The sequence below is a fragment of the Epinephelus fuscoguttatus genome, linkage group LG1, assembly GCF_011397635.1.
Source record: "Epinephelus fuscoguttatus linkage group LG1, E.fuscoguttatus.final_Chr_v1".
In the NCBI taxonomy this organism is placed as follows: domain Eukaryota; kingdom Metazoa; phylum Chordata; class Actinopteri; order Perciformes; family Serranidae; genus Epinephelus; species Epinephelus fuscoguttatus.
Window position 1 is genome coordinate 27,213,551 of NC_064752.1, and position 108,356 is coordinate 27,321,906.

Consider the following 108,356-nt stretch of genomic DNA (forward strand, 5'->3'; position numbering starts at 1 on the left):
CAATTAAGCAATGACAGTTCTGACAAATCAAATCTGACAAGTGTATTATATAATTACAAATATTACCTTTGTTCCAGTTGTTGCTATGCAGAAAAATAACAATTTTCTCTATGCATAAGCAGATTTAACGAGATATATTTTTGCTGCCAAATAGTATTTGCATGCCTCAACACATATAAATGATTATCTACCACAGCATTCGGGCCCAGACTGTATCCCAGGGTGGCCTTTTTTCACATGTCGGAGACTAGAGCAGTTCCCACTCTTGTTCTTTAGAGAGGAATAGTAAAAGGATCTCACAATGGATCTTTGTGCCGTACAAACAGTGAAGTCACAATTTCCCAGGCTTCTCCCCCTGAGATACCTGATGAAAGAGGTAGGGGTGAGGAACAGAGGGACAGTGGGAGGGGATGAAGGCACTGTGAAAAGGTTACCACCGCTGACTTCTCTGTGGTAAACACAAACAAAAGCAGAATCCTCCCCGCTGTCACTCTGGCCCTCCAGCAGGCCTCTCTGTCACAGCTGATGTGTCACAAGTGAAGTGTCTGCTCTCTCAGGGCTCCACTGCTCAGACATGTAGGTGATACATAAGGCCTGACAAACAACTTAGACTCACCACCGGAACTGCAACGATACAAAAGACTGTGTGATGCAGCGAGGCGCATAACACAGGAAGACACTTGCCCTCTCTTGGCCTTTCTCTCATATCTAGACTCGCTGAACACATACAGTACGCAGACATAGATACACACACACACACACATACAGTGCTAGAGGCCATTTGAAATTCCTCGGGGGCTTTGCTCGTGTGAAGAAGGCCATGCATGCTGTGTTCAACGGCCAGAAAATATCTTTGTACATCAAAAGGCCAGCAAGAATTCAAACCTGATTTTTGAAGTCATCACTGGTGGGAAAACAAGAGGGCAGTGCACCTACATTTGTATGTATGGATATTCTTGGGGTGAGAGAATTACTGTAGACATCTCCCTCATCTCTGTAATTGTTCAGTTAGACCCTCCAGGGTGCCCAGCTAATTGTTCCACCTCATTTGCACGATGTAATATCTTCATATTTCTTTCTTTGTCTTTTAACTCGGTGTTACTGGCTGCATACTAACATGAGGCCGCAGCTCACAGTGATGTCCCTTACACTGATATGTCCTTTAAGAAACTCTTAAGTCAGTTAAGCTACGGGCGTAGGTTTTGTTTCAGCCAATGAGGGAACACCTATGAAACGAGAGGTGTGGGGTCCTCCCTTAGGTGATTCTGCATCAAACACTGAATTTCCTGATCCTGAACTTTAATGCATCAATTTTTGCAGTTTCTGCATCAATTTATGGTGTAAATGTCCTTAATTTCATATTCAAATTAAAATCCTCTGCTATTTTTATGATTTTTTTTGTGGGGGGGAGGGGGGGCAAATGCACATGTTCCACATATCCAAATATATCCATCCCCCCTTAAATCTACACCTATGTTATTAGTGACATCCTGAAAATTGTTCACATCCTCACCTTATAAAAATAAAAGTCTTCAAATTGATATAGTACAGTTCAAATCTAAAGCAAAAGCCATCCTGTATAAAGTGTTCATAATGTTGTCATTAATGTTTAATGTTTAATACAACATTAACTAATGCTTTATTATAGATTAATTGTGAGCCCCCATTAAGAGCATTTAATGGGTTGCCAGGTTGTAAAAATTCCCTTGGCAGGTGTGTCTTGTTGGTTATAAATGCAGTTAAATATGTTGGTAGTCTATTAATATGTGCTAATTGGTTTATCTCTCTCCAATAAACCATACTGTATGCTGTTATAAATGTTAGTAAGACAATTAAAAAGGGTCATGACCTTCTCGTGTGCTAATTAGCCATCTGCAGCTGCCATTAGTGATAATCTATAAACATTTTATGAAGTGTAAGTGGGATGATTTCTTGGTTAGATTTGTTTTTGGGTTTTTTTTTTTAAATAAAAAGTCTTTTTATCCGTGTTTTTCTTTCTTTCAGCTGAGGCATACTGTAGACCTTATATATCTGTCAAAAATGTCCTCCCATCTGTCAGCGTGAAATATGTATCGAAGCCTGTGTGGTGCAGATGGGAATGAAATGCAAAGGGTTTCTACAGTGTGGCACTTTGCAGGTTTGAGTCACCTCATTGTGAGTCAACTGCCTGTTCCCTCCTGAACTGAGAACAGCTAAGGTGACAGACAACAAACCGAGACCCATGGACTGTTAAAAACACGGTGAAGCACCCAGATGACAGTAGGAAATACGCTCAGTCCCCATCATGAAGATGCTTTGAAAAGCTTTCCTTCATGATATGAATTCAAATATTCTTTTTTCCCATGTAAGAAACACACATCTCCCGTCACATAGGCGCAGGTGCATGAGTGCAATTCATTTTAAACACAATAATTGAACCCATTTGAACCAAATTTGAGAAATTTTGTTCTCCTTTCCTACAATATTTTAGGAGTATAATGATAATGGATCATTATGTATGTGTCCTTGGTTCTGCTCAGACGTATTTATCATTCAGCATTTTTGGAACAGCGTGTACGATGAGAGGTTTTATCCCCTTTTATATGCGTACAAGGCTTCTGTCACTGGCATTCTTTCTTTTACATTCATCTTTAATTGTCAGCCTCAAGACAGAAAAAGAAGTGGGGTAAACAATGGGTGTGATGAGGACATGACGATACACCTGTTTGCAACAAAGGAGGGTGGTGCAAAGGACATGTTCCCTTTTTAAAGGTAATGATTTATGTATATTGGCAGCCACCACAAGTATCATTGCCTGAGCCATTTAACCACAGGGCCTCTCACTTCACACAAAGTCTCTGCTCTGTGTGTGAGAGCGAGCAGCGTGTCAGCCATAGATTATCCCTCACAACCTCTGCTGAGATGTGCCACATCTCCCGAACAGTAGGGGGAAAGTAATGTAAGGGTAAAAGTGTGTGGTTTCCATGGCAATGGTGTCTAAAGAGATGGAGCATTTTCATTGTTAGGTCTATTTTTACCTCTGGAAACAGGAATATGATTGTTATCAGGTAGGTCTGGAGGCAGTGATGTGATGATGATGATGATGATGATGATCTGTATTTGTGCCCAGTGTTTGAGAAAGGATGGTCATCGTTAAAGGAGCAGTGAGTAGGATTTAGTGGTATCCACAGGTGTGGATCGCAGTTTGCAAACAGCTGAAACTTCTCCTATGTGCCAACCATGAGAACTCCTGGTTAGAATTCCATCAGTGTTCATTGCTCAGGAAGTTACTGAGAGCTGAATTACCCGCAGAGGTCTCCTCCTCTCCAAAACAAACGGACCTGGTGATTTAAACTGGTAAAAACACTGAATAAAGCAGCTTCACGTTACAAATCAGTGTTTCTCCTATACTGTTTGGCTCACCGCAGACAGGCCAGTAGCGCAGCACCTGCTAATATGCACTCACCTTTTTTTCTCTGACAACTTAAGATCTAGACATTCAGGAGTTTTTACTTGGGGCCGAATTAGTCGCGGAGGCTTTTTTTCTCCAAAACAAGTGGGTGTGGTGATTTAAACCAGAAAAAACTCTGAATAAAGCAGTTTCATGTGAAAACAGTGTTTTTTTGACTTTGCTTGTACTGGAGGGGCTGTATTTACGGTGGTCAACACGAAAATGTGAATGGCCCTGTCTGGAAGAAGAAGAAGAAGAAGAAGAAGAAATACTTTATTAATCCCTGTAGAAGGGAAATTCCATTTTTTTCACACTGTTATGTCACCCAAAATGGATCAATACATGCATTAAATGGAGAGATGTCACAGTGAGGGGGCTGCCTATGTACAGGCACCCCAAGCACTTGGAGGTTTGTGCCTTGCTCAAGTGCACCTTGGCAGTGCCCAGGAGGCAAACTGGTATCTCTCCAGCTACCAGTCCATGCTCCATAGTTGGTCTGGACAGGGACTTGAACCAGCGACCCTCCAGTTCCTAACTGAAGTCCCTATAGACTGAGCTACTGCCGTCTATAGTCAGAGCTTAGTTTGTCTGTTCTGGGCTACTGTAGAAACATGGCGGTGCAACATGGCGGACTCTGTATGTAGATATAAACAGCTCATTCTAAGGAAACAAAAACAACAATTCTTATTTTCAGGACATTATACACTAGATAAAACTAAAAAAAAATTATATATATAAGTATATATAATTAGAAATATTCAGTGTCCCCCCAAACCCTACACACTGGACACACTGGACCTTGTGTGTGTGTGTGTGTGTGTGTGTGTGCGCGCGCGTGTGTGTGTGAGGGCGGGGGGAAGGACGGCTGGTTGACAATATGAGGAGGCTCACGTGACTATCTTTTAAATTCCTGTTCCCCTGCAGCGCAATTTGTCAGAGTACGGATGGTGTCTGCCTGCCTCACTGCTCGCGCGCACGTCTGCTCATTTTTCGGGGGGCACAGAAGCTCCAACCGAGGAATTGACTGCTTGAAAACCTCCAAGCGTCGCTCAGCTCTCTTCATCATGTTGTTCTCACAGTTTTGAGCTCGTTTGTGTCTTTTGTTTTTCCTGCTGAAGCCTCTCTGAGTTGACTGGTACCGGGAGAAAGAGGAGAGGGAGGAGGAGGAGGACTCGGTTCTTGTACCAGAGAGAGAAAAAAGGAACAGGAAAAGAGAAGAATGAAACATTGGACTGTTGCTCGTGTGTTTTTTCTGCACTGATACGGTGATTGAAGCTGCAGGGATATAACACATTCAGCTTTTGTTCCCGTCAATGCACGGCCACTAGAAGAGAAAGGAGGAACGCGCTGCAACGTTACAAGTCCGGGATCATCACCTCCAAGACCCAAGGCAGTCCTCGACTTACAGGGCATCACCCTAAAACCCAGAGGAACCATGTCTTCTACGAAATACAAGAAGGATAAGGAGATCATAGCGGACTATGAGACCCAAGTGAAAGGTGCGGTGTGAACCTGATGTGTGTGTCCGCTCTGTGTGCATTGTCTCTGCAGAGGCTGACCATCAGCCTGATCATCAGCCTCTGTGTTTGTGCTTTGCTTTTTATATGTGCAGTATAGTGCAATTCACATCTATAGCTGTTGTGTAGTGTCTAAACAGAGAGCACTGGGAGGCATCCTCTCTGATGACAGGCAAACCGTGACAGTCAATCCAATGACAAGAGCGTCAGAGTGCGAGGTGTGAACCCTTGTATTATTTTCCCTCTGTCTCATGTGACAGCCAGAGGGATTTCTGTGTGCTGAGCCCTGATTTGTCATAATGTGGTTAGGATCGTTGCTGTGTTGCTTTATAGCAGGGTAAAATGATCCCTGTGTTGAAATCAGTGTTGGATGGAGGGCTGGCTGTATTACTGCACCTCATTCTTGCACAATTTGGGGCCTGTGTTTGGCTCACCGTGGCTGCTGTGGTTGGAGATGCTGATCAGATGTTTGGGAACAGATGTAATGGATTAAATACATATTCAGTGTCTTTTGATGGCTTGTGATGTCAGCTTTAATCCACAGAGCTTGATCACACTCCGCTCACGTTCTGCCTTTGATTCATTGTCAGTGATTGGCTGCTTTCTCTTGACTGCTCTCACCTGGCAACATGGATCAAACACTCTGTGGTTTAATGTCACCATTGACTCCTTTTCCACACTTCATGGCCCCTTTATAATTACGCTTACTGAGTATCAGAATCCTAATGATCTCAAATCGAAGGTCGCTCATAGACTTGTGGTTAGAAATATGAATGGGGTCTAACAGAGTCTTATTAGTGAATGAACCTGTGCCTGCTGTAGAGCAGTGGTACTCAACTTACAGCTAGTGGGCCAAATCTGGCCCACAATAGGGTGCTGGGTGGTCTGCAGACCATTTTCTAAGTCACAATGAAAACAAACTGACTCACACTGGGAACATTTTTTTGTATTTTAAATGTGAAGAAGGTGCCAGAGTGCATAAAAACACCAAAAATGCAGCTTATTTATCAAACGCAAACAAAAAAGTGCCATGGGAGGATTTGCCGGACCCCTAACAGAGGTCTGAGCCGAGCCCCAGTGTCCTCAAATCCTAGAAACATCTCTGTGTACAGCTGCTGCAACTGGATTTGTGTCTTGGCAAAGATGGGTGAGGACAGCCAGCAACAAAAGGTTAAAAACAGGCAATACATTTATTAATATACCGATTAATATCATTCATTTTTGTTAATTAACTAGCTCCTGGCCTTCTATAGTTAAGTGTTGTGAAAAAACAAGACAGTCGATAACATACTCCAGGCCAATGCAGGCAGCAACCCAGGAAATAAGCCACCCAAATAAACAATCACAAGACACATCAAGTGACAGTTAATTCTTTAGTGTTGTGTAAAAATGAAGGGGGAATTCTGCACATACAAGCAGAGTAGACTGGTTATGAACAGATATTTCTCTAAGTGGAGCTGGGGCTCAGTTTCAAGGCCCTGGACCCATTACTAGCACTCACTCTCAGTGGTTTCACTAATGTTACGCCTCAGGGCTTCAGCTGATCATCCCCAGATTCATGTACCAGCAGGGTCGTTCCGATACCAATACCAGGATCGAAATACCTCAGATACTGCCTAAACTGCTGGATTGGGTGTCGCGTATGCGAGTCTTTGTGCTGATCCGGTACAATGTAATTCATTAATAAACTTAAAAGTAGTTTCATACTCAGATAAAACTGCAGTTTTCTCAGAAATCAATTCTTCGCCGCTCTAAAACAGCCTACACAGCAAGTTACGCTGCGCAGCCACTGGCAACTCCTATTTTAAAGCGGCAAATTGATTTCCCATAACTAGTGTAACGTTGGCCGTAAGCAAATGCAAGCAATTTGGTAATATTTTACACTAGAAGGTCCCACCAGTAAGAAATACGTAGTATGCAAGGCTTTAGTTTCGAGGGGTGGCACCAGTGCAAGGTTGGAAATAAGCACCAGCCACCAGCTAAATGCTGTTAAAATATGCAAGTGGCTGCTAGATTTGCTTTACTCATCAGCTGAAAAACAAAGGTAATCTATTGAGTGGCTGGTAGAATTTGGGAATCTACTAGCCACAGTGGCAGGTGGACAAAAATGAATTTCCATTTCCATTTCAACACCAGCAATCCTATAAAGCCATGCCATATAAAATGACAGCATTCATTCACATCCATATGAGATTAGTGGTACACAGCTGTTAAATTTTGTTTTGAACGCAATGGTATTGGGTGCTGTCAGCTGCTATGCGAGATCAAGTATCAGAATCAATAAGGACGGACAAAATGGTATTGGAACATCATTAGGTACCAGTCCAGAGTGGTTGACTCGTAGGATTGATCTACAGACACGTTCTTCTTTGTGTGGACATTCTTACTGCTGCTGGTCTGAGCCTTACCCACTATTGCCTTATTATTACGAACCATTGCCTCTGTAACCTCAGTTTTGTCTTGTGGCATGGGCTGGTCATTCAGAAAATTGCACATCTTTCTTCCACCATTCAATGCCTGTTTTATTCAGCAGCTTTCCACTCCAGGCAATTTTTTGGTAATTCAGGCATCAATTATTTATCTTAGGTCCAACTGTGTCATGGAAGAATCACTCTTGTTTTATAGAGCCAGACCCTGTGTGCTGCCTCTTTGCATTAGACAGAGCCCTTGAACTGTCTGAGGACGATGCTAATGTTAATTTATGGAGAATGCTGCTTGTTTCACATTCACAGCTGGTGTGTTGCATTGCCTAAAGACATGGAGGGCTCTGCTCTCGACATCCACCACCTCACAACAATGGCAATGTTATGAATCGAAGCAGGCAGTGAGCGAAGCCGTAATGAAATTCAGATTGGAAATTGCACCTGTCTTCCTCTGAGTTATTGCTTTATGGTTAATGTGTACATGGCAGAAGGGGCCAAATCATCAGTGTGTCATTGATTGGGTCATAAGATTGCGGGGTCGCTTGCTTTATTATGTATGAAGGCTAATTAAAAAAAAATCTCTTGGTTTCAGGCTTTAACAGCAAAGAAATGCTATCAAAACATTTGCTATAGCGAGATATTGAGTTTCTTTAACTGTAGTGGCAGCAGGTGTTAAAGCACATCACAATATAGAATTAATTTCCTCTGTTACAGTGTAACAAACCATTCGTGCTAAAATCTTAACCCACAGCCATTAATGAATCCTCGGTGACCCTCGAGGCTGGCTGCCAAAGCCGAGGTCTCTGAAGGACCTTGGGAGATGGTGTTCACTTTATTCAAGCTGTTCAGCTGGCAGATCGTGCATTAGCATGTCAATAGAGAGGCTTCGTACGCTGAACACAGAGAGGCAGACTGAGGAGCCTGAACTCTGTTTTGTAGCTTACCACCGTGCGGTTGCTGGACTGCAGCTCAGCCTCCTCCTGTTTGCCAGTTTAATAGGCAGCTTGTGAAGTGCTTCTCTGGGGCTCAACCATCAGCTGCTATTTGACATTTACACACCAGGTTCTGAGACTGAAATATGGCTTCAGTATAAACTCATACTTCCACATCAGTAGGACAAGGATGAACTGAACCTTCACTGGATGCTTTAACAGGGTTCCTGCAGCTCAAGGCAAGTTAGATTCCAGAATTTTTAAGACCTTTTTGGTGCCACTTGGAATGAAACTTAAGACTAATTTTAAAATTATTAAAATTGAAGACAAAAAAAGAGCCATTTATGTTAAGTTAGGGAAAACGACGAGCCTTGTATGCGTTATGTGGGTTAAACTGCCCGTTTTTGTTCTATTTGCACTTCCCCGTGTTGTCCAGTTTACAGTGACAGCCAGCTAGGAGACAGTGGATCCCCTGCTCTAAGCATCTTGGCCAGAAACATAAAAGCCCTTTTTACACAGAGATCGCACTGTAAGACTGCCACAAAGTCCCATCTTTATGCCACCTTTGCATTTTTACTCAGAACCAAACGACGCTTACATCATGCCGCTCTAGTGTGTGATTTTAGACTGCAGACCAACATCACAGAACCAAAAGAGGCATGACAGGTACAACATGTAACATGACAGTGTTGACCGCTAGTGTGACATATAACATATGCATGGGTATCGCTTTCTAAACAATGACAATGACACTATATGACACTAACAATCTATTACCGTCCCTGTTATATGACAGAGCTCCTGGACCTCATTGTTTTCCCACTTTGTGGACTTTTTCACTCTTTTTCTTCCTTCAGTTAGCTGCTAACCGCTATCAGCAGCTTTTTAAATCTCCCCTGGTGGGTTGCACTCATAACACATCGTCAAAATGTCACACCCATGCCACCAGTGATGCCGTTCTTCAGACACTGTTTCATCGCTGATACTACCTCCGTTGCCGGCTCAAAGGCGAGACAACTTTGTCCCCCTACTCCGCAACTGTACCTTTTAATGGCAGGCCGTCAATGGTCGGAAATTCTTGCCTTGAAAAGGCAGTGTAAAAGAGACTAATATGAGCGTTGTTGGTTCTGATTTCCTGATCTGCATGACGTTAATATTGGGCATTCTGTAAGTTATTAAGAAAAATAGCTGTACTACTTATTTTGAGACTTATTTTGCAACAATCTGTAAAATCCTACTTCCCATTTCTTTGGATTTTAAGACTTTTGAAAGACAGAATTATTTAGATTGACAAATTGATTCCAATGAAGGCCCTATTTTTACATGAATGAATTCAGTGCCTTTAAAACTTTTTAAGGATCTGCAGGAATCCTGCTTTAAAGTCCAGTGATCACAAGTTAACCAGCTGGCTTAACAGAGACGGAGAGGATGATAGCATTAAAGGGAGGTGGTGATACCGAACATACACAGGACAAAGCTTTGAAACTAAATGTGAACACTTAAAAGACACGAGTAAATGTCAAGACATGAGCGCACCCAGGCGAGGCTCCATTGTCTTCAGCACAGCTCAGTTTTATTAAATTGGTCTTGTGTTTACATCTTTTTGCTGTGCTGTACTTTCACTCGAGGGACAGGAGGTTGCCTGTTCTGTTGGCAGTGTTCCCTGAATCCCCCTCTGCAAAGGATTTCTGATTCATTGTACTTGGAGTGCAGCACAGTTTTACCCCGCTCTCATTCTCTGGCACACTGGACCCTTAGTAATGGTATTTTTCCTGCAGTATTTAGGAGATAAAAGTCAGTGTGATCAGCGCTTTAACTTGTTGGCTGGGTTTGATGGAAGTCTGTTCCTAGCTGTGCCCATTGTCTAACTCTGATATGACCACGACAGTCATTACCCACACTGACACTGACACACACCCACGTGCAAAGGCAGGCATACAGATAGACGGACATGCCAATAAATGAGATGTGTTTGAGAGGAGCCACAGTTTTGGTGTGATGAAAATTACACAAGACGTCATTTGTTTTTGCCTCCAGGCTACAAACAAGTGCTCTGATCAAAAATATTATGCTGGCAACTTCTCAGGGAAGTTTTTCAGTCGAAAGGAAGCAGGCTTTTTGCACCTCTGGGTGCAGGTTTTTTTTTTGCTGCTGGTCTCTGCTGGTTTCTTTCTGCCAGCCTAAATGCAAACAGGCTTAACTTCTAAAGCAGACCCAATAAAGACCTGGAAGTAATTTGATCAACATACATTTTTAACAGGTCACATTTTCAGTATAAAGTATTTCTTCCTCAAGTGTCTTACTTGTAGATTAAAAGCACGTTTTATACAGTTAAAATAAAAAGAAGTGTTACCACACACGCCTTTTTATGTAAAATGAATAACTGATATGATGTTATAACCTATTAGATTCTCAGAGCAACAGATGTAGTATGAAGAGCAAGAAGTCTGTGTTGGGCTACGGTTTGGATGGCTGTGTCAGTCAAACAGGACTTTCACCCAGGAGACCTCTCTTATCATCTCCTCTCCTGTGTGACACCAAAAGTTGAATTATTTTAACTACTTAACGTCATATAAATACATTGTCACGTCACAAATGCACAGCCACGGAGAGGAGAGAAGCATCAGGGTTGCCCCCATCTAAGAATTTTCCTAGTTGACCAATAGTTGTCATTTAGGTCCATTAGTCGATAAGTCGCCTGCATGTTTACGATATTGATTTAATTATTAGATTATATATTTTGGGCTGGGCAATGGTTTGAGTTCAAGGTGTGAGAAAGAATAGTATCAGTAACATTGTTAACACTGTGCTACATTACAGAGAAATACAAAACCGTACTAATGAACCTTCATTAATATAGGCCTATATTTTATCTACAAGTGCACGTCACACACTGAGCGAGCCGCCTGTTAATGACGCTGTTGGCAAAGCACATACATATCACCTTAGGTTCATCCTTCACCTGTTATTAACTAGCCTGTGTAATAACCAGCCCTGTAAAGTAATGTGACTCTAACTAAGTAGCCTGTTTTATTATATTTTAGGCCATAAACCAAAAAAGTCAAAAGGTGCATGAGAGGGACATGGATCAAGAGAGGGGGTCCACAGAAACTGCTTATGCATAAGGCCCAGAATTCGGTACCATGCCCATAAATTTGCTTCATTTAACCCAAACCGTGGCCTTTTTGTCCCTAACCCTGACCAAGTAGTTTCGATTGCTGAAACTAAGTGGAGGTTTATTTTGACTGTTTCTGTAACGAGCAGAAAGAAGGTGTGAAAATGAGCTGATAAGACATGTCAGTCATCAGCTTGCAGTATTTATGCTGCCTAGTGTTGTCACTTTCTTGAATATATAACCACTGCATGTCTTGTGTGATATAACGATCCCTCCAATAACCTGAAGAAGTGTCAGTTTGGTCAAGTGCTGATGAGAATTATGTGAGACACTGGGTGTGTCTCTGTTTGTTGTTGCTCCAGGCGACAGACAGCTCTGCTGAGGGAGATAAATGCTGAAAACAGTTTGTGGTTCTTTTATTTATTTCTATATTTATTTTCTGAAATACCTTCGACTGTGTCATCTCAGGTTTATTACTGGCACTGAATGTGTTGATCAGTCGATGCTGGGAATGTGTCTCAAGATCAGAGCTCGTTACCATCACGGTGTGATTTGGTTATTTAGCTATTAACATCCTGCTGGGCAGCGTGAAGCTGCCTGTGTAGAAACTGACATGTTGGGAGTTGGGAGAGAAATGGTCGCACTGACTCACCGGCAGCTTGTTTGGCAAACCTGCTGCTGACTGAGAGAACATTTGCACAGAAAAAAAAATCTACGAGCTATTTAGATGGAATAATCTTTAGTGGGACAGCTTGTTTATTCTGCGGTCCAATAAATTTTGGGTTTCATTCAGGGTTGGTTTGTTTGTGTGCTGTGGCAGTCAAACAAACAGGCAGCTCAAATTGCTCTGTTGCTGACTCAGTTGAGATTGCGTGAGTTAATTCGATTCCTATACAGTGAAGTCTTAAAGGTGAAGTTTGACATTCCATAAATGTGCTCATTCACTTTCCTGCCGATAATTACATGAGAACATTAATACAACTCTCATGTTTTTATGCTATGCTAAGTATGAAGCTACCTCCAGCAGCCAGTTAGCTTAGCTTAGCATAAAGTCTGGACACAGGGGGAAACAGCTGACCTGGCCCTGGTCTACCAGCATTTCTAACAGTCAGTATTCAACATGTTGTATCTTGTTTAATCCACACAAAACACAAAGAATGAAAATTTGCTGTTTTACAGGAGGGTTATGTGCCAGACTATTCCTTGCAATCTGTTTTCATCTTTAACCAGTATTTATGCTAAGCTAAGTTAGCCGGCAGCTGCTGGTAGCTTTATACTTGCACAGACATAAAAGTGGGATCAATTCTCTCATCAGAGTCTCTTCAAGAAAGCAAATCCACATGTTAGCCTATTCTTTTAACTATTTTTATACCTTATGACATTTTGTGTGATGAAACTTAAGAAGAAAGCAGAAGTTTTACAAAATGTGAATTTCTCATGCTATTTAAGAGGCAACAAGTCTGTGAATTTGTATGCTGTATCTCAGGCTACGTTAACACTGCAAGCCTTAGTGCTCAGATCCATTTATGATTGACTGGCTGTTAACATTATTTTTTAAATGCGGTCATTATCAGATTCCAGTATGAACTGGCTACGGTCCTTAACTAACCCGCATGCACAAAACAACAATAACAAAGATGTCACTTGCAGCAGGCTGTTATACAGAGGTAAACATGGAGGCCACTGAAGTCAGCGTTTATGGTTTCATTTATAAGCTGATGTGCACCGAATTTGTGAGCAGATGATAATGAGGACAGGGGATGAGGAGAAAGAGAGCCAAATTTTTAATTATGGCTTTTGTGGAGCAGTGGCTGCAACTTCTAGACAGAGGTGTGTGTGTGTGTGGCTGTGGAGTCAGAGCCAGGAGTTGTGGGATCGTGATGTGAATGGCTTCACTGAGGCAGATTTCATTGAAAATTTGAGGATGTCAAGAGCTACTTTTACGACATCTGTTAGTGCCTCTTCACAAGACTCTCGCAGTAAGATAGTCCGTTAAGGTGAATGACGTAAAAGTCACATGAATTCCAATATGACTGTTCTGATTGAGACTGCACTGCAAAAAATAAGGCCTGCATCTGATTCATGACCACATATGAAAGTCTACGTTTACATAACAAGCAAATGTGGCCCAAATCTGATTTTATTTCAGTCAGCTCAGATCTAGACCCCTTTCATACGTGGTCCTCAATCCAATTACTGGCCATGCGACCACTGTGAAAATGGTCATATTGGAATTGTTGTAGGTTTCTCCCATACATTCATGGTTCTTCCACATCATACTTCACTGTGCAGGCACAGATCGCTCATCATACAGTGTCAGAGCAGTCCGTTAAGGCTGCCAAAGCCATACCACTGCTGCAGCAGGCTGCTCCAGTCGCCAGCCAATAGAGCCGGACTGCCAGACGCTTTCTGATGGGGACAGCTTGCCTACATGACAGCGTTGTTGTGAGGCGCAGACAGAGATATTGGAATGTAGCCCTGGACATCCTAAGGTTAGGAGGAACTGTTTCTCCATGAAACCCTCCACATTGCGGCCTCACCACTCCTCACTCCTCTCCTGTCCACACCCACACCTCTTCCTACAGAACTACCAGTACCACCTGCTTATGGAGCTAGTGGACGAAAAGCCCATTTGTCCCACAGCCTGTTATCCCGAAAAAAACTATAGCCATTGCTCCTAAGGGGCATTTCTCGGAAAATACGCCACACATTCTCCTAAACAGAAGCGCATGGCTAATTATTATGCAGAATGATGTCATCTGACCTTCCTACTATAGCGGTCATTTGGGAGATGAAGCTTGCTCCGCTGTGTTGTTTGTTTATACCCAAATGCCTGATTCCGACATGTGACGTCTTTTGTTGTTGTTCCCATATGCATGTGTGTGACCTTATTGGTTGCATGTGAGGCGTTTCAGGGCAGAGATATGTTCACACTGATGTCAGATATGAGTCACTTCAAACATGAATGTGCACAGTTGAGGCAGAAAGATGAGCATTAAACCATGTAAGAAGAATGTAGCGTTAAACTCTCCACTATTTATTTGTGTCCTTCAAGAACTACAATTGGAAGCAAGCTTGACAAAGCTGACAAGAGATCACCTGTGGCTGTAACCATTTTAAAACAAAGACATTTATTCCACACTGAGTGAGAGTTCTCTCAACTTTGCTGACTCTGCTCTGGTCTCTGTAAAGTCAGTATGATGAACGCAGCTGCCACTTGATAAATCGAGAGTTTGTTCCATTCGTTTTGCAAGGATTCTAGAGATAATCAGCCTTTCATGAAAAGGGTGATCTGCCAGGCGTAGATTATTATTTGACACAGTCTCAGAAAAGGTTTATGTTTTGGTTTGTCTGTGGCATTGATGAAGTAGACAAAGGTTTATTTAAAGACAGACAAAAACAGTTTATGTGCTCGGCTATTTGGTGCCAGTCAGTGCATGATTTCATTTCTCGTTTCATTCAGTTGCGAACGCTGACAGAATTTTAATCGGCACTGTCTGGAGAAGTGTAGCTGTCAACACCATGATTGTATTACAGGTCTAGTAATGCACTGCTGTTTGCTGGGGATCTGAAACCTTGTTACAGGGCTGCTAGACTTAAATTTAATTTGAAACAAGAGCGATTGGTTTGACGTACCAAACATGCATAAAATGCTGTGGATGAATGAAGTGATGCAAACCATATCTGCGAAACCAAAATGGCAAAAATAAGAAGTAGGGGAAATTCAGTCTAAATTGAAATGAGTTTCGATGATACACATGGAATTTGCCGCTGGAGATTGACACTAATAGCAAGAAAAACTCCACAAGCTCAGGTCCCAGGTGATAAGGTTGTCAACTCTGTTTCATTTCAGGTAAATAGTGTCAGTGAGCTCTGTGTATATTCAGACAGAAAAACCTTTGACATGAGTTTAAATGGGTTCTGACTCCGATGTCAAAATTTTAAACTGCTATTTAGTGTATGAGGATTCAACAAAAGCTTTATCGAACCTTTTATATCTCAAAATGTTCACTGAGAGTTGACGACAGTAAAGCCTGACAATGAGAGGTGAGTCACTGGCAGTTCAGTTGCCCCCATTATTTCAGGGCACTTTTTTTTATACCACCATAAAAAATCCAGTTGGAGAAAAAAGAGCAAATATTACTGTTAGGAAATTGAGACATCAAAAATTACAGGAAATTATGACACTATATGGCTGTATTACCCAACAAGAAGTCATGGTAAGATGAAGCAATAGTTTATACAAGAAAAAAAAAAAAAAAAAAGAAATTAAAAAACAAACTTCCTGCTGAAGAGCGTAACCTTAGAAACTGAAGAAACAGGGCAGTTGTGCAAAAATAACTCTGCAATGAGAGTTGTGATAAAGTAATTAGTTAAGTTCTTATAGTGCAGGCTTGGGACCTGCTAAATTAACTTTTCTATGTAGCCGTGAAGCACAGGTCCCACTAAAGACTTTAGATAATTAACGAGTGTACCTATTTGCAGCTCACAAATCCCTCTCACCCACCGCTGATGGTAGAAATAGAAGCATATATGGCACAGGGTCATTGTTATCAGGAGCACAAAACTGTGGCATTTTGGTTAGTTATTTACTGTAGGGCTGCAACTAATTATCTTTTGTTTGGTCTGTAAAATGTTTTCCTTAAAGCCAAAGGTGGTGACTTTAGATTGATTGTTTTGTCTGACCAGCAGTCCAAAACCCCAAAACATTCAATTTATTTTACAAAAGGCGAAGAAAAGCTGCCAATCCTCACAATAAAGAAGCTTTGCATTGTATATAACTATATATAGGTTCGTTTCTAGTTTAGAGTTTACTGTAATTGCAGTATACGGTCTCTTTAGAATGTGCACCAAAATAACTGAGCTTCAACCTGAAACCTAGAGAATATAAGAGGCTCCTTTGGTCGTGACTCACCAGAGGGTATACTGCTCTCTCTTAGTCTTTATTCAACTGAGCTCTACTCTCAGTTTCACCTACTTTGAGCCAGTAAAGAGGCGTCCTTGTGTTGACCTCAAAGACCCAGACACTCTACTTTTTATTAAAGGGGTACTTTGCTGACTTTTAAATGGCGTTCTATCGTGACAATATTGTGTAAATGTCCCAGATCTCCCTGCTCATCTCTCAGCTCAAGTTTTCCCTGGCTTTATAGGCTGTAGCATGAACTAGAGATAGTATTTCCTCATGTCTGATTGCTCGCCACCACAGACACAAAGAGTATGGAAGCAGATTGAGAGAGACCCACTCCTCTCGCTTGCTCTCGTTAGCCCAGTTCAGACCAAAGATTTGCGCCGAAACATGTTGAAATGTGCAACTACTTGCAATGCACCATTCTGCAACGTTCTAAAAACCTGGTGAGATGGTGTATCATCTCTATACAACAACTTTCTGTACTTCCGTTCTGTTTTCCAGCTTTTCAGGCATATTTTGTGGCTGAATATAATTTGTAGCTTCTTAAAATATGAATGAGGATAGTGAGAGTGAGATGCTGGCTACCACTGCATTTGTAGTAGTGATGAAACGGTGAAAATCAGAACCAAAGTGAGCATCAGATGGACAGTGTTCATAATAAATACGCCACAATAATATAAGCAGCGCCACTTAGTGAGTCAAGCAGCAGCAGCGACCCACTGTCTGACACTGGTACATGTTAGGACGGGGATGGAGCATCTGCCGCAGCAAGCATACACACTGTCTGTGGTCATTTTGACTTGACCTGCGCACATCACTACAAGCCGATTGGCTGTTGAAACAGGTGACATGCCTTATCTTCTAAAGCCAGCCGTCGGATATCTGACCAGTGGAGTTGCAGGTGTCACCATTAGGCAGCTTGAATCAAGCTCAGACGGTCAGTTCACACTGCTGCAACTTTCCTCTGCAATGGAAAAAACGGTTTCATCTCGTTGTGATTCATTGGTCTGAACTGGGCTTCAAACGCAGAATAAATATAAACCAAGATTCTGTTACTGCACTGCCTGTTTCTCGCCTAAAATGCTTTCAGAAACATATTTAAGTGCACTGTTTGCCTGTAATAAGAGAATTTGTGAACAAGAAGTGGGCGCCATGCTGTTTCCTGTACTGTAAAAACAGAGGGTGAAAAAACAGAGCAGAAAGCAGTGCTGATAAAATACCAAAATTCTGTCACAGTGTTGCCTATTTCTCATCTAGGATGTTTTCAGAAACATATTTTAATGCACTGTTTAGCTGTAATTTGAGATTGTTCGTTACCAGCTGGCAGCCATATTGTTTCCTGTGGCTAAACATCCAAGCTTGCAATATGTCACCCTCCAGTGGGAGTGTTTATTGATCTGTTATGGCGCAGTGCATTCTGGTAGTTGTAGGTTTTTTTACCTCTTGAGCAAAAGCGAATGCCGCAGCCCTTTTTCTTTATTTCTCTGGAATTATAGCACTTATTTCTAAAGTATTTGCATCTTTCCACTGCATAGACAGCCTAGTTTTATGAAAAGACCATCTTTCTAGCAGTGAAATACTTCTGTAAAGCTAAATGTTGCTGAATAAATTTAGTCATTCAAAACTGCCAGCGCATTTCCAAACACCATATGTAGTGGGAGAACTTTATTTTAATTTGGTGCAATCAGTGTTCAGGAGGAAATAGCAAAATGAGTTTGACTGCTTTGATCAGTGTGTACCTCATCAGCCTCACAAATGTGTACCATGCCTCTGTGCATACATCCGTACGTGCATCCTCACTCAAACTGCCACCTGTCCACATCCATCAGACTCCACCTCTCCTCCAATAAGCTGCTCCCCCGGGGACTGGTGCACGCCTGTGTTGCCATGGAGACACCTCTCAGCCTGGTCCTGCAGAGCTGGATCCTGGATACAGCAGTGATGGACAGCTAGACTCTGAAAGGGCGTGTTTCCGGTGTAGCTTATATGCTCGGGCTTCCCTGAAGCACATGACGTGCTGATGTGATGATGATACAGATACCAGAGAGGGGAATCATTGTCAGCGACGATGAGGAATTCTGAGATGATTTTCCTTTCCTTGCCCCATGAAGCAAAGCAACAATTGATTGTAAATGTCTATTTTATTGTCATGAGTTGAGTGTTTTCCTTCAAAACAGTGCGGTCTAAGGTTTATTACAGTTTGGAAGGCTTAAATGAGCTGTTTATCATCAAGCCTATTATCCCAAATTGTTTTAGATGACAAGAAGCTGTTGCCCAAATTACATTCATTTTCAATCAGAGGCTGCGAGTTAGTAAAAGTATTGCATGAGAGGAGCTTATTTGATTGATTTTTAGTTTGACAGAACATCAAGTGGAAAATCCGATAAACCGGCAGATAATTAGGCGGGAGGATTAAGAGTGAGGGACGACCCCCTAGACTGACAGCTGACATCTTGCTGTAAGACGCTCCGTCAGCTCACTTCTGCTCAGCCATTGATTGGTCTCAGATCCTGTTGTCTTATCTCTGAGTACACGTGCTGCAGCAGCCCGGCCTAATGAGGGAACAGGCGAGATAGAGACAGACAGAGGAGAACCTGCAGTGACATCGGGAGCATGCCCTCATGAATCCAAAATTGCATTAATCATTAGGGGATTTAAAAAAAAAAAAAAGAACAGAGAAGTGGGGGATTAGTTCAATGACTGGAACTTGCATTATGAGACTCAGTGCGAGGGACAGAGAGAGTGAATTAAGGTCTGGATAAGGGTTGCGTTCGTCCGTGTGTCTGCTTTTCATGTGATTTTGACTCTGCAGTGTAGAGCCCAGATACTGCAGAGCTGAGTTGGGGATTAGGTTAGTGAAATTTGGCTCGGAGTGGCTTTTGTCTGATGTGTGTGTGCTCATGTGTGTGTCTACACACTGTATGTGATGTCTTACCGCATGATGATGTGAACGCCCAAGGACGTTATTTTCAAAGTGTTTAATACCTTCTGAGGCTGGTTATGATTTATAATTCATCCACATTACACAGAGACATATAGTTCTTTCCTCCACACTCACTGCACCAATATGTCAAACACCAAGTGGAATCTGTGCTCCCTTTTGATTCACTGAAACACTTCCGTCCATGCTAAACATGGCTAGAATTGTAGAGAAGCTACCGTCAAACCCCACTGACAGTGAGATCATATTTTAGCCTTATTACCCTGCAGTGACATGATCCATCTTTCCTGCTCCTCCCCTGGCAGCCTGCTGCCCTGCACAGCCTGGCTTCCCCTGCTGCCCTCAGGATGCACTGCAGAAAATCCCTCTCATTCACTGCACTCCAGTTTATCCTCAACTTCATTGCGTCAAGACGTCACGTGGCCCTCTGAAACAGCAAACTTGCAGTAAAATGCTGCACCGGTGCATCACCACTGGTGTCCTGAAGTGACTTCAGAAAGAGAGGCAGGTTTTGTTTTTACAAGATACTAAGTAACTTCTTGTTCTCAGCCCATAAACATGTCCGTAATACATCAGAGGCAATATAAGCGCTGAGGAAATGTCAAAAGTCCTTTTTAGTTTGGAGCAGTTTTACATCTGTTCCGCACCGAGCTGCATTTTGCCTGAGGGAGACCAAAATAAAACTACAGATATTGTGAGTTCTGTTGAACAGAGGAACTTCACCCAAAATGTTTTGAGCAACAAACACTCACCCCATGTGGATTATAAAATGTTTGTAGTTTTGAGAACAGAGGTTGTATGCAGCTTGAATGGATTTTAACAGTCCATAGAAAACTTTAAACCACACCTGCAGCATAATCCATTTCTCTGATGTCCATCTGTATTTCCAAAACACTCGTATTTTTAACACAATATGGCACACTGCCCCTGTACCAGTCCGAGTGTGTGAAGCACGCAACCAAGCACAAGTGTTCCTCTTCCGCTGGTCAGCAGTGGTTAGCAGATGTCACCTCACAGCAAGAGGATTCCTGGTCTGAACCCTTTTGTGCAGAGTTTGCATGTTCTCCCCGTGTCAGCATGAGTTTACTCTAGGTGCTCTGGCTTCCTCCCACAGTTCAAAAACATGCAGGCTAGGGTAATTGGTGACTCTAAATTGGCCGTAGGTGTGAATGTTAGTATGAATCGTGATCTGTCTTCATGTGTAAGCCCTGTGATAGTCTGGTGACCTGACCAGGGTGTACCCTGCCTCTTGCCCAATGTCAGCTGGAATAGGCTCCAGCCTCCCTGCGACCCCCAACAGGATAAGCGGTGGCACAAAATGAATGAATTAATAAAATATATAGAATTACTCAATAAACATAACAGTAAACTAAAGTCAGCCAGCTCAGAAGTATCCAACATGGTTTCTCTCATCTGACTTGGCCCAAAAAACACAATAGCAGAAAACATTTCGGGCATAATTCATCCCATAACCAGGTCTCTTAATACATTCATAGTGCAAGCCAATGCACACGTCTGCTAACAAGCTCCACAGAGGCATGCATGACAGTGGGACAGAGGCTGTTATTAATGCATTTTTTTCTTGCCCTGTGTCACAGGAGGCATCTGCTTAGTTCACAAAAGGATTTTGGGTGGAGTAAAACTAGACAGTTTCAGTTCATTTAACCTTTGCTAGAAACATCACATACTGTGCTGTAACACAGCTGCAGATACAGGGTTTTGTCTGTGAGGGTCAAAGGTCAGGGATCTCCAACATCCTACTATTGTTAAAGGGAGGGTTTCCTGTGCTGCGAGGAGACAAGTGTCCACACAGTGCTTTCAATTCCTGTCCTGAAATGGTGTAGGGGAAATTAAAGTATATTGTGGGGCAGGTGTCCAGTGGAAGGGGCAGGGCTCCTATAACGATGATGTATGGATTCGAGGTCAGGAATGTGAATAGTCTGTCTTGAATACTGTTTGCTCTCATAATATGTCAAACACAGTAGGCTGTATGTCCTAATTGCGCTGGTAATTTGCAGAGCAGCAGTAATGAAGCAGCCTGCAGAACATTAAAACACAACTGTTGACCTGAGACAGACGATCAGACATGCTGGAGATCTTACACTGATGATGCATGAATACATATGCATATGCACACATTTTCTATCCCACCATATTTTCAGCTTAATGAGTTGTTGTTTTGAACAGACTGCATTTTGATACATATGGACTAAATCCCAGTTGTCTGCAGACGACTTCAGTTCAAAACAAAAAAGCTTTTGATTACAGTAGATCTGAGAAGTGCAATAATATTTCTTCATCATTAGTTTAGTGGTACAGAAAGCTTTTGATTAGAATTGTTATTGCATTAATGAAGCTTTTGGGATTTGTTCTTGCTTTTGCTAAACATTATCGGAAGGCTTAGAGGAAGACTTAATAATTATAGTCGATATATCAAACAGCTCAGAGGTTGCATTTAGTAATGGGAAATAACCAAGTGACTGAAGCAAAGAAAAACAAGGTTTGCATAACACAGAAAGGCTATTTTTCATCACATTTAACAGAACTAGTAGCAAAAAGGCCTGAATTGAGCTCAGTTACACAAACAGAAATCTAATTTTATTACACTGTCATAAGATCCACCAATTATAGGCTGTTATACAGCTTGAAAGGATAAAATTATCCTTCAGACGAAGAATTCTGGCCTTTACATGCATAATCCCAACACAGTTTGACCATATTTCAGCTGCTCCAGTCTCATCCCCCCTTCCTCCATCAGCCTTTTTGTCTAAAGATAACCCCCACCTCCCTCCTCCAAAAAACAAGAGAGAAAGGAAATAAGCAGATGGCTTCATCTCTAAATAGAAAGACAGAGGCATCACACAGTAGGTCTGCCACTGATAGTAGCTGCATGCTTAGTAATCAAGCAACAACAATGAGGGTTTAACTTGCTCACCTTGAATTAGTGGAATTGTGTTTTTGGCATGGTTGCCCAAAAAATCCCACCTGCACTTGTAAATTGAAAACACTGTGTTTGAAATTAATAGTCAGCTGCTTCAAATGAGCCCCTGCTTTAATACACTGACTGCTTTGCTCTCGAGCAATGGGCCTGCCAATAGTTCAACTGGCTACTAAAAGTATTGTATCATTAATTAAACTCAGCAATGTTACTCATTTCCCTGAATATTGCATATGTTAATTTTATTAAGAGACCTATCTGTAATGCAATGCTTTGTCTCGAGCTCCTTTCACACATGCAGACTACTGATGAAATGTTCAGGAACATTTCCTGCATGGGGACTTGTGGGAATGGGAGCAGGGATCAGTATTCAGGGAAATCTGTACCGCCAATTTCCCACCTCAAGAGTTAAAGCATGTAAGGCAAAATGGAGGTAAGAATATGTTGTGAATAGGGTAGCAGCAATAAAGTGGTTTCAAGGTATACCATGACATAAAAGTTGATGGTTATCATGCCGTGTTCATTTGCTTATCTATGATACTGAAAAAAAAAATGCAACTGGACGTTGAATCTCCCCTTTATTTTAGTTATTTTTAAAGACTTTTTACACATTTTCATTAGTCTGGTGCAGCCAGACCTTTCTCAAGAAAAGAAAGGTCTGGCTGCGCCGACTCTCACTTTAAGATTGGAGAACAAAACGCCCCGGCTTTTTTTATTTCTTTCAACCAATCACAATCGTTCTTGCCGGTGCCACAGCAACGGTGCACTTGCAAAAATATTGCCGGGGGGAAACAGGTTTTGGTGTAACACGCCCACAAAAATATTGCCTACAGGACTCGAACCATGGCAGAAAAATGGCTACATCCCCGCAAGATCAAACACCGCAAAAGTTAGTAAAGGATGTTTTGAAAACTGCTACACAACCGAAGGTGGTAGGGCTGGACTTCAGCGGGTGGCTCGTTCCGCCCAATGAGAGGCTGATCTATGCAGCGAACTTCTGCCCACTCAGACTACATTTCCATTTACAAAATGGTTTCAGGTTTAAATTATAGTAATAAAACATTTGTTCAATCAGCAATAAGCCTTCCATTTTCATTCCTTTAGGGTCATTCTGACTAATAATAATGTAAATTCTATAATACCGTGAAACCAAGATATTTTCTGAGAAGATTATTGTACCGTAAAAATCTCATACTGTTGCTACCCTAGTTGTGAATGAAAGTGCAGTAACATTGCAGGGACAAGCATGTAAAGGATTATGTCTACTTTCATGCCGAGCAAGGGAACCCATCACAAGACACTACTGATGGCATATTTGAATTCATGACATGTTTAGAGTTTATAGAGTTTTTACCCATCGTCCTCTTCTGTCAAATTTTCTCGTGGTTGGCATCTATGACTGTTGTATTACCTCCATCTGGTGGACTGTCCCTTGCCCCATCTGTCCCAGCATTGCAATGGCATGTGTGAAAAGGTGCAAGCCGAAAATGTTCCTGAATGTAGTGCATGTGTGACCAAAAATCTCTAGTGGTGCCTTAAAGGTTATCCCACTAATATACCAGGAACTATGTGTGAAAGAGGCTTCTGCTTGATTATGTTCTGGCTGTAAAGCAATTTTCTGAAACCAAGAAAACCGGAGCAGTTAAGCTGAAAGTGGGGCATCCATGTTTAGCATGTTTACACACATTTCTGGGGGTTCAAAGCCTTGTTACATACATGTCAGGAAGGCAGGGAGGAGTTGGTGGGTGTTGCTCAAAATACAAAGGTTATGTATTCTACAGATGATATAGAGGATGAGAGGTGTCTAATATTAGACACAAGTCTTTTTAACAGCTTTAGAAGCACTTGATTTGTTGGTGGTTTGAACCAGTAATCATTCTTGAAAGCAGTAACGACTCACTGAGTGTTTTATCCGCGCTGTAAACGCTGGTCTTTTTATTTCTTCACTTGGTAGCAAATCAGAGCAGAGGCAATTACAGACATCAGAAGCATTTCTGTATTTAAGGAGTGTAATAATAGTGCACAGGACTTGGTGGTGTTGAAAAAGATAAACAATCATCTTCACTCTTGCTGCAGGCCTACTTTCACATTCTCATCACAGATTGAAGAGAACCACAGAGGGGTCCCTCACTTTGTATAAACCGCAACCAATGAAGCCACTCTCAGAGCTGGGAATACTTAGAGAATAATTCTCCAATTGCTCATGGTTTCTGAGAGGGAAGGGCACACTACTGGTGTGCGTGACCTATTTTTCCAAATTCATCCGTCAAATGCAGAGCTGCAGCTGGTGGTTCAGAGTTCCCTTTTCGTGGAAGACTGTTTTTTAAAGTCCTCCCTGTCACTCATGCACAGTGGTGTCACGTTTTCCCGGGGCCTTTCTCTCGGCTCGCATGCTTTGGCGCCGTTTTTCTCTTTTAAAGAAAATAAATATAGAACAGACGAACACTGCAAACAGGGAGCATATTTAGCTGCATGTTTGGGAAAGCAAGACATTCCTGTCAGGACCGAAGCAGTTAAGTGGTATCTCTCCCTAAGCTCTGGTTCAGGGCTCCCACTAAAAACTGAGCTTTAAGCCCTCAGAGCTAGGAGAGAGAGGGAGGCCCCTGGATGAAGGGGAGGGCTGGGACAATGGTTAACCACAGAGCGAAGCATGCCGCTCGAGGCTGAGGCCAGGCGGCACGACATCACAGGGAGAGAAAAAGGCTCGCCCCCACAACATCACTGTTTCAGTTCAAATGGCAAGCTTCCCCGGCGGAGAGAGAGCCTGCATATATCCATGAGGAGGGCTTGGCTGACCAAATTACACCCTCAACAGCATGGAAACACAGTCTGTGTCACTGCAGTGGTTTCACCATTCAGTCAGCAGTTCATCTGCCTGACTGAGTGTCACTGCCAGGGCTCGGATATGTATAAAATCCATCCTTAGTCCTTATTTTTTAGGGCTGTAACTTGCAATGACCCATGTTGTAACACAAGGATGTTACGACATGCAGGGACTTACATTTAGGAAGTTCATTCTTTCGTTGCTATGAGTGCAGCACGCAGACCTTTTGAAGACAGAAATAAACACACAAAAAAATCCTTTTCAGTGGAGGAAAGCTTGAATAAGCTGGCCATTTAAATTCTGTGCAGTACACGCTGTGATAGATTGTGTATTCCTGTTGCAGATTATTGCTTTAAATGTAACACTTTCTAAAGAAAACTAAGATACACACACTTTCATTTTTGTCATCACGTTTTTTTTAAGAATTCACAAGAAAAACACTGAAGGCTTACAAGACCCCGTGATGAAACCACCGCTGGTTTTGCTGTAATCTTAAATTCTTTTCATTTAATTCTGCTGCTAGATTTGACTCAGGATCTGCGCTGAGGCAGATCGTGTTTTTAATATGACATGATCAAAAGATATTTTGGTTTCTAATAAAGGATGCTTGTTAGTTCGGGAGGTTTCCTTCCTCTTGAGAAGTGACACCACTCATCCTGTTTCCTGTAGTGCCTTCCATCAGGTTGTGTTTCTGTTCTGCAAAATCGGCCTTTCTCTGTTCCTGAGCGGAGGCATCATTGCTGCTGATGACAGCACTACAAAGAGGAATCAGGTTTCTCTCGTGGGTTCCCACTGGTATGAAGGATCTGTAGTCTGCCTGGCAGCGTCAGGTTCCTCTTAAGCAGAAATGTTACTCCACTACTCGCTCCAAGTGGGAGAGTGCATTAGCTTCTGATTAAATCAGTTTGATCTCACAGTGCGTCTGCAGTGTAGACACCTATGAGAGGTCATACACACAAAGGTCCTCTTACAGCTTGGCATAGAGCCTCACTGGTCATGCTCACTCCCAGTTAGAGGCTTTATGTTGCTGCTGGTCCAAAGGAGTTTAATGAAATGGCTTAGAACAACAGCATTTGATTGAGTGATTGAGTCCATGAAACACACCTGTATTTTACATTGGTTCTCACTTTACATGTTTCATAAATAAACAACCCTCTTAAATTATAATTTCCTTCTCTTAGTCTAAAAAAATTGAATGCAGACAGGAAGGTTGCAAAAAAAGTGTTTCCAATGTTTTTAAATACACAATGTTTGGAAATTTTAAGGTGTAGGATGCTATACATTGATTGATCAGGTGAAAGGTAAAAAAAAACAAATTCTGTAGGGACTCATAATAACAATCTGAGCTTGTCAGTGGCAAAAACAAGCACACTGACAGTGCGATATTATCCTGAGCAGTGGTGGAGTGGTAGTTGATGAGTTGGGAGTACTACTAGGTAGATGATGTTGAGGAGGAAGTGGGTATACTCTGATAGATGGGTAGACAGTAAATGGCCTGAAAAGAGGATGGTATACTGGTATACCTGCATATACCTTCCACCACACCACTGGCCTGGAGTGATTACATTGCAGCTGGTTTCATGGCTGCCAGCTGCCCTTTCAATATTTGTCTCCATTAGTCATTTAGACACAAAAGCATGGAAAAATATGGTCAAGGTTGAAAAATATTGAAGTTTGCCTTTAATCTTTGCAAAGCATTTCTCTGAAGATTGGCATTTACTACAGAAGTCATTACACAGCATTTTATTATATGCAGAACTGCTCAGTGTTCACAAGTGTTTCTGAAGTATTTTCTTTATATTTCTGTTACTTATAGTGGCTGATTCATCACAAAAATCCTTCAGTGTGAATGCTATCTTACAACTTGAAATGGGCATGTGGAGGTTAGATAAAAATGGGGCAAATAATAATGTAATACATTCGATGATGATGCTTGACATTCTAATGACAGGTTGTTTTTGACCAGGGCATGTTGTGCATTGTTGTGACAGCAGTGAAAACACTTGACTCATCCCATTTCCATTTTTGGTCTTTTGATGGACAGAGATCCGTAACCAGCTGGTGGAGCAGTTCAAATGCTTGGAGCAACAGTCTGAGTCTCGTATCCAGCTGCTGCAGGACCTGCAGGAGTTCTTCCGCCGCAAAGCAGAGATCGAACTGGAGTACTCCCGCAGCTTAGAGAAACTGGCCGAGAGGTTCTCCTCCAAGATCCGCAGCTCCAGAGAACACCAACAGTTCAAGTGAGTTTCCCTCCCAGCCTTGAAGGCTTTCGCTGCTCAAACTGTTGCATCTACAGTGTTGGTGCACTTGAGAGGTTGTGTGCAAGGGCGTTGCTTTGGTTACATATCTTTATCCACGCTTCCCAAGGTAATGGTAAACTAATGAAAAATAGAAGTGTTGACCTCAGGTGCGCTCTCTTCTATGTGCATCTTCGCCAAAAAATCACTGTCCTTCACTGCTGTATCCAGTATTTAATTTTTGATTGACGTTCAATTATAGCATATTTTTAGGAGTAAGTGTGGTGTGTTTTTTCAGCCCTAGTGGTGCCTGCAGGCTTTCTCTCAAAATGAAGTCCACAAATGACTCACTGCTGCTCATTAAGGTTATTGCTGTTAGGACACTGATAACTGAAGGCAACTCGGCAGCATGTCAACATTTTAATCTGGATTTTAACAGCTGGACAGAAAGACGACATTAGAGAGATTAAAGTGAGGAAATCTATCTGAGACAATTAAAGTGATGTTGACAAAAATGGGAGAGACATGTGTCCTCCACCCAGCCTGGTTTGTGTGTTGTTTGACAGCAGCATTATTTCTATACTTACTGTCCTTTAATTAACTTTTCCTTTACTTACTTTGGGCAGTGGTTAGCATTGTCGCCTCACAGCAAGAAGGTTCGTGGCGGGATTTGAACCCTGGGGTGGGGTAGCCTTACCCTTCTGTGTGGAGCTTGGGTTGGTGTGGGTTTTCTCCAGGTTCCACAATCCACATGCAGGTTAGGTTAATTGGTGACTCTAAATTGGCTGTAGGTGTGAATGTGAGTGTGAATGGTTGTCTGTCTCTTTGTGTCAGCCCTGTGATAGTCTGGTGACCTGTCCAGGGTGTACTCTGCCCTCCGCCCAATGTCAGCTGGGATAGGCTCCAGCCCCCCATGACCCCTAACAGAATAAGCAGCTATGGAAAATAAATGAATTTCCTTAATGTCATGTAATGCTGGTTACTTTAACTGCACTGATTTTTGTTCAGTTTAAAAGTATTTTTGTGAAGCTGCTGTCCCCGTTTCCTTTCAAAGTGAATCCAGACCACAGGGATCTGTAACTGACTTCATCCCCCTTTAAACGCTTAACTATTTATAACCTTCCTGTAGACCCAGCCCTGCTGCTAATCACGGTGCTTTGCCTGATTACAGTGCACAAGTATACAAGAAAATACTCCAATATGATTATGTGCTGTAAGGAAATATCTGTTTATACAGTCAAGTTCTTTATGACGTCCTCAAAGGTCAGCTGGCTCTGGTGCGATGATGAAGACGCAGTTCATTAAAGACTTTAAAGACTGTTGAGGGCTGGACATAACAAATCGAATGCACTCATGGTGCTGTAATGTAGCACTTAACTTTATAGAAAGCTGTGAGTGAAGCTTTATGCTTCATTATGTTTTAAATTGCATCCATTATGTATAAATATTGCAGGCTCTCGACAAGCTCTGCATCAGACAAAAACTTGTGAAGGAGCTTATTAAATTAAAAACCATGTAATTTATTCAAGATCGTAACTTACTAGTGAAAAAATTTAGGCACCATGCAGTGCTATTGGTACGTGTTTGCTTTGTTGGCGAAACAGAGCCTTGTAGTTGGAGAGCTACCAGCAAAAGACACATCTCTGTATTACTGAAATGGTATTGACTAATTAGTGTATATACAGCTTAAATTATCTGCAGTGCAGTGTTGCAAGTGTGTGCAGTGCAAGTGTTTTGAAAGAAAGGTAAAGCCAGTGGTGAAGCACAAAGGCAAAAAGAACTGCTAGATCTTTGGAGTAAAAGTAACAGTGAATAAGGAAGTCCATTGAATGTCATCAGATAAAAATCAGCTCACCCGTAGCTTTGACCCATTTAGATTTGCAGCTCTGGAGACACTGAAATGTGTGCTGGTGGAAAAAAAACAAAAAAAGAGGGATCGTCTGCACAGAAACCACCACTTACACATTGGTACATGACTCACGCAGGGCATGAAATTAAACGCTGCCGCTCCCAAAATCAAGCACCTCAGGCGAGCAGACGAGCTTAGCTCAGTCTGGAAATGGGACACTTACCCAGCTGTGATCTGGCAGCACATATCAGACATAAATCTACAATCTACATCAACATATATGTCGTCTAAACCCAGCTCTGGTTCTTGCAAATGGAAACAGCAGGACTGCATTCCTAACATTTTTATAATGTGAATCTTGAAATGTGTTACAAGAACTCTCAAACACTCACTGTGCTCAAATGAAAACAAAACACAGATGTCCGTAAGTCTCCTACGATGCATGCAATGCAAATACTGCAGTCATGCAATACATTTAATGTGGCAGTAATGCAAACTGCTGCATGTGCTCATTTACTGTAGCACTGCAACATGATGCACAAAATGTCATGTGTATGCAGTAGGGCTGCCCCCGACTAAGAATTTTCTTAGTTGAACCATAGCCGTTATTTAGGGCTATTAGTCCACTGAATGTTTATAGTATTAATTTAATTATTTAATTATATTTTGGGCGGGACAACACAATGGTTTGAGAATAGCATAGTAAAAGTAACACTGTTAATGCTGTGCTACATAACAGAGAAATACAAAACTGTGCTAATGAACCTTCATTAGTATAGGCCTATATTTTATCTACAAGTGCACGTCACACACTGAGCGAGCTGCCTGTTAATGACACTGTTGGCAAAGCAGTAATGATTGTGCTAAGTGGCTAATGGGCATGTAGCTACTTCATGTTTCAGATGATACATCATGTTTGTAGTCAACCAATGAAGATGAGTTTACATATCACCTTGGGTTCGTCCTTCACCTTCTCAAAATGATCCCACACTTTGGATTTCCTGCCCGACATGTTATTAACTAGCCTGTGGAATAACTGCAGGTACCAGCCCTGGAAATTAGGGGCCGTACACATGCCGCGTCTTTAACTGCCTGGAAATGCGAGGTCGGGTGCTGGGTGCTACTCTTGTGCCCTTTTTGTGCCAGCTTTCAAGAGCGCAGCGGCAGGTTGAATCTGAGGTTGCTAAGCAACCTTAACAAGCATTGTGTAGCCTATTTACCTGAAAGTGTGTCAGCTATTGACGATGGGACAGATGTAAAGCTCTGAGTAGCCCTGCACGAACATCATCAACTTTCCCATATTTATCACAGACTGAATATATATGGAAGAAAGGAAAGATATCTTTCAGCTGTGACTGGTTTGTAAGGTGACTCCTATTTGACTTCCCGTGTCTGTCCTTTCAAATTAAATTCCCACATGGTCCAGTCATTCAGGTTTTGATTTATTTTGACAAGGCGCAGCTCCTATTAGAGTTTCACGTTTGCTTGTTTATTTTATTTTATATTTTGCTGTGATTAAGTGACCAATGAAATCTTGCCAACTAATGACCTGTCTGGTCAACTAACGTTAAGTTGACTGTTAGGGGGCAGGCCTAGTATGCAGACAGCGCATTTTTGCTCTTACTTTGACAGTTTGGGCAAGGTAAGAAGGGCTTCCCGTGGGTGGTTATCGATCTTGTGATCCACACAAACAGCTGTACTTACTCTGCCTGCCTTTTATACATTTTGCCATCCATCTTGAATGGTTTCCATATGAAGTGAAGTAGGTCAAGTAATTATGATTTACACATGCCAACTGAGTGGGTTACAGTTATTTTTACAAACCTGGTATAAAGTTTGGCTCTGGGGACACTGGTCAGTATTTTAGGAGCATCCTTCTTTCCTGCGCTGCTCATTCTTTACAGTTTGATCAGCAACTGGAGACAGGTCTAGACAACATTTTGGCTCATCTCTATAAACAGATAATCTGCATATGAATGAGTATAAATTAGAAAAAAAGCTAATAAAAAGCTAAAATTGTAGTCTGACGATAGCCGAAGTGTTCACAGATTGCATTTCAGTCAATGCATTTTTGCTCCTCGCACAGACTGTTTACCAGCAGGCAACCAGAGCCCGCTCAAATGTGACTGGTCAGTGCTACTCAGACTATAAACCAAAACCAGAGCGCTTCTGATACCAGAATCTTGAGACATGTGCCTCACACTGCTCATTAGGAAACAAGCACTGTCAGCTAACCAAAAGCACTTTTACTGGACTTATTGACACTGGTGACACAGAATAAGATGTAGAAATGTCTGCATGTACCCGTACTGTATGTAGGAGAGCAGTGTGTGTGTGTGTTAAGTGGATGAGGATTTGACTGGGTAATTGAGTCCAGATGTGTTAGAGGAGGCGTGCTTCATTGTGGCGTCTAAGACTTGGCTGACAGTAGACAGAACTTTGCTGCTGCTGCTGCTGCTGCAACATAGCGGCCTGAACTTTGGCCTGTACAGTTGATCTTATCCACACAGCAAAGGACAGGTGTTAGAAAAAACACCTTATCCTCAGACACATGTTCTAATGATACTGTATTACACTTCGCACTGACAAGATCAAGACTTAAAAGCCAGACGGCAGCAAGTGTCTCAGTGCAGTGTCTTGACCAAGACCACACACACACCCACCCGCCCACACACATACACACACACTGTGTAGTGATAGCTAAATGAGCAATGTCGTTGTATGGCACTTTCAATGCATTGTCTTTTTATGTCACCTGTTGTATTTTGTGCTTGCCTCCTTTTGAACTCCATTAATTCAATAAAATGTGTAAAAATGTGAAGCAGTTCGACAATATGAAAAGAGCCAAACAACAGAAGTCACAGACCACAGAGGAAGCGTGGGTGGGAGGCTACTATCATGCTTGACATGTACAGAGGATGTCATATCCAGCCATACTGTCTTTGTTAGGTGTCATTCGTACCACACACACACACTTCCTTGTGTATCTGTATCAAAATGATTTTACTTTACAGGGTACATTAAATTCAGTATTTCATCCAAAGTGAGTTTTTTAAGCTCATAACACGATTGCACCTTGTGCCGTGCTCTCCTGGTCTGAGCAGGCGGGCAACCACAAATCCTGCTAATCAGCTGTGACACGCCCTGTACTGTGCCCTTCCTCCCACTTTAGTGCAGTTAAGTTCATGGCGAGCCACCAAAACACCAAATGGGCCCTCAGCAAGAAAAACACTTGTGTTTGTCTAATAAAAATACTTTGTTGGCAAAAAGCCCAACCATGCAGTACGCACCATCAAACACACAGAGAAAACATTTTAGGCCCTCAAGTCTCTTTATTCTGTGAACACACTCAGTTGCTTTTGGGTTCGTCTTTGTTATCTTTGACTCTGTTTTTCATCTGATACAAAAGATTTGAACCATCCTTTCCCCGACACCCTGCAACATGCCTGTGACTGTTTGTCATGGCAGTAAAGGTTGCGCTCTGTAAACTCTGTGTTACACTGCAGTGGAGCAGCCTGGTTACACCTTTATGTTTTTGAGGGACATCAAAACAGAGCAGTATAATAAAATAGAGTCATCTTGACCGGGACGGACTTCCATATGTGCTGGATCACAGCCTACAGTCTGTTGGCTGAACCCTCCCAGTGCAGATTCATTAGCAAGCTGAATGCCACAGTGATTTACAGCTACTGCAGCTACAGCTTCACCGCAGCAACCCAACCAAGGATAATTTTGCTCTTCCACTTTACCTCATTTGCCACAGTGAAAAGACACACTGAAGGGTTACAGAGCTGCTCCGTACTGCAGTCGCAGTGCCAGATAGTGCACCACTTCCTTTCTCTTACTGGTTCGCAGTTCCCAAGAGACAGCAGCTAACGTCATTATAATTATGGAGTGGACGTTTCAGGGTATATATCATGGATGAGATTTATAATGTACCCCATCGAATTAGAGTGATTGGTATCATCCGTCTGTCATAGAGGCATATTCAGATGTAACAAAGCACCATTAAAAAGGCACCTCATGCAATATTGATATGGAGAATAACCTGTCTGGGAGAGATAAGACAGGGCTTGTAGTGATGTCCAAATTGGTGTGTGAGTGTGTGTGTATGTGTGTGTTAATCCCTTTGTGTGTGTATCCAAGCAATTGGTTTGGAAGGAACTGGGGGAGAAAATTGTTTGGTATCGTCACAGTGCCAGATCTTTGTACAGTGTATGTGAGTTATTTTAGTTTTGAAGCTGCTTTTGCTCATTTCCAAGTGATGTCTCTGTTCATTTCACGGTCAGCAGGGCACAGCTTTGAAAAACTATCAATGGGTAGTTTCTTTTAAGAGCAGTTAAGTGCGATGCGGCCTGTGTCCAGAACACATTTGTCTTTAAAGGGCTGCGATGAAAAAGTGTGATGCAGTGCTTTAGTTACAAAATAATTATGATGAATAGAGTCTGTTGCTGTAGGATAGTGCCAGACACTTTAATGGTACTTTGTGCATGGACACCAAAGTACAGCTATAGCTTTAGTCTCATTTAGGCTCATCCCATTCAGTATTTTTAACCTGTGCCCCATGTTTTCGAGTGCCACCTTGCCTCTCAGAGCTGAGTTACAAGAGATAGTGGTTGAAAACTGCCTCTTTGAAATGGGACAACCCTTCAAACCCTGATCCATCATTGGTATGCTGGCAGTTACATTAACAGACGTGACGAGTGTTGCTGGACATTGCTTATATGCCATCTTCTGCAGTGGTGATTTCTTTTGCTAGGCTACAGGGAGTCTTTTGCGGTTGTCTAGATGCCTACGATTCATTCACAACTTAAGTTTCACGCTTTTAATTGATCAAAAAAGTCATCAAATAAAAAGAGATCATTTTTGGGGGGGCGTTTTCTTGCCTTTATTGCCAGGACAGCTGAAGACTGACAGGAAAAGTGGGAGAGAGAGAGAGCGATGACACGCAGCAAAGGGCCATGGGTTAGAATCAAACCTGGACTCTGCCTATATGGGTTACTTACTCTACTAGGTGAGCTAGAGGTCGCACTGTCAAACAAAAAAGAACTATGCTTCATTACCAACTAGCAGTGCTCTGTAGGCCAACATTAGCAACCTGTGCTACTGCCCTGCCTGTCTGCTTTGGTATTATAGGAGCGGTAAGATGTGCAGCAACTTCGCTACTGGAGTTTGGTTAAATTTCAGGCATCATATGCCATCAAATGAAGAGGATGTTGAAGGGTGTGGCATGGAAATATGTCAAAATGCAGAACTGTAATGCACAAATCAGCAATAATAATATAACATTAGCTAGTTGGCTACCAAGAAATTGGCATAGGCTACTAGTGATTTCTTGTGTTATGTTTGTTATAAAGAAACGGACCATAATGCATTGAAATGACATTAAACACAGATTATATGATGGTTAGAATTTTTAAGTCTTTACTACCAGAGAAAATGCATTTGTGGATTCCTTTTGTTGCTCGTACAGCTATCTTGCCAATGATTTCTCATAACACTCGGTTTGAAGTGTGCCTCTGAAAAACCTCAGTTTGGAGGGTCATGGCGGCCTTACACTTTGTCATACCCTAACAACAATCAGGACACCCTACCCCTATACTTCAACACGCAAAACCGAGGGATAAGGGCTAAGTGTTAGGGGCGAGGGGTGCATTGGGATTGGGCCTTTGTGTAACTATGTAGTTGAACCATGGCCACTCTCAGGAGCTCTGAGGGGCAAAGGGTAAAAGGTTAAACTATATCTCTAGACTCAGTTTGTTTGAACGCAGCAGTCCATCCCCGGCTCTTGTCAGGTTGACAAGTCCAGCTGGTGAAAGTCAGCATGTACAGCATCAGTAGATTAGCTTGGTTGCAGTTTGTTTTTCAGATCTTGTCAAACCCACCTTTGACGCTGCACTGTGCTGCTTTCTGCTCTGGCCCCTGCGTCTGTGCAGCTGTGCATCATCAAATGTTGGCAGTGTGTCTACTCCCAAAAAAAGGGAAAAACTTGCTTAAATGATGTGCAGACACAGCGCCATAGCATATTGAAGCCCTGCTTGAAAACGAGGGCAAAACTAATTTGAATGGCAAGCTGGCTGCATGTGCCCACATGCCCCTTGTCTTTTGAAACTGTGTTTGGCTCCTTCTCCTTCTCCTTGGCTGTTTCATTGATAAGCAGCAGGCAGGCAGTGTGGAGGGGATTAAAGGCCTTCACAGAGCCGAGTCCTGGTTTGATAAATACACACTTCCTTCTGGAAATCCTGGCCCAGACACATCATAGGCCCTGGGTGATTAGATGGTGGCATCCAGTGCAGCCATGACTAAAGCACATGTGCTGTTCCATATAATGCTGACTTGTTCAGGGTATGCCCATTATACAGACAGCTTGCCATTAGTTTATCCTTGAATCAAAGGATTATTGCAGTGTTCTCCCACCATAGACTGTTTCTTTGTTTCTCAATTTACTACCACTGTCTGATCGTCTTTATACTCCTCCATGCATTCCCAGATTATGCTGCATGTATGTGTCTGCCTCACAGAGACAGTGATGCAGTGCAGGACTTGTAAAAAACCATGGAGACAGCCAGGCAGTGCTTTGCAGGATGAGACAGATGTAATAGGATGCCAGAAAGCTGCACTCGTCTCTCCTCCTCTTCCTTCTCACTTCTCTAGAGACTCTCAGAGCTCATTGTTTGCCTTCTGCATGTTAATGATATCCTGTGTATAAATACAGAGGGCACAGAGCCATCCAAAACCAACCCTTTTGAAGCCCTCTGGATTAATTGACCCGCAGGCTCTCGACTGATTCGTAGCCTTTTACGGGAAATGTAGTGGCTACAGGACAAAGATGAATGAGTTTTGCTGCATGCTGAAGTCGATCTTTTGTGATAGATAGGCTTCAGCATAAGAGCCGGTGTAGGAAAGGCAGTGTCTCTTTCCCATAAAACAAGTGGAGGAGCTACATTTATTACTGTGTTAAAATACTCCCAGAGATGCTGCTGGTACACAGGCCTAATTACCAACCTTCTGCTCCTAATTCCTGTGCAATGAGGACAGCGACTGGGAAAAATAGATCTTGTGTCCTTTGTCTGTTTCTCTCTTCAAGGCTTTAACACAGAGCATTAATAATGTGAACCTGGTCACCTTCAGAACGTCTTTTGTTCCTTAATTTAAAGTTTCCCTACTTATCAATCTTGCTCATTTTTTGTTGAACAGTCAAATTCACTACTTTGGTCCAGACTGAAATATCTTAACAACTACGTAATGGATTGCACTGAAAGCTTGTACAGATTTTCATGGTCCCCAGAGGATGAATCCTAATGATTTTAGTAATCCAGAGACCGTTTCTATGGATCAGGCAGCCATGAGACTGACATTTGTGATCCTGAATCAAATGTCTCTACAACATTAGGATGCGTTGTCATTAGGTTTGGTACATTAATCCCTCCTCAGGGTGAATTTTGATTGTTTTGGTGATCCTCTGACTTTTCAGCCCAATTTTACCATTTAATTTGTGTGCTACTTTGGCTTTACGACCAAATACAGATGTTTGCTGGTCTGTAAAACTAATGAAGTGCCTGTCATCCTTTGCTGTACTTTGTTTTTACTGCTGATCAACAAATTTTAGCATGCTAACATCTTAAACTGAGATGGTGAACATGATAGACAGTATACCTGCTAAACAGCATATTAGCATTGTTACTGTTAGTATTTGGCATGCTGATATTATTATATTATTTAGTTCAAAGCACCGCTACGCCAAACAAAGGCGCTAGCATGTCTGGAATTTCTCAATTGTGGGATCAATAAAGGTATGTCTTATCTTATCTTATCTTATCTTATGTCTATAGACTCGTCTGTCTGATGTATTATGAACACAGTTTTTGTACATGAACACCTGCAGACCAAATACCCTAAAGGTTCTGTGGCAGAGACAACATTCAAAACACTAATATAGCAGCAAACCACTTTTAGAGAAATTGATTCATGCCTTTATTTCAAGCTGGCTCGACTACTGTAACACAGTTTTTAGTGGCTTCCCAAAAAATACCACTGAAAGACTTTGGCTATTAACCAGAACCAAGAAGAGAGAGCACATCAGGCCAGTCTTAGCAGCTCTGCGCTGGCTTCCTGTTACATTCTGAATTGATTTTAAGGTCCTCCTTGCTTGTATACAAAGCCCTAAATAATAATTTGAGCTTTTCTGTACTTTGTTGTGGTAGGTGGTCCAGCTGTGCATGCATGTTAGTACATGTGGGTCCCTTTTTGTCTATCCCACTGGCGAGCTAAAGTCTGCTGCTCTCCACTGTGCTCATACAGCAGTTACAGGTGATTACTGCTGAAAATGTTACAGGCAGTGTGGCAAAAGTGTACCTATCCTCCAGTTTTCCCTTAAGTTAACACTGTTAGCTCTGTCAGCACTGTTGTCATTGTTACTACTGTTCACGCTGTTAGTACTGTTGCTGCAAGCAACTGTACAGCCACGTCCATGTAGAGAACTGTGTGCAGACAATCCCAGCTCAGACTCTGAATCATAGATATGGTCTGAATGTGGTATTAAGCTCATTTTAAAGCCCATCATTTCTAAAATTGTAGGTTAAATTCTAATATTATCAATGTGGCATGGAAAGCAAATAACCTGGTGTTCCAGTCAAGTGAAACACTTCATAATGTAAAAGGCAAGAGTGACTTAAGCAGCAGATTTAGCAGAGGTATTACGAAGGGACCACAGGTCCATAAGCACTTTTAACCATCAGAGGAGGGCCAAGGATTTACCTCAACAGTGTTTGGGTGGAAAGCTAAGGATATAAATGGGACTAAAAGAAGCCTGGTCGTGCTTAGGGATGTGACGAAGCATCTCTGACCACTTTTAGGGATTAGCAGAGAGTAGAGGTGCTTGTTCCCTAAACCTCTCAACCACAAACAGCAATTATACACCGAGGAGCTGCGTCCCTTACAGGCAGATAGGTCAGTCATGCAGAACTGGTGCAAAATGAGGGATGGTGAGACAGTAGAAATAGGCCATCCCAGAGGGGCCAAGGAGAATATGCTCTACATCAGATCCTCTATTGTTAGCAAAACCTAAAACCCAACTGATCCTCCGCACAGTCTGTCAGCGGGGTTCATCTCATTTTGACACAGCAAATTAACGTTCAATTTAATCATTTTATTATTGCCTCTTGATTGCAAGGCTGAAATGTGGCGTGAATTTATGGCTGGATTTTCTCGGGTCTTTCAAATTACTATTACGTTTCTGTAATAGCAAATTAATTGACATGCTTTTCAGACAAAGTGCATCTCAGGACACCATTCTCAGTCTAACATTGAAGAAGAACAGCTAGTAATAAATGGATAGATGAAGTGTTTGCCTGCACTCAGGAGGCCATTTGTTAATTTTAATGGGGGGGGTGGTTGGTTTCGTTTGGAAGGATGAACATGTAAGAGTCTGTCCATTCATGATTAAAAGCTTTGCTGTCTACTGTTCTCTTTTTAGAGCACTCCATGTGAAATTAGTTTTCTCGGCCTCTCCTTTTTCTGCAGTTAACTTGAACTGTTGTCTCACATTTCGTGTCTCCTGTGTGCATATCTCTCACTGACCTGGGTGCTTATCAGAATACACAGATTTGATTTGACTTGCAACACATGCAGTCGGTCTGAGAGTTTCATAAAGGCTAGAAATGCTGTACTGTTAAAATGGAAAGCTTTGTCAAAATTCAATTAACATCAATAATTTATCAGTTGTAAGTCTGATTGCAGACAGGATGCCATGTAGGTTTGGACACGGACCGTTGTCCACCTATTAGCGCCCTCGAGGTGGGTGGAGAGCGATGACACGTTAAGTGGTGTATTTTGGTCATTTTGCTAACAAGAGTGTACCTCTCGTCCTCCCTCAAATTGCCTACTGCCCGCACTGATACCATGAGAACAATGCGCTGGTGTTTGTGTCCTGTCAGCCTGATGTAAGTGCGTTTAGGGGCAGCATTAAGTAAAGGAATAATGGGGAATGCACTCTGGAGTAGCTAGATATCAACTTCATTAGATGTGATTAGCATTATGGAAGCTCTCTGTAGGAGGGCTCTTTGATGTTTGTGCTGCTCATCTCTTTTTCCTGCTCCACAGTGAAACCCTATCCCCCCACCCTGCTCTGCTTCTCTCCCTCCTCTGCTCTCATTTCCCCCTCTCTCCCTTTGTCTCCTCCTCGGGGTTGGTTGATTGATTAATGCTCCGATAGGATCCAGACAAGGGTATGGGTTTGAAGGGATTGTGTGTGTGTGTGTGTGTGTGGGTCTGGTGCAATGTGTCCGTGCCTTGCTCTTTCTATTTGAAATCACCCGAGGCGGAGACAGTTTAAACTGATTATGCAGCAATCAGGGCCCATGACTCTGTGGATCATTATGGTCACCAGCTTTATACATTTACAACAAGTTGATGCCTCAGACCGTAACATTGTTTGTAGTGTGGTGGAAGACGGAGAGGAAATGATAGAGTGAGAGAGGAAAACATTCACCAAGAAAGGAAAGGAAAAAGGAAACATTGTGGTATTTATGATCACGTCTGTAGCGATATTGTTTACATTAACAGTTACTTCAAATGCTTTCATCTGCAGCCAAACAATATTATTACTGCATGTAAAACAGCATAGTGCTGTTAGTCATGTTTTGGACTGTTATTTATTTACATTTACCCTTTTGCCAACTAAAATTTGCGTGTGTATGCACGTCCTTTAAACGTGGGAAAACACATTATAAAATAGGCAATAGAATGCTTTTCTGTTGCCAGCAGGCTAGAGCTGTGTACACGGCTTTGCGGTACACGAGTATGCCTTTCTGGGTTTTTTTTTCAGGTGTGTCCCATTCAAGGCTTGAAAACAGGTTATTTATCAGTAGAACATGCATGAAGGACAGTGAAAATCTTCTTTTTTGTACCTCTTCATTATTGACTCTCCTCCAAAGTTGTTGCAGAATACATTTTGAACAATGTTTGAGTGCTGCTTGGATGGAAACCAAGCGCGTCCACAAGGGTGATGTATTTCCATCACTGCCGAACAAAGCAGATGGGAGCTGGAGCCAATAAATACCCGTGACTACTGCAGAGTCATTTGTGAATGCTGATGGTAACATTTCCCATTAAGAGCAAAAGCCAGATGGAGTAGTCACAGGTATTTATTGGCTCTGGCTCCGTTCACCATTGATAGCAATACAACATCCAGGTGGACGCGCTAATTTTAACCCCTTACCAGTGAGATGCAATGCTGCACCACCACAAAATATAGTCCATCTCTATCATAGCAGCCCTTAAACAATGTTCCTATTTGAAAAAGAGACTGAATTAGAGATGTATTAAAAGAAGAAACCACCATAACATTTTCAGTGTTCCTCCATGCTGCTTTCATGCATGCAACTTTGCCTTAAGTTTTAGCACTGAGTCACACTTTTGAGGATCATTACATTCTCGTGACTAAAAAATGATGTCAAAATCAATTTTTGTTGATGTGTTCAAATAAGTCTTTTAAACTGTATGCCCCGTTGTATTTTTCTTTTTTTTTTTTTGTTTGTTTTTTGTGCTTTGTTCTACTTTAGGTAACCTTGTGTAACATCTTGGCCAAGGGACTACAGATGAAAAATAGCCTTTTGTCTACTTCTGGCATTTTTATACCAATTGTATTTTATTAAGTTGCACTGTCCCTTCTTAAATAAACTAAACTAAACTAAAACTAAGACACTAAAACTAAAAAGAAAGCCTTGCTCGTCTGCTGCAGAGCCATGCACACCGCTCTAGTCTGCTGGCAATGGAAAAGGAGTCTTTAGTTTATTTTAGTGGGTTTTCATGTGTTGAAAATTCCGTGTACACACACTAATTTTGGTGGAATAGGGGTATTTGATGGCAAACATGGTTAACATCAGCATCCTAGCTTTGCCATTGTGAGCATCTTAGCATGCTGATGGTAGCATTTAGCTCACAGCACTGTCTCACAGAGTTGTTAGTGTGGCTGCTGATTCCTTGTCCCATTTAAAATAGGATTATGGTACATAAAACTGATCATTTAAAGTAAATGACCATTAATAATACATTAACACGTGTCCATAGTATGACATTACTAACATTCCTGCATTTTTCCTGTGTTTTCAGAAAAGACCAGCACCTGCTGTCCTCAGTAAACTGTTGGTACCTGATGCTGAACCAGACAAGGCGAGAGAGCCGTGACCATGCCACCCTCAGCGACATCTACACCAACAATGTCATTGTCCGCTTGGCCCAGATCAGCGAGGACATCATCCGTCTGTTCAAGAAGGTCAGTGAGAATATCATCCTCCCCTCTTTGTTTACTCATTCTCTCTTATCACCAGTGCACAAAATGTCACTGAGATGAGTGTTTTTATCTGGTTCTTGTAAACTTTGGGCCTCATTGCCATTCCTTGGTGTTGCCATTAAGTTGAACTTGCAAAGTGCAAGTTGCAGCAGCTAAAATAAAAGCGGCTTCTCTACTTTTTGCCTTCAGTTTGGCCAAAGCAGAGAAACCACTGGTAGCCCAAAGAAGTGTGGTGCTTTGAGCTCTGTCTCAGCACACATGGATTTAGTAGAAGGTGTATGAGTAAAGCGCGGGGAAAAGTAAAGCTGAGAGCCCCTCGCCCAACACCCTGCAGCCCCAACAAGTGTGATCAACGTCTGGCTCACTGTCAGCACATAGCAGAGATGACTGAGGTCTTATCCAAACATCAGAGCCCTGTTTTCACCTTGCAGGCCTTCCTGTAGGTGAGCTGCACTCTGCTTACTAGGCTCCATTCAGATATAACGGTGTGCATGTGTCAGTGTGTGTTTCTACTTGTGTGGATGCCAGGCCAGTGTTTGTCAGAAACTGTGCCAGTGCTGAAAAAGGAGAAACACTCTGTCTTTTTTTAAGTCAGGTGCCCTCAGGTAGCTTTTTCTATATTTGAAAGTATGAATGGATGGCTCTGCTGCTGCTGCTGCTGCTGCTGCTGCTGCTTGCTGGCAGACATACTGGGAGGCAATAAATAATTCATCTAAAACATCATGGAGAAAATTAAAAATGTTAAACTGAAATAAATGGAAGAGCTTTGGATGATTGACTGTTGGACATGACAAGGTGATCAAGGACGAAGAGGACAGCTGTCGACAAAAACTTGATCAAGGGGCTGTTTAGCATATAAATGACAGAGATAATATTACTGATATATTGTGCTTATAATGATGGTAAGTTCCATATGTTATGATGCTGTACATATGGCGATGGCATATGATGCTCTTCTCTTCTGTTTCCATGACTCTCAATATAAAGAAATTGCATATTAATACATTAGATGCAACTGTGCTGCTTTTGCCTTCCATAGAAGGAAGATTTTAACAATGTATACCAACAGGCGTTTCTATAAGGGCTCTTACAATAGGACCCGCCACAGCTCTTACACTGTGTTGCATCACAGTCGTTCGCTCGCTGCTTGAACCCTCCCTGCTCTCCCTGAGCCTCTGCAGTACATGCTGCAGTCTGTCTCATTTCAGAGCCACTGATGCATACAGATGCCATTCACCAGCTGCCGGAGCCCTCTGAGGATATTCCCCATTTATCACACTCAGTCCGATGCTTGTTTGAGTAGGACTTAACGCCTGCACTCCAGATACAAACACAGTAAAAACAACAAATCCCTCCTGTATTACTGAGGTTATCATGTTTTGTCTCTTCTGGGTTCATTTCAGTTTAGTGAAGAACTGTTGGAGCAAGATTTGGTTTTATGAGTTTTTCCCCTCTTTGATGATTAGTTAAGTTTCTGACTCACAGTAGCAAGTTTTTTCAAGCACAGTTATTATAGCTGGGCAGGGTGCGGACAAACATGTTAACTTCAGGGTAGGTGTGGTTTTAAAAATGTGTGTGTGTGTGTGTGTGTGTGTGTGTGTGTGTGTGTGCGTTGCAACAATATTTGCCGTGTTGCTGTTCAGTTAGTCATTGTCTTTCAGCACAGCTCCTCCTTGTTGTATTGATCTGACTGAAATAGTGATTCATATCTGAATGGAACATCGTGCATCTTGCTGTGTCACGATGATGCACTCTTTTGGGTGGACCAGAATTAGTCAGCTGTTGACATACGTAAAAGGAGTGTCTGATTGCCATTTTTAAAAGCACATGACACACTGCATACTTTGGTATGCAGCATGTGAAGCCTCGGCTATTGATAGCTGCGCACCAACAGCCCGCCCATGTAACCTAATTAGCTGCTTACATCAATCTCTAATGACAAGTGTCACTGTTTCATTTATGAACATGGCCCTACTTTTATCGACCTTTTTTTTTTTTTTTTTGCTGTCCATCACCTGCAAAGACCCTAAAGAAATCAAATGTCTTGCTCAGCTTTATTCAGAAGTTTCAGAGGTATACTTTGTTTCTGTTGTGGCTATATTTTTTTACCTCCTGAGACCTGAGCTATTGTTTGGTATGCATTTCTAATTTCTCCTAGCTATTTTGGATTAGTAAGACCTAATAAGTACAACAAACTAAGCATTGTCTTAAAACAGTTAGTAGTTTTGCAGGAAAAAAAAGTCCTCATACGGGGACAATGGGTTTATTTTAACTAGTCAAAAGTGTATAATAAGGTATACAGTAGTTTATTTCAATGTCTGAACACAGTTGTGCTAAAACTGCAATTGCAAACCAATCAACATATGTTTAGTATTTTGAAATCTAAGGATTAGGGGTCACTGTTCAAGTCTAAAATTGTTCAGAATCATTTATTTCAATGCCCCAACATGGCTGTGCAAAGGCAAAATTGCAAATAATGCAACAAATCTAAAAGCCTTATGATTTTTTGGTTCCTTCCTACTCTCTATGAATTTTCTTTGCTCTGTGTGTCTCTCAAGCTCGGACTATCATTTTGTCTGTAGGAACAGTCTGTCACAACTAACTGGCCTGTGTGAAATGCTGCAGTAATACAACTGAGGACAAGATCCAAAGTCCTCAAATGAGCACTTCCTAATTAACAGCATCTTAGCTTGTTATTATTGCTTTAAATTTGCATGCCATGCCAAACTATACAAATGTTACAAGCATAGATCAACAAGTTAGAACTGTAAAATTTGATCAGTTTTGCACCTTGTTCACTTTTGTTTTGGGATCAGCTGTAGACTTATATATGGCTTAGTGTATTGTTCTTTTGCTGCCAGTAGATGTCACAAAAAAAGTGTCCACAAACAACAGGTTTAAGTTAAGCAAGATGAAGTACGGAGTGCAGCAAACCTAAAATGTAATGTCATCATATGAGGATGCAGGGTCGCAGGAGGATAAGGTTTGTGACCTTAATGTGGCTCTACTCCCTGACTTATGGTGCAGTCAGGGACATACAGAGTTCTGTGGGGGACAGGAAATAGCATGGGTAGGGTTGTAAACATAAGATGCAGGCGATTGCATGGCTAGCATGCTAACAACAGCAAGTTTGTTAATTATACAGTGTTATACAACATTTGACTGACAGTAAACTTTGCCATTGCATACATCAAAAACATGAAGCATTATTTTGCCATGCAGTTATGAACTACAATATAAATGGCATTTCCTGAATGAAAAGTCAGCCCCACCCCCTCTCTCAAAATTCATGAAGACGGGAGCCTTGGTTATTGGCTGTCATGCTGTAGCTGTGGAGACACCCTCAGGCAGACAATCAAACAAAAGCCGAACTTTTGTAGGTGTCGGCCCACTAACTCCACTGATGGTGGTGGAATTAACCTAGGCTGCTAGAGCTGGATGTAGAGCTTGGGCACAGGACGCAGCATCATTTCTCTTCATGTATATCCACATTATAATCTTAGGTGAAAAGTCTGATTTACTCTTTATGTTCATAGCTTATAATATGGTCATGTTCTGGCTATACTTTGAGTCAAAACCTACAGTAAATATACACTAAATCACATAGACTAAATCAAGTTAAAATGGAGAACCCACTGTTGTGATATAAATCAAACTTAGCTTTAAGATCCTACCACTACTGTACATGGCAACAATAAAGACAAATTAAGATGATATAAAAGGTTAACTATTCAGGAATGGTTGGTTACTATTTGTTACCACAACATTAAAACTTCCTCCTGACGCTGTTCATACATGGCAAGCTATAGTACTATTGTAGTAATATTACATTACTTGTCTTGGAAAAGCCGATACTTTAGTAAACTAACTGAGCTGACTTCTGGCTCCAACCTGTCCAACAGAAAACAGGCCAGCTTTGTGTCGGTCTTCATCCCCATCCTCTCCTTCAGTGCTTGCTTGCAAAAGCGAAAGTGAAAGCCAACCCCAGAGTCACTCTCATTTTGGAATGATCTTTGTCCACTTGGCATTTTGCCTCGTCATATCTTCTTTTGGCATTGTGTTCTATTTTTGTAGTTTACTCTCAGATGCATGCTGCTTACGGTTTGCAACACAATCACCCAAAAAATGTTGCCTTTATAAGTTTCTGCAAACCAAGAATATGATATATTTGACGTTATTATGTAGCGGATACATTGAAACTTTACATTTCAACAGTGCTGTGGTTAATCTGTGGTTAGGGTTAGGCTTAAAAAACAATTGTTTGTGGTTAGGAAAATAAGTTTTGGCTCAAACTACTCTTTTGGGTGCACAATCCCAGCAGGAAACATGGCGATGTCTCAGTAAAAAAACAACTGCTTTTCAGGCACTATCTCCCGCTGGAAAAATGGTGATAGGTGGCTACAAAACACCCACATTTGGTACCCAAAAAAAGCACTGAAAACACAACAATGACCAGTTTTGTTGTTTGTTGGCCTCAAACTGTGGTCTGCAGCTTGGCAGGTGTCTCGCCTGGGTGACACACCAGCCACCATTCCCTTCACCTCCTGATGCAGAAATGTACAATGCCAACATTTTCTGCTGGCACCTGGTCCCTACAGTCCTGACCTCACCTGTGCGCTGTGCCCAGAAACATCCCAAACACAGCAGTGTAGGAAAAAAATAGGAGAATACCAACAGACAGCAGAGTCACTGCAGATGAATACACCTCACACCCTTCGAGTGGGTTATAAGTGATAATTAAACGGGATTACTTTTGCATGAGTCAGGAAAATCCTGCATAGTATACCTTTAACGTAATGGAAGACTATTTATAGTCACATTTTAGAGAGTCGCTCAACCAGCATCCTATTTGTGATTGTTTTGATGACGGTTTTTGTATCACCCTTTCTCAAACTTAACAACTTTTTATAGTTTTGTGAAGTTAGAGAAGGTGTTGCTTATGTATTTTTTTGGATGTGTCAGACTGTCCTACTGAGACATGCTGCTGCTGTCGGTGCATTTTCTCACCTCAAAGTCTTGAAATAAAGGCTTTATGCCTCTCTCCCACACAAACAGACGCTATTAGTTTCACTCTATCATTTATTTGTCCCTGCAGTCCGGGTGTGTCCCACGTATTTGATCATAAGGCATGCTGTGTAGTGAGATGGCTGTGAAAAAGTGCAGGTGCATGTGTTTTAAAAGCTGGGAGAGGAATTAACTGTGCAGCTTTATGAGGTGTTTGTTGAGTCTCCGACAGTTTCTTCCAAACAAAACATATGAGGGCGGCAGAAAGACATGACTGCTTAAGCAATCTTTTCGTAATTAAAAAGAGATATGAAAGTCAAAATTGGGCTTGTTGTGTCTCTTGATGCATTATTGATTTTTATTTATCTTTTTGCAGAGCACAGTGAAACATCAATAGACTGTTTTTTTTTTGTTTGTCAGAGGATGTCACACATTGCCTTCACTTCTTGGTGCTCCTCACACATGCACACATGCAATTCACAAATGCACACACACACAGGTAATGAATGAGACTGACTTCAGAAGGCACTGCAAAAGTCTAGATGTAAGGTGTGATGTCACGTGCAATAGTCACAGGAAATGTAAATGTGCTTTGCTCACAGTTTTGTCTTTGCTGTTCAACAACCAAGTAGAGAGGTACAGCGAGTGTGTCAAGCAAATTTGCACACAAGACATTCAGAGCCCAACAACACTGTGACTGCCTGTCCAGTGTGCAATAGATTTATGAACCTAATTAGTGATTTTAAATGTAAGAGTAGCGTCCTCCATATTTTCAGTCCTTTCCTAATGTAGTCTGTTTCATGTTTGGCTGCAGGAAGAGCTGGTGAGATGGAGGAAGTGGGGACATGGCTGTGCTTTAAGACTTTTAAACTTTAGAGAACAAAATTTGAATTCAGTTAATCTGAGGTAATAGAGTGTATGTAACAAACAAAAATTAACATTCTCAGTCAGGATGTAAGAGGCTACAGTACTCATTAAACACCATAAGTCCAAACTGCTGGAAGAAGAAAGGACTAAGTGGACAGGGTTTATCTGTTTTGGTGAGCATGTGACGGCCCAGTGTGTAGGATTTAGGGGGATATATTAAGTATAATAAGTATGTATGTATAAGTATGTTTTCTTTAGTGTGCATTCACCTGAAAATCTCAAAATGAATCATTTATATCTACATAGGGAGCCACACTCCTCCACAGAGTCCACCATGTTGCAGCACCATATTTCTACAGTAGCCCAGAGTGGACAAACAAAACACTGGCTGTAGATAGGGCAGAGTTTTCTCATTGGCCCCCGTAGTTAGCAGCCCTTCTCCAACAAGCCAAACTGTGTCAGAAAAACACCAATTTTTAACATGAAACAGCTTTATTCAGTGTTTTTAGCGATTTAAATCACTGGGTCCATTTGTTTCGGCTCCCTGTGAAAACCTCCTGAACCTAAAAAAGGTGAGCACACAGTAGCAGGTGCTGATTTAGCGGCCCGTCTCCAACATGCCTCTCAGCATAAGAGAAACACTTACTTGTAATGCTGAACTGCTTTATTCAGTATTTTTACTGGTTAAAATCCCCCAGTCCTTTTGTTTTGGAGAGGAAGTGACCTCTGCAGATAATATGGCTCCTGGTAAACACCTGAACATTGAACACTGAACACTGCTTGAGGACTGTCTTGATTATATGACGCTCAAGAAAAAACACAGGTGCTCTTAAAGGAAAGGGTCAGCACATGGGAAGAAAAAATTAACTGAAGGAAGTCATGTGTGGAGCAGGAACAAATGCAGTTGAATTAAGTTAGAAAGCCTTTATTCAAAGCAAAACGTTTATAAGCTTGATAGGGGGTGTCACCCAATCCTGATTAATAAGTGAATGCAGGTGGGTGAGAGCAATGGATTACAATGAGAGGCCATTTTGAAGGTGACACGCCTCCACAAGTGCTAAGTAAAAGCTTTTCAGCTTAATCAAAGTGCATTGTTTCTGCTCCACATGAGTGCCCGAAGGTCATTTTTTCTTCCCACTGAGGGAATTTTAAGAGTGAGTTCACGCTTGGCACATAGGAGAAGTTTCAGCTGGTTGCAGTCTGCAGTCCTCACCGCTAAATGCCACTAAATCCTATGAATCATACACACCGCTCCTTCAAGTGTCAGTCACAGATTTTAGAGGCATCATTTTTGGAACTGAAGTGTTGGGACAAGGGGAAATTCTGATCTGACAGAGGTGTTAGATAAAAAGCCAGGGAGCCATTAGAATTCATCCTCTGATGTCCTTGAATATCTGCACCAAACTTGGTGGCGATCCATCCAATAGCTGTCGAGATACTTCAGTATGACTCACCAAAGTCACAGTGTCAGCATAACTGACTGAGTTTGTTCCAACAGGTCGCAGCAAACATTATTTGTTGTCTCACCCCGGTTCTTTCTTCTCGCTGTGTTTCAGAGCAAGGACATTGGGATCCAGATGCACGAGGAGCTGGTGAAGGTGACGAATGAACTCTACACTGTAAGTAATACACTGTGTCGCCTACAGATCGATGCCTCACACCTTATCTCAGCACTGAGCTCATCCACTTATTTTTCCTCGCTCTGTCTTTCTGACATTTTATTTCATGTCCTCTCTCTTTTCTGCTATTTTATTGCCTTGCTTTCTTCTTTGTGCAGTCTAAACTACTTGTCCTTTCCTCTCTTGAGTAAAAGTGACTTTTCTTTGGAAAGATTTTTACCCACTTGTAAAACCAAGTAAAGCAAAGACTAGTCCCACTGTCACAACCATGCTGGCTCTGTTGAAAACTGCACCTGAGGACTAGAGTTAGTTTAACTCTGTCGTTATTATCACACTACTGTTATCAGCCCACCTATGCATATTATACACTCAGCTGCCATTTTAATAAGTACATCTAGCTAAAAAGCAGACAAATGCGACATGAAATAAATCCTACCTTTATCAAAGTTTTAATGTGTGTGTGATACAACGTCAAGGTCATTTTGGAGGATGTAGTTTGTCAGGCTTTATTCTTGTTCACTGTTTGTACTCATGCCTACAAAAAGAGATGCACTCTCATTTGTATATAACCCACGTAATCATGAGCAAGGAAGCTGTGATCACATGACCTATCCTTGGGTTTCATCCCTAAAAATGATGGAAGCAAAAGAGGAAGTAAGGTGAGAAGTCTACCCAAGGGTGGATGGACAGGTCAAACAAACTCAGGACTTTCACCCAGATGATGGGGAATCACTTCCCTTTCATACATTCATTCAGTTTTCATAACTGCTTATCCTGGGGTCACAGGACCGGCAAGGGGGCTGGTGCCCATCCCAGCTGACATTCGGCATGTGAAGCCAAAAATCAAACTTTGAGTTTTGTAAGTTACCTATGTACATCACGTCACGTCCTCACATTATGTGACTATGCCCAGCCATGCCTTTTGTCCTTAACCTAACCTTACCAGTGGGGGCGCTAATTCACAAGATATCATTAATTTATTCATTCATCTCCATAACCGCTTATCCTGTTGAGAGTTGCTGGGAAACTGGAGCCTATCAAAGCAGAGTACACCCTGGACAGGTCACCAGACTATCACAGGGCTGACACATAGAGACAGACAACCATTCACACTCACATTCACACCTACGGACAATTTAGAGTCACCAGTTAACCTGCATGTCTTTGGACTGTGGGAGGAAGCCGAAGTACCCGGCATGCAAACTCTGCACAAAAGGTTCCCTTACCCCGTGTTCGAACTAGAAACTCTCTTGCTGTGAAGCAACAATGCTAAACACTGTACCACTGTGCTGCCACATGAAAAAACGTGCCATATCATACAAGCTGTTGTATGAGGGCATGCTGAATTTTTGATGATGTTGAATTTTTTGAGGAGAAGCTCACAAGAATGTGCTACATAAAATATTAAAAATTGAAGTTGTCTATTATTATTATTATTTTTTTTATTTTATGTTTTTATTATTATTTATTGTATACCTGCTTGGTTATGATGATGATGATGAGTGATGATGAGAAGTGAAGGAAAGAGTGGGTCGGTTGAAAATGATGAAATGGAACACTGCTTTTCTCTCCAAGTCAGAAAGTTTCAAATCACTTTCACATCTGGTGGTTCCTTCAGCTCTGGACCTGTGCAGGAGTCACATCACTGGTTGTCTCTTTGAAATACCTGCCTGCCTCTATACATGACTGTATCATTCATTAGAGTGTGTTTGCATCATGTTTGTAGAGATGTAAAGAACTTTTGAGGAGAAATGATAAGCAGATTACATAATGTGTATCCTGTTTTTTTAACAATGAACTCACTCTTTATTTAAGGCCACCTGCTCCAGTTTAGTTGCTTTGTAGTATCTGATGTCAGCACTTAGTTGTGTGTTTTTTTTATAGTCAGTTTCTGTACTACCACAGTAGATTCTCTTCATCTTTGTTATTGTCATTGATTGTCTTTGTTTTTTGTCTTCTGCTTCATTTTCATTTGCTCGTTGAGAAAAAAGGGTAGTCCATATTGTTCACTTCTCTAAAAAACACATTTTGTTTTCGCTCAGCTTCTGCACAACAGTCCAAATTCCTTTTTTTTTTTTGTTGTTTTTCCTTTGTTTGTCAGCAACCAACTATTGTGCATCCTGCAGCTGCTTCCCATACGTCAAATATATATTTTTTAAAAAGGTGCTGAATGGTTGTATGGATGGATGTTTCCTGCTGTATCTCATAGCCACACTTGCTTGATACAAATTGTTTTATTTATTAGCAGTTATTAAATAACCACAAAGCAACCCAATTTATCCACCTTGCTGTCAAACTTGTGGCAAACCGCGCAATACATAGTTGATGTGCATAGTTTGCCCACATCCACTAACACCACCAAACTAAACTCCTGTTTCCAGGATAACTGAAATACTCGCTTGTGCTTTAGTTTGATCACTTGACCTGCCATTATTTTCTCATGAGTGCCCGATCAGTACTGTGCATGTGCAACTCTCAACAGAGATGAGACTCCTTAGCTACTTCTGTCGTCAGCTCCAGAAAAATATGATTCATTCTTTTTTTTACCACTCCCCCCACTGAACAAGTGAGTTGCTAGGCGTGGCATATTATGTGCCCCAAACAATTGGGCAATACTTAATACTTTCAAATTACCACTATTGTATGTAGGATTTCTTTTTACCTTTTTCTTCACTGTTATATTTTATCTGTTCTTTAATAACTGGTAAGAACCAAGATGTTATTAACGGGATTCCCTGCAGGAAACCCTGCAGACAGATGAACGTATGTTAGGGATTAGGACACGCTGTACTGGAGCTGCACTCTGGGGCGACTTCTTACCGAGGGAGGCTTAGTGCCCAAAAACTGGACAATCTCCAGGCAACTTCAGCAATCTTCTGTCCCCTGGGGTGAATCAGAAGAGATGGCAGAGTGGCCTTATATGACTTATTCATCTGTGCAATGTGACGAGAGTCGAACTACCAAAGGACAGTGCTGGCTACTCTCCCTGATCTTGCCATCTGTACATTTGGATGCTGCAGTGGATCAGTGTTGTGGAGTGGAGCAAGGGATTATCAGAACTGCATGTATGTTTATTACATTCATATGGGACTATGTAACTGGTCAGATATCTTCAAAGACAGACCAGGGTTTCTATACTCTACACTTTATGTCTTTATGTCAATAAATTAAAAGGCAGTTATTGTTTTTAAAGGTTCTTCCGGCCTAATATTTCTAGTTTGGTTTCCAGTGTCAGGGTGTATTTCAGGTTTATTGAAACACATGGAAACATGTCATCATCCCATACCTTTATACTTTTTTACTATATATCTGTTTCACCCATTCTCCCCCTCTCTGGCCGGGGACGATGCTGCATAATAAAACTCAGATGGTCCCTCCTCTCATGCTCCACTTGGTCTCAGCTCCGGTCTGGCTGAAAATTAAAAATCCAAATGTTGACGTATAGCCTTGTTCTTTCCGAATACAAGGATTGTGGGAGTTGTGTGAACCTTCACAGCTAAGGTGGAAAATTGATTAATGCTGTGACAACTAAAATATCACTCCCTATAAAATGAATGATATCATGCTAGACAATAAAACATACATTTTCACACATAGCAATTGTTTTCTCACTCTAGCCATCCATCGCAACGTGACCATAGTTGAAGGAGTGCCCTGTTTCGATACTTCTTCACATGGTTCCCTTCTTTTTCTTCTTTAATGACTTTTGTGCTTATTAATCTTAGCAAAGGGTCTCGGGATGGAATATTATATTTATTGTTGTCATAATGCTGCCATTGTACAGCTCCTCGGGACCAAGTGTAATTAAAAACAAATGAAGCTGACTTGGCATTACTTATATGAAAGGATTTTCCCAGTTGCCATCTTAACCTGTGACAAAGTTTGACAATGCACAGGCAGGCATAGAAGTTATTTCACAAGTAACCCCTCAGGCGGCAGTAACACTGTCTGTTAGAAGAAGAAAAAAAAGCATTGTTTTTCATGAGTGCACCCTTGTTAGTATTTGATTGTACAGAAATAGCTAAATCAATAGCGTGGCCACATGGTGATTGCCTTGTGGTATTTTCTAACAGTTTTCACTGGCTGCCAACAAAACAAATTTTGCTGAAAGAAAACTGTGAAATCCCATTTGGATCGCTGGCTGCTCAGTGAGAGGTAGGACTGTGGGCTGGAGCTATTGTTCAGATATTGTTTTAAGTATGGTGCTGCAGCAGGAGTATTACTGAGAGGGCGGATCCTGTTGTTGTTGTTGTTGTTGTTGTCATTAATAACCAACTTGAAATGGGAAATGGGAGCAAAAGACAGGATGAGTGAAAAGACAGGCACTTCCTGCTTTCAGCAACATAGCTATGTGAAATTCAGTTTTCTTAGCTTTGAACCTGTTTTAATTTCCTGCCGCAGCGATTTAATATCCCCACTGGGATCAATAAAGCTTATCTTATCTTTCCGATCCACCACCTTGTGTCTGATGTCTGCTCTTCACTCTCATACAGGGTTATTCCTTTGTTTAACAGCACCACAATCTCTCTCAGGCCTGTGTTCAGGTTCCATTCATTCACTCATTAACTTGTTCGTAGTTCATTCATTGTTTTCTCAGCAGTGTTTAACAACCTGAACTCACAGATTGTTAGTGCTGACAAGAAATATAAAAATATCACAGATGCTGCATATTTGGGGAAAAAACATCAGCATTGACGTATTAGATTTTTATATTTCAGTTTTCATTTAACAGACATCTAATTTATTTTGCGCATGACTGGTCTATTTTAACCTTCTTAAAAATATCCATAATATTATTTGGTCTATAAAAACTATTTTCATACCTAATCAAGTTGCTCTTGCATCTTACAGGTTTACTATACAGGATTTTTCTTAAAAACAATATATAGACTTGTAGGAGCTAAATCTATTACTTGAAGCTACTGAGATGTCTGACCTGGTCTGACCTGGCTGATGCTCCTGCTTCAGTTTGATGCCATATGCTACCTTTCATTGTGTGTTGCATTCAGTGAAGGATCTGCATGCTTCAGTTGCGGATTAACTGTCCTCTTTATTCGTTCCACCATGAATGAAGATATAATAAATATATTCTTTTTCATTTCCATCAATAAACCAAACCACAACTTACAGTGTGGCAAACAAATCGCTGGCTCCACAGCAGTCAAAAACCCTTTGCCCTTCCAGGTCAAACACCTGACAGCAACAGTGACCTTCCTTATATAGCTGAGCCATGATACCAGCACAGTGACACTTAATGTACACACAGTAAATAACTATTTATGTCTTAGTAGTTAAAGGTATACTATGTAGAATTGTTGGTTACAACTTTTAAACATGCTTGGCAGCTAAAGTGAAGGTAAAAGCTAAGTTACTATCTTTTTAGAAAGGCCTGACCTCACCTGAGTGCTGTGGGAGAACATAGCCATAAACGTCCTCCTGAACACAGATAAGATAAAGAAAATAAGAAAATTCAGGGCAGAGTCTGGTGCGGTGGTTAGCATTGTCGCCTCACAGCAAGAGTATAACTGGTTGTAACCCCAGGCTAAGGGAACCCTACGGTGCGGGATTCTCATGTTCTCCCTGCGTGAGCGTGTTTTTTTTCTGGGTACTCTGGCTTCCTCCCACAGTCCAAAGACATGCAGGTTAGGTTATTTGGTGACTCTAAATTGCCTGTTCAGGATGTACCCTGCCTCTCGCCCAGTGTCAGTCGGGCTCCAGCCCACTGCAACCCCTAACAGGATAAGAGGTTACGGAAAATGAATGAATGTATGAGTCTGTTAGAAAAATCTTGTATAATATATCTTTAAATAACATATGTGTTTTTTTTTTAAAATATTCATACAGACATCATCCCTCTCGATCACCACTAGAAGTGTGTGGCGGTGTATTTATTTGTAGACACTCCACCCTCTGCCTGCAGTTTTTTATCTTCTTCATATTTTTGGGTAGGGAAGTTCCTGGGCACATGTGATGAGTTTGAGGTTGAGACTTTATAAGATGGTAGCAACCAGGTGCCAAACTGTAAGCAGCACACATCCAACAGGAAGCTGCAAAAATGGTGGACACAATGCTGAAAAAAACCAAATATAGAGAGGCAGAACACCAATCGAACAATGCTTCAGTCGGCTTTCACTTCCGCTTACAGTTCTGTTAACAAACAGTGGCTAACCCTGCAAAGTTTACCTTTAATGTACTTTTTTTGCCTAGTTGCTTTCATCCACTGCTACAATAAAGATGACATCATACTTACTTGAGATTTTTTTTATTTCCTCATATTTTATGTCCTCTCCCATGTGTCATCCACCATATCTTAAAGATGAAGTAATGATCCCCAGTCAAATCCCTAAACGTATGTAGAACACAAGTATCTGCATCTCGCCTTCATTATAAAAACCTCTCATTCTCTCACTGCTGGGTTTCTTTCACTGGCTCAGAGACTGCAGGAGTTAAATAGCCCTGGGCTGTCGTCAGATGACTCAACTATATACACACCTCCTGTAGACACAGCTGAAGCTCAGTCTTCCTGCAAATTAGTTTGTGTCTTTAGCTGCAGGTCCTGCAGTCAGATGGTTCAAAGTTGGCTGGAAATGCAGTGCATTTTCACAGGAATCTGAAAGAAACAGTTTGATAGCCTGGGGAGGAATAGAGCGTTAGCCTAGTTTCTCTCTTCCTGGAGTAGCAGCAGCATCGATGTCGAGCTTTGTCACTCCGAGAATACACTCGTGGCTTTTATTCCATGTATTTATTTTACTTTCAGGTGTTTGCCTCGCAGCTTTTTGTCACTCTGTTGTTCTCGTTTTTCCAAGAGTTCCTACACTGCCTGGAGAGGAGTAGTATTTATTCACACAGCACACAGAGGGGAATAAATAGAGCCCTTTCAAGTGGCAGCACTGGTAAATATTACTGTCACAGGGTTGGAGGTCAGTGGAATATCATGGTTGCGAGTGACCCAACGGCAAACATGTGATTTTGATGAGTAGCTCTCCCAAAGATAAAAGAACCCCTGCTGCTTAAGTCCAGCACCAAGTGAGCATTACTTGCTTGATCACAGGAAACACATAAATTACTGTTTATGTTGACTGGGTAACTTCCTGAGGTGTTCGTAGAAAATGCTGAAGACGTTTGAAGATGCAGCTCACATCTGGACGTTCCTTTACGAGGCTGAGCAGTGGGCTTCCAGGAGGAGAGACTCTCTCAATGAGCATCTGGGGCGAGTTTAAGACACAGGATGCTTCTGTCTTGTCTAACGAGGGTTTTCTGTCACTACAGTCTTGTCATCACCATGTTTGACTGGGGCGTGGGGTGTCTGAGTGTCAAAAGTTTGAACGTCTAAGTAGAGATCAAAGAGAAGAGGTAACTGCAGAGAGCACGGAGAACAATGCCGTCACTCTGCTGCACAAAAGAGCTGAATATGAACAAAGTCTGGGGTGATGAGGAATTACTGTAGAAAATGTCAAGGCTGGGAAAGTGACAGTGAAGAGGTTGTGAGGGGGTGAGTTGAGGATTTAACAGCCAAGGCGAAACCACACACAACCCCGGGCACCTGGATTCGCATAAAATATTCCACATGCAGTGACATCTGTGTTACCGCTGCATTGACGCCCAAATTGATCCACCAGGCCACCATGAAACAGCTCAGATCAAACCAGATTTTGGAAGGAAATGACACAGAGGACCTTGAAAAATGTGATATTTCCTTTTCATCTTTTTATTGTTAGTTGCATACTGGAGGGAATGTGGCAATATCAAGACCACAGCAGTGCTATTGTAAGTCAGTGTTCAGGTGTGGGTGGTTGTGAATGGGTAAATAAGCACAAAAGCACAAACATGTCTTTGTGATGTGCTTTTTCAGTTGTTGGCCCACAGTGAAGGTTGTTAAACTATCTTTATCACTTCTCAAGTTGATCCACCTTGAAGTTTCTATTAGTGGTGCCAATGTCAGTTGTCAAACTGAATTAGGGATTGTTTATATGTCCTTTTACAACTCACAGCAATGGGCTCCACTACATATGTAAGGCTGGCTGACCAAAAATACCAATGACAGACAGGAACTCTTGCATCACTGCAGAAAGTATGAGTCTTTTCACTATTTATTATTTTATATGGACTGGAGCTGATGATTTTCTCGATTAATTGTTCAGTTTATAATCTGTAAAAAAAATAAATAAATTAAAAAAAAAACTGCCTTTCACAGTTTCTCAGTGCTTACAGCGATGTCTTCAATTTGCTTCTTCAATCTGAACAACTGTCCAAACCCAAATATATTTAATTTACCGTCATATATGACAAAGACAAGCAGCAAATCCTCACATTTGAGGAGCAGAAACTGGAGAATGTTTGGCATTTTTGCTTTGAAATGAGCAGTCAATCATCAAAATAGTTGCTGTTGATTGACTTAACAATGATCCACCTTATTGTTGCAGCCCTAATTTTATATAAAGCATTCATATAAACCCTTCTCATCTGTTTCAATAGCCCCTTTTACACTGCCAGATTTCCTGCGAATGTTGGGCCGTTTTGCCAGTAAGCTGTGAGCGTTTAGACACACAGAGCCGGATTGATGAGTTGATCCAAGGTGCCCAATTGTCATATTGGTGGAACCCTTTTAATTTAAACAGACCAAGGCTGCCTTCCGCAACGGGAGGGGCTGTTGAAGACTTGTGGGAGGGGCTGTTGAAGACTTGTGGGAGGGGCTGTTGATGATGCCGCATGTGCGAGCCCTGGCGGTGGTAAACAGGAAACAGCTGATAGCAGGAATTAGCGAGCAGCTAGTAGCAAGAGGGAAATGCAAACCTGACAGACAACTGGAGAGAGAAGGAATTGCGCGCCCTCCTTGTCCTTGCAAACGAAGAGGCCGTTAACCATCAGATGATGGGGATGGTTTACGAGAGAATCGCAGAATAACTGACTAGCCGCGGCTTCCCTCCCACGTCACTGCTTACATTATACGCTGAGCTACACATTTTGTTACTTGCTCACGCCCTCCATTGCCCCGAAAAAGGCGCATTCTGTATAAACAAAAATAAGTAGGCAGCATTTTGCCACACTCTCCGATTTTGTTTTTATACTGCCAATGCTGAAAAAAGACTGATTGGGCTTTCCTGCAAATTTGTACAATTCCTATCTAAAAAGGGCTAATGTGACACACCAAGCAACTGTTGCCATTGTATTTTCTCAGTCTGAGGGCTACTGAATGTAGTGTTGTTAAAACCAGGGTAACCCCTGATACGTCACTTTTTCCTAACATCATTAGCATCTTTAAACCTTGTCAATTCAGCCTATCATAAAAATACTGTAAAATGTGATGATAAGCCCCTTCAATCAACAGTGTGTTGAAACCCTGTCATGCTCCTCCTGCAGGTGATGAAAACATACCACATGTACCACACTGAAAGCATCAGCGCAGAGAGCAAGCTGAAGGATGCAGAGAAGCAGGAGGAGAAGCAGTTCAGCAAGTCCGGTGATCTTAACGTGAACCTCCTGCGCCACGAGGACCGCCAGCCGAGACGCGGCTTCGTCAGGAAGATTGAGAAGATGAAAGAGAAGGTGAGTATGAGGGATGGATAGTGTTGTGTTTGTTTACGAGTATATAAAGCGTCATTCATCTTCATGCATGGAGGCTTCTTGCTAAAATATTTTTGTAATAACAATACTTTAAATTTCTTTGTACATTGTGAAAGGGGTCGTTCAGAGTGAGGAGTAAACCTGCAGTTCCTCTGAACTCTACTGAGCTTTGTCGCTCCTTTTAGCCCATTTTTTGGGGAGTTTCAGGTCCACTCTCACCGCGCTCATAACCTCATTATTTGTCACAGCAAGCAGCCATATTGATAAACCCACTGTACACTACCCCCAGCAACAACAGCAGACAAAGTTAGTGACTGGCTAGTGCACACAGTGGTACTTTTAGCAGCCAGAATCAGATACTTCCCTCAGGAGTTCGTAAAGAACAAGACAAAAGGAGAGTGAATATTGGATTTATAGTCTCCAGGGGGCCAGAGATTTGACTCCCAATGAATGATAATGTTTGCCGGATGTTTAAAGTTCACCATATCTACTGAAAAGATGACAATATGTAAGTAATGTTCACAGTTACTGCAGGTTAAGCAGATTCTTTTCAAAGCTGAATAAGGAGGTTTGAGTCTAGCTCTGTAACTGGAAAAGCCAGCTCGATTTGTTGGGTTCACTTAAAGATAGAGTGAGGGAGGGGTAGACCAGCAGCACACAGTAATATAATGCCAGAAGGTCTCAGGAGAGGACTGTAGGTCTGCAGCCAGATCCGCACTGAGCAACAGCAGTACTCCCGGCCAACAACCTGACTCTCTTTCCATCTTATGCAGATTTCTACTTTGTGTAAATTCTTCCATGCGAGCAGTGTAGGGCCGGGGCTCTCTGGAGCACCATGTACTTTAGATGCACCCATGCATTTTTTATTCTGGATCTTCTACTGGAATTTTCTTGATGCAAATGAAACTCCCATTATCTCTCAGGTGCAGGAAATCAAAAGGCTGTCAGGATGACAGCGTGTCTCCCTCCTCAGGCTGGTATCCTCAGAGATGCAGCTTGGCTTGGGAACTGAACACTATTTATAACGGAGCGTGGCAGTGAATGTTTTTCCCTGCTTCTTGTTTCTGAGCTTTTGTCTCATTACTCTGCCTGCAAACAGGTTGGAGGAGGAAGAGGAAGAAATAAAAGTTAATCTCTTTTGCTTGAACCCACTGCTGAAATTTGCATCATAATGGCTTTGTGAAAGTGGAAATAACACGTCCATGTATGGTGAAATGTACAAACAAACTATTCAAATAATGAGCGAAATAACGCTTTAGAATTATGATGCTTTTGTTGTGTGTCAAACGGCAGTAATGCCTTTCTGAGTCGTGTCTGAATCATTGGGTTGCTAAAATGAAAATGCTTTGTCAATACTGTTAAGCGCCAGCTTGTAAAATCAATGTGTTGGGTTTTTGTGTCACTTGCTTTAAACTGTTGTTCTTTTTTTTTATATTCTTTAGCACTAAGTGGATTTGCATGCATTTGTCTGTATTCACACTGGAGATACAGGCCCACAGATAACTTACAATGTTAGCTAAAATACAGTAATTCTTTACAGTGGAAGTGCTGCCTATTTATGCTACACTACAAACAACAGTTGCAGGACAAGGCACTAAACATCTATTCTGCGCTCAGCTCTGCATATTGGGCTTTTTTTCTGAGCGCTGAGAGTTTATAAATGTTTAACTTCGGGTTAAACCCAGCCTTCATCACTGTCACTTTTTATATAGCCATCTAATCCCAGTGGAGGAGTGGCAGGACAAATATTGTACCACAAATACCAACTGTCACATGCTATATGTACAAGTGCTGAGTGACAGCAACAGTGGAAGTGAAATATGTCAGTATACTAGTTATACATTGTTTCCTCTCATGAGCCCACATAGAGCGGCAGGTCCATCCTTTCTCCCTACATGCTTCAACCTTCCGTTAATCCAGTGCAAGTCTACCTTGTGCCATTTTACTTCCACGGATATTCTGTATCATAGCAACCAGAGGCAACCAAAGCATCTCAGCTGCAAAAACACTGTTAGCGCTCCCAGCTGGGCGTTTCGTGAGAAGCGCCTAGCATTTTCAACCAGGAGAAAACACTTCAGTGGACATGGGGACCAAGGTTTCTAATGTGCAGTTTGTATCAATACTTTTAGAACTGGGAACAGAACTCCCTCTGCACAGCTAGCTTCAAGGATCAGGTGCTGGTCGGTCATGTGACCCATGTATATTTAGCACACCTGTGAGTGCTCATGTGATTCTGTTGAGCGACCCTAAGGAGGCCACACAATGTTCGCTTTTACAGTTCATTGTGCAGTGGTTCATGTTGATGATTTTAACTTTTTTTAACTGTATTTTAAAGGAATAGTTTGAAAATTTGGGAAATTTGCTATTTTGCTTTTTTGCTTAGAGTTAGATAGAAAATAGACACCACTTTCATGTATGTACATTAAATATCTAGCTGAGGTCAGCAGCTGGTTAGCATAGTCTAGCATAAAGACTGGAAATGAGGAAACAATTAGCCTGGCTCTGTCCAGAGGTAATAAAATCTGTCTAGTTGTTGTTTTTACACAAATAAGACAAACGAGACACAATGTGTTAATTCATGAACTTAGGGGTGCTGGTTGTTGGATTTTGTTACAGTTAAACAGAGCCAGGCTAGCTGTTTACCCTGTTTCCAGTCTCTATGTTAAGCTAAGCTGAGCTAAGCTAAGCTAACTGGCTACATGCCCAAGCTTCATATTTTCTGTGCAGACTCATTCTTCTCATTTAACTTTGTGCAAGAAAGTGAATAAAATGTCAAAGTGTTCCTTTAATGCTACATTTCACCAGGCCAGTGAAACCTTTATTTCAACACATTTCAAAATTACACAACTTGCTAAAGCCAGAGCTTCTGTAAGTGCTTCTGTGTGAGCGTCGTCCACACTCTGGGGCCTTTGGTACTTAAGTGTTTAGAGACAGAATAATTAATACAAGCCTGGCTGTGGCACTTAACACGTTACTATCTAGAGGCAGCTTCTCTACAGCCTGTTTGCTCAAACTTTTCCCTGCCATCTCTACCTGCCTGACGGTCCCAGAGCCACAGCTGCCTGAGCAAACACTCAAACCCTCCCTACTGCTTGATTTGCCTGCACTGATGGTTTTTCTCTTCATCTGCTGTCTCCTCTCTTCTCCCCAGAGGCAAGCCAAGTACTCCGAGAATAAGCTGAAATGCACAAAAGCCCGGAACGACTATTTGTTGAACCTGGCGGCAACAAATGCAGTTGTGGCAAAATATTACATCCATGACGTCTCTGATATGATTGATGTAAGTATGCACGAGGCACATGTGTTTGTTTACATCTCTCAGCTGGGATTTCTGATGTTGATTTAACTCTGCAGCACTGTCGCTTTTCTCACCATCTGTTCCTGAGTCTCATTCACCCTCAGCCTGTTAGCTGTTTGTTTTCAAGCTGCTTTGTCGGCCCCAATGACTGTATTTGCCATCATTTTTTTTTCATTATTAATTTCTGCACAACAGACTTAACACTGATGTGCTAATGACTGACTGCTGTTGACATGAGTATTACTCTGCAGTCTGCAATATCACACAGCTACAGGAGGATATTTTTGATGGATTATTTTAAGGGAGCTTTGCTGGGACAAACACAGCATGTCCTTGTGTATTATCTGTCTCTAACTGTCACCATGTAAAAAACATTACCCAAGATATGCACTCACTCTCTTTCTATTGTCTATTGTCTCTTTGTGATCCCTGTCTTTATGAATCAGAGCAGAGGAAGCAGCCTTTGTAACTCTGACTATAATATTCCCTTCATAATTACCCAAAGTAATGTCCTGATTTTGATTGTCTAGAAAATCCTACATCCAACACTTGAATATGAAGCACTTGTATTCAAATTATGAACCAGTAGCACTGCTGGGAAGTCTGATTGGCTCTGTTTAAAAGGATGACTTTGTTTAGCGAACCGCTAATGGTTGGAAGTTGATCAAAGTCAGCTGGTGAGCAGAGGCTCTGTTTATGCAGGCATGAATGCGATCAGTGTGGTTGGCACCAGGCTCCCAGCCCCGGGTGACCTGCTACCAGTCACTGTGCAGATGAACACTGAGATGAGGAAGCCTTTATTGACCATTTCAGACAAAAACATTCAACACAGTCTGTATCTGTTTCTTTTAGATATGCACACATACAGTTCACTCTTCAGGGAGGCGAATCTGTCATTAGCCAATTCGTAGTCTGTTTTTCTGTCCACTTCCACTGTTAAACGATGCACACACAAAGCCGGCACAAAGTGGCACCCACTACTGACTGTTTTTTTCCCTTCCAGTAAAGTTTGTTCCTTATTTTCATTGAAGGTTTGAGTTTCAGTCTGTGTTATTTAGATTAGGTAGTTGTGCTAGCTTGTTAGGTCTTTCCAAAATTATATTTAGCATGTCTTTTTTCTTGTAGCCAGTCATTTTGTTGATGAGCACAAACCAAGGTTGATTCATTCCCCTTGAAGTCATACTTTGTTATGAAGGCCTGTGTTGCAGAGTTTTGATAAAAAATGGCAGTGAGTGTGGGCTTTGTGGCTGTCGGTACAAAACAAAAAACTTAAATATTATAGATGAAGATTTCTTACACAAAGGTAAACCTGTCAGCCCTTCAATATGTCTGTGTTTCCCTCTTCTCTCTATGCTAATGACCTGGTTGTCACATTTTTGCTGGAGGCCAGACCACCATACGGCACCACATTAGTCACAGTGATAGATGCACATTTTCCAGGTCAGGCATGATAAGATGTAATTTCAGTGAGACTTCCATAATATACCGAGCATTACATTATTTTAAACTAGAAGGGCACTTGGAGAGCGCCGATCTCTGCCAAGGCCAAATTCCCTGTCTTGCTATGTGGGTTGGTAGCTGGACATACTGAGACCCTGATTCATGGCTATCCCTGCCTCTTTGCTGGGCAGCTTTGGTGGATCCAGTGTCTCCAAATGGAAAGGTCCATGTCGTCCCAAATCCTGCTGAGCTGCAGGGAATGGGATTGTGAGCTTGACTGGTTTGGCTGCCACAAGCGGGGCGGCGGAGGAAAAAAGGGTCCGATTGTCACGTCAGAGTAACTGCTCACCACACATCAAACCAGATGCACGCGCAGCAAGAAGGCAGCTTTGTCAGTCAGCATCAGTGACTTTAAACACTCAAAGTGTAATTCAGAGCAACATGTTGAGTTTATTCTACGCTGCCTAGAACTGATGAATGCTGTGAGAATACAGTAAGACAAGGCTGGTTTTGCATACAATATATCCATCTAGCATAATAAACATAATGCATGCAAAACCAACACTCTAAATAAAAGTGGTGCTGAAAGTACTCAAGTGCAGTTCTTTGTCTTTCATAATTAAAGGGGAACCTGTTTACTGTAGGTGCTATATAGCACCCCCGTTTTGTAAAGGTACTTTACAGTGCCTTTGTCAAATAGTGGAACCATTAGTTTGCCATACAGCACTATACTGTTTTTACATTTTTGAACCTGGGGACCTTTTAGGCACAATTTGGACATGTTCACTGTGGGGTGTATTCACTTATGTTGCCAGCTGTTTAGATGTTGATGGCTGTGTTTTGAGTAATTTTCAGAGGAAGGTAAATCTATACTACTATACAAGCTGTACACTGACTACTTTAAGTTACATCCAAGTGTAATTTCTATAGTGTTGTCTCATGACAAGATAGAATGAAATATTTGCAAAAATGGGAGAGGTGTACTCACTTATGTGAGATACTGTAAATGCAGCCTATGTAACCATGAACATATTTAGAATAAAATGACTGGCATGTGGAATAAATGGAAAATATTTGCAAATATTAATGTGCAGCATATATGCACCCACAATATGTTTACATGAATTTAATTTTGTAATGTACTGTCATGTCCTTTTTGTGGAGAAAATTGACCAAGTGTCCACTGCAAGAGACATGTTATTAAAAAATATAAAAATAACATTTTTTAAGAAACAGATCTTTGTGATTTGTCTCTTACGTCCAATTTACATAAATTACGGTAAAAAAAAATCTAATATTAAAATCTTTTTTTCTGCGGGTCTCAGGAGGATATGCATCTTCAGTATGTTTGCACAGCTCTAACGAGAAAGATGAGAGTATAAAAAACAAAGTGGTCAACAGTATTTGGATTAAAGAGTGTGTCTAATCTTCCCTCCCCGATCATCTGCTTCCTTCAGGCTGCTGCTGCCGCTGCCGCTGCAGATATGAATGTGTTCTCAGTTTGCTTGTTTAAAAAGGAGCTAATTTGCTCCCTTTAGTCTTGTGTGTATTGAACCACTTTGACTGAGTTGTGCAATGAGGCTTGTGCACCCAAGTAGAAAGACAACTTCCTCGGTGTTAAAGAGTGTTAAAGAGCGTTTACTTAGTGATTCACAGAGCTGTCAGCTGCCTCAAGCTCCCTCTAAACCTCCTCACTACCATCCTCTGCTTAATTAGGTTAGTTCATCCAGCTCTGTATGATAAGGCTCTGTAATTATCCCCGGTGTCCTACTGTGCTAGCTCCTTGTAATTCTGTGAACTCTACTTCTATTTTTGAAAGGTAACCCATGGCGGGATGTAATTTGGGATTTAGTCCATTAAATAGGTCTGAACATGATGGAAGGTGCTCAAACTAACTGACTTTATACTTAAAATGTGCACATTTCCTCCACTTTTCCTGATGAATTTATTTTGATATGTCAAATTAAAGAGCAGTTAAAAATCTTTTGCTAGCTTCTAGTGCCGTAAGTTCCCACGTTGCTGCAGTGATGTAGAAGTTTACATCAGGTTGTGGTCAGTACACCACGAAGTCACTGTTGGGTGTGTTTACAGGCACAACGGAGCACACTTATGGTGCACTCCATTTGCACTTGGTTAGGATCTCTAAGTTCCCAGTGAAAAATGTTGGCTTAAATGCCCCCTGAAGTTGGATTTCCAACACAGAAAATCGGAGGAACCTCACCAACCCCAACCTCAAAATCCAATATGGCTGCTGTGTGCATTAACAGTAGTGAAAACTGCAGTAATGAATATGTTTATTAGCATTGGTGTCCAACTGCTCTCCATGGAAATGTTGGTCTGGTTTTTGTATGCACAAAATACAGTGTAATGCGTCATTATCAACTGGTATTGCAAATAATGGCTACCCTGGCCAGAACTGTTATTGTTAACAACATCTTGGTTTTCTGACTTGTGCTGGAATATGATCAACTCGGGTGTCACGTCATTCCCAGCTCTGACCTCAGACCTCTGACCTTCAGGGTAAATGGAACGCAGCATCAGGTCCAAAACAGACGTGAAACTTTTAACCAGAAAGGGCAGTAAAATGTTGTTTCTCAGCGTGGTGTTATATTATTCTTAATTATTTCAGATTTGATTTTGCAGTTTCATCTACTGACACGTTTACAGAATGTTTAGCTTGTTATTTACCTGATATTTTATCTCTGCAGTGCTGTGACCTGGGCTACCATGCTAGCTTGGCACGCACCCTCAGGACCTACTTATCTGCCGAATACAACCTGGAGACATCACGCCACGAGGGACTGGATATCATAGAGAACGCGGTGGACAACCTGGATTCCCGCAGTGACAAGCACAAGATCATGGATATGCATAACCAGGTGTTCTGCCCTCCAATGCGCTTTGAGTACCTGCCACACATGGGAGATGAGGTGAGATGCTTTGAACGCTGCAGATTTGAAACTTAGCACTGATATCTCTCACTGACTAAAGTTTGTTTTTTACTACAAAGTGCAGTTTAAGCTGAAGGTGGATCTATTTTGTCTTCTGTAACCCATGTGTCCTCGTCCACCCCCTCAGGTGTGCCAGGTGAGCGCCCAGCAGCCTGTCCAGACTGAACTCCTGATGCGCTACCACCAACTGCAGTCTCGCTTAGCTACGCTAAAGATTGAAAACGAGGAGGTGAGGATTTATGATGGTCCTGTGTCTGTCCAGCACCCCCCCACCACCTTCAGCCCCAACCCCCCAAAAAAACAGAATGCCCTGTTTCATTACCCCAGAGCCAAGTAGGAGGGCCACATCACCATCTGTTCTCATTGCAATTACTCTCCAATGACCCCTCACTCAGCGGGAGGTGAGCATATATTAGGATTGTCACAGCGCCAATGTTATGTTTTCTATGAAGTTCTTTATGACATAGTATATTTTGTGATGAACAGAGGACTTTCTCATTACGAGCCGCCGACACAAAGGTGCAAATGGAGGTGATAATAAGCAGAGCCTGTTAGACTCTCCTGTGCCAGTGGCTCTGCCTCTTTCCTGTCTCCCCGTGTCTTGTGCTCTGGAGGATAATGGACGAGCCCTGCCATTACTGGAAATGAGCTTTATCAATCTCAGCCCTAAACAAAAAGCCTCCTTCGGTAATTTCACATACAATTTGTATCTCTGCCAGGCACTCTTCAATTTCATGTCTGAGACTGATGTATGCCTGAAGTGCAGTTGCTCTGAACTGATACTGGGATGCTGCTTGATGTCACTTCAGTGTAATTCCAGGTCGTTTATTGTTCAGGGGTGAATTTGTCTTTGATATAAATACGCTAGTGCTGTAAATCACTCACTCTTGCCCTTGAAATTGTCACCAGTTACTTTGGTTCCATCAAGACTTAGAAAAAAAAATAGCCACGAAAAGGAAAAGACTTAGTAAGATCTGACACTTCATTTGTCATCTTCTTTCCTTTCTGTTTTCCCCCATCTGCGCAGGTGAGAAAGACCTTGGATGCCACCATGCAAACGCTGCAGGACATGCTGACGGTAGAGGACTTTGACGTGTCGGATGCCTTCCAACACAGCCGCTCCACTGAATCCATTAAGTCTGTGGCCTCCGAGTCCTACATGAGCAAGCTGAATGTAGCCAAGAGGAGGTCGAACCAACAGGAGACCGAAATGTTTTACTTCTCGGTGAGTTCACGTCATCATTTTGATCTGTCTGTCCTTCCAAACTGTTAATTGCTGCCAGCCTGCTGCAACCTCCACTGTTGTGCTGCCTTCTAAATCAAGACATCAGTCATCATTTCCACATGCTCTGAAAATAGAAATTAAATTAAAACTAGAACAGATTGAATTTATGCTGATTTGAGCGACGCTGAATTGTTTGACTGGGCTCGTGTTACACCGGATTAGTGCTGCTGCTCGCTCATTGTTGCCTTTCATCTCTCTGTGTAGAAATTCAAGGAGTACCTGAATGGCAGTAACCTCATCATTAAGCTGCAGGCCAAGCATGACTTGCTGAAGCAGACACTAGGCGAAGGTAAGGAGTCTTTTTCTCTTCGTCTGTCTTCATCTATGACCCGCAAAATGCTGCCACAGCTCTGTAAAATGTTATAATGGTGCAGGTGTTATCTAATAAGCAGCAGGGAATGAGGTACAGGAGACGACAATATTTTAGGGAAGCAGGAAGGAAAGAGGAAATTTGTGCTGATATTCAAACGCAGAACTATCACACCAAAAGCAGACCACATCTACTTTGAGGTATCCATTCCCGTGAACTGGCTCACAGGTTGTAGACTGTGGGTATAAGCCTGTCATTGGTCACCAATTTTGTTTTCAAAATACCTGTTGCTATGTAAGACTAGTCTCACATAGCCAGACCTATATCCAGACTTCATTTTAGAGCTGTGTGTGAAACAACAACCACTGGGCCAGCAAACTACATGGTAAATGGGCTGCACTTGTCTAGTGCTTTTCTGGTCTTCCAACCACTCAAAGTGCTTTTACACCATGTCACATTCACACATTCACACACTGGTGGCTGAGGCTACCATACAAGGTGCCACCTGCTACTCAGTAACCATTCACACACACTCACACACTGATGGAACAGCCATCAGGAGCGATTTGGGGTTTAGTATCTTGCCCAATGGTACTTTGACATGCAGGCTGGAGGAGCCAGTGATCGAACTGACGATCTTCCGATTAGTGGACGAGCCACAGCTGCCCACAAACCTAAAACTAAAAGGTCTTTTAATGTTTTGGCATTTTCTTTTGCAGGGATGTTCCATCAGAACAAGTTCCTCCTGACACTATTTTTCAGGGGCACAGTTGCTGCATCCTGGGCTTAGCGCCACCCAAGATGAAATATAAACAACTGGGAACACTTTTTCCCACTCAAGCTCCTTTCCCACTGGATTAAAAATTCACTAACATCTGTAATGGGAAAGGTAACAATTTGCATTCACTCCCAGGACAGATGACTCTGCAGCAGGCACGGGTATTTATTGACTCCAGCCCTGATTGGCTTTGATAGGCAGTGTTGGAAATACAACACTGCCTATCTGGATTACTGGATGCTGTAATTTTACCCCTACCAGCACAATGAAATGACACACTGCCACAAAATGCTGCCTGTCTCAATATAAGCAATGCTCTAATATCATTCAAAATTAGTTGGCGCTGAGTCTGAAAGAGAGACTGAAGTAAAAGAAGTAAGAGATACAAAAAAGAAGTAACCACTGTAACATATTCACTGGCCTCCATGCTGTTTTCTACAGTTACTAACCTGTTTTCCAGCCCGGTGGTGACACATAGGGAAAACAAAAACAGAGGGGCGTAGGCCTACTTATCTACTGCAGAGCCCTGTAAGTGGCCCTTGTCTACGGCCAGTGGGAAAGCAGTCTATCGCCTATTTTTAACAGGTTTTCTAACATTTAAAAAACCTGCATACACGTGCTAATTTTGGTGGGATAGGGGTGGAATTATGATGGGTTCCTCCAGCACTGACACGCAGCGGGATGGGACTAGCTATGTGAGACTACCATTCACCTTTCCACTTAATTCCAATGGTTTAAATTATTATCCGGTTGCTCTCTGCATGGTGAAGCCGCAGGGCTGTAAGGGAAAGGCTTTCCTTGGCCCCTAGCTTCCATCGGCCCCTCCCTTCCCCAGGGGTCCCCTTGTCACCTCAGCCGTGAACAGTTTACGCCCAATCAATCAGCAGGACCAGACCCAGGCCCGTTTCTGCAGCTGCTCCTGCATTAAGGGTTCACCTTATAGAGAAGGGCATCAGGCACAGACAGCTGTGGCCTTGCAACACACATGAATATTTCCACATTAAACACCTTGGATTCATTCATTCATTCAAGTCTTCACTTAATAATTGATTTTGTGCTGTCGAGCTTTCAAGAAGTCGACGTGATTCTCTCTGTGGGAAACAATGAGCTGCATGCTTTTGCACTCATAAACACACACATTTTAGTTCATATCAATCTCTGGACAGATCGGTTTGTATGTCCATGGTGGAGCAGCTGAGAGGGTGTATGCACACGGCATATGGCGTCTCCAGGTACCACCCGTGTTTAATTATTCAGGTGATCAATCAGGGTTGCGTCGTGCTCATTAGCTCATTGCTTCACGCCCAAAATGGCATGTTTGTGTATGCGTGTGGGTGTTTGTGAGCATGACAGAGGGAACAAGATGAGACTGGTGAGTGCCACATGGCGTTTACATCTTGCTGCATGTATTAATAAAAGCATAATGTCGAGCACTGGCACCAGACAAGATGGTGCTAGGATATCTGCCAGCCCTTGTTTCCCAGATAAGGAGTCACCATTTTCCTTATTCAGTCAGTTTGATTTGTACTTGTCTCCTTTTATGTTTATATAATAGATATCTCTCTGCCACTGAGGGACTCTGGCAGTTTGTGTGATGAAATTAGTGGAAAATCAACCAAGAGTTTTTGCTTGAGAAGCTCTGTGTAATTTTGAGGTTGGTTGGTCAGAGGTGGACAGAGGCTATCACTCAGAGCAATGACGTCTGGGAAATGTGCTGTTGTTTATCCACATGAATGCTCCAGAGATCTTGTCCCATCTGCCAGAATGATGTGCTGAGAAATGGGTTAGCCTTTGCTCTCTCTGCCCATTGTTAGATGGAGTAAAGAAATAATGTTGGAATGCTTTGGTGCCATTGTTTCCCTTTTTTGTACATTGACTGCCTTCCAGTTGATAACCCAGTCAGACAAAGACACACTCTTGTGCTCAGTTCATAAAGAAAAGCTGGGGCGTTTTTGAATTAACCGGCCGAAAGATGTGTGTTATCAGAAACATAAACGTTGATGTATTCTTAAATGATTCAAAACCAGTATGAGCTTAATCATGACTTTCTAGACTGTGGTTTCTTTATGCATATGCTATATAACATGTGCATGTGCTGTTGGAAACCAATAACAAAAGGCTCAGTGAACCAGCACAGACATCCCCAACATATACACACTGCAGCAGCAACCCCCCCTTTCTTTGCTTTGCGAGGAGGCCTATAACCCCACAGGGTCCTCCGGGTCCCCTGTGGTTTCAGCGACGACTGCTCAATAGCTTTGTCCAATGAATGGTGTTAGCACTGCGCCATTCATCTCTCCCTCTCAATAGTCGTGTTGTGTCTCATCAAAGCCTTCAGTGATGGTGGACACTGGAGTCTGTATAATATGTACCACAACGATATAACATGTGCCTCTTGTGTTGCGTTGTGTTTCCACAGGGGAAAGGGCCGAGTGTGGAACTACAAGGTATGACGTCCTTTGCCTTTCAGCCATGACACATCTGTTTAAAGCATGTTGGGTTTTTTCCCTTTATGTCATTAGACTATTTAAGAGAAAGGAAGACAAAAGCATGCCAGTTGAACACCCAAACAGAAAAATATATATTTAAGAAATTATATACATTAGAAAAATAGAATTGTTGTTGTACGTTGATTAGATTTGAGTACACCGCATGGCAACATTGCAGTGAATAAATGTCAAGCAGTGTCCAAACAATGGCCATGCTCAGTGTGATATTAGGACATAATATTAATATTAAATGTATAAAAATTGGCAGGAAGTGGCCATGGTTTTGCATTTTCTATTGTCCTTTCCAAAAATGACATGCCCTCTTGCACATACAACATATTCCTATTGTTTCTTTAATAAAGGATTGTCATAAATGTTAACTTTTAGCTGTACCTCGGTTAACATATGCATGATTTTCTTAACACATTTTTGCATTTTGATATAATAGAATAGAAAACATGTGATAATAAGTTCCAAACGATGACTGTATATAAAGATGGACGATGCGCCTCGACTTCCTTTCCCTGTACAAAAATGAAGCCAAAATATCCTGGTTACTGGTGTTGTCATATGGAGCCAGAGTCTGTGCAGTAGCTATCGGGAAGTGGGGCTGGGGTATGGAGCTCCTACTCATACGCCTGTCCGACCTAATCGCAAGCTCACTGATCGTCACATGCAGCTGTTAATCATGACATCACACCCCCTTTTGTAGCATCATATAACTAATTTAAAAAAACATTTTGAGCATGTATTACTGTGATAAAAAACCCTAAAATTACAGAAACCATCTTTGAAAAATGTTTTTTGATGTGTATTTTGATATTTTAGTTTGGCACCTGTCCGATTCGTCAACATGGAGAGGGCGGGGTTTATGACCTGTACTGCAGCCAGCCACCAGGGGGCAATACAGATATTTTGGCTTCACTTTTGAGGAGCTGTCATGTCATTCATCTTTATATGCTGTTTACGGTTCCACAGTGTATCAGTACATGATATGTTTGGATTGCTTGTTGTCAACTGGCAGGTGATTTATTGGCCTTGTTAATAATGTTTATTAATCTGTGCTGGTTTCTTTTTAGTAAGTCAAAAAGTGTTTTACTGAAGATCCACACTTAGAGTTTTGTACAGCCCACCGGTAGTAATTAAAAGCCTGACTTTTATCATGCATCACTGATAAAAGACATTTGATGAAACATCTCATTTCGAGTTTTCTTTTTCCATTACTTCACTTAAACAGAGGTTTTTTTCAGCGATCAAGCGATCATGTTTTTTCATACTTGCTTTCGAACCTCCTTGTTTGGTTCGACAGTTTTCACAGAACATTGTGTTTTTGTACCTTTTGTCCATCATTTCACAGGCCCCCCACCCTTCCCCCTAAACCACAGAAAATGCGGAAGCCTAGGCCGCGATCCGTGTATAACCATAAGCTGTTTAATGGCAATATGGAGACCTTCATCGAGGTACCTCTGGTGGTGGTGTATGACTGAGCAGCCCCTGTGGCGCAGGAGGGGAAGACAGCTAGAGCCTTTGCTGTCATTCTCTTCCTCACTTTGGCCTTCTGTTCCTCCCTCTTCCAGCTGCCCTTGATCACAATATAACGCCTCTGTTTAACCTCTAATCCTCCTCCTCCCTTCCGTGGTTCTGCCGGTGCAGACAGAGCGGCAGTCAGCTGTCTCTTTATTCCCCTCCAAAACAATTTGCCATCTCTGGCTTTATTTCTAAATCCAGTCACTCTTTAGACAACTGAGAGGCAGGAGACAGCAGTGGATCTGCTTTGTCCCTCACTGCACCCGACCCTTTACTGCATCTCTGTAGCTTTCCTATCGCCGGTCCCTGTGCTTAGCCTTCTTTAACCTCCAGAGGGGTCATTTGTCATCTGAGCTTTTCTAACTCTGTGCTTCTCTGCCCTCTCTTCCTCTGCTACTCTGTGCTTTGCGGCTTTCTGTCCCAGAGGAAGAAGGAATGCCCGTACCCGCATTCAGGTACCTGTGTTAATGGAGAGTATAGGTCAGGGCACAAGGGCGCTAAAACTTTCAGACTGATAACAGAAATATACTGGCTACTGCTTGGGCTAAACTTGCATGCTGCTATTTTCATAACTGTTTTTAACTCTGTGACATCAGGTTATTGATAACAGTTGCTTGTGTTGTGGATGTTTTGTTTAACACTGCTCATGAGATTAGTCTAATAAAATGTTTATGAGGCATTAGGATGTTTATGAGGCATTAGGTTTATAATGGAAGCATTATACTTCTCCTGTTTTGCATATCTTTAATTAAAGTGAATTAGAACAGGATTAGTTATTGTATGTATTGATAAGAGAATACTGCATGTTTAATTCCTTATTGAGACATTGTGTAGTTAGTAATGATGCTGTTTTAATGGTACACAAAACACTATGTGTTGCTTACTCTTTTAGTTATGTATTCCATCGTGCTATTATTTGTCTTGCCTTGTCTGTATTTATTTATCTTCTGCATCATTTTATTCAGGATTCAGGTCAACCGATCCCACTTGTTGTTGAAAGCTGTATCAGATACATCAATCTATATGGTGAGTCTCACATTATGTTGCTGTGATTTCTGCGTGAGAGTGAAAGGGCAGGAAAAACAAAGCAAACCATGAAGTCCTTTGAAAACTCCTTCAGCCTCATAAGAAGTGACAGCAGCTATTGGACGAGCCAATCTATTTCCACAAATAGCCGCAGGTACAGAGACTGACCTGCTCCGCTCTACACCTCCAGTCTCTGAGGCGCTCAGCTGCCTGCCAGTGATTTGACAAGCTCATAACAATAGATCACACACGGAGAGTTTTCAAAGTCCCATTGGTCTTGGTTTTGTCAGTTCAGCCAACCACCCCAACCCTCTGTATAACTCCTCCCTGTCTACCTTCACATCTGTCTTCAGCTCATTGCTGTAGCCTGCAGGCCTTTCCCCTGGATCTGGACCTAATGAAACTCCAGAAAACTGATTAGGAGCCCTCTAACTGAAACCATATGCTGCAGCCTCACTGAGGGGCCCTCTCATGGAAAAATACGCATCTCCCTTTATGACTAGATTACATTTCCTGCTCTGTGTTATGTGTTTCCAATGGGCTTTCGTGAAGCTGGCACTGGGGTGTGGAGATAATGGTGGCTAGCGTAACTCTGAATCTCCAAATTCTGGGTTGTATTTCTTTCAGGCTTGCAGCAGCAGGGCATATTCCGCGTGCCAGGATCACAGGTGGAAGTCAATGACATTAAGAACTCATTTGAGAGAGGTGAGTCAAAGACAAATGGTGTTATATTTCCCTTTGTTAAAGGTCCAGTGTGTAGGATTTAGGGGGATATATTGACAGAAATGGAATATCGTAAGTATGTTTTCTTTAGTGTATTATCACCTGTTGTAGTCTTTTTGTTACCTTTGGATGAGCACTTGTATCTACATATTCAGCCAGTCCTCAGTCCTCATGTTTCTACAGTAGCACAGAAGGGACAAACCAAACACGGGGTCTAGATAGGGACGTTCATATTTTCGCGATGGCCCCTTCACAGCGAGCCAGAAAGCATCTGAAAAGACAAATTTTTAATGTGAAACTGCTTTATTTTACAGTGTTTTTACCAGTTTAAATCAGCATGTTCATTTGTTTTGGAGAGGAGGAGATCTCCTGCTCAAAACCTCCTTAACGTCTGGATCTTGAGTTATCAGAGAAAATATGTGAGCACACATTAGCAGGTGCTTGGCTAGCGGCCTGTCTGCGATGAGCCAACCAGTGTTGGAAAAAGAATGATTTGTATCATGAAACTGCTTTATTCAGTGTTTTACCAGTTTCAATCACCCAGCCTGTTTGTTATGGAGAGAAAGAGACTTGCAGATAATTTGTCCCGTGGTAAAAACCTCCTGAACAGTGAACACTGAAGGAATCCTAACCAGGAGTTCACGCTTGGCACATGGGAGAAGTTTCAGCTGGCTGCAGTCTGCAATCCTCACAGCTAGATGCCGCTAGATCCTACACACTGTTCCTTTAAATGCGATAAACCCATCAAATGTCAGCACTGAAAGCACATGTTTTTCTTTATCAGGTGAGGATCCCTTGATTGATGATCAGAATGAGCATGACATCAACTCAGTGGCAGGGGTGCTGAAGCTGTACTTCAGAGGACTGGAGAACCCCCTCTTCCCAAAGGAGCGCTTCCTGGACTTTATCTCTACCATCAGTGAGTCACGCACAACACAACACAACACAACACAACACAACACATTCAAATCCACTGCAGCCGTGAGTGGACTGGTTGAATAGAAAAGAGGAAACATACCTCGCAGTTTCGTATAAACTCAGCTCTACTGTGGAGGAGAAAGGCATGTGGCGCAGCACATGGAAGCAATCTTAACAGCAGGGCTGATATTTAACAGAAAGCCAGTAGGAAGAGGAGAGTGTGGGCCACATCAGTCTGCCGTGTGCGAGATCACCACAGAATCATTTCCCCTGCTGTTTCTACAGTAATAGTTTGATCACTCAGTGTGCCTTAGGGGTCTGGTGAAAGGCAGGAGGGGGGCATCTATTAAAGTGTCAAATAACAGTTTTCAGAATCTCCTCTGCTTTTGCTTTTGCTCCCTTTGATCAGTTCTCTTTTTGCCAGGGTCTGGTATATGTTATAATTCAGTGGACAGTGCTGTTAAAAGCTGATGCCAACGTGTATAAAAGTTTATTAGCAATATTTGTCTTGTTTATTGTGTTTTAAATCACTGTTGTTATACCTCTATGTCTCTGTCCTTTGTGTTTCAGAGCTGGAGTCTGGAGCTGAGAGAGCGCATCACATCCAGCAGATCATTGTGACTCTTTCTCGCACCATCATAATCGTCATGAGATACCTCTTTGCTTTTCTCAATCAGTGAGTTTGCACTGCTATATTTTAAGCCACAGGTCTTGGTGTACACAGACGAGCATGAAGATGAGTTTATTTTTTGTACAGACAACAGTGATGTCATTTGATATTAAACTTAAATATATACTATGCAGTTTATTTGCAGATTCAAACATAAGTAATCCCTCTCAATCATCACTTAAGACCCACTAGAAGAGTGAGGTGGTGTATTTTTCTGCAGAGACTGTGCCCTGGGCGTGTACCCCCACAGTCGTCAGGTGTGGTCACAGCTTTAAAAAAAGGTAGCCAGCAGGTGCCAGACCATAAGCAGTGTCCGCCCAAGAGACACAACACCAAAAAATCCCACAAATATAGCGAAGTGAAACACCAAACGGGAGCGAATCTGGAGTTAGCTTTTACTTCAGTCCTTCTTACACACAGATCGTGCTATAAGGCCGCTATGAAGTTCCTTCTATACGCCTCCTTTGCATTTTTACACAGAATCAAATGACAGTGGCATCATTCCGCTCCAGTGTGTGATTATACACTGTATCTGTGCTTTGCAGAATCAAAAGAGGCATGATGGACATGAAAGTAACACACCAGCATCAGCCTCGAGTGTGACATATAATATACGCGCTGACATCACTTTCTAAACAACAACAACAATGGCATTAACGTGTCCATAACAATCATTTACCATACCTGTTATATGGCAGCTGATCTGATGCTCTGCTCAGAGGGTAAGGAGCTCCCTGACCTCATTGTTTTCCCAATTCCTGGACATTTACAGCCACTGTTCTTCTTCATTGAGTTAGCTGCTAATTGCTAATTGCTACTTTTTAAATCTCCTGTGGTGGGTTACACATATTACGCATTGCCAAAATGTCACCCACGATTCCGTCCTGCAGGCTGTCCTGTTTATATGGACACAATTTCGGGGCTGTTACTACCTCCTGTGGCGTATTAAAGGGTATACATCATACTTTATGTACAGCACAGTGAGTCAGCATAACAGCGCTATTCCCGCCTTGAACAGGCAGTGTAGAAGGGGCTTTTGACTTTTGCTGGTGAGTGTATTTACAGAAAGAAACCAACAATCCTGCATAAACATTTAATTTTACTTGTAAATGTAATTCTACTGGGGAGAATCTATGCTGAAGAAACAAAATAGCTACAGTCAGGTGAAAAGACAGGATCCAAAAATATAAATGAAAAAAAAAAACACCTGCTGTTTATTGCTACATCAGTCTGCAGCATTTTAGGAGTTATTTATGTGCTCGGAAACTCATGCCTCGCTGAAGTAGTATACCTGTCCTCTTATAATGGATGTTATTAATGTGCCTTTTACCGGGTTTGCCTGCAGAACAAAGAGTTTGATTTCATAGCCCAGGTTTTACTCTGCTCTTTTTTTTTTACCCCCCTTCAAAGTTGGAGCTGTTCCAGCTGTGGTTTTACTGCACAGCCTCAGCTTGTTGATAATGTGCACGGGCTGATTATGACTTCCTCTTGCAGCACTGAATGATCTGGTTACCCAGAGTGGGTTGTGGCATGTGCTGGCTGAGTCAGTTTGTTTAAGGAGGTTGGCTAATCAGAGTGCTTTTTAAGCAAATGTCTGACTAAGCTATGCAATGAGGCACGTAATACTGTATGTCAAAACTTGAATTCACTCGAAGCCAGACTGTGACTCTGTTAAGATGTGTCTGCGTCATACTGTTGGTCATTTCCAGATGGTATGGACTTGATCACTTAAAGCAGCTATAATATTTTTTTTTTCAGATATACATTTTTCTAACAATGGTGCACATACACTACTTGTATGTTGCTTTGTTTTTCCAGCCAACAACTTGTCTCTTCTGGTCACTCTTGTTTTTGGCTGCAGCAGGCAGCAATTTTCAGTGTAAGAGCTCTAAAAGCCAGTGTGCACAGCGTGCCCAGCAATAAACAACAAATTTAGCAAGTAGCTGGTGATTACAGTAGAGCATTTAGCAGCTAAAGAGTCAGATATTTCCCTCGGGAGTTAGTGGAGACGAAAGACAGAGCTAAAATGAGATATTCTGAGATATTTACCGACTGACCAGAAACATGACTCCAAATGAATGCTAATGTTGCTCCTCGTCTGCTGGATGTATAAAGATGCTGTTTGCACACACACATTTGTCATTTCAGCTTTGAAGAAGATAATATGTCAGTACTGGATTCACAGCTTGTGGCCAGAACTCATTTATGTAGGTTTAGCAGTGTAATAACCAGTCTAACGATATATGACATTATTTATAATTCAAAGTAAACAAAAAGGTGAGGTCTTCAAAAGTATGCTTTCATGATACCACGTGTTAAAAACAACACTATTAACATCATCACATGTGTTGGTATGTTTTTAGGGACTATACTTTTTAAGTACCAACACTGTGTGCAGTTTAATTGTATCAAAGTTTAAAATTTGGTATCATGGCAACATTACAAAAGGGTAACCCAAGCACAAAATGCAGAACAGTAATGTCGCCTTATCTCTCCCAATTTGATCGGCGGGTCTTTTAATACAGACTACCACCAGACAACAACTTAATCGATACAAACAGTATTTATGTTGTTACCTGATGTTGTTAAGGTTGTTTCCATCATTAAACTCACAATGCCCCCCTGTCCTGCCCCTCAGTCTCTCCCAGTACAGTGACGAGAACATGATGGATCCATACAATCTGGCAATCTGCTTTGGTCCGACCCTGATGCCAATCCCAGACGGACAGGATCCTGTAGCGTGCCAGGCACATGTTAATGAGGTCATCAAGACTATCATCATCCACAATGAACTCATCTTTCCCAATCAGCGTGAGCTGGACGGGCCGGTGTATGAAAAGTGCATGACTGGGGGAGAGGAGTACTGGTGAGTATCGTCAGTGAATACATGAACAGTTATGTTGAGACTACAGTCCAAAGCTGTGTTATTTTATATTATGTTCATGAAACTAGTATTTGTTGTGGTCTACTCTATATAGTGTTGAGTTTCTCTGTTCATTTGCTCCAACAGTGACAGCCCACATAGTGAACCAGGAACTATTGACGAAGCTGACAATGGAACTGAGCCACACACCAGTGATGAAGGTCAGTACGTCTTAGTTGTCATTTTTCATCTATTATTTATGGAGGGGCTTTGCTATTACACAGGTTTGTCCCCAGGGATGGCAGTGTTGGTCTGTTTGTCAGTCTGGTCCAGACTGAAATACCTCAACAACGATTGGATGGCTTGCCATAAAATTTGGTGCAGACATTCATCATGCCCAAAGGATGAATCATTCTCACTCTGGTGATCCTTTGACTTTACCTGTAGTGCCACCAGCATGTTGACATTTGTGGTTTTGAGTGAAATGTCCTGACAACAGTTGAATGGACTGACAAGAAAATTGGTAGATATTCATGTTTCCCTCAGGATATGTTTGTGATTTCCTGACTTTCCATCAAATGCCAGAATCAGGTCAGAATTTCAATTTGTCCAATGCTCTGCTTTGTTACCAAATACCTAAAAAACTAGCAACATAACTAATAGTCTCTGTAGCTGCACTTTGTGTTTAGTGTTAAGTTACAATTGTTAGCGTGCCAACTAGGGGTATAAATCACCAGTTTCATCAGGTTACGATATTATATTGATTCTTTGGACCTTTCTGGAAGAAATGTTTTCATTTTAACCCAAACCAAACTTCTCCAAACAGCCATGAAACAAAATCATTTAACACTTGTATCAAAAGCTCAGTAATAACAACAGCAACAATAACAACTTTGTCAGAAACAAAGCAGTTATTTTTTGCTAGTCACACATTATTAGCCTAAGCATATTTACATTGCATTAGCCTAGTGGCTAGCAGACTTTTCCCCCACTACTTGTACCTTAAAAAATGACATGTAACAGTATTATTTTTCTTACTCACTGTGGGTTTAAGTCACTGCATCTCCTGACAGAAATGCATGTTTGAATTTCAGCCTACGTGCACGTTTTTTCAGTCGAAAATTGTTAAAAGTCGCTAATACCAAGAGTTGCTAATAGTACTGTGTGAAGTGAGAAGTTAATAGGATGAGATGCCCGTCCAGATACGCAACGTTACATCTTGTTTTATCTTTTTTTTTTTTAAGATTTTTTTTGGGGCATTTTCAGCCTTTAATGGATAGGATAGACAAGTGTGAAGGGGGGAGAGAGGGAGTGACATGCAGCAAAGGGCCACAGGCTGGAGTCAAACCCAGGCCTTGTACATGGGGCGCCTGCTCTACCACTAAGCCACCGACGCCCCACGTCTTGTTTTATCTTGTTTATGTTCGGCATGTGATCTTTCTGTTGACCTGTATTTTCTCCGAAATCCTGCTTGCCATCTGCCGCCCACTGTTTGACGGAGACAAAGACTTTTAAAATAAAAGCGTGTCCTGAAGATGACGATATGGATCAATGTTTTCACTTTGCACCGTTGACACTGGATCGTTGATCGCTTAATTGATATATTGATCCAGATGGCCAAAAATACTGATTTATCTATACATGTCTATTCTGAATGTTTGAAACTTCAATACTCATTTATCACATTATCGACGCACCGCTACCAGCTATGCTTTCTCGCTCAAACTTTGTTGACTACCGCCATTTTGCTGCTCTCTGCTACTCACTAAGAAAAGAAAAATTATTATTGTCATGTTATAGCCTTGTCATATTTATCTTGTAATCAAAAATTTTAACTCCTTAATTGTCATAAATATCGCTATTTTTTTCAAGTTATTGTATCAAAGTTGGAAATTCCAGTATCATGGCAACACTAATGCATACGCAGAAACCGAAGATGATGAACTTGACATGTTACCTTCTAAACATTAGCATGTTGGTATGCTGACCCCAACATTTAGCTCAGAGCACCACTGTGCTTGCATACAGCCTCATAAAACCACTAGCATGGCTCTTTATCTTATTTGTTCATGCAGCCCATTCTCCTGATTTACTATGTTATGTTTGTAGCCATATAAACTGTCAGTCTCGACTGTGTGCACTGTAGTTATTATCAGAGCTAGAGGGGATATGTTACCATTATTTCTTCTGTACAGCACACTTTTAGACATGTTACCATTTGATGTTGACTTTAAATACTGACTATTGAAAATCAAAGACAAGTCACATCTTGGCAAGCGGGACATGGATTTCACATGAGAAATATGTGATGTGATTTTAGGAGTCTTGGCGGATAAGAAAGCTGTGCAGACTGACCTTTTTTATTAAGTGCTTTTGACTGAGGGGTGAGTGAGGTTTGCGCTGCAACAGCTTATGATTGCAGAGGCTTATGTGATGTTTGAAGCTGAAGGCAAGTTGAGTAAACAGTGTTGGCATGCAGCACTGCCTCTTTGATCTGTCTTTCTGTGTGTGTGTGTGTGTGTGTGTGTGTGTGTGTGTGTGTGTGTGTGAGTCTCCCTCCTCTCTCTCTCTCCCCCTCCCTCCCCCTGCTCCCCTGCTCGCTCTTTGTTCAGTGTTAGTCAGCAATTCTCCCGAGACTTTCTCCTTTGTGCAGTATTTCCCCAATTCTCCTCTGAGCTTTGAATGCATAACTGGGCCAGGCACAAAAGCCAAAACACGAGTAATACACAGAATAATATCTCCTGTGCTGTCTGTGAAGAGTCATTGAACAGGTCTGTGAAGTATGGAGTGTGCGAGGTCAGAGCGGGGTAACCCTGTCTTTTAGCTCCATTTATGTGCTGTTGGCTGCGCGTGTAATGACTGCTGACCCTTTCTTTCTGTTTTTGCTCTTAGTTTAAGAAGACAACAAAGCCTGATTGCCTGCTGTAGGCTCAGCTCCTGCTGGCCTTAATGCTGAGAGAATCTTATGTGACATTATGGGCTCTGCTGTTGCACTGTGGTGTCTGTACTCAGTTCAGTTGGTGCCCTTTGTCAGCAGTTCAGTTTTCATGATTGACGTTGGTGTCATATTTAGAGCCAAGCAACCACTGTGTACAGTTTCTGTTGTCATTACTTCGGAACTGAAACCAAATTTGGTTAAAGCTGTTTTTCATCTTTATTCACTCACAACTATGTCATGTCTTTGCACCCTTTGGGAAAGTTTTTCCAAATAAAACCAATCAGAGGGGTGCAGAACTGGGGGTTCTCTTGGTGAGAGCTGATTGCTGTAACCATACAGTTAACTCTGACTGACCCCTGCTGGCTGACATGTTGAAATACACTGCAGACAGGCAAATTCATTCTATTATATCAGCTTTGTTGTGATCTAAAATAGTTTCCATACAAGTAAATAGTAGTGGCTGCCTGTCAGTCACGCAATAATTTGTTCACTACTTACTGGAGACACACATTTGTTGTATTTCGGCTTTGTTACTCTGTAGTATGTCTGAGTGGTTTACAATGTAAACTGAGGCATCATGTACTGAATCATAGCAATAATGTTAATGCAGCAAAGATTGAATCAGAAGCACATAATCATTTTTTATTCATGTTGTATTATACATATATATTGTACTTGAGATCCAGCATTGTGAATTATCTTGTTGATTTCAGCCATTTTGGGTTCATTAAGCAGCTGACTAAGCTTTTTGTTGATGTCTATTAATGTTTTCAGAGGTGGAACAGATCGAGGCCATCGCTAAGTTTGACTACGTGGGACGCACTCCCAGGGAGCTGTCCTTCAAAAAGGGAGCGTCCCTGCTTCTGTATCACCGGGCGTCTGAAGACTGGTGGGAGGGCCGCCACAATGGCGTGGATGGCCTCATCCCCCATCAGTACATTGTAGTCCAAGACCTGTAAGTGACAGCAGAATGTGTCCTGGTAGCTGTTGTTTATTGTGTGTCATGTAATTCTCTCACTTACATTTCAAACTGTCATCAGTGAAGCTGATAACATCACACTAAACTGTTGGGTTGGACAAAGTTACTCTTAATTTTCCTTTAAAAATGTTATCACTGAAGGTGTACATGCATGTGCGTCTGCTCTTTCAGGGATGATGCTTTCTCAGATAACCTCAGCCAGAAAGCAGATAGTGAAGCGAGCAGTGGACCTTTGCTGGATGATAAGGGTTCATCCAAGAATGATGCTCCGTCACCATGTGAACAGTCACCAGATTACAACTTTGGAGGAGTCATGGGGAGGTGGATACAATAAGAATAGCACTTTTCTTCGTTTAAAAGTTCTCCTGAGTGTTGTTGAGGAGTTATCCTGTTTGACTGTTGGTCTGATCTGATCTCTCTACGCAGGGTAAGGCTACGGTCAGATGGAGCTGCAATCCCACGTCGCCGGAGCGGTACGGACACCCACAGCCCAACCAGAGTGGCAGACACTCCGCCGCGCGCTGCAGCCTGTCCCAGCAGCCCCCACAAGGTATCCATTAGTAAGGGTCGCATGGAGAGCCCAGAAAAGAGGCGACTTGGCACCTTTGGCAGTGCAGGAAGCATCAACTACCCAGACAGGAAGACCTACCCTGAAGGCCACCCTCTGAGACCAGTGCCGGGGGCCACTCGTCACAGTAGCCTCGGGGATCACAAATCGCTGGAGACCGAAGCTCTGGCTGAGGTAAGGTGGAAAATTCAAGGTAGAGGCAGTGGAAAAATGATACCAGTTGTTTATATGTATCTGTTTGGTGGCTCTGTGGTCGCAGCAGCACACATGTCAGGCAAATATAGCATTTGAAAGGATCTGGAAGGTTTGATAGAACAGGGCCAGACCCCCCGATGTAGCTGTCAATCTGAGAGCAGCAGCTGGGACCTGGAGTAAATGTCAGGGCCAGACTGCAGCTGGGTGATAGACACCTCAAGGACACAGAGGCCTGGAATTGAACAACAAGCTAACGAGCACTGAATGTTCAGCACCAAATTGTCCTTTTCAGCTAATGGCTGCAGCCATCAGATCCAAACATGATCAAAACATCAAATGTACGGCATGCACTTTGGAAGGACGGTACACCTGGAAATCAAAAATACATATTTTCTCTCTTACCTGTAGTGCTATTTATTAATCTACATTAATTTGGTGTGAGTTGCTGTGTGTTGGAGATATCAGCCGTAGAGATGTCTGCCTTCTCTGGAATATAATGGAACTAGATGACACTTAGCATGGCGATATAGTGGGCAGTTGTAGATCTGTAGAAAGAAAATAGTTCCCACATGAAACTGCTCACAACAAGGTCTGTGGATTATCTTGAGTAACCGCGTCATGATTTCTGGAAAGAGACATCGCTGTTGACTTCTTCAAATGTATTTTTTTTGGCACTTTGAGCACCACAAGCTGAGTGCCATCTGGTTCCATTATATTGGAGAGAAGGCAGACATCTCTACGACTCATATCTCCAGCACGCAACAGCTGACACCAAAACAATCTAGACTGATAAAAATCATGGGTAAGAGGAAAAATATGTTTTTGTGATCTTGGTCATTTTAACTTTAGCTTGAACTGAGTTCTCATGGGTCATCTGTTGTTTTGTAATGTGTTGCAATTTTGCAAACCATACTGCTATCACCGCGGGGTGAGCCTGTCCCAGCTGGAGCTGGAGCTCCGGGGGGGTTGGGGAGCCAATTGAAAGCCAAGTGGTGCCTGTAAATGTAGGAAACTGAGGGGAAAATGGTCTGCATTATTGTTGAATTACAGTTACAAGGCTGTCACTCACAATCACATAGGTATGGCCCTTTAAGTGTCATTTTTAAAACTCCTCATGTCTCTCTGACCTGGCTGTTATTTTTAACTGTTCTGTCTTCCTCATCATTATCCCTCCTCTACCAGGACATAGAAAAGACTATGACCACAGCACTTCATGAGCTCCGTGAACTGGAGCGACAGAACACAGTTAAGCAGGCTCCTGACGTGGTCTTGGACACCCTGGAGCCCATGAAGAACCCAGTTAGCTCCGAGCCCGGCAGCCCTCTGCACACCATTATGATTCGTGACCCAGATGCAGCCATGCGCCGCAGCAGCAGCTCCACCTCTGAGATGATGACCACCTTCAAACCGGCTCTCTCTGCCCGGCTGGCTGGGGCTCAGCTACGCCCCCCACCCATGAGGCCGGTGCGCCCTCCTCCTAACCAGCACCGCTCAAGCAGCTCCAGCTCTTCAGGGGTCGGCAGCCCTGCCGTAACTCCCACTGAGAAGATGTTTCCTAGTAACAGTACGGCTGCTGGTTCTAATATGAATGCGTCCAGTGATGCTGGAGATAAATCTGGTACCATGTAGCAAAGGTTGAATCCGCTAGGTGGGAAGGTTGTTCAGCTTCCCAAGTCAGGGGAAAATTGATGGAAATGAGTGCTGATGTGTGAAAAGCAGATATGGATATTTTCATCTCTGTTTTCTGCCTGACTTAATTCATATAATTCAGGAAGCTCTTGAAGCGAGCCTACAATACGTTACCATGGTGATAAAGCGGCGGAAGAAGCTGTAGAGGTGTGATAGCGTAACCCTCAACTCTCTTTGAAACTTGATTTAACTAAAGGAAATGTGTATAAGAATACACGTGTTTCAGTTTTACCTCAGTTTCAACAAGAAAATCTGTGGCCATGTTCTCGTTTCAGAGATACAGTGAATGCAAGTGAAGCAATACTTGTGTGACATTTCGTATTTCTACCCAACACACGTTGTCCAGCTGATGTTTCAGTCACACCTACTGATGTGCGTGAAACACCTCATCTGGACGGCTGCAAACATTCAGGCTAAAATACCATGTTTGGTTGCCGGGTAGGTCGCAGGCCTTACGGCTGTACATACACACTTACTTGAAGTCGCCATGCTTTCTGTTTGTACTATAATACAGTGGATGTTCAGCAAAGTACAATAACAACTTAGTGACATTATATACTTCTGCATGTGGGGTTTGGAGGAAATAAGGAAAAGTAAAAACTTGCATCATTAAGAGATTTTTAATGGTGCGTGATTTTCTCATATGGTCATTGTAAGCATAATGTAACAGTTTGAAACCTAATTTAATGGAGAAAAAAAGTTTCAGATGTCGAAATATTTGATGAAGTAAAACATGGGGATGTTACAGTGTTTTATTTTAAATCTGCCATGTGTGTGGTACTGTCCACTACTAAAGATAAAAGCATCCTGGCATGAAGATGATCCCTGAAGTCTGAGACATACTAATCAGAACTTATCCTCCACCATCATGTACGGGGCAGACTTAACATGTCTGCCTCCATGTTATTTTCTGTGTCCTGTATATGAAATGCAGAAAAATAATACGTCAACTAATGTGGGAAAACCTGTGGTAAACCTGTACATAATATATAGCTAGTAATTTTTTAAGTGTTAATCTTGTACAGGCTAATACAAAAAAGGCAACGGGTCAGCTGTGAATGGCACTTAGAGTAAAGAAATCACCTTTTTTTTTTTTTTTCTTCAGTAAACTCCAAACATACTCTTTAACGGTATAAAATAGAGTTCAAATCTTGTACTGTGTGCTTAGAATGCAGTTTGTAATTGTACTGTAGAAAACGGATCGCTGTTGAACGAACAACAGAGGCCCGAATAAATGTTTCCTCCATCACGTTTTTGACACACTCGCCCATTTTCACACAAAACCTAAACTTTTGCCTCTCCATGTCTAATTCAGGCGATTTTATTATTGCATAAGACACATGGAAAAGTACCCTCTGATGGTTCCTCTTTAAAATTTAAAATCTGATACACACCCAGAGGAACCTGCGAAGTAGATGTTGTGACATGCAGTTATCACAGCTATCACAGTTTCCTTCCTTCCTTCCTGCCTTCTTCTCGCCCTTGCTGACAGATGCAGTTTTGCTCTGACTGTTTCTTTCGTTGGGAGAAATATAAATAGAGAACATTTCAGTGTTTATATCTACTGTACCTCTTGTCATTCTGGCAGCTCTAGTCCAGAGACCTTGTTACCCGCATCCCAAAGAGCCTGCTCTCTTCTGCATGTTTTGCGCTGTAATGTCTTGACTCATACTCTGCGGCAGTTAAACGATGGCTGTATGTGGTGCCTTGTCTTGGTAAAACGCACAAATTGACTCAATATTGGATGTTTGATTTTTTTTTACTTTAAATAAACAGGCCTTAATATTAATGGGGATTGGGAATGATTAATAAAGCTGCTTGTTGCAGTTGCTAAAATAGAGGGGAAACAATAATGCTTGATTGAGTAAAATAAAGTTACATAGCATGTGAACCAGGCTCTGATCCCACTGTCAACTCTGCAGTCAGTCTGTACATTATGCAGTGTCACTGAGATACATGAATATTTGCTTGTTGTCAATGGATTGATTCTTAAGAGCAGATAGCTCCTACAGCCAGAAAAAGGCAATACAGCATTTAAAGTCAGTGCACTCACACCCTCTGCTGGTTCCTGCTGGTATTGCCTCTTCCTGTGGCAAACCAGTGGACACCATCACCTTTACATGGGCATTATGATCTGGAGCTAATATAACAATCACTAAGCTCATTTATATAAGTCTATACGTCTGTCCTGGTTACAGTTTTGCACCTGTCGAAATCTATGAAGATACAAAAAAAAAAAAAAGCGTATACGAAGAAAGCACACAATTTCAAAAGGTGAAATGATCATCGTTATATTTAACTAGACTGTTGTGTTTTTTATTTATAGACACTTGTGTAAATGGAGCAGAAAATTTGAGTGCCTTTTGCGCACAACATCAATTTTTATTAGACTTTTATATTTACTTTTTTTTTTACTGTAATATGTTGTCTATTAGTTGTCATGTTTATTATTATAAACTGAGGTTGCTTTTTTTATCTTTACTTTCAATTGCTACTTGTCAAACCACCACAAGGAATACATGGTGTAAAGATACTCCTGTCATGACCTACAGAAGAATCATCATTAAAAATGCTTGTTTGTGTTTGGGGTGATCGCTGATGAATAGGAGTTATAGAAACTACTGTAAACGCGATCTGCTGGTGAAGTTCAGTAGAATCATCTCAGAATATTTCTCTCATTTTTTTTTTTTTTGTTTTCCATGTGAACTGCCTGTGCTGTGGTTGAGCCGTGACTTGCCATTTAGCTCCTTCCCTTCATTGCAGTATTGTTGGAAACCACAGGACTGATACGAACCCTCTTCTTGCAGAGGTTGTAAGGCACCCGGTGCGCTGTCCTTCCCCCTACATGTGATGTTACACAGACATTTTCTCTCCTGGAATGTATGCTGAAATGGGTAACACTGATCGTCTGCTGACATGAGAGGACAAAAGAGGACGTCACAGTAAGAGAGCAGACTGTCATGTCGTGAGGACCGTGAGTGTGAGTTGCTGTCACACTGTTTACCTTCTCTTTAATTGTTTGTCTAGTGATGCTGTTTGTTGATGAGTGTCTGGTTGGTTGAAACCCTGTGATGTAATGTACACCATACCACTGACTGGATGTTGAAAACCCCCGCATCCAAATAAAATCATTATTGCTCTGTGATCTGGATGTTGTGACTGAGTCGTTTTTGAGTTGTAGCGTTACAAGGGGGGTCTGGAATTCAGTAGATTTAAAGGTGAATCACATCATAGAAATTTAAAAGTTAACAGATACTGTAATGGATGCATTTTTTTCTGTTAAGCCCCTGAAAACCTGGTGTAAAAGTATTTCTCTGAAGCATTAAATATTAATTATTAAAGGGACAGTTCATACCAAAATCAAAAATACATACTTTTCCTCTTACCTAGTGATATTTATTAATCTAGATTGTTTTGGTGTGAGTTGCAGAGTGCAGGAGACATCAGCTGTAAAGATGTCTGCCTTCTCTCCAGTATAATAGAACTAGATGGCACTCGGCCTGTGGTGCTCAAAGTGCCACAAAAATACATTTTAAAAACTTAACAGCAATGTCTCTTTCCAGACATCATGCGCCAGTTACTCAAGATTATCCACAGATATTGCTGTGAGAAGATTTATGTTGGAACTATTTTCTTTCTACCCTACTACACCTGCCAACCATACTACCACACAGAAGGAAGCGTGCATCTTACAGCTAGCTCACCTAGCACTACTTAGCTAGTTAACCTTACAATTCAGCCGAGGAGGACGCCATTGATGACATCTCGCGCTGTCACGTGCCTCTTGTCCTTGTGTAGATGGTGATACATGGTTGGTGGGTGTACTTTGGTAGATAGAAAATAGTTCCTACATGAAACTGCTCACAACAAGGTCTGTAGATTATTTTGAGTAACTGGCGCATGATCTGTGGAAAGAGACATTACTGTTGAGTTTTTCAAATGTATGTTTTTGCCACTTTGAGCACCACAAGCAGAGTGCCATCTAGATCCATTATATTCAAGAGAAGGCAGACATGTCTACAGCTGATATCTCCAACACTCTGCAACTCACACCAAAACAATCCAGACTGATAAACAGCACTACAGCTAAGGGGAAAAATATGTGTTTTTGACTTTTGGGTGGACTGTCCCTTTTAAATAAGCAACCATTAAATAAAGACATACTTGCAGTAGTTATTAGAAAGCTGTGTTTACCCTTGTAAACAATTGGTTAGATGTGAGCTGATCAGAGAAAAAACAGGCATTAGCAAATGCAAAATGAACTGGCTCAAAATCACAAGAATAACTTTAATGGTGTGTGTATCACAGTCTGTAGTTCATGCTGTTGCCACATGATGGAGAAACTGCAGCAGAGAAAGTGTTTGATAAACACGAGGGCTACATGTAGAGCGTGCAGTCAGCACTCCGTTGATTACCCTTTCAGGATTAGGGGTGAGCGTTGTAGTGATGTTTTGCATAAATTAGATGATTACATCTCCCTTTGAAATTGACTTTCTAGTCCATTGGTCAGAGAGTGTTACACCACCAGCTCACGCCGACAGAGCATCAACAAAATTCAATTTGTTCCACCTGACAAACCTCTGTTCAACAAGAACATGTCAAACAAGCAACTGTGTTCACAGTTTTCATTAGTCTGGAAGGTATACCACTTATTAGCAAGTAATGATCTGCTGGAAGTGTACTTTTAAAGAGTTCTGTGTTTAGGTGAGCAGAACTAACTCTTTAAGTTGCAAAATCATTCTGGGAGCTCGATGTCTTAAAGGTCCAGTGTGTTGGGTTTAGGGGCATGTCGTAGCTGAGGTTGCAGAACTGAAACTTTCCTGTGTACCAAGCTTGTGGGAGAACTACGGTGCTGATGCGAAAACGTGAATGGCCCCCTAAAGCAGGGGCGTAAATAGAGACAGTGTGGTTGCACTGGGGCCTGGAAAGTGGGAGGCCCATAGATAAAGTGGGCCCTCCAACAAGGTGCTGGGTGGAGAATGGGCCCTTTTGTGACTGCCACCTTAAAATATGCCTGTGATCAAAGAAGAACTGTCAATGAATTAAAACCATTTGTTATATGTATGCAGGGCGGCACGGTGGTGTGGTGGTTAGCACTGCCGCCTCACAGCAAGAGGGTTCCTGGTTCAATCCCGGGTGTGGGAGCCCTTCTGTGTGGAGCCTGCATGTTCTCCCCCTGTCAGCGTGGGTCTTCTCTGGGTACTCCAGCTTCCTCACACAGTCAGTAGTGTACGTTGATGTCATCCTATGTCAAGTCTCTGATCATGTGATGAGACAATATGTGCATGATAGGGCCCAACATAATAACGTGCACTGGGGCCCATCATAACTGATGCTTCCTGATGCCACTGCCCTCAAACCAACGTTAGGTTTTGTCCGTTCTAAACTACTTTAGAAACAACATGGCCGTCTCCATGGAGTGGGACCCTATCTGTAGATATAAACAGCTCATCCCACTGTTCTTAGTCTCAGGTGATTATAAACTAAGAAAACATAGCTATGGAAAAATAAAATAAAATAAAAAATATCCCCCTACATCCTACACACTGGCCCTTTAAGGCTGTGATGAGGTCATATCTTTAATTTTTCTTTTTTTTTTAATTTAACCTTTATTTATCCAGGAAGTCCCATTGAGACTGAAAATCTCTTTTACAAGAGAGACCTGGCCAAGGTAGCAGCCAGTCTAAACACATTTAAAATCCACAAAATCCACAATAAAACAACAACCATTCAAACATAGTGGCCTCTCAAGAAAAACAGGCACATGTCTCTGTCACCACATTCTTTATGATGCCCTTAAATTCATCACTGGATATAAGTGTTCATAGTTATAGATCTTTTTGAAGATTGCTCTATGTCCAAGGTGCAGAGTAGGAAAATGTGGTTTTCTCCACATCTGTTAAAAGCCAGGTGACATTAAAAAGCAACCACCTGGAGGAGCGTTGCTGGTAACTACCAGAGTGGACACACAGCAGGGTGCAGAGGGAGGCCCAAAGTTTGCCCAATATTGCTCTATAGATAAAAATATACCAGTGCTGTTGTCTGTGGGTGGTCAATGATGTCCAACCAACCGAATCATAAAGAATGCAGTGATGAGTAAATGGCTTTGCATTTGTAATTAAACGTAGAGATGCATGGTACACTGAAAATGGAGGAGGCTGCATGTATATATAATATGTCACTGTAATCAATCCAAGACAGAAAGGTAGCTTTCACAAGTTTTTTCTCAGCACTGAAAGTTAAACAAGATTTATTTCTAAAAGGAAAACCAATCTTCACTTTAAGCTTCCTAACGAGAGCAGCAATATGTACATTAAATGAAAGCTTGTCACCTATTCATATGCCTGAGGTACAGTACTTGTATGAGGACACACTTTCAGTGGATTTACCATCAGACGTGAAGATGCTAAAATCATTGAGCAACTGTGAGCAAGCTTTTGAAGAGACTATAAACTTCATTAATAAATCAGTAAAGAGTCATTTCAGTTTCTCAGATATAACTTTAAGTCATAATCATTATTGAATATTACATTAACTACGACAGGAGATTTGAGAAGGAAGGAAATACTATTGTCTATTAAAAAAAGTACTTAGGATGATGGAAGAAAAAACTGCACTTACGGTATTATAGAAAGAAAACACAGACATTGATATGTCTGCTTTGAGAGTGACATGTATTCAGTATCACTTTACATAATCATCACATCAAGCATCCTCTTGAATCCCATTGTTTGGTGAATATGTTGCAGAATAAACAAGTGATTTTTTCCCCTTTCTCATCCAAAAACAACAAACACAGTGGCACACGTCTGCTGACCTGAGGCTCTATAAGACCTGAGGGCAACACTCAGGACATACATATGTGTCTTCACTTTTATCCATGGAGAAGTGGGTTTAGTTCAAAGATAAACCACCAAGTGATCTTATAAATTATTTAAATTATTTGGAAAGAAAAGGAACCAACAAACACAACCACAGCTACATCAGCTGGCATGGAAATATACACCTCTCTAGAATGAGGTATGCCTCATCAATGAAGAACAGATGCTGCAGCTGCTTTGAAAAATAAGTTGCATAAGCCCTCTCCAGTGGCCTAATTTGGCATGTCTTCCATTATGATTAATACGCAAATGAGAAGAAACTCGTAATTAGTGCATACTAATCTTTTGTAAGCGTCACAGCAGAACAAAATTATCATAACTTCTTATTTCAACCTTCACCTTCTCTGCCTTCAGCTTAGCAACATCAAAATAATTAATTGTGAAGCAGTTACACTCTTCCATTAAAACCCCTCTGGGCTCATTGGTGAGCGGTAGATTATTCATTTTCATAATCTGAATAAAACAACACAGACAAATGGAATTCACGTTTCATTTATTTCAAGTGCTTCCATGTTAAGTGCATTATTTCATAATAAACATAGCAGGCGGTGCACTTATTATCAGTGTTGGGTAAGGGTTACTTTAAAAGTAATCAAAGTATGTTACTGCGTTACTTTTTAAAAAAGTAACCAGTTACTTTACTGCGTTACTCCCTGAGTAAAGTAACTCAATTACTTTAAAGGTACTTCCAACGTTACTCCCTGAGAAAAGTAACTCAAGCACTTTTAAAGGACTTTTGAGTATTCTACATTTCCTATTGGGCGATGGACCACAGGGCGCTAAGCCTACATTTTTTTGTCTCCAAAATTAAAGTTATGGACCACTTGCCCTTCACTGAGATCCAATTCTCCCATCACAGCCGTCACTTTGACCAGTAGAAACACAGAACGATCTGCTGCCATAGACAACTGTATGACAACAACACCCCAGCGTTTTTAATATTTCCTCTAGGGATGTTACCACACAGAGTAAAAGGGGGAAATGATGGTGTGAAACAGCAGAGGCACTTTGTCAACCCGCTGAGTTAACGTTACTGTCATTAGCATCAAGCTAGCAAACAATGGTACATCCTCACGGTCGGACATAAAGTAATAACATTAACAACTGCAGAGGCTGCCAGCTTCATTTGAAACAAACTACATTATAGATGGTCCGTTATTTATTAATCCCTCTGTGTGTTTATATATTTACTTTTTATCTGCTCCGTTGTCTTTATAAAGTTAACATATCGCACCGTCATTTCAAACTCAACACTTGTTTCAAATTAAAAGCCCCTTATAACTTTGGCTAGAGAATCCTTCCATTTTCTAAATAGGCTTTTATTCTGAAACATTTGTCAGAACTTCCTGTGGAAGATACAGTAACTTGACAGTTTACGTATGGTGCTTGAAATGTAGCTCCTGCCATCTGCTGAGGCTTTTAGGTGACTACAACAACATGTCGGCTGGCACATGAACAGACACAGTGACTCAAATAATAGTGAAAGTAATAAAAATAGGACAAGAATAACCCGATGACATCACACACGCCGTGAAAGACGACTGGGGATAATTGGTGAGTACCAGCGTGTAGCGTATTTTATTCAAATAGTTTTTTTTTAAAAATGTGATTTTTGTTTTATAATCAGCAAGCCGATTAAACAAATAACCATGGCACAAAAATGCGTAACCAGAGCCAAGACAATGGTCTGTTAATCTCCCTAATTGTCTGGGAATTTAACCAAAAATCAAAAATAATTTCTTAGATTCATACTGAGGCAATAAATTGGCAGATATGAATGGCAAGATACCTTTTAGGATTATTTTATGCAAGATAAAAATGAAACAAAGACGCCCATATTACTATCCAAAGGAATTATGTTTTCCATATGTGTGTCCTGAAGATGACATTTGCCACATTGTCATCTGCACTTCCATAAAGGAGCACATTAAATATTCAGTTTCCATTAAAGGTCTAGCGTGTAGGATTTAGTGGCATCAAGCAGTGAGGATTACAAATTGCAACCAGCTGAAACTCTCGGTTAGAACTCTGTTAGCATTCTTTGTTCAGGAGGTTTTTATTAGGAGCTGAATTATCAGCAGAGGTCTCTTCCTTTCCAAAACAAATGAAGTAGGTGATTTAAACCGTTAAAAACACTGAAAAAAGCAGTTTCAAATTACAAATCAGTGTTTCTCCTACACTGTTTGTATCATTGCAGATGAACTGCTGGCCCAGCACCTGCTACTGTGTGCTCATCTTTTGTCTTTGATAACTTAAGATTCAGACGTTCAGGAGGTTTTTACCACGAGCCAAATTACACACAGAAGTCTCTTCCTTTCCAAAACAAATAGATAGATTTAAAGTGGTAAAAACACTTAAAAAGCAATTTCACAGATTTATGTTTTTACGACACTATTAGGCTCATTGTGGAGGGGTTGCTAACTACAATGGCTGACATGAAAAATGCAAATGGCCCTATCTGGAGCCAGTGATTGGTTTGTCCATTCTGAGCTAGAAACATGGTGATGCAACATGGCAATCTCAAGCAGCAACCTCCAGGGCTGAAAAATGAATCACGGAATAGAAGTGCCAAAAACTGTAGTTCTTTGAACGGCCACTTGAGGCTGGCTCCAGAGGAAACCTGGCCTCACCCTGAAGTTGTTGAAATCTGGCGCCTGGGCAGTGACTTGTGGTGTCAGACACTGAAGGAAAACGCCGTCCTTTAACATCGGCATGATACACAGCCAGTTGCTGTTATAGTTTAACAGGTTTAACTTGGTGGCGTCAGGGGAAAAACACAGTGGGACAAGAACCAAAGTTAAAGAGGTGAAAGTCCAAGTAGATAGGGAGGGTGGGAGCGGTGGTGGGTAGGTCTGACAAACACTGACTTTCACCTGAGAGAGTGGTGTTCGCATCCCGTAAGATTATGAAACAAACCCTGTTCCTTTTTTCCTAAACCTAACCACATGCTTTTGTTGCCTGAAACCAACCACATGTGTTAGTTGTTTTGAAAGAAACTGTATGAAAATGGTAAATTTCCTGTGAAAATTTAAGTGTATTTTGAAAGAAGATAATGCATGTAACAGGTAGAACTTGATACGTCGTCCCAGAACGTCAACAACCAACACACCCAGGGTACCTTTCACATCGTGTTAAATGACAATATGTGGCGAGGTAAGAGTGAGAATGAGTTGCCAGAAATCAGATTAGATCCCCCATGTTAAAAACTCCACCTTTACAGCAGAAATAAGCATGTTTACAGTCTGGTACAAAAAAAAAGTTTTGGTCTCTATAGCTAGTTTTAACATTAAGGACAACTGTGCTTGGGGGTGAATTTTTCATCTGTTTAATTTTGGGCAGGCCACTTTGAGTGACAGACAGTCTGCCAACAGTATCCACAGCTTCTCACTCAGCCTCCACAGCCCCACCCTCTTGCCCAAATGTGGTCACTTCAGGCTACAAAAACCCAAAAAGGAGACAGCCGAGATATTTTTACAGTCTACGGGCGATCTCCATGAATCTAAGAATCGCTCTATATGTAGATATGAGCGGTTCATTCTAAGGTAATTATTTTCAGGTAATTATACACTAAAGAAACAAACTTATCATATTATAATAAGTATGGGTTGAACTTGTGTTTTAGTTTTCATTTAGGCTCACACTTACTCTCAACAATGAGTAAGCAGGGTTTGTTGGCTTTTTAAAGTATATTTTGGCATCATACTTGAATGTTGGAGGGACCAAACCAGATACTGTTCAGCTGAGCAAAAGCCCAGAAGATCAAAATGTTGCTGACAGGAAGGAGACAAGGGACACTGCAATGAAAACTAGACTGAAAACAACATGAAGCTTTTTGAATTTTTCATATTTTGTCTTGTCTCAGTGTGTCAGACAGACATCAGAGAGTCGCAGAGTTCCCTCAGATACTCAATACTTTATGCTCTAGGCCAATCAATAATTTTACTTTGATGCATCTTCAGAAATGTTTCTGACCTCACATCGGAAATCTGAACATCTTATGGTTCTCATTGAACTTTAAACATAGCGGATGGCAGCACCTCTGAATTCAGTGACATTTCCGGCTGTGTCTTTGATGTGCTAGGATGCAGTAGGGTAGAGCATACAGAGCATGCATATGAATTAAGGCCAAAAACACACAGGAAGTAACTCTGTGGGTTTTCATTGTTCATGCACACCCTTACAAAAACCACACCAAAGAATACATGACATGCTGCACATGTACACACCAGATCGCTTCACTCGACTCCTGATGATGATACGCACAGATTGCACATTAAAGCTCAGAGATGTTATCGTTGCTGGTTTATATTTATGATGTTTTTTTGCTGTGGAATGCCAAATGTGGCTTTGCGGTTATGGAGGAACTTTGAAGTGATGATTTTAAAGAAGAAAGATGCCAACACTGTGGCCCGAGGCACAGCTGGCCCTGCATTACCAATGGCTCCATATGTGTTCGTATGAAGCAAGCGAAAAGAAATGACGCTAAAAATGTCATCAGTTTCCATCTTACGGCTATTTGTGGGTGAAGAGGTGGCTTTTAGATTTTATTTGTTGTTAACAGATCTATGATTAAATGTATTATTGATCACTTTATTGATCCTCTAGGTCGGTACAAATGTTCCTGGAAAGCAGACTTGTAAATCAAAAGTCAGCCTAGTTAAACATAAGGATGGTGGTTTGAGAATGCAGCCATTTTGAGGAGGTTACACATTATATTCCTAAAGTATGCATTAAAAGATAAAGATAAAGATATACTTTATTGATCCACCAGGGGAGGATTTCAAGTATCGCAGCAGCATAAGACAAAATCAAAGGACATTAAATAGAATAAGAGAGAGAAAAAAATATAAAAAAAATAAAAAGTAAAAATTAAAGATAATTGTAGATAATCATTGCTGATGCATCCGACTATAGAGGGGTCGCCTGAAAACTTTTGGAGGTGGCAGGAACCAAAATTGAACTGGAAATCAGAGGTGTAGAGGGTGAAGAAGAATGGTGCCAGAACAGTTCCTTGGGGCACCCCAGTGTTACTAAGGGGTCTTCATTTAGAGTGAGCAATAAATTTATTACATGGTGCTCAATGAAGATGAATAGTGTTAAGTCTTTACTGCCATTATTCCACATTGGTACATGTATTTAGGGGGCAGAGATGACATGGTTAGTTAAGGCATAATCCCCCCACTGTAGTTTAGACACTGGTTATGGAGGTGGAGAGAGTTGGCTGAAGGTGAGGATGATGGGGTGTGAAGTAGGACTGGGCACTTCGTCCTGAAATGATGACTAACAGCAGCAAAAAGGAGAACAGTTTTAATGTCTGACGGAAACAATAGGGAGATTGGGGCGAAATCTGGTTGGATTCATTTAGAGTGACGCACATCGTCAAGTGAGTAGAGGCCAGACTGGGCCAGACTGAGTGAGGCAGAGAAGGAATGAAAGTGAAGAGAGTCCTCCTGACTGAACTTTCACCGAGCTTCACTTTTTCAGCAAATATTAGATAGACATGGCTTTTCATACCTCATCAGTGAGATAATAATAATTGGCTGAAATAACAGTCGAGCAGAGGTTAAAAGATCAGTTCCTGTAGAAGTCGCACAGCCAGCTCCAGAGTATCATGTCATATAATTTGTTGATGTATTGAAAGGAGTTTGAGGACTATCTACTTGAGAAAACAAGAGGAATGATCACGCTATTTGTAATCATCAAGTTTCTAATAACAGGCTTCCTAAAATAACATGAAGATACAAAGGTTTGGAAAGGAATAAAAGCTTCTGTCATTTATTAATGACGACTGCCTGGGGGGATGAATGTCATGTTTTGTTTGAATGCAAAAACACAAAGAATAGGAGGAAGTACCTGCCAAAATACTTTGTAAACCAGCCATACGTAAGACTTCACTGTCTTGTCAGAAAGACATTCTAAAGTTTGTCTTGCATCTCAGGGCGTACACTGTTTTACATAAATACAAGAAAGCAGCACAAACATACAACAATACAAAACAGCAAAACCATACGACAAACGCTACAGATCACATCAGACATCATAATAAGTGGATGCAGTGCAGCAAATTCATCATTCCTATTATCGTCATTGTTCGACACATGTACACTGAGGCTACTTAGGGGCCACACTCTGATTTATTATGTTTACAGACTGAGGAACAAAAGAGCTTCTCAACCTGTTCAGTACAACCTGTTGGATTCGGAATCTCCTGTGTGATGGCAAAAGCTGTTATTCTACAAATGAAGTGTGAGATAAAGCAGACATTTAAACTTAAATTATTATTACGGACAGCTAAACCAAGGACAATATGTAAAGTATAGGTAAAGCTACTAAATGTTTAACTTGCTCCTGAAATCTGGCACCATAGCCTTCACACATGTGCATCACTACAGGTGATGCACATGTTCTAGCCGGTTCTAGCCCCCCAGGCTGTATGTTAAACACCCCTGCTGTAGGTGCTTTTTTAAAAATCATGCTCTGTCTCTCTTTAAATGACTGAGTTTGTTTCAGTGATCTCTTCTGGTTGTTTACCTTTGTATCGCTGTCTTATTTTATGCTTGTACTCCATACCTTGACTTGTGGTCTAAATAAATCAGAATTTGAATCTGAGTTTGTTAACCCAATGCAAGTTGGTAGACAGTTTTTCTTTTTATCTGTACCGTGTCTTTGTGATTTATGCCATGGGGATTTTGTACGCATAAATATTATTATAATGTATATGCTTTGAAATTGAGATTCAGCGTTCTTGAGGCTGACTTGCATAAGGTACCATGAACTGTCAACAAGCATTGTCGTCTACCTCACATATACCCCTTATCACAACAGTTCATGGCCTACATACTATATGTATTTGCATTTATTTTACAAATAATAAACCCTATCAAATATTGATTAAGTCATATTTGATATATAATGTATACATATTGTTTAAATCCATCAGAAAATAGTAATGAAATTCATATATGTATTACTGATCGGGGACCTAATATGATGAGTTAAGTCACTGGTTATAGAATAAATATCTGGTCTGGTTTAATCAGCGGTCCATGGTTCACACAAATTAAAGCGATTAACTCTAACTATTCTTTAATTAAGTGCACCTGCACTTACAAAGACATGGCTGCAGATCCACCAGCTCAGTAACTGAACAGACCCTTGGGTAGAATATTAATGTAGGCTGTATCATACATTATGTAAAGCTAGAATTTCTGATAACAATATTAGCTACCGTTAATAAAAAGGCACTTAATCACAGGATAGTAATTCACGTTCAGTTTAATGCAGCTGCAGGCTGCATTTTACATCACATGTAATGAGTAATGTGGGTAATAATTACATAGTGGACTCTAGAATACAATATGTATCCAGGACACAGAACAGCCCTGTCACTATCTGACACATGAATATTAAAGCATTAAAACTAAAATGCACAATTAAACATGTAAAGGAAAGCCAAACATTTTTTTATGTTCATGTTTATGTGGTTCACGGTCTTTGTAAATTCTGAAGGCCAAAGGGCTTATTGATGCCATTTATGAAACGGAAGCACAGTGTTTCTAACAATAAACTAAAGAAGAAGAACAGATACAACAAATAAAAAATAATTCAAGAATGATTCACTAAAACAGACCTCATCATCGGCCATCTCCGGAGACAAACCTATCTGGCGTGTTTAAATCCATTGTTTAATGCTGGACAATTCTGGCTTCAACCTGTTTGCTCTGATTTCCCACAGCTCCAGCTATTGTTAAGATACCAGACAGGTCCGGCCCTGTTTGCTGAGTAACACCAGACTGGATGACTCACTTGCTAAACGCCTCATTAGATAGATATGGAGACCAGATAACAGTCCAACACTGATAAGGCAGAGCACAGCACAGGCCTTTGACACGATGAATGTCACAGTGCAGATGTTCAAGACAAGATGCAGTTAATGTGTGCTTGTGAGGTACAGATTCACCTCAGCCTGCTGATAAAAATGTTAAGATCTGCAATCTTATATCCCAGGATTTCAGTCAGTCAGTCAGTTAATCACTATTTTTTTTGTAATTGTCATATAACATACAATTGCAGTGTCTTCAATTTGTGCATCAAAAAAAACTTAAATGATTTAATTATGAATACATGTGTATGATGGGGTGGCAGGGGGATCTTAGGCAGATACCTCATTTAGGATCCTGAGGCCCTGGGGGCAGGAGCCTTTCAATGCTGGCCTGATGTACCCTGGATGCAGGGAGAAAAGGTTATTATCCAGGTGATTGGGATCTTTAATGATTCTCCTAGCCTTATTCTCGCAGTGCCTGGTGTAAATCAATCAAATCAAGTCAAACACGAGCTGCTGTCCTGATTGCCTGGATCTTTCAGCCGAACCAGCATTCTGCTAACCATTGTACAGAGGTTGAATAATAGGGTGGACGACCTTGGTGCCACATCAGTTTCCAGTGGTATTCCAGGAACTGTAATATCCTTTGTTTCACCAAAACTTGGTCAAATCCTGGACTACAGGACATCATTCAACTGGGTGACTTTATTTCTATATGCTGGTCTGACAGAGCAGAGGACTCTGGCAAGAAGAAGGAGGAAGCGCGTGCTTTATGGATAATAAATACTGTTGTGACAGTGCGAATGTGAGCTGTTGTCCAATTCCTGGTCACCTTGTGCCGCAAGGGGAATAAACAATCAGGTACACTGCTATACACCATTCAGAGGGAAGTGACCATATGGCCATCTTGTTGAGTCATCTTGTCTCTTTCCATTGCTGTAGGAGGTATGTTTACATGCTGCTCAAGGCTTATTACATCGCTGTGGTATTTTTAATTGGGTACCACTAATTTCTGTGGTATTAGTGCTGCCTCTATTTAAATAATAATAAATAAAGAATTACCATAATATCTTCTTCTACTATTTCACCTTTAATTTGCATGTCATTGTAATGTTTTTTTTTCAACCTGAAGTTTCAGTCATGTGATATTCAAGGTGATACTCAGGAACTGCTGGCCTTTTTTAAAAAATAAATAAATAAATAAAAATGTATATTTTTTTGTAAATGTATTTCTGTGGTGTCATTTGTTCTGGATTTGCAGTGTGTTCCTGTATAGCTACATGTGTTATCACATGACCTGTTGGGTGACCACCATTGGTTGTATATATAGAGGTGTGTGTCCTTATCTTGTTCATGTTTGATAAAGGGCTGGTGCTAGAAACGTCACATGTGGTGATATGATTAAAACTTCCATAAGGAGCAGTTTCTGGTGTGTGGACCCACTTTTGTATTTTTGCCATCTTAGTGAGGTACGTAAACAAATTAGGACACATGCCTCTGTTGACATCACCAATGACATCAATAAATTCACTGAGTCTGTGCTGAATTTATTTGTAAAATGACAGACGCAACTGTACCCAAATCTACAGTTAAATTATTCCACAATAAGAAATCATGATAACCAGAACCACTGGGAGACATGGACAATAATGAAGCAGCAGCCTGCAATGTAAGAAGAGGGAAAAAAATGACTAAATAACAATGCACAAGCTGAAGGAGCTGACGGGATCGTATTTCACTGGAGTTGTACCGCCTATGACTTTATGTGATGATTGATTGATTGATTGATTGAAAAATCCCTTAGGCAAGGCTGCACAGTGCCTATTCTACATTCAGCCACAGAAACCACTCTTTGTACGGCCTTTATCCTACCATGCTGTGATGTTTCCCATCAGCTGCTCTTGATAGTGGAAGAGTAGAAATTCCTGAGTATTTAAGGGGATGCCCAGACATTCCTCAGATGTCTAAGGTGAAAGATTGTCTGCCTTGCCTTTCTTACCATTGAGCCAGTATCCAGCACCAGGGTTAGGCCCTTGATGATGTGGACACCATGGTATTTGAAGCTCCACTTACCCATTGATATTAAGGGGGCATACTTCCTTTCCTGCTTCTTAAGTCCACTATTATCTCCTTAGTTTTGCTGATGTTCAGGAGTAGGTTGTCATCCTTGAACCAGTGGGTCAGGTCCTCTACTTCCTTCAGGCAGTCCTTTTCATTGTTATCCACAACAGTTGTGTCGTGAGCAAACTTACTGATGGTGTTGGAGTCTGAAGAAGCTACACAGTAGCAGCATGTACAGGGAGTACAGCAGGGGACTTAAAATGCAGCCCTGGGGTGTGCCAGTGTTAAGAATGAGGCTGGAAGAGGTGTGTCTGCCCAATCTCACCATCTGGGGTCTGCCCATGCAGCTATTTTGCATTAGGAAAAGACTTTTTGGGTAAACATAACGCTGCCTGGATTTCATATAAATGCTCACGGGCATTGTAATGAATATGCAACGGTGATCTATGGTGTCTTTGTTGAAACTTGCTGTAGGCACACATTTAAGTGAAAAAATCAGTACAGATTTTCTCACTGTCTGTAGCTGCATACTCTCATCATTAGGACCATATTTCAAGAGCAGCAACAGGCCACGACAAAGCTGCATAAGATCATGAAACTGAATCCTAAATTTGCTTAATGTACTTCTTATGTGTGATGCTTGTTTTAATCTACATCAAAGAGTTGCATGTCCTAGCTGAACATTTCTCCACAGATGTGTCCCTCATGTGACATGTTAGTTTGCAGATGCTGGTCTGGTTCATGGTTCTGCATAACTTCCAAAAGTACTGTAGGGGTCTGTGGCATGTAGTGTTTCAACCTTAAAATCAAACACATACCTTGAGCTCAACTCATAAAGTCATCCCAGGCTAAGGAGGCTTTGAAAACCCTTAAAATGAGAAAATAATTTGCTGTTCATGTCCTGAAAAAAGCAAGATGTCATATTTCTAATGTTAATCAACTTGTGAGGATGAGCTACAGTAGGGCCTATATTTTAATATTTAATCAAGTTTGACTGCCTCTAATTGACCCCTTTTCAAGAAACGACCTTGAAAAATTAGACTTGAAAGAGATTTAGGAATAATCATGAACATTTCCTCCCAGTCTAACAGGAGAGAAGGACCCAGATACAGATACTCTTTTTGGAAATAATGGTGGAAAGTCATCCCTAACTAAACATTTGCTTGATATTATCTGAATCATGATAATGTTTTCTCCATGCGAGGAGAGAGTTAGAAAGAGAAACAGAAAGAAATGATGAAAACTCAGTAACAGGTTCAGTCTGACAAAATATCAGAAAACGTTTAATGTACCGAAAACAATCCTTAAACACACAGAATCAGTAATACAATTCTGCACCGATAAGAACATTTGAAAATCCCAGACTGAAATAGACCCTGCATGAAATACCTGGTAATTAATCTGTGTTATAATTCCTGACAACCTGAAACAGAGAGTCTCACAGGCATTTGGTACATCATGTCTTCTTGCTAATATAAGTATATAATTACTACTTGGCTGAGCATCCACGGCCTAAACATTTTCATTTTCTAAACCCGTCTCAGCGGAGTGCTGGAAGAGGACAGCGGTTGGTCGAACTCCAGCTGAAATGATCTGCGACAGAGCCGAGTTTAGGTCCATTCCACCTGATTCAAATGTGAATGCACCAGTGTTATTTATATCTAGTCTGCATTAGTATCTTTTTAATAGTAATTCATATTTTGTGGTATTTTAAAACAGCTCAGTGTAGGCATTTCCTTATTCAGATGACAGAATTCAAAGCATGGACCATGCCCTTTGCGACTGAATAAATGTCACACATAAATTGACAAACACAATTCACACAGCTGAAGATGGTGTTTTAATATGAAGACTTCACTCAGGAGAAGGTAAAATAGAGTTGCATAATATTATCCTCGGCTGAATGAATTCAATTAATCAGAGCTAACACCATAAATTGAAATAGAGAAGCCTGATTGGTTTTGACATTTACAATTTCATTGACACTGGAAACATTATGAGTATCTTCCATTCTTATGTCTATCACACATTAATATGGTCACAAAAGAAATAATGAATGGTGAAAATTTGATTTGACAATCTCCCTAAAAAAACAGAAATGATAACAGACAGCAGCCTTTTATAAAGGTGTGCCATTTTGTTTGACACCTCCTCCCAAACAGCTGTACAAATTAATGGTCTCATCCTCCTCTGCAGGGAAAACGTTGTTACCAAATTGTTTGGTAATGCTATGGAGACCATGTGGAAAGAGTCGTTAACGCTTTAGCAACTCTATGAAATTACTTAACTGGCCAAATGCTCTGGGGGTGGCTTCCTCCATACCACTGGGAAAAATCTAATTACTGCACATAAATGCCTCTGGATGTTCACGTGACTGAATAATCACATTCCAGCACACGTGTGACATGGCCTAACATGAATACATTTGCATGACAATGTCCTGTTTCACAGACTGCCAGGGAACTCCTTTGATAATATTTGCACATGGACAGAAAAGGGGGCTTCCTCATAATTTGTTAAATGTCAGAGGAAAATATTTTACATACATTCACAACTAACATCTAAATCTTACATATTCATCAATAAATATCTGTGATGCAGTGCCTAAGCTTCTCCCGGAAGGCTGAATGATGCTGCAGGCAGGAAGGAGTGCTCTGTATGTGCTGCAAGCATGTGTCAGGGTAGGCATCTTCATGCTTGACAGTATTCATGCTGATCAGTAGGCTGATCTAACTAGGTTAAAGGCTAAAATGCATAAGGAAACAAATGGGTCCTCCCACTATCAGAGTTTCAAATTGGACCCTGCTATCCCTTCAAACTTGATTGGACTTTCAATACACAGACTAATCTATTTCTTAAGTTAATGTTAGTGTGAATGGTTCCTTTACGTGAGTAATGCTTGTAAACACACGATTAATACAACCTTTTTATAATCACGATCAGTTGTTGTGATTCGCACAAATACTTATTTTTTTCAGTCATATTTCCAATATATGCATAGATATACCTGTAAAACTATGCTCCAAATATTACTGATTGAGCCTTTAAGTTGTATGCAAAACTTAGAGGTCCAGTGTGTAGGATTTAGGGGGATACACTGGCAGAAATGGACTATACTATATTTTTTTTCGTATGTGTTTTTTTAAACTGTCATCCAAAAAAAAAATTGTTATGCACAGAAACGTTGGACACTGATTCTGATCCATTTTACTGTTCTATTTGTTGTGAAAACTCAAAATACATGACAAAATTAAAGACACATTTCCTCCTTTGCTTCTCTCCACTGGAGTTATCTGTCCAGCTGTCACCACTCCCTCCCTGTCTTTCGTTTGGCACTGCCGCTGCATGAGGGGGCGGAGCTGTCCTCCATCTCTGTCTCCACAGTGTGTGTGTTGTCCACAACTTCCTCCTCTTCATCCTCTTCCACCTAAATTTTACTGTCTGACCTGTTGAACATGAGCTATCTGAGTTATGAAATGATTCCTCTGTTCTTGTGCCTGTCGCAGCTGTGTCCTGCTGCCACATTTCCTTCACTGATTCACGGTAAAACATCTCTAAATGCTTCTGACAGATGCGAAAAATGCAGAAAATTGAACCTGTTTAGAATTTTTTTATGACGGACATAAGGTTTTGGACTCAGTGTGCAAACTTGATGACACAATGTGAAGGTGTATATATTTTAAGATGTGCGACAATTTTGGACGAAAAAAACGTGTGAGTCATGTATATTAACCTAGGGAGTCTGTCATGTTGTTTCTACAGTAGCACAAAACAGACAACAAAACACATTTGTGTTTTTGCATTGGCTACCATTGTTTTTTTTTTTATTGTAAACTCAGCTTACAACTTCACACGGCAACAAGACAGCCTCCCAGAACAGTTCACCAAACATTCTTATATTCCTCCTTAGACAGACATCCTACTTAACTTTCTGTGTGTGTGTGTGTGTGTGTGTGTGTGTGTGTGTGTGTGTGTGTGTGTTTGTGTGTGTGTTTGTGTGTGTGTGTCCATCCATCCATCTATCTTCTAACCACTTCATCCTCTTGAGGGTCACGGGGACTGGAGCCTATCCCAGACTATCGCAGGGCTGACACATAGAGACAGACAACCTACGGACAATTTTTTAGAGTTATCAATTAACCTAATCCCCAATCTGCATGTCTTTGGACTGTGGAAGGAAGCCGGAGTGCCCGCAGAGAACCCACGCTGACACGGGGAGGACATGCAAACTCTGAACAGAAGGGCTCCCACACCCGGGATTGAACCAGGAACCCTCTTGCTATGAGGTGCTAACCACCACACCACCGTGCCACCCCTGTGTGTGTGTGTGTGTGTGTGTGTGTGTGTGTGTGTGTGTGTGTGTGTGTGTGAATTGTTTTGGAACATTCTGCTCTTATTATCTTGCCCCATTGAAGGTTGTTCAGTCTAAGTACATATTCTGCGTCTGATTTGACCATAACTGTCTCACATTCCTAGGCCTTTTCGCCACCACACCATTGTCCTCCCTCATGACAATCTATCAATCTGGAACCTCACTGCTAGATGCCACTAGACCCTATAAGCTAGACCTTTACTGGAAACCTTGAAATGAGCAGGACTCATCTTATATATGAAAGCATGCAAACATTAAAATACAGTGTAACTGCACAAAATGACAGTCTGAGTTTACATCATAAGGTTTTTGTGGCCATTTTACACAAAGACGCTAAAAGTTTTCCTTTCATGTGTCTGCTTTAGATTTACACACACTTAATATGCAACATAAATAAATGTCTGCCCAGGATGCAGAGCGATGGTGCACTTAGTGTGCGTACTTGTTATGGACACATGATCAATGGTACTGAGGGCTGTAATGGCCACAGGCCACAAGCTGTCAGCTGTAAGTTGCATAGTTGAGCCACAGATTAAATTGAAAATGTCTCTTCACTGACACAGTGTCTTTACCTTCAAGGTCAGCATTTAATCTGAGGACCCATCACTATCTGCAAAGCATTTACTCTGTATTTCTTGTCTGCTCAAATGATTCTAATTTGTGTCATTTTGAAATTCAGGTTGTCTAACAAGGTAATTTTGTTCTTTCTGTGGGTTGAGTACATCAATCATGGGTAAAGTGAAACATAATTTGAAAATAAAATAGTAGGGTTGGCAGAACACTCATTTAACAATTATGTCATGAGAGATAGACATGAACTACCTTATTTAAATGCACTCAATCAAGGGTATAAATCTGCCAACATTATGAAATTATGTAAAATATAATCATGGCACATGCAAAGTTCACAGTCATTTATTGTTAGGAGTGAGTGATAGAAAATCTAGCACAAGGAGTACTGAGAGTTTATTTTATAGGTTACTGTGGGCCTCTGGTAACAGTTTGCTGGTGTAAAGGGAAACTACTGTGTATGTTCACTGTCTGTGAGGCACCTCAAAAGCCTGCTAAGCATTTTCCAGTTCAAGGACAAGTTGCTGCGATTACTCCATGATGCCTTACATGTGGAGAGATTGTTTAGTTTAAGACTTTCCCACCAGCAGCTGAGGCCCTTAAAACAACCATCACAGCCACACACTGTAGGTAATTATATGTTTTAAATATTATATAAGTGGTCATACAATATTTCTTCATGCTTACAGTACACTTGTCATCCAGGATCGATTTATCATCTGAAATGAAGACTAGCAAGGCTGTCATGTTACAAGCACCACAAGTAAGCCAGTTGTTCTGGAATACCCATTTTCCACTCTCAGATTTCCTGGTTCATGGCTAGAACGGCTTTAACAGAGATTCAATTTTGAGGGGCTGACTTGGTTAATTAAAGGAATACAAAAACTGCTTAAGTCTTGTCTTATGCTATCTGTTCTTCACTACACACAGTTCCCAAGACTGGTAACAAAAAATGCAAATTTTGCAAAATGTTTCTGTTTTTTTTTTTTCTTTTATCACTGGTCTTAATTCTTCACGTTCTTCTGCAAAATGAGCAACACTGGATAATCATGTAAATTGTTCAATATTTACTTAAAAAAGTATTTATATCTATGATTGGACTCACTACATTATAACAGTTAGTATATCATATTCATTTATACAATCAACCTGTTATGTAAAATAGCAAAACTAATTACAAATAAAGGTTAACTGACATTTAATCATGAGAACAAAAATATATTTCATGTTTAATACAATACATAATTGTACAAAAGCTTTTGATTTGCCATTTTGTAACTATTTATCTCAATTCATCAGGAAAAAAGACAATCAATTCTGATTACATAAATTCAAGAGGGACGAGGCCTAGAGGAAGACCAAAGAGGAGATTTATGGATGTCGTGAAAGAGGATATGAAGTCAGTTGATGTGAGAGAAGAGGATGCAGAGGATAGGGTTAGAAGGAGGCAGATGATTCGCTGTGGTGACCCCTAAAGGGAACAGCCGAAAGGAGAAGAAGAAGAAAAAACTCAATAGGAAGTAGGCCTTTGTATGTATTTAT

General features: G+C 41.4%; 1 protein-coding gene across 2 annotated transcripts; it reads left to right on the forward strand.

Moving 5' to 3' along the window:
* The first annotated feature begins 4,368 nt into the window (after positions 1-4,368).
* On the forward strand, positions 4,369-88,246 carry srgap3 (SLIT-ROBO Rho GTPase activating protein 3). Of its 2 annotated transcripts, none has more exons than XM_049579297.1 (22): positions 4,369-4,929; positions 27,074-27,269; positions 41,227-41,389; positions 48,835-48,897; positions 58,258-58,443; positions 61,613-61,741; positions 65,908-66,129; positions 66,278-66,379; positions 67,178-67,375; positions 67,640-67,724; positions 70,943-70,970; positions 72,370-72,472; positions 73,505-73,565; positions 74,193-74,270; positions 75,073-75,207; positions 75,777-75,882; positions 78,515-78,742; positions 78,887-78,960; positions 82,452-82,632; positions 82,828-82,977; positions 83,083-83,398; positions 84,602-88,246. In XM_049579297.1, exons 1-22 carry the CDS (start codon positions 4,866-4,868, stop codon positions 85,046-85,048), a joined length of 3,315 nt encoding a protein of 1,104 aa, XP_049435254.1. In that variant the 5' UTR covers positions 4,369-4,865; the 3' UTR covers positions 85,049-88,246. The 2 variants fall into 2 exon arrangements, with proteins under 2 accessions (XP_049435254.1, XP_049435264.1); XM_049579307.1 differs by lacking the exon at positions 72,370-72,472 and adding an exon at positions 72,964-72,994.
* Positions 88,247-108,356: the final 20,110 nt, after the last annotated feature.

Coding starts and splice junctions, on each gene's coding strand:
- srgap3 (XM_049579297.1), top strand. CDS start 4,866: ATGTCTTCTACGAAATACAAGAAGGATAAGGAGATCATAGCGGACTAT. Junction 41,390..48,834: donor TCATCCGTCTGTTCAAGAAG/GTCAGTGAGAAT, acceptor GCTGTGTTTCAG/AGCAAGGACATTGGGATCCA. Junction 48,898..58,257: donor TGACGAATGAACTCTACACT/GTAAGTAATACA, acceptor CTCCTCCTGCAG/GTGATGAAAACATACCACAT.